The sequence below is a fragment of the Schistocerca nitens genome, chromosome 5 (assembly GCF_023898315.1).
Source record: "Schistocerca nitens isolate TAMUIC-IGC-003100 chromosome 5, iqSchNite1.1, whole genome shotgun sequence".
NCBI lineage: Eukaryota > Metazoa > Arthropoda > Insecta > Orthoptera > Acrididae > Schistocerca > Schistocerca nitens.
In genome coordinates this window covers 256119777-256241672 of record NC_064618.1, presented here as the reverse complement: position 1 = coordinate 256241672, position 121896 = coordinate 256119777, and the positions used below count along the sequence as shown (strand labels likewise).

The 121896-nt window shown below is 42.9% G+C and overlaps 1 protein-coding gene across 1 annotated transcript; it reads right to left on the bottom strand.

Annotated features, from left to right (window-relative positions):
- Positions 1–18205: 18205 nt before the first annotated feature.
- Positions 18206–99097, bottom strand: LOC126260372 (clavesin-2-like). Its single transcript, XM_049957701.1, has 6 exons — positions 98950–99097; positions 73424–73583; positions 64128–64374; positions 47294–47404; positions 47051–47156; positions 18206–18336 (listed from the first exon to the last, which is right to left on the bottom strand). The coding sequence occupies exons 1-6, from the start codon at positions 99095–99097 to the stop codon at positions 18206–18208; spliced, it is 903 nt and encodes a 300-aa protein (XP_049813658.1).
- Positions 99098–121896: the final 22799 nt, after the last annotated feature.

Here is a 121896-nt window from a genome sequence, read left to right as displayed (position 1 = left end):
GGGAGAGTTTCTGCTGAAAATTCAGCAAAGGCTTAATTAGATTTTGTAGGAATTTCAGTGGGCGAGAGCAGCCATGCTGATGATAGCTCATCACAGCTAAGACCAAGACCGCTTTCAGAGGAGTAAACTTGTTGGTTCACCAGCTTGCGTCCACAGTAAACTCGATCAATCTTTGGTAATCTTTTGCTCAACTTGCCACAAAACTAACCAACCTCTGTAGACTTCAGTCATCCTAAAAATAGTACCATACTTTGAATTGGAACTGGATGATTTATCGTAGTACTGGCCAACAGCACAATGTACTCGTAACAATAATTTTGTAAAGACACTTCTAGATAAAATTTAAAATCGTTGTGTTTAGGATTATTTAACTTTCTGAGAGTTACAATTTAATACTGTTTTGTTCAGGATTAGTTCACTTTCAGAGGCCGAGATGCATCAATTTGTCAACTGTCTTAACATTGTCATCTTGTATTTACGTGACTAAAATTGCAATATTAAACAATGTTATTACAGCTTACACAGTTACATAGTTTGTGTTCACTGGTGTAAAAAATGTGTTCTATCCCCCTACTTCACAGTTTTAAGTGTTCACTTTTCTTTTTTACTTTCTGAAGTAGCCTATCATCTTCCTGTGTTCAAGCTCTCCCCATTCCAAATTTCATCTAAAGTTGTTCAGCGGATTAATCGCGAAAACATACAAAATTATTTGTGCAGATATTATATTATACTACGGAAGTACGGATAAAACACTTTGAGGATTGTAGAAGCATTATATTCATTACGTTTCATTGTATTAGGTACAACATATCAATTAATAAAAGCAGTTTCACAAATATGATAAAGTTCAAAAGTCAAGCAGTAAATAGCTTTTTCGAAGAGTAAATATATTTCCCTAAATCGCGTAATATTCTACATATCAATAAATACACTCCTGGAAATGGAAAAAAGAACACATTGACACCGGTGTGTCAGACCCACCATACTTGCTCCGGACACTGCGAGAGGGCTGTACAAGCAATGATCACACGCACGGCACAGCGGACACACCAGGAACCGCGGTGTTGGCCGTCGACTGGCGCTAGCTGCGCAGCATTTGTGCACCGCCGCCGTCAGTGTCAGCCAGTTTGCCGTGGCATACGGAGCTCCATCGCAGTCTTTAACACTGGTAGCATGCCGCGACAGCGTGGACGTGAACCGTATGTGCAGTTGACGGACTTTGAGCGAGGGCGTATAGTGGGCATGCGGGAGGCCGGGTGGACGTACCGCCGAATTGCTCAACACGTGGGGCGTGAGGTCTCCACAGTACATCGATGTTGTCGCCAGTGGTCGGCGGAAGGTGCACGTGCCCGTCGACCTGGGACCGGACCGCAGCGACGCACGGATGCACGCCAAGACCGTAGGATCCTACGCAGTGCCGTAGGGGACCGCACCGCCACTTCCCAGCAAATTAGGGACACTGTTGCTCCTGGGGTATCGGCGAGGACCATTCGCAACCGTCTCCATGAAGCTGGGCTACGGTCCCGCACACCGTTAGGCCGTCTTCCGCTCACGCCCCAACATCGTGCAGCCCGCCTCCAGTGGTGTCGCGACAGGCGTGAATGGAGGGACGAATGGAGACGTGTCGTCTTCAGCGATGAGAGTCGCTTCTGCCTTGGTGCCAATGATGGTCGTATGCGTGTTTGGCGCCGTGCAGGTGAGCGCCACAATCAGGACTGCATACGACCGAGGCACACAGGGCCAACACCCGGCATCATGGTGTGGGGAGCGATCTCCTACACTGGCCGTACACCACTGGTGATCGTCGAGGGGACACTGAATAGTGCACGGTACATCCAAACCGTCATCGAACCCATCGTTCTACCATTCCTAGACCGGCAAGGGAACTTGCTGTTCCAACAGGACAATGCACGTCCGCATGTATCCCGTGCCACCCAACGTGCTCTAGAAGGTGTAAGTCAACTACCCTGGCCAGCAAGATCTCCGGATCTGTCCCCCATTGAGCATGTTTGGGACTGGATGAAGCGTCGTCTCACGCGGTCTGCACGTCCAGCATGAACGCTGGTCCAACTGGGGCGCCAGGTGGAAATGGCATGGCAAGCCGTTCCACAGGACTCCATCCAGCATCTCTACGATCGTCTCCATGGGAGAACAGCAGCCTGCATTGCTGCGAAAGGTGGATATACACTGTACTAGTGCCGACATTGTGCATGCACTGTTGCCTGTGTCTATGTGCCTGTGGTTCTGTCAGTGTGATCGTGTGATGTATCTGACCCCAGGAATGTGTCAATAAAGTTTCCCCTTCCTGGGACAATGAATTCACGGTGTTCTTATTTCAATTTCCAGGAGTGTATCTTGCACCAAATACTTCCCAAGGTAGCTTACGTTGTTTTTCAGCGTTCCAGATATCTCCATACTAATTTTTTTATAAAACTGGTTCAGGTGTTTAGTTGTGAAAAGATAACAGAAAAACACGCTTTCACATTTATAAAACTCTGTATTACGGTATCTTTTTTCCGTGCTCCGAGTTTGATGAAACAATACGTTGCCCCAAGCTACTCAGCTACATGTGGAAAACCTCATGAAGATTCTTGTAGTAGTTTTGGAGATTAGCTGTGCAAACAGACATACAGGCGGTGTTATAGTTTTATTTTTAGATATATTTCGATTCTGTAGAAGCATCAGCATATTTATTTGTGATGACCTAACAAAGCCTTATCAGAAATGTATCCACCCTATACTGACGTTAGCAGTATGAAATGCGTACCATTAGGCTGGTCATATTTTTCCTTAGTTAATATTCTTCATTTGTGTTGTCACCTCCTGTGCCTATGTTTCCTACGTCACTATCGCGGACTAGTATCTGTGTGTCGCATAGAACTTTAATCAGTAACTAGTAGACCTATTACGACGAAATGATCTGTACCATGTATGACACAGTGAGCCCCATCTGTTATAGCAGACACACTTTCCTGCTAACAACACCTGCGTCGCTGTTGTAGAGCTGTCCTGCGCAGCCGATGTCAAACTGTACCAACAATGATGTGCTCTGATGATTCCACGATGGCGGATGTCGCTCTGTTGTGGATTTTCGGAGAGATTTCCCCACAACCACAGGGCTACTGCCAGGGCGAAGATAACCTTGTCCCTCCACAATATGTTAATCAACGCTCGACTTACTGTCACCGTCAATAAACAAAGAACAAATACTGTGAACCTAGTGTAAATACGGAAACAAAGAATGATAATCTTGTGAGGCAGTCTTTCAGTCACAATAATAAAAACAAATATAAATAATACCTATAAAATGCTAAAATTCAACAACAGAACTGAAATTATAACTGAATGTATTTCCAAACCAGCACACACTCTAGAGTAAATGAACATGTATATGTACTTATCTTTACGTATACTAATGTAAAATTTATATTCCTTACCAGATAGGACTGACGGAGTACATCGAAAAAGTTCAAAGAAAGGCAGCTCGTTTTATATTATTGCGGAATGGGGGAGAGAGTGCCACTGAAATGATACAGGATTTGAGATGGACATCACTAAAACAAAGGAATTTTCGTTGCGGAGAAATCTTCTCACGAAATTCCAATCACCAACTTTCTCCTCTGTATGTGAAAATATTTTGTTCACGCCGACCTACATGGGGAGAAACGATCACCATGATAAAGCAAGGGAAATCAGAGCTCACACGGAAAGATATAGGTGTTCGGTCTTTCCGCGCGCTGTGCGAGATTGGAATAATAGAGACTTGTGAAGGTGGTTCGATGAACCTTCTGCCAGGCACTTGCATGTATTTGCAGAGTATCCGTGTAGATTTAGATGTAGAAGTAGATGTATCGCAGATCGCTGGAGCAACGAAGGATACGCAGCGACTGAAAAAAAAAATGTAGATCATTCCAGTTTTCAAGAAGGGTTGTAGAACAAATGAATGGAATTACAGACCTATATCGTTGACGTCAGTCTTTTGAGAAATTATGAGACATATTTCATGTTCAAGAGTTAGGACGTTTTTGGAGAACAAGTATCTCCTTTATAAAAATCAACATGGATCCCGCAAACAGAGATCTTGCAAAACTCAGTTCGCTCTGTTCCTCCATGAAATCCATAGGCTGTATACAACGGCGCTGAGGTTGATGCCGTGTTACTTGACTTCAGGAAGTCATGTCCAGTGGCAGACGCCACAGGAGAGGCGTTCTGCATCACGGAGAGGTTTTGTGTTGAAAGTTCTAGAGAGTACTTTCCAGTACACATCAACAAAAGTTTTGTATCACCTCGGTTCCGAGAGTTCCAGAACATGTACATAAAATTGGAATAGAGATCAACATAAACAAAATTTCCACCATTTTTATTGTTATGAAAACCACACATTGCATGGTTTACCACCATACAGTGAGACTTTCAGAGGTGGTGGTCCAGAGTGCTGCACACACCGGTATCTCTAATACTCAGTAGCCCGTCCTCTTGCATTGATACATGCCTGTATTCGTCGAGGCATACTATCCACAAGTTCATCAAGGCACTGTTGGTCCAGACTGTCCCACTCCTCAAGGTGATTCGGGGTAGATCTCTCAGAGTGGTTGGTGGGTCCTGTCGTAGATAAACAGCCCTTTTCAGTCTATCCAAGGCATGTTCGATAGGATTCATGTCTGGAGAACATGATGGCACCTCTAATCGAGCGATGTCGTTATCCTGAAGGTAGCCATTCACAAGATGTGCACGACGGGGCCGCGAATTGTCGTCCATGAAGACCAATGCCTCGCCAATATGCTGCCGATATGGTTGCACTATCGGTCCAAGGATGGCATTCACGCATCGTACAGCCGTTACGCCGCCTTCCATGACCATATACGTCGTACGTCGGCCCAACATAATGCCACCCGAAAACAGCAGGGAACCTCCATCTTGCTGCACTCGCTGGCCAGTGTGTCTAAAGTGATCAGCCTGACTGGGTTGCCTCCAAACACGTCTTCGACGATTGTCTGGTTGAAGGCATATGCGACACTAATCGGTGAAGAGAACGTGATGCCAATCCTGAGCGGTCCATCGGCATGTTGTTGGGCCCATCTCTACCTCGCTGCATGGTGTCGTGGTTGCGAAGATGGACCTAGTAATGGACGTCGGGAGTAAGGTTGCGCATCATGGAGCCCGTTGCGCACAGTTTGAGTCGTAACACGACGTCTTGTGGCTGCACGAAAAACATTACTGGATATGGTGACGTTGCTGTCATGGTTCATCCGAGCCACAAGCCGTAGGTAGCGGACATCCACTGCTCTAGTAGCCATTGGGCGGACTGAGCGAGGCATGTCATTGACAGTTCCTGTGTCTCTGTCTGTATTCCATGTCCGAACAACATCGCTTTGGTTCACTCTGAGATGTCTGGACACTTCCTTTGTTGAGAGCCCTTTCTGGCACAAACTAACAATGCGGACGCGATTGAACCGCGGTATTGACCGTCTAGGCATGGTTTTACTACAGTCAACACGAGCGGTGTACCTCCATCCAGGTGGAATGAATGGAACTGATTAGCTGTCGGACGCCCTCCATCTAATAGGCGCTGCTCAGGCATCTTTGTTTACATCTTTGGTCGGCTTTACTGATATCTATGAACAGCCAAAGAGACTGTATCTGTGATACAATATCAACAGTCAACGTCTATCTTCAGGAGTTCTGGGAACCGGGGTGATGCAAAACTTTTTTTGATGTGTGTATTACTTCTTCCCACATACAATTCGCGATACGAGCATGACGAGATATTACAGCTAATGTAGAGGTTTTCCCGACAATCATTCTACCCACGCGCTACTGGCGAGTGGAACAGGGAAGGGCTGGATCAGTTAGTGGTACCATAAGCACCCTCCGCCACACATCGTCACGAGGTTTGTGGAGTACGGATGTTGACGTAGATGTAGATGCAGCGTGAAAACTAAGATCATAAATTTCGTTACTTAACTTAATCTCTATACAAACTCTTAGAGATATTCCTTGTCAGTTCATCTAAGCAGTTCATTATCTCTGTAAACCAATACCAATATCGTTAAATATGGAACTTTAATTTGAAAGTATATCAAAATTGTACACTCCGTACAATTTCGCCCTAGTTGGGATTTATTCCCTGAATTTTCAACTGTCTTCTTTTCTGCAGAGACGCAAACAATATCAGAGATTACTTCTTACTTCTGATTCATTAAGGAATATGCTTTTTCTGAAAGTTCTGACTTGCGCAATTTGCCGCCTTTTTTGTGAAAGAATAATCTCATGACATTCTACTGCAGCATATGAAGTATTAGCCACAATGACATAGCGAGTTGGAAGCTACTACAGCATTGCTGAAAAATAATTAAAGAACAAGGTTCGAAATTCTCTCGTTCGTCATTTGACAATAACTACTAATCCTTTAGAAATTTGTGTTCGCAGGGCTAGCAGCCAAACACTGAGAAGCGATCAGAGGTAAAATAATTGTTTTCATATCTCGTGCGTGGTGTCTGAATAGACTAAATATTAATTAGTACGAATGTACGACTTTTGGACGTTATACAAAATCTATTTGTCGAGGTAGCAAGTATTTTATTCTTGTATTTCGGCCTAATGTCACCTGATCGTAGACCTCTATTTACTTCTTTTTCTGAATAGACATTTGTTTCTAAAGTCTGTTTCAATTGTTTTAATTCGGCGACTAGGTGTTCAGACATGCAACTTCTTTTGCCTCTGTCAACAGTACTTTTAATAGAACCCCTCTTTTATTGTGGATGATCGCTGAAGTTCTTATCCAGATCTCTATCAGAACACATGACTTCCCAAAACTTTTATGTTCCATCCTTCCATTTGTTTGTGTCATAACTAAAACATCCAATAAGGTTATTCCGTCGTCATTTTCCGTTACCATAAATTAGATTTATATTATTTGTTAAGGAACCAAACCATAAATCTGTCATCCACAAAGCGGCCACATCGAGATGATTTCTTTTTTGCCTTTTCTACATCTGATTTTTCGAATTTTTTCCTATAGAAGTACCCAATCGGCTACCATCAACTTGCTCATGAAATTTGTCGTCTCAATGGAACCGGCTAGATGTAAGACAACGTATAAAAAGAGCAGCAAAATGCCGTTGGAAAGCTTCTACTGTATGAATTATTACTTGAAATCATACTGAATAAAGACATTATATTGGTGCTTACAAGAATATATGTAGAAGCCAAAATTAGCCCTTCCAGTTTTTCGACGAAATGAGGCCAGGCTTTAATATATCAGTAGGATTTGCCGATATATGATTGTAAAATCGTTGCTACGTACAGTACGTGACCAAAGGTATGTGGACGCACTCAAAAACACGTTTTTCATATTAGGTGCATTGTGCTGCCACCTACTGCCAGGTACTCGACATCAGCGACCTCAGTAGTCATTAGACATCTTGAGAGAGCGGAATGGGTCGCTCCGCGGTACTCACGGACTTCCAACATGGTCAGGTGACTGGGTGTAACTTCTGTCATACGTCTGTACGGAGATTTCCACACTGCTAACCATCCATTGGTCCACTGTTTCCTATGTGATAGTGAAGTGGAAACGTGATGCGACACGTAGCACCAAAGCGTACAGGCCGATCTCGTCTGTTGACTGGCAGAGACCGCCGACAGTTGAAGAGGTTCCTAATGTGTAATAGGCAAACATCTATCCAGACCATCATACAGGAATTCCAAACTGCATCAGGATCCACTGCAAGTACTATAACAGTTATGTTGGAGGTGAGAAAACATGGATATCATGGTCGAGCGGCTGCTCGTAAGCCACACATCACCCCGGTAAATGCCAAACGACACCTCGCTTGCAGTAAGGAGGATAAACATTGGACGATTGAACAGTGGAAAAACGTTGTGTGGAGTGACGAATCACGGTACACAATGTAGCAGTCCGATATCAGGATGTGGGTATGGCGAATGCACGATGAATGTCATCTGCCAGCGTGTGTAGTGCCAACAGTAAAATTCGGAGGCAATGGTGTTATCGCGATGTTCTGAGGACTGTTGAAAGGCGTTTGAGGATCTCTGAGGTTATAGACTCAGATTGCGATAATGAATACCAAAGTAGGCTGTTCAGTCGAAGAGGGACGGACATCATAGAAACAGGACCCATAAAGATGCACTTTTCTAAGCAAAAGTATCCGGGTACCTGTCAGTAATGCGGAATTGACAGGTCGGTGTGACGAGAGACGGAGCTGTCGGTATAAAAGGCGGTGGGGAGTGTCGAGTTGTGAATAGAGAAGAGTAACAGCAGAAAAGATCGATCGTTTGAGGGTGGACAAATCTTGGGTGTCGCTTGAGTAACAGATACATCAGAGACACTTGAACACTTCCGAAGCTGCCAGAGTCGACTTTGGTGATGTGGCTAAAAAGTGAAAACGCGAAGGAACAGCTATTGTTAAATCAAAGACAGGATGGACCTCATTCACTGACGGACAGGGAACGTCGAGAACTGCGGATGTTGTTTCTAAAGGTCGCATGAAAATGCGAATGAAATCACCCCTGAGTTCCATAGTGCTACGAGCAATCAAGCTAGCACAGTGAATATGCATAGTGTGTTCAAATGAAAGCGGACAATGGATAAGCATTTCCTTATAAGCCAGACATTTGTATAGTCAGTGCTAAGTGACTCTTGAGGTGGCGTAAAGACTAGTGTAGTGGGGGTAGAAATCGTGACGAGTGGGAAGGTAGGCCAGGAGAGTGAGATACTGTGAAACGTGTGAATGACAGGGTTGTTCTCATCAGAAGTTACAGGCAACCAACACTAACAACAATAGTTCAGGTATACATGGCACAGTAGCAGGCATAAAATGAAGAGACAGAGTATATGAGGATATTGAACTGGTAAATCAGCATGCAAAGGGAGATAAAAATCTAATAATCGTGGTATACATTAAATGTATTCGTAGTTGCGAATATTCAAAACCGTCAGCTGCAGAATGGAATGGTGACAATGGAAATTTGTGGCGGACTGGGATTCGAACCCGGATTTCCCGCTTTCCATGAGCGGTCGCCTTATCATTTGTCTACCCATGCACGATTTACGGCCAGACCCGAACTTCCATACGTCATCAACCGTGTGTCTGTAACCTGTACTCGTACATCCATTATGTATATATCTATATCTCTGACGTCGATCTGTTGTAGAATTTTAGAACATGTTTTTTGCTCGAGTATCATGTCGTTTTTGGAAACCCAGAATCTACTATGTAGGAATCAACATGGATTCCGGAAACAGCGATCGTGTGAGACCCAACTCGCGTTATTTGTTCATGAGACCCAGAAAATATTAGATACAGGCTCCCAGGTAGATGCTATTTTTCTTGACTTCCGGAAGGCGTTCGATACAGTTCCGCACTGTCGCCTGATAAACAAAGTAAGAGCCTACGGAATATCAGACCAGCTGTGTGGCTGGATTGAAGAGTTTTTAGCAAACAGAACACAGCATGTTGTTATCAATGGAGAGACATCTACAGACTTTAAAGTAACCTCTGGCATGCCACAGGGGAGTGTTATGGGACCATTGCTTTTCACAATATATATAAATGACCTAGTAGATAGTGTCGGAAGTTCCATGCGGCTTTTCGCGGATGATGCTGTAGTATACAGAGAAGTTGCAGCATTAGAAAATTGTAGCGAAATGCAGGAAGATCTGCAGCGGATAGGCACTTGGTGCAGGGAGTGGCAACTGTCCCTTAACATAGACAAATGTAATGTATTGCGAATACATAGAAAGAAGGATCCTTTATTGTATGATTATATGATAGCGGAACAAACACTGGTAGCAGTTACCTCTGTAAAATATCTGGGAGTATGCGTGCGGAACGATTTGAAGTGGAATGATCATATAAAATTAATTGTTGGTAAGGCGGGTGCCAGGTTGAGATTCATTAGGAGAGTGCTTAGAAAATGTAGTCCATCAACAAAGGAGGTGGCTTACAAAACACTCGTTCGACCTATACTTGAGTATTGCTCATCAGTGTGGGATCCGTACCAGATCGGGTTGACGGAGGAGATAGAGAAGATCCAAAGAAGAGCGGCGCGTTTCCTCACAGGGTTATTTGGTAACCGTGATAGCGTTACGGAGATGTTTAGCAAACTCAAGTGGCAGACTCTGGAAGAGAGGCGCTCTGCATCGCGGTGTAGCTTGCTCGCCAGGTTTCGAGAGGGTGCGTTTCTGGATGAGGTATCGAGTATATTGCTTCCCCCTACTTATACCTCCCGAGGAGATCACGAATGTAAAATTAGAGAGATTAGAGCGCGCACGGAGGCTTTCAGACAGTCGTTCTTCCCGCGAACCATACGCGACTGGAACAGGAAAGGGAGGTAATGACAGTGGCACGTAAAGTGCCCTCCGCCACACACCGTTGGGTGGCTTGCGGAGTATGAATGTAGATGTAGCTGTAGATGTAGATGTATATCCCGGTACAGGTCAGACGTTCTACTTGAAAGTCGCTTGCGCGGTGTCGGCAGAGAAATACGTTACATGCATGTCCTAAGTAACTTTGCATTGTAATCAGAATGACACAGGCACTGCCATATAGTAATAATCGTGGGGTTTTGCAAGCGCTATAGGGAAGGGAACGCAAGAAAGGTTTACGGGAGACTGTGGGCTTGGCCGTGGAAAAGAGGCAGGAGAAAGCCTGAGTTCTGCAAAATATTTCAGATGGTAAAAGCGAATATTCTTATATTGGATTCTAAGACGTACTGAGGAGAACAAATAGACTCACATCACAATTAAGATATGATGAAGAGCAGTTGAAGTTTAGAAAATCGTCCGGAAGAACCATTGTGGAAGTGGAATACTGAAGCATTGAGGAATGATGATACGCATTTGAAGTTCACAAAGGTTGCGTGTACTGCGATGAAGAATTACAGAGTAAGCGGTTCATTTGAAGGGGAAGTGGATGTCTCTAATAAGGGCAATCACGGATATTCGTCAGACAAGCAATGGTATGAAGAAACTTTCCACAACAGAAGAAATACTCCAATCGGTCGACGGAAGAAGGAAGTGCAGTAATATTCCGGGAAATACAAGTAGTCAGAAATAAAAGTCATTCAGAAATTAAATAAACTGAAGTGTAGGAGAGCCAAAGCGAAAGTGTGAAGAAATCGAGAAGCTCTGATACAACTTATCGAAAAGTCAAAACAATCGTCTGTGAAATTAAAAGCAAGGGTGCCAACATTAAGAGTGCAGTTGGAATTCCTTTATTAAGTACAGAGGAGAGAACGGATAGGTGTAGAAGAGTACGTGCAATGTAACGCCTCTACAGTGTGGGGTTGGTGAATGTAAGAAATGGCAACCGATGTGAAGACATAGCTGACCCAGTGGCAACAAAGCGACTACTCGAGATGGACTGTCGAATCTATGAGATATACCGCCAGACTTCTGTGAAATATTATCCGCAGAATTCCGTGTACAGCAAGGGCTGATAAATGTAAGAACTATCGCACTATAAGCTTAACGGCTCATTCTTCGAAGTTGCTGACAAGAATTGAATGCAGGAGAATGGAAAAAAAATTATGAGTTAGACAACTATCAGTTTGGTTTTCGTAAAGGAGGAAAGGTAGTTCTGACGTTGCGATTGATGATGGGAGTTAAGAAAAATCTATACATCGTTCATAGGACTTTCCAGGCAGGACAAAGTGTTCGAAAATATAGACTGGGGCAAGAGGTTCGAAATTCTAAGAAAAATAGGAGTGAGTAGAAGTAAAAGTTGGATGCTTTTCAATTTTGACAATACCGACGAGGAAACAATAAGAAAGGAAGAACAGGGACTAAGTGCTCTGATTAAAAGCGGTGTAAGGCATGGATGTATTCTTTCACGCTTATTGTTCGATCTACACATAGATGAAGCAATGATGGACATAAAAGTAAAGTTCAAGAGTGGGATAAAAATCCAGGGTGGAAAAATTGTGGTGAGGGGATTTACAGATGACATTTCTATCCTTTGTACAAGGGAATAGTAGTTACAGGCCATTCTGGATGGAATGAACAGTCTGAAAAATACGGAATATGGATTGCGAGTCAACCGAAGAAATAAGAAAGTAATGAAAATTTGCAAAAATGAGACTAGTAATAAAACAAATACCAAAATTGCGCTCCACAAAGTAGACGAAGTTGAAGAATTCTGCTACCCTGGAAGCGAAATAACACATGACGGACGAAGAGAGCACTCACAAAGAGAGCGTTCGTGCCCATGAAACACCTGGTATTATCAGGCATCAGCCATAGACTGAGGAAGCTATTTATGATAATGTATCTTTGGAGTACAGCATTTACTGTATGCTAGTGTATCATGAACTGTGAGAAAATTGGAAAAGAAGAGAATTGATGTGATGAGATGTGGTGCTGTAGGAGGACGCTGAAAATTAAATTGACTGTGATTAGAAAGGACATTCGCCGCAGATTCGGCGAAGGAAGGAGCATGTGGGAAACATGGACAAGAAGAAGGGAATAACTTCCACTTTGTTGTGCTTTTAAAGGTGCTAATTAGATAAACGAATACTCTTTACTTCTTTGTTGTTAGGATATTCGGTCATAAGAGCTAATTTTCTGATTTAACAGTGAAATCAATAACGCATTTCGCCAAACGTTTGATGCTGAATATCGAAACCAGTAAGGCATAACTGAACAGAACTGCATGTAGCATTATTGACGTTAGTTTACAAAAAGATTAATTAAATTGCTAGATGTATCAGTACTTTAAATTTTTTACGGATAAAATCATCAAAAATTGTAGGTAACTACTTTTATTGATTGAATCAGTGTTTTGTAGCAGATGAATGTCCTTGCTAAAGTTTTATTGAGTTTGATTTGTAGTTGACAACTATTATTTTAAGAGATAATTCACAGTGTGAAGTAGTATTCTCAATGTACACTAATGACTTAGTGCTAGAGTATATCAAGCAGTCTTACAGACCAAAACCACCGAAGAGCTCAAACATCAATTATTTCAAATCATAATATGTATCTAAAAGACTTTTCCTACTAATAAAAATCGTTAACTCTGTAATTTGTAAATATTTGTATGCAGCCTGATAATTCAGTGAAACCAGAGAGAATTTTCCCATTTCGGGCAAAGACGTACATATTGGGACACTTCTTTTATTACGTGCTTCAACTGCAATTCGATATTAGCTGTATGATTGCAAAAGTAGTAGACTTGATTCCCGAATACATAAACTTATAGAGAGTTCACATTAACATGTAGAGTACCAAAACTTTGATGCCATAACGACTTATATTCCAAATTGGAATATTGAAATAAAATTTTTAATTAAGCTATTTATATCTTGACGAGTTTCAGACAGTGCAACCATAAGTTGAATTCTACACAATGTCAGTGAACAGGAGCCAATTATTAACTTTTTTAGTTTTGAAAATTCATCAAGATGTATAATTTACTGATCAGATGTCTGATGAAAAAGTATTCTCTGAAAAGCACGCAAATCAGTTTTACTCAGAGAGAAGTCTGTATTCGTTTTCTATTTCAGATAGTGACTCTTATAACTGTCGATACGTAAGCAACTGTAATGCAGTAGTGTATCGAATGTTAATTACCAGTTACATGCTTTTATGAGTTAGCTTTAGTAATATTTATGCACAAAGTATATTATGGTGGAATAAAAAGAAAGCAACCAACACCTTCTAATCTTTTGGTATAACGTCGTGTGTGACATCCATCTTTAGCAGACACAGAACTTTTATGAAGTGACTATCTTTTATAGTTTCAGGTATAGTGTTGGATTATATCCCGTGCATTGTTTTGGCCCTACGACTGTCTCATGTACTGTACGATAATATGTGAGGCATCACTCTTGATCTTGTATGACTCATGGACTGTCCAAATAAATGGCAGTCTTAATTTCATGGTCCATTCCTATTGTTCCAATTATTTGAGGGCATTTGCATTGACTTGCGCATCACAGTTAAGGATGTCAGTTACAATTTTGTATGAATCCATGTTTTGTTATTGAAACTAAGGAACTGTGCTACAGACAGTTTCTGTTTCATTTTGGTCTTCACATTCTATGTATATATTCACATGTTAGAGTCATTCTTTTGCTGTCCCATTAGCTTATTATAGAGTACCTATTAACATTTTCGGTGTTCTTCATGGGCTGTCTTTTCCTAGTCAGGTATAGTATATTTCCTTACAATTATGATGTGTTTCGTCCTGAAATATCCCTCTGATTTTTGGGTCAGTTTGTGTCTAGGAGTAAGATGTATTTAAACGCCACATGCCTTGAGGATACATGTGACTAACACACTCCACTCAGCTCTGGAGTGGCGAAAATCATCCACAGCTTTCATAATATTATTCTTTATATTTTTGTCGGAAGAACATCAAAACAGTACGTTTCATTAAATAAGTTCCAAAACTAAATTACATGAAACGAATATAAGATGAAACTCGAGAAGTATTTAAAACTAGAACAATATATTTCATCAAAGACAAATCTTTATGTAACACATTTTGCTGTAGCAGTCCAATGAGAAGTAAAATATAAATCACAGCAGGAAATATTTCTAAACGCAACAAAATTCTACTTTTGTGTTTAAGTATGCAAAACATTTACACTTGCAACACATAGCAAATCAGACAATTATAGAATTGCTTGAATGCTCTGTGGAAATAACGACATGAAACAGATGTGGGTTCTCTGTCGTCCAGTTTAGAGGTGTAAGAAGAATTTTCTTCACGTAAAAAATGTCTACCTGCAATTAAATTTTGGTTATGCAGTACTTGGAGAAAAGAATTATTTGATGTGAATTATTCATACAATAGATTGAATATTTGCAATGTTCGTATCTAATATGAACCTGTACTAGTCTGTATTTATGTTGTATGTTCACAAATGTGTGGCTCATATTCGTGACATGCAGAGTATACCAATATGCTGCATCCACTTTTCAGGGATGGAGAGGCAGTGTAAGGGATTATAACACTAAATGTATTCAAACATAACAAGATTAATTGTAATTATCGTTGGCTTCCAGAGATACCACAATTATTTATTATGGATTTCTATTTCAGAAAAGTATATCAAAATGATTACAGCATTCTTGGAACATGTCGCTTCAGTTTTATCTCGAATGTAACTCTGCGCGTAACTTCATTCATATGTTCACAAGTCCTTTAAAGTTTCTTTGACATAATGCACTAACGATGATGAAGCTGAAGAATATGACGGAAACTCACTAACGCATTGCCGTTACATCCCATGCTCGTTAAGAGCGGTATTTGGTGGTAATATGCTGGTGTGCCACGCTGGTAAAAGTATAATTCCTCAATCCCATCGAGCATATGCATACAGAGCCAGGTTTGTGTAATATGATTAAATACACTAGATCATCTATTATCACTAAAACTGTCTGATTATAAATGTAGTAAATAGTTTCCAGAACAGAATTTGCATCTCTTCCACTTCTTTACATTAATTTACGATGGATTATCAGTCTGTTAGTTTTATACTGGGGCTCCTTTCTCCATGTCTAGTGACATTATGAGTTGTAGTGTTGTGGGGCTGAGGATGTTGCATTGCATTGATTTTGGAGTTGCACAGAACTCCGAAAATACACCATACAAAAATGTAAACTTCACATACGACATATGTCATTACTGGATAATGAATGCTTAAAAATCGACACAACATAGTAAATGATGCCAAAATATGTTCTGACATATAGCACAAGCGTTATTGTGCAAACACACAATCAATGAGATGCAGCAGTAGGATTCACACACCACGCAAACAATAAGAACGACGCTTCTGGATATTTCCTCATTTTTCCTCGTCTCTTGCTTCCATTCAGTTCTTCACGAGATGTGACATTACGGTGGATTTAAATGGTAAATTATGGCATATAAAGAAGGATAGATTGCTACTCACAGTAAAGATGCAGAGAGGCGCAATGGGAAGACTATTACACTAAGCTTTTGGCCAAAGCCTTCTTTAGAAAAGAAAGGAAAACACAAGCACATTCACACAAGCAATCACACCTCATGCACACATGACCACTATCTCCAGCCAATCTGGTCAGCCTACAACTATTACACTGAACGAAAGCAGGGAAGGGGCAGGGGCAGCAGAGTACAGGTGACAGGTAGAGGGAGAGAAGAGTGCTGTTGGTGGAGCAAGCAATTACTAGAAGAAGACAGGATAAGGCTCTCAGGCACAGGGTCAGAAGGGTCTGTGGGAGGGGAGGGCGAAATAGGGAGCGGAAAAGGAGAGGATCAGACAGAGAAAAAGACTGGTAGTTGCACTGGAAGAAAGTGGCACACAGTTAGGATGAACAGTCGTGACTGGGAGGAGGTGGTAGGACAGAGAGGGTGGAAACTACGGGAGGTTATTATAGATTGAGGTCGGGTTTTCGGGAGAATGTTGTAGGGATAATTCCCATCATCGCGTTTCTACAACCCTGGTGGTGGAGGGGAACACCAAGATGGCCCGGGTTGTGAAGCAGCCATTGATATCAAGCCTGCTACGTTCAGCAGCATATGGTGCCACACAGTAGTCCACTTTGTTGTTTTCCACAGTTCAGCGTTGACCATTCATACGGTGGCAGGGGGCTGTGATTTGGACTGCCACTTCCATATCCCAGTGGAAGACCAAGGTGCAGCACATCCTATTCCTGGCCACCTGTAAAAGCAGCCATGTCATGTGCAGGCTCCGCTGCAATCATTGCGCTGCTTTTATGTTGGCATGACCACCACCCAGCTGCCCCGGAGGTGTGATCACCACCGACAGAAATAGAATTTTTTTTATTTTGTTACATGGCTGCACGTTCAGAGACCGTGAATAGTTACAACTGAAAGAATAACAGCCCTCGGTCACTATTTTTAATGAATTAACCGGGTTTCAACACTGCTAGGAGTGTCTTCCTCAGAATTTAAATCAAAGAATGGTCTATATTCTATAACATGGTCACAGAATTATGACTCTGTCATACGTTTATAGTCATAATTCTGTGACCATGTTATAGAATATAGACTATTCTTTGATTTAAATTCTGAGGAAGACACTCCTAGCAGTGGTGAAATCCGGTTAATTCGTTAAAAATAGTGACCGAGGGCTGTTTTTCTTTCAATTGTAGCGACAGAAATGCTTGCTGTGTAACGTGCTTGGAAAGAGACTACAGTGAAATTATTGTCTATGAATAAAAGTGCCATTTCTGTTCGTCACATTGCGTATCTCTCCCAGTTATCTTCTAGTGAGTACGATAACTGAAGAAAACTTCACAAGCCAAGATCGTAAAAACGCACTTTGTTGGATTACCAGTTTCGACAGTTCTATGCTTGCGTCATAGGATCTTACGCTTTAAAATTTTTACAATATTTGTCCATATGTACTGCGATGGAAAATGGACAATATGTTGTAAAAATTTCTAACCATAAGACGTGATGATGACTCTATCGAAACCGGTCATCCTAAAAAATGCTTTTTTTACGAACTTGGTTTGTGAAGTTTTCTTCAGTTATCATACGCTGTAATTCGCCCCCAGACTGACAATATCAGGAATATATTCTGCATAATACTGTAGCAGTTCTTTCTAAGCATGGTCCAGCTTTCATTGAGCTATGTTAACAGGCAGTGACAATGCGAAAGTTACTTGCGTCCGTAAGTTTTGCACTGCTAAATGCAGGTAGGGGAATTTCTACTTGACAGGCCAAACAGAGGAAAAGAATTCTTCTGACATTAGTTATGACACTAGATGGAGTGTGAATTATATAGCTGTTCATGAAGTGTAATGTTCTGTCGCCATCAGGGTCACAATCGAAAGGGCACAGTGTTGGATTAGATCACATTTGCGACGGATATCGACAGCATTTTGGTTAAGCAATTATACTGGGGTCATCTTAAATTATATAGGAAAACAACGAGAATCTTAAATGCTGAGGGATGAATGAAGTAGCCGATGCCAGCTAGCACAGCCTACAAATCAACTGTGACCTGAATTTGTGAGACTAATTCAGAATAGATGTTGAGAACCTCATTACTGTCACTGTGGAGGATATTATTTTCCTAGAAACCGTAAGATCCTTAGCAATCACACTCGCAAAATCTGAGCACTCTCCAGCTAGCGTACGTGTCAGTGTGTTCCAGCGGCCGTCGCTCTCAGCTGGTGACGGACGGGGTGCGATGTGCTGCTGGCGGTGCCGGCAAGCCGTCAGTCGACGTCGAGCTTCCTGAGCAGCGAGAACCCGGGCTGTCTACGAGCCCGCCTGCTCTCGTCTGACACCATCTCGTCCTGGCGGACCAGCCAGTCCCTGATGCCGGCCATTGTCGCCAAACTCAGCTCTGCAACAACGCGACAGGCGGCGGCTTAGCATCCGAACACCGGCTGAGTCCTGAGCAGTGTTTCGGCGTAACGACGTTCCTGGACAACTATGAGATATTACGACATTCGTAGGTTACCTACGAATCAACATTTGACCGTAAACAGGCTCAGACACATAACTGTAGTGGAAAAAAGTAAGTTAAATTGTTTTAAATAAAGAGTTTTTCGTTTTTTGTACGACTGCCAGGCAGTGAAGTTGATAATATCAATGAGGTTAACGTTTTCTTACTAGGAGAACTGAGGAACTGTTTGATGAAGAGGACGCTGAGATCATTGAGGATTGGGAGAGCTGTGTGTCCCTGCACACTGGCGTTCAACGCCGCTACAGGCTGACTATGATATAGCAGGTGGTAGGTTCTACCTTACCTTGGGGGCCTCACTGCAGAATTTATTATACTTTGGTTTATTTATCCAAATGCTTTATTCGTTCTCAGACTGTCATCTAAATATTTTGCTCCTTGCAGTGCCCTTACTGGTGAAATTTGTCTGAAATTTGAAGTTAGATTACTGGGTGAGTATTACCTTTTGGTCTCTGACACACAACAGGTTTATACTGTACTAGCCATGAAAATTGCTACACCACGAAGATGACATATTACATACCGAACATTTAACCGACAGGAAGAAGATGGTGTGATATGCAAATGATTATCTTTTCAGAGCATTCACACAAGGTTGGCGCTGGTAGCGACTCCTACAACGTGCTGACATGAGGAACGTTTCCAACCGATTTCTCATACACAAACAGCAGTTGACCGGCGTTGCCTGGTGAAACGTTGTTGTGATGCCTCGTGTAAGCAGAAGAAATGCGTACCATCACGTTTCCGACTTTGATAAAGGTCGGGTTGTAGCCTAACGCTACTGCTGTTTGTCGAATCGCGACAATGCTGCGCGAGTTGGCCGAGATCCGATGACTGGTAGCAGAATATGGAATCGGTGGGTTCAGGAGGCTAATACGGAACGCTGTGCTGGATTCCTACGGCATCTTATCCGCATGGCTGTAAGTGATCGTGCAGCCACGTCTCGATCTCCGAGTCAACAGATGGGGACGTTTGCAAGACAACAATCATCTGCACGAACAGTTCGACGTCGTTTGTAGCAGCATGGACTATCAGCTCGGAGACCGTGGCTGCGGTTACCCTTGACGCTGCATCACAGACAGGAGTGCCTGCGATGGTGTACTCAACGACGAACCTGGGTGCACGAATGGCAAAACGTCTTTTTTTCGGATGAATCCAGGTTCTGTTTACAGTATCATGATGCTCGCATCCGTGTTTGGCGAGATCGCGGTGAACGCACATTGGATGCGTGTATTCGTCATCGCCATACTGGCGTATCACCCGGCGTGATGTTATCGCGTGCCATTTGTTACACGTCTCGGTCACCTCTTGTTCGCATTGACGGCACTTTGAACACCGGACGTTACATTTCAGATGTGTTACGACCCGTGGCTCTACTCTTCATTCGATCCCTGCGAAACCTGATCCATTGAAAACGTCTGGTCAATGGTGGCCGAGCAACTGGCTCGTCACAATACGCCAATCACTACTCTTGATGAACTGTAGTATCGTGTTGAAGCTGCTTGGGCAGTTGTACCTGTACACGCCATCCAAGCTCTGTTTGACTCAATGACTAGGCGTATCAAGGCCGTTATTGAGGTGCAGAGGTGGTTGTTCTAGGTACTGATTTCTCAGGATCTATGCACCCAAATTGCGTCAAAATGTAACCACATGTCAGTTCTAGTATAAAATATTTGTCCAATGAATACCCGTTTATCATCTGCATTTCTTCTTGGTGTAGCAATTTTAATGGCCAGTATTGTACGTCACACAAAAAGTTTTAAAAAATAGTTCTCTTCGCCTTATTAATTTCATTAATAAATCAATCATTACAACAAATTTTCTTCAAATGTGTATTCCGTTTTTTACAGTATATGATACAGTATTGCCTTACTCGCTCCATCGCGTTGTGTGCTAGAACGGAATTCCAGGTGTTAGTTTTCATAGAAGCAACCGAAAAACAAATTCGTAGAGCAAAGCGCACGTTTAATGAAAGCTCCTGCCTTGCCGGCACACGGATCTTTCAGAAGTGTTACTGAAAACAAAAATCGGATGCATTCCAAAACATTGTTCTTTCTTCGGCCAACTTCGACACGAACGTGGTATATTTGATAATTTCTCGGCCGTAGATGAACTTACTTGATACAGAATCACAGAATGTATTTTTGCGCAGTCTTCCCTCGTATATTTGGTTAAAATGCCTCTGAGCACTATGGGACTTAACATCTGCGGGCATCAGTCCCCTAGAACTTAGAACTACTTAAACCTAACTAACCTAAGGACATCACACACATCCATGCTCGAGGCAGGATTCGAACCTGCGACCGTAGTGATCACGCGGTTCCACACTGAAGCGCCTAGAACCGCACGGCCACACCGGCCGGCTCGTATTTTTCTATCAGTCTTTAACGAGTTGAGAGTATTTTGAATTTTTTTCGTGAAAATTTTAACTTGCCCATAAAAACATACTCACAGAGTCGGTAAGGCGGAGTACATTTGAGTGGAATACTTTTTACGTTGCAGATGGATGCTTCCGTTTCATCTACAAAAAGTTGACCGTGAGGTGTCTGACCAGTTCATGCTTCCCACGAGTAAGCAACGCAAACATCTGAATTCCCACCGGCAGCGTGGGAATCATGAACCTTGGCCTCTGCACTACTGTCTCTAGGTCGAACGACGAGAGACGTTACGGTTATAGGCGGTACGCATAAAACTTCAGCTTCGATTTTCTCGAAAACTAATGGCCGTATTATCAAAAGCCCCTAGCCAGGCACTCGAGGGAGGCCCCTCTACAACATACCTAAGACTCATTAAAATTCGTGATTAACAAGTCTGTCGGCCCCTTTGTTACATGAGAGGTTACACAAAGACAGGACTTTTAGAGCAGAGGCACATTCATGATAAGGCTGTTGGAGCATCAATTTCTACCGGTGTGAATAGGAATGTATAGACAAGTTGGAAAATGTTTCTGCTAAGCAAGTGCGACCAGAAACGAATTTCAAATTGCCTGAGTAATGAAAATCAAGCTTTCATCTCTGCGATTGAAAATGTGTAGTTTAAGTGGAGGAAATTTCAAAAGTGCTATAAAGTACGTCTTAGGGTGGTATGTTCTAAGCGAAGTTATGAGGGAAGAGAAAGATCTTCCGTGGTTCAGCAGTCATTTAGAAATCCACTCCAAAAGCAAACACAGTTTCATTGCAGATCTGAATGCAGTCAAAGCCTCACAGACAAACAAAATCTGAACAAATCTCAAATGAACCTAAGGATAGCCATCCCTGATGCGTTCAGTGGATAACGAAGTATGATTCAACATACCGATCTCACAGGAAATCCTCAGAGTTTCGTCATATGTCAAATCAGTAACTGGAAGATGGGTAATCACAGAGAGTATGCCAAAATATTATGTTTGGAGTCCGAAATCGTTTCACTGAAGAATATCATACTGCTCGCTTAATTTTCAGTCACTGTACGAACAACAATATGACATATGAAGATAAGCAAGTGCAGGGTAGTAAGTCAACTGAAATGCTTCACCAGAGTAAAGATTATTCCGGTTGGGATACTTGTTTCCATATAGATTAAACGGGAGAAATTGCTGTTCGATCCATATACAAACGCTCGCTCGGCGAAAGATCCGTACCAAAAGACTGGAAAGTTGCAAGGTCATACCAGTACTTAAATGCAGATGTAGGAATAGTACGACGAATTACAGATCCATATCACTGACATCGATTTTCAGTAGCATTTTGGAACGTATATTGTGTTCTAACATTGTGAATTACCTCGAGCAAAACGATTTGTTGACACGCACAGTCAGCAAGATTAAAAAAAAATCGTTATTGTTGAACACAACTAGTTCTTCGTTCTCACGAAATAATGAGTGCTGTCGAAAGGGGATCTCAAATTGATTCTGTATTTCTAAATTTCAAAAGGCTTTTGATAACATCTCTTGAAAGCGACTTCTAATCAAACTGCGTACCTTTGGAATATCGTCTCAGTTGTGCCACTGCATTCGGGGTTTCTTGTTGGAAAGATCAAAGTTCGTAGTACTTGACGAAAAAGCATCGAGTCAAATGAACTGATATCTGGCGTTCCGCGAGGAAGCGTTATAGGTCCACTGATGTTCCTTATGTATAAAAACCGTTTAGGAGACAATCTGAGCACTCCCAAATAAGTTGTTTGCAGATGATGCTATCATTTACCGTGTAGTAATGTCATCAGAATATCAAAACCAATTGCAAAATTATTTAGACACGACATCTGTATGTTGCGACAAGTAGCAATTGACCCTAAGTGATTAAAAGTGTGAGGTCTTTCACATGAGTACTGAAAGAAATTAGTTAAACTTCACTTCCACGATAAATCATACAAACCTAAAGACTGTCGCTTCAACCAAATACCTATTAGCTATAATTACGAACAGCTTAAATAGGAACGATAACAGAGATAATGTTGTGAGGAAGGCAAACCAAAGACTCAGAAAATGCAACAGGGCTATTAAAGAGATTGCCTACACGGCGCTTGTCCGGCCGATCCTCACCATTTAGGATTGATGGAGGATACGGAATAAGTATGAAGAAGGGCAGCTCGGTTTGTATTATCACAAAATAAGGGAGAAAGTATAACGTATACAATACATGAGTTGTGGTGGCGTATTCTTTGCGACAAGTTGCACGAAATTTTTGTCTCCAACGTTCTCCTCCGATTTCAGTGTTCTTTTAACCTATGCGCAGTTGGAACGGTAGAGAAACGGCCTGAAAGTTGTCCCATGAACCCTTTGCCGAGCACTTCGGTGTGAATTAATGAGTAGTCATGTATATGTAGGTACAGCTGTAGCAACAATCTGTCGCTGGCCACCGGACGAATTAAGCTTGCTTCGAACAGATGCATATGCCTACTACGGGCCTACATCACTAACATGGATCTGGCGTAATATTTTGAACACGTTTTATGCTCGCTTATTGTGATCTTACTAGGTACCGAAAATATCTTCTCTCGAGATCAACAACCATCGCGTGGAAGGCAAATCGCTACTTTTGTCCACTTGACTCAGGATGTAGATACCGATGACCAGACTGATGCCAACTGCCTCCACTGTCGAAAGCATTTCGGTACACTACCACAGTGTCACCTAACGAGCAGAAAATAAGTGTACAGAACAGTAGTCTGACTTTGTGACTGGGCTGAAGAGTTCCCAGCACGTGGACCGCAGCAGTTAGTTCTTTGTTCTCGTTACGTTTTCAGTCCGAAGACTGGTTCGATGTAGCTTTCCAAGCTATCGTATCCTGTGGAAGCCTCTTTCTCTTCGAATAACTACTGCAACCTACATCCTTTTGAATCTGGATAGTGCATCCATCTCTTAGTATACCTCCACAAATTTAACCTCCCACACTTCCCTCCTATACAAATTGGTGATCTCTCGACGTCTGAGAATTTGTCCTATCGACCCCTTCGTCTGGTCAGGTTGTGCCACAAAATTCTTTTCCCTACAATTCTACTCAGTACCTCTGCATTAGCTTCGTGATCGACCCATTTAATCTCCAGCGTTCTTCAGTAGCACCACATTTCATAAGCTTCTATTTTCTTCTTGTCTAAAGTATTAATAGTCCATCTTTCACTTCCATCCATGGCCACATACCATACAAATACTTTCAGAAAACACTTCCTGACACTTAAATCTGTATTCGGTGTCAACAAATTTCTTTTCTTCAGAAATGTTTTTCTTAATACTGCCAGTCCACATTTTACATCCTCTCTAATTCGGCCATCATGCGTTATTTTGCCGCGCAAGTAGCAAAACTTATCTACCACATTGTTTCCTTTATAATCTAATTCCTTAGCATCATATGATCTAATTCGACTACATTCCCATTATCCTTGTTGTGCTTTTGGTGGTGTTCATTTTATATCCGCGTTTCAAGACGATGTCCAATCGTCCAGCTGCTCTTCCAAGCTCTTTTCTCTCTCTGTCAGAATTACAATGTCATCGGCAAAGTCAAGGTTTTTATTTCTTCTCCCTGAACTTTAATTCCTGTTCCAAACTTTTCTTTGGTTTCCTTCACTGCTTGCTCTGCGTACAGGTTGAATGACATAGGTGATAGGCTACAACCTTGTCTCCGTTCTTCACCACTGCTTCCCTTCCATGCCCCTCGAGTCTTTTAACTGCATTCATGTTTCTGTACAAGATGTAAATAGCCTTTCGTTTCCTGCATTTTATCCCTGCCACCTTCACAGTTCCAAAGAATTTGACCGAGCGAGGTGGCGCAGTGGTTAGCACACTGGACTCGCATTCGGGAGGACGACGGTTCAATCCCGTCTCCGGCCATCCTGATTTAGGTTTTCCGTGATTTCCCTAAATCGCTTCAGGCAAATGCCGGGATGGTTCCTTTGAAAGGGCACGGCCGATTTCCTTCCCCATCCTTCCCTCACCCGAGCTTGCGCTCCGTCTCTAATGACCTCGTTGTCGACGGGACGTTAAACACTAATTTCCTCCTCCTCCTCCAAAGAATTTGTTCCAATCACCGTTGTAAAAAGCTTTCTCTAAGTCTACAAATGCTATAAAGATAGGTTTGCCTTTCCTTAACCTATCCTCTGAAGTAAGTTGTAAGGTCAGTATCGCCTCACGTGTTTCTACATTTCTCCAGAATTTAAAATTATCTTCCCAGAGGTCGATTTCTACTGGTTTTGCCATTCTTCTGTAAATTATTCGTGTTATTATTTTCCAACTATGACTTATTAAACTGATAGTTCGGTAATATTCACACCAGTCAGCACCTGCTTTCCTTGGAACTCGAATTATTATATTATTCTTGAAGTCTGAGGTATTTTACCCGTATCATTCATCTCGCACACTAGATGGAAATGTCATGGCTGGATCTGACGTAATGTTGTCTACTCTTGGGGCCATGTTTCGACTTCAGTCTTTGAGTGCTCTGTTGGATCTCCCATCTCATCTTCATGTACGTCCTCTTCCATTTATATAACATTGTATTCAAGTAAATCTCCATTGTATAGATCCTCTGAATATTCCTTCCGCCTTTCAGCTTTCCCTTCTTTGCTTAAGACTGATTTCCGACCTGAGCTATTGATATTCATACAGCTGCTTCTCCTTTCCCCAAAGGTCTCTTTAATTTTCCCTTAGGTGGTATCTCCTTTCCGCTATTGAAATATACTTCAAAATCCTTACATTTGTTCAAAATCAAATGGCTCTGAGCACTATGGGATTTAACATATATGGTCATCAGTCCCCTAGAACTTAGAACTACTTAAACCTAACTAACCTAAGGACAGCACACAACACCCAGCCATCACGAGGCAGAGAAAATCCCTGACCCCGCCGGGAATTGAACCCGGGTACCCGGGCGTGGGAAGCGAGAACGCTACCGCACGACCACGAGATGCGGGCTTACATTTGTCCTCTAGCCATTCGCGCTTAGCAAGTGTGCACTTCTTGCCATCACCATTTTTAGACATTTGTATTTCGTTTCGCCTGCTTCGTTTAATGTATTTTTATATTTTCTCCGTTCATTAGTTGAATTCAATATCTCCTATATCAACCAAGGATTTATACCATGTCTCATATTTTTACTTGTCTGATCCTCTGCTGTCTTCGCTATTTCTTTTCTTAAAGTTACCGTCTTTTATTGTATTCCTTTCCCCTTTTCTTGTCAATCGTCTCCTAATGCTCCCTCTGAAACTCTCAAGAACCTCTTGTTCTTTCAACTTATGCAGGTCCCATCTCCTCAATTTTCTACATTTTTACAGTTTCTTTGGTTTTAATCTACAGTTCAGAACCAATAAAATGTGTTCACAGTCCACATCTACCGCTGGAAATGTCTCAAAACTTAAAATCTGGTTACGAAATGTTTGTCTTAGTATTACATAATCAATCTAAAAACTTTCGTGTATCTCCAGGTCCCTTCCAATTGCATAACCTTTCATGACTCTTAAACCAACTGTTAGCCATGACTGAACTGCGCTCTGTGCAAAACACTACCAGGCAGTTTCCTCTTTCATTCTTTTCCCCAGTACACGTTCACCTACTATTTTTCTTTCTCTTCCTTTTCGTACTATAGAATTCTAGTCCCCCATCATTATTAAATTGTCGTCTCTCTTAACGATCTAAATAATCTCATTTACCTCATCATACATTTCCTCCATCACTTCATCAAAAATGGTTCAAATGGCTCTGAGCACTATGGGACTTAACTTCTGAGGTCATCAGTCCCCTATAACTTAGAACTACTTAAACCTAACTAACCCAAGGACATCACACACATCCACGCCCGAGGCAGGATTCAAACCTGCGACCGTAGCGGTTGCGCGGTTCCAGACTATAGCGCCTACAACCGCTCGGCCACCACGGCCGGCCTCACTTCATCATGTGTAGAGCTAGTTGCCAGATAAACTTGTACTACAGTGGTGGGTATGGACTTCGTGTCTATCCTGGCTACAATACTGCGTTCATTATGCTGTTCGTAGTAGCTTACCTGTTTTCCTATTTTCTTATTCATTATTAATTCTATTTCTGCATTACCCTTAATTGATTTTGTGTTTATAGCCCTGTGTTCACCTAACCTGAAGTCCTGTTCCTTTTGCCATCGAACTTCACTAATTTATTCTATCCAGTTCCCTTTCTAAATTTTCTAAGAGAAAATCTTCAGACATGTAAGTAAAGTACACGAGCAGAATGTTCGTGACTGCTAGTGTCCATGATATATGTAAATGACCCATTAATCACAATGTATATAAATGAGCCAATGAAGAAAGTTAGAACCATCAGACGGTGTTTGCGGACGATGAAGATGTACCCACAGAGTTGTAGCGAAACGTAGGAAGATCTATAGATAATCGTGACTTGGAGCAGAGACGGCCAACTGTGTATAGTTATGCGGGACAATCATTATTGTTTGATTAGACGATGCCGAACAATCATCTGAAACAAACATGTTAGTACCTGAAATTTTGGCCGGCCGCGGTGGTCTCGCGGTTAAGGCGGTCCGGAACCGCGCGACTGCTACGGTCGCAGGTTCGAATCCTGCCTCAGGCATGGATGTGTGTGATGTCCTTAGGTTAGTTAGGTTGAAGTAGTTCTGATGACCACAGATGTTAAGTCCCATAGTGCTCAGAGCCATTTGAACCTGAAATTTTGGCACGCAAACATTTGAAATGGAATCATATTGTATACATATGGTGCGCTTTCTTAATAGCCGCCAGGCGCATTTCCTGTGATGTTTCGGCAGATATTTGCAGATTCGTCGTTTCAGTGTCTGTCTACAGTCAAGTACTGCTCATGACGTCCTTCATGCGATGCCCAGTTTTGGCGAGAAACGTCGGTTTGTCTCCCGTTACAAACAAAACTAGTATTGAAGCGGAATTTTATACGACCACGCCACAGAATGGTTCGAAAATACACTCCTGGAAATGGAAAAAAGAACACATTGACACCGGTGTGTCAGACCCACCATACTTGCTCCGGACACTGCGAGAGGGCTGTACAAGCAATGATCACACGCACGGCTCAGCGGACACACCAGGAACCGCGGTGTTGGCCGTCGAATGGCGCTAGCTGCGCAGCATTTGTGCACCGCCGCCGTCAGTGTCAGCCAATTTGCCGTGGCATACGGAGCTCCATCGCAGTCTTTAACACTGGTAGCATGCCGCGACAGCGTGGACGTGAACCGTATGTGCAGTTGACGGACTTTGAGCGAGGGCGTATAGTGGGCATGCGGGAGGCCGGGTGGACGTACCGCCGAATTGCTCAACACTTGGGGCGTGAGGTCTCCACAGTACATCGATGTTGTCGCCAGTGGTCGGTGGAAGGTGCACGTGCCCGTCGACCTGGGACCGGACCGCAGCGACGCACGGATGCACGCCAAGACCGTAGGATCCTACGCAGTGCCGTAGGGGACCGCACCGCCACTTCCCAGCAAATTAGGGACAATGTTGCTCCTGGGGTATCGGCGAGGACCATTCGCAACCGTCTCCATGAAGCTGGGCTACGGTCCCGCACACCGTTAGGCCGTCTTCCGCTCACGCCCCAACATCGTGCAGCCCGCCTCCAGTGGTGTCGCGACAGGCGTGAATGGAGGGACGAATGGAGACGTGTCGTCTTCAGCGATGAGAGTCGCTTCTGCCTTGGTGCCAATGATGGTCGTATGCGTGTTTGGCACCGTGCAGGTGAGCGCCACAATCAGGACTGCATACGACCGAGGCACACAGGGCCAACACCCGGCATCATGGTGTGGGGAGCGATCTCCTACACTGGCCGTACACCACTGGTGATCGTCGAGGGGACACTGAATAGTGCACGGTACATCCAAACCGTCATCGAACCCATCGTTCTACCAGTCCTAGACCGGCAAGGGAACTTGCTGTTCCAACAGGACAATGCACGTCCGCATGTATCCCGTGCCACCCAATGTGCTCTAGAAGGTGTAAGTCAACTACCCTGGCCAGCAAGATCTCCGGATCTGTCCCCCATTGAGCATGTTTGGGACTGGATGAAGCGTCGTCTCACGCGGTCTGCACGTCCAGCACGAACGCTGGTCCAACTGAGGCGCCAGGTGGAAATGGCATGGCAAGCCGTTCCACAGGACTACATCCAGCATCTCTACGATCGTCTCCATGGGAGAATAGCAGCCTGCATTGCTGCGAAAGGTGGATATACACTGTACTAGTGCCGACATTGTGCATGCTCTGTTGCCTGTGTCTATGTGCCTGTGGTTCTGTCAGTGTGATCATGTGATATATCTGACCCCAGGAATGTGTCAATAAAGTTTCCCCTTCCTGGGACAATGAATTCACGGTGTTCTTATTTCAATTTCCAGGAGTGTAGTCTAGAGTGATATTCGTTGTTTGATATATGTTAACAGGGACACCAAATCCAGAAAAACCACTAGCAGCGATTGAGCAGCGCTACTGCATGGTGGTAGCATTTAGCGTGGGCTATAGCGATGCTTTCGCTACTGGAGTACCTATCTCTGTGTTTTGCTGGCCCTAATAAAACATATCGATAAAACAAATGTCGCACTAGGCTAATTTGGGGCCACGCTGTCGAATGGGAATGTAAAATTCCTCTTTAAAAATCATTATGTTCATAATGGGAATGAAGCAGACGCTTTACGTCCACAATAGAAATCGCATGAACGACGAGATGAGCAGTACGTGTTTGGGCTGACTCCAACATAATTTGCAGTAACAAAATTGGAGTAATCTGTTCAAATACTGGAGAAAGGCACTTGTTGGCTCTTAGGAGGGATACCCATATATACACTGATGACACAAAACACTATAGCCACCTTGTTAACAACTTATTTGACCGTCTTTGGAAAGAAATACATCACTGATTATGCGTACCAGGGACCCAACAGTTTTTTGGAAGGGTCGTGGAGGTATTCGGCATAGATTTTTACGCACAGCTCATGCAATTCACGTAAATGACTGGTGGCTGATTTGGGTATGCGGTATGCGATAGCAACCCGTAAGGGTTCCATAGGATATGCATCAGGCGAACAGATATCAATCTGTAGGGGTTCCATAGAATATACATCAGGTGAATTTAGCCATCAACGTGAATTCACTGCAATTCTCCCGAAACCTCTGTAGCAAAGTTCTGGCTTCGAGACGCGGACAATTATACTGATGAAAGATGACATTGCACTCGGTAAAGACCTCAACCATAAAGGAATGCAGGTAGTTCGCAGGTGTCAGAGTTCTTAGGGTGCTCGCTTATTTCCAAGTCCGTATCTATCTAAGTTCTGAGTTTTCACTGAGACGGCGCTTTGGCGTTAGGTGGTTGTTTGCGTGTGTGATCGCTGGCCGGAGCTTAGCTGGAGGCGTGTGAGGAGGAAAGAGGGGGCTACCTTGGCGTGGAGACAGTTCGACACGGTTGGGGTTGTTTGCGTCTGGACGCCGAGTGGGGCCCGATGGGAAGACCGGACCGTGATTTTACGGTTATTGTGTGGACAGCGGCGTGGTGTGCCGTTTAACTTGATTCGCAAGGGGGGCAAAATCTCGCCTGTTGTAGTTTGTCGTGCCTGAGTTTGAAATACCTTCTATGTGCGGCGGGATGTCATTTCGTCCTCTTGTCTCTCCGTCGCTGGAATTGTTATCCTCGTTAACTTTCCCATGGATGTACGAGGGCTATCCACAAAGTACATTACGTTTTCGTTTGTGTCCGTTAGGGGTGGGGCTAGCGCGGCCATCTTGGTGTCATGGCATTCCGCCGCTCAGTCGCCATCCTGCCGTGCTAGTGAGAGGTTCGTGCTGTACTCCGTTGAGTTACTGTGACAGTTTGAAATGTCAGCGTTAATTGAAAATGCCGCGAAGTGTGAAGTGCGTGCTGTAATAAGGTTTCTGACTGCAAAAAACTGTACACCGATAGAAATCTGTCGGCAGCTTTGTGAAGTGTATGGGGACAACATAATCACTGAAGGTGGAGTGCATCAATGGGTCATAAAATTTAAAAATGGCCGAACTAACGTTCACGACGAAGAGCGAAGTGGAAGACCCAGCATAGTGATTGCTGAACTTGTAGAAAAATTCGATGCCACGGTCCGTGAAAACCGTAATTTCACAATAACGTAACTCTCTATGAGTTTTCCACAAATTTCACGAAGTTTGTAGCACGAAATCATTACCGAGAAGGTTGGTTACCATAAGTTTTGTGGAAGTCGGATACCAAAAATCTTGACAGGGATCACAAAAATTAGCGAATTGCTGCAGCTGTAACGTTTTTGGACACTTACGAGAAAGATGGCGACTCATTACTCGATCGCATCGTTACTGGTGACGAAACTTGGGTTAAGCACGTGAACTGCGAGGCAAAATTGCAGTCAATGCAGTGGGCACACAAATTCCCCCCAAAAACCCAAGAAATGCATGCAGACAAAGTCGGCAAGGAAGGTGATGGCAACTGTCTTTTGGGACAGAAAAGGTGTGATTTTTGTGGATTTCCTGGAAAGAGGCACTACAATAAACTCTCAAAGGTATTGCCAAACTCTGCACCACCTCAGAAGAGCAATACAAAACAAGCGCAGGGGAAAGTTGGGCTCAAAGATCTTGCTGATTCACGAGAACGCCCGGGCCCACACGGCAAATGCCACTCGTGAAGTTCTCGAATCTTTTAAGTGGAAGTTGTTTCTTCATCCGCCGTACAGTCCCGACCTGGCACCAAGCGACTTCCACTTATTCCCAGGTATGAAGAAGTGGTTGGCTATGCAGCGTTTTGATGACGACGCACAGCTTCAAGAAGAGGTAACCACGTGGTTGAAGGCACAGGCGGCCAAATTTTACGACGAAGGAATTTCCAAGCTCGTCCATCGCTGCGATAAGTGAATTAATTTAAATGGCAACTATGTAGAAAAGTAGTATTTAAGTGTGGCTTTCATCTGTATATAATAAAAATTTTTCCAATATTTTATTTATTTTTAATTCCAAAACGTAATGTACTTTGTGGATAGCCCTCGTATATCGATGGGGTACGCTGCTCTCAGTACTCTACTAGACGCTGCTGATGGAAGTGCGTCGTTCAGCGGCACGTTAGTCTGGGTGCTTTATATTTGATCTTCAAGTGTATAGTCTTCGAGTGGCACTCCATAGAGTTTGCCTTGCACAGTTAGAATGGTGTTTATTTTGTCTTGTGGTGCTTCCGCTTTCAGTTAATGAAGGTTAAGCTTGATTCGGCACTGCGTACGACGCTTGGCACCTCAGCAGGCGGGTCGGAACCACCTTCGCGACTAAACGGAAGCCTTTCGACTGAGAGGTCTCGTGTTTTGCATATTGTTCATAAATTGTTGTTTTGGTATTAAGCTGGCTGAGGTTTCTTATGGATTTCACGGCATTTGGTCTGTTGTCGGGCCCGGGCTAGGTCTCGTTATTTTAAAAGTCGGTCCTTGTTTTGGCTTAGTACGATTTTGGTTTACTGCCTGGTGGTTCTGGTAGTACGCCAGGTCGCTGTGGTCGTGTTGCATTTTGTATGGGGCTGTGTGCTCGGACCCGTGGAGTACCATTTTGTGTGAACTGCTTCACTGGGGAGTACTGATCGGGCCATTCTTGGTCCTCTGCTGTATGAAATGATTTTATTATTATTTTAATGTAACATTATGACTTAAATGATTTAATTCTTGTTGCGTTAATTGCAACTAGGGTACTGAGAAATTTAGTAGTGTAATTACGGAAGATTTAATAGTGGCACATGCCCCTTCACCTGTTTCGTAATCTGTTAATTACCGAAAGACCTTAAGTTCATAGTCATATGATGTGATTTTCTTAAATTATTGTATTTTTATGTCATTTTATTATTTTTTTTTATTTGCCGATCACTGATGCACTGTTCCAAGTATTAAAAGGTTTCAGGTAGTTATTACTTGGGTGGAACGCGCGGAACCGCAACGGAGAGAGTAGTTGCGTGCCTTACGTGTCCGTTGTTGGTGTGGCCTGGTGTCCGTTGTTTGTTTTGGTGCATCTGAGTTAAGTATTGTGTTGCCTCCTTCCTTGCGGCCCCGTCGCCTTCTTCTCATAAACATTTCCTTCAAGGCATTTTATTTAATTTTATGCTAGTATTATCTTAATTTCTTACATTGGTAAAATTGTGCGGCCTACATTACGCACACTGTTTGTCATAGCGGAGTTGATGTGCCATTGTAATTTCTTAAACTCCATTGTGTATGCCCTTCGTGATACATTTTGTTTGGCTCAATAGATTTGAGTATGGCAATTGTAATGTCTCATATATCTTGATGTGCGTGTGTATTGTTGCAATAAATGGATGATTGTTATTTCTGTTTTTGACGCCCTTCGTGCCTCTTTTCTTGTCCCTATTGGTACGCTATCCTTGTGTTGGTAAGCCACATCAAGAGTGTCTTCGATTATTACCACAGGCCCCATGCAAACGCCAACGCAATGCTGCTACCTCCAGCCTGCGTCCGTGGCAAGCTTCGCGTTTCGAGTTGCCGTTTACCTCGATTAATGGGTTTTTGGAGACGACCAGCGACTTAGTGTGGCAAAAATGTGATTCACCATAAGACCCGACACGTGTCCATTGATCGATGGTCGAATCCGCCGGCCCCCTGCCCACAGCAGTCGTAATTGACGATGTCGTTGAGACAACATGCAAACACGTGGGGGTGCTCTTCTGTGGAGCTCAGTGTTCAACAATGGACGATGAAAGGCGTGCACCGAGACACTTGTGCGTGCACAAGCATTACATTCTATTTGCAGAGATGCCACAGATCACCATCAACCCTACATTACAGAGCAGAGAAGCCTCCAAACCCACAGGTCTGTGAAGATCATGGACGTTCAACCATTTAGCGCCTTCTACCTCCTTCCATAGACACTCACGACAGTAGCACGTGAACAGTCGACCAGCTTCGCCGTTCTCGAGGTAGTCGATCACAGGCTCTGCATAATAATAATAATAATAATAATAATAATAATAATAATATGATATTTGTCAAAGTGCCTTATCTCAGTGGATTACCATATTTGCAGTCAGTTTCCTCGCTAAGGTGTTCAGCCCGTCCTCATCTGCTCCACTTACATAATGTCGTTGCCGCATCACATGCCCGCATCTCCAGTATTCGACACCCACGGTTGTGGTGGGCAGTGATCATAATGTTCTGGCTTATCAGTGTGTATACACGGTGTCTATAATTAATGTTCTAGTTATAGACGATGTACAAAGAGAACCACTGCGGAGAACGACGTCAAATTTGATCAGTATGTTAGTGACGCGGGGAAACGTCATGGAACAAAGACTGACAAAAATTTTACCAATTATCTTCCACGGTAAACGCCAGAATAAGGACACCAACTGAAGAGTGGCACATAGCTGTTCCTCAGTTTCCGTCTGTGACGCTCAACATGACTGTCTCCACGTAAGACCGCGCCCTGCAGGTGAAGTTATTTCACAAGAACAGTGACTGTGCCCTAGTAACCCCGCAGGAGTTCGGAACACTAAAGGGTATAAAAACAAGGATTTGTCTGATATCCCGTTAACGGTCCGTAGAAAATGGTTACAAAATTCGAAAAAACGGGTTCTTTTGAAGAGCAGTCAGGCAAAGGGAGGAAAGCAGTTGAACTGGCGAGTATCGAAAATGTGGTCACAGAATTGCAGAAGGGTTCGAGCGGTTGTGTGCAAACATGCAGGGCATGGAGAATTCCCAAATGTAGAACATGCCTGCGAAAACAGTGCATAAAATCCTACGAAACGTCCTGCGTTGCTATTCATACAAAACCACCCATGCTGAGGAGTTGCTTTCAGCTGACCTGTCAGCAAGATAAACGTTCGCTACGGAATCTCTTGCTCGAATGGTAGCAGACAATGAATGGTTATGCAACATTCGCCCATTTCCATGGGCAATAAAAGCCCTCACGCACATCAGTCCATACCGTTGTGCAAAGGTGACGGTGTTGTGCGGTTGAAGGCATCGTTTACCGTTGGGCCGTTTTTTTCGAAGAGTCCTGTGGTTCCTGTTTCCTGTACCGTCACTGGTAAGCACTATGCGAGTCATTAGGACACCAATGTCAGTTTCAGCTCTTCAAAAACGAGGATGTGTGACTTGGATAATTTTTATACAAGATGGCGCTCCTTAGCACATAGCACAGCCAATCAAGTGGGTGTTGCAGAGGAATTTCGGAAATCCTAGAAATGTCAGCCGTCCGCTCGGATCACATGATCTTAACCCGAGTCTGCCGATGGTAAGGAACCATTGTAATTTTGTCTTTTATGCAGTTTGCGGCGTCAGGAAAATTAAAAACAGGTATCATTTTGCTTGCGGTTTTTGATCTCAGCACAATTAAGAATTGATTTTTCCCATCTAATGTGTTACGGCGTTGCCATGTTGGATGGGCTTACCTAACTAACAGTGCCACAACTGTTGATGCTGGATTTGTGTGGTCATGCACGCCGAGCGGCACGGAGGGTAAGATGTGCAACTCAAGCCATAGCCGTCGTACACCAACTCATCTGTCATTTACAGCTGACAGCATTTACGCTAACAAGTTTACGGTAGCATCTATTAATAAATAATAATTAATAAACTTTCCGTTAATTTTTTCCCATGACGTTTCCCCCTTCGTCAGTTATATGCTGTTCAGATATGACGTCGTTCTAAGCAATGGTTGTCTTTGTACAGCGTTTTGAATCTGGAACTTTAATTATGGAAACCCTGTACACACACACACACACACACACACACAAAGACCACCACCACCCACAGCTCTAGGGCAGCTGCATGTGGTAAATTACACCCGGAAAGTTCACCCCTCGGACAGATATCAGCCCACACCTCTTGAGCAATTACTGTCTGGCATAAAAATGACAGGAAAATAAAGGCTGTCCATCAGGATACGTTTCAAGGTCACCTCTCTTCTCCTCCTTGCCCTCTTCACCACCCTGTCTCCCTTCGCCGGGGTGGCCGAGCGGTTCTAGGCGCTACAGTCTGGAACCGCGCGACCACTACGGTCGCAGGTTCGAATCCTGCCTCGGGCATGAGTGTGTGTGATGTCTTTAGGTTAGTTAGGTTTAAGTAGTTCTAAGTTCTAGGGGACTGATAACCTCAGAAGTTAAGTCCCATAGTGCGCAGAGCCATTTGAACCATTTTGTCTCCCGCCCCCACATCTCTGGACGAACTGTACCGCATAAAAGTGACGGAAAATTATTCTTACGGGCTCCCTTTCCACCGATCTCAGAGCCAACTGTGTGTCATCACTCATGTTCTGTTCGCTATGGAAGTTTCTGTATCTAGAAGCATCACCAGAGGCCACCCTCGCCTCCAGGTAGAATAAAAAGTATAAGAATAGTGACACATTCGAAAATAAGTATTAATTCACTCCTCTCTCTCATTTTGTGTATATGTAATTTCACAAATACACATGATTTTTCTGTTTTCAACAGCACAACAGCCGTCTGATACGGCACTAGCAGATATGTTGGAGCAGGACGTACACCTGTTCGCTGTACCATCACTCATTGAGCCGCTGCGGTACCCCACAGTCGTTCTATCCTATTGATTGGATTTGCCATTCGAGTTTCTGGCATTGCATCACCATGACAACATCCCACAGTCTGCATACCTGCTGTATGGCATCAGGAGGCACGGGCATTCGAGTTTCCACTACCTCCTCAACCTAATTTGCTGTGGCTAAATGGTCCCATCTTACTACCGGTAATTTGACAGCCAGTTTATAAAAATATGTAAATAAGGGCATAGAAGCAGTCAGCGACTCTTGCCTGGCAATAGAAAGCGAGACTATTAACATTGTGTTAAAGTGAAGTATCCGCTTCTTTCGCAGTAAGGTATTTTCATAGATATGTACGGGAATGCAGCACTTGAAGTAATATCTAGGGACTCTTCTGTTTATTTAAATCTGAGTGTAATGAACATATTTGGCCTACAAAGTACATTTATTGCAACAGATTGGTTGAGTCGCTGCAGTTATTTGTCTTTGCCCTAAACAGTGACATTGTAAACCATCTATTTAAGGGTACTGTCCATTTGAATGATTTAGAACAGTGTATAAATTCATGGGTTGGGTTGGGTTTAGGTTGTTTGGGGAAGGAGACCAGACAGCGAGGTCATCGGTCTCATCGGATTAGGGATGGACGGGGAAGGAAGTCGGCCGTGCCCTTTCAAAGGAACCATCCCGGCATTTGCCTGGAGCGATTTAGGGAAATCACAGAAAACTTAAATCAGGATGGCCGGACGCGGGATTGAACCGTCGTCCTCCCGAATGCGAGTCCAGTGTCTTACCACTGCGCCACCCCGCTCGGTCTATAAATTCATGTGCCCAGCTAGTGCCCAGCCCTCCTACAACCCGCCCCATAGTTATTAAATCTATAAGAGCTTGGATACCTTTACGTAATACTGCTCCCATAGCTCTGGATGTGATACGCGCCGGATTTAAGGTTTAGATAAAACAATTATTTTTCAAGAGTGGCATACATTGATGCTAATATTATATATTTTCAGCGGTTGATAAATATTTTTGTCCACTCTACAGCATAAGAACTCTCAAAGAGAGGACATGCTGCAAAGTATAGCATCAGTCCATGTAAGCATTAGTGATGATGATGAATAAGAACGTAGTAGCAAAATGAATTCGTAACAAATTTTTTTTACAAGCACGTGAGGCAAAGCCATTGCAGTGGTCTGACGCCAAAATTATGTTGTTCGATTCTAAATATAGTTTTAACAGTAGCAGCTATAAATGTGTCAGTGTGGGAATGATGTTGAATTGTGGGTTGTACGCAGTGGTTCAGTTTGAAAAATCTTGATATAGTGACAGGAGGGTAGTATTGTCCTTTGATTAACTAATTCACCTGTGTGACAGCTTGACCCAAATTGCTTCCATATTTCACAGAAATACAGAGTCCTTGTCAGTGACACTAGATGATAAAACAAATTTTGAAGGGGTTTTCCCACGTCAAGTTACACTGTTTGACAAGAGAGAGTGAACTCATCAAACAAAGCATATGCTTAGAAAACTAATATATGCCAATTGATTGTTACAGTATACTCTAGAGAAGCTACTAAGCTGGCAGCTATTTGTATACAGATTATATGAGAAAAGATGGACCAGTTTGCTTGAGGTAGAATGCCAAACACTTCATCCATTTGGAGAAAGCATGGCTCAAGTTTATGATTCATATTATGCATTAATATATACAAATGTATTTGAACCAATTATGCCAGATGTTGACAAAGAACTTGTTATTTAAGTATGTACACATATCCAGCTATATATAAGAGTTGATAACAACCAAAAAATTTGTAAGAGCTACTTGTGTGATTATATTTCTCCATCTAATCCTCTGTATGATAGTGTAAACACACAGTCATCACCAGGGCCAAGTGAATAAAACACTCCCATCACTTTGAGGTAACTGAATGCTGCAGTGCTGCCAAAGGCCATAAGCAGAAGATGAAGAATGGATCACTTCTTTGCGATATTATACAAGCTATAACGAGATTGTTCCAAGACAAATATTGTTATGTCTTTGCTAATATGTCCTGATGTGATTTGGTTTGAGTACATGTATATATTTTCAAACATCCTATTTTATCCCAAATACCAGCTATTATAGGAGATACCTGCATGGAACCGAGGATGTAATGCATCTAACAAACTGCAAAAGCAGTGCTGTCCCACCACTAACTAGAGTGAAGCCTCTCAGCATAGGTGATGACGTAGCTGGGGAAAACGAGGACTATTAAAAAAATATTTTTGGTTTCACCAACTTATGGAGGTTGACGCCTTTTATCTGAGTCAAACATATTCCAGGACTCCAAAGCAGATGCTAAGGGATAAGCCAAACACTATTATCGCTTTGAAACAGGACAATATTAATTTAAAGCACTGACAATAGTAATTTAAAGCACTTTTCTCAAGTGCACTGAGATGAATGAATTTATAACCAGAGATTTCTGGACTCACAGGATGATTAGTAGTTGCCAAATGTGAAGGTGTTGATGTTCAGTATAAGAAAATGACCAATCAATCACTGGAGCATATATACACTTGATGACCCCAACGAAATGATAGAATGGCTACAACTTGTCATGGTATCATCTGGTGTAGGGAATAGAACTCACATGAATGAAGTCACATGAATCATTTTGGAATGAATGTGGTCCAACCACCCATTTACAGTGTAAAAACGCTAGAAACTATGCATTTCAGAGGTCAAACCTCCTTTATCACAATAATCGTACAAGAATCTTTAAAAGTGTCAAACACAAAACATAAAAAATAAAAAAAGAAGTAAAAAAAGTGGCTTCTTCCATTGCTGCTATGTCCTTAATCAATAAAATATATTAAAATGGAATGACATATGTTGTCCTGGGTACGGGCAGCATCACAGTAACAACTATATGCATACATGGCCCATGTTATTGTACATACAGTTTTTAAAAAAGACATTTTTGAGCTTCAAGATAGGTGCATTACCGGATAATAATTGCGGAGATAGTAGTATGAGAAGTCCTCAAACCAGTGCGCTAAACAGTCCCACATATATGAGTTATGTGGAGATTAAATGATTTATGGCATGCAGATCTCATAGATATGAGACAATATTCATGAATGAAATGAGGTTTCCCATACGTTTTAATTTTCCATGCCATTACCTGTGTTAGCAGTGACTGAGATGGTTGTTGCATGTATGTTTTAACAATTGCTGCAGATGGGGGGAGAATCGTTCCCCAGATAATCTTCAAACTGACCATGGAGGCGAATTATACACAAAGTATTATCAGACGGTAATTTATCAGCATGGGATACACCACAACATTGTCCCACGTGAAAGTAAGTGTGGTGGGACATTTGAACAGAATGATAAAAAACCGTATGTAGATGTTAAACTTTTAAACATGGCTGCACCTAAGCAATGATCCACATAGGAGTGGAAAATAACAGCCAAGCATTAGCAGAGTTAAAGGTTTATTAAACCTCTTCCATGTATTTTAACTGTTGACATTTGTGGCTGGCATGTACATTGTTATAGTCAAGAGCCTTATGGCTTTAACATCTTTTCGCCTCAATATATGACTTTATTTGCTTCTGAAGAAATAAAATTCGTATTTGTCAAAACCATGGCAAAGGTTTATAGATCTCTAATTTTGCATATGCTTGGCAGTTATTTCCTAGTCACATATGTAGATGTGTTTTAGTCTTCGTGGTAGATTCAAATGGCCAAACATTGTCCCACAAACAACTGGACAAAGTAAGTAAACTGAACCGCATACAACAGAAATGAAACAGAAAGGAGGGATAATGAGCTTCTAAACATGGTATACAACTGTATTAATGTGGTGGATTGATGCAGGCAGAAATTTAATTTGTATTCAAAATTTGTATTTCAAAATACACGACAGCATTTGAGAAATCATAGCTGCTGAACTACTTAACAGAGACATTTACAATTTATAATGTGCAACGAACAAACGCAGGAACATTGATATTAAAGATGATGAATGTGAAGAAACTGTAGGGAGTTTTCTGCTGATAATTTACATACAAGTTCTAAACCAACCTTTTCCCTTATATAATGTGACGTAAGAGACTGAGGGTACAAGGTTCTAGTTAAATGGCTCGGCTTCCCTTCATTAGACAGCAGTTGCGTGAGTGCTCATGATTGGGTATAAAACATGGCACGAAAACCTCAAACAATGAAACACCATAACGTGAATAGTGAGAACAGCACCACAGATGGTGGCAGTATTCTCGACAAGTTACCAGTTGAATTTCATATCACCTGATAAAACTGCTGTGGGTCTGAAACGAACTTCACAAACGACTTGCTCATGGTGATAAGGGGGTTAAGCTGCTGGTTGAGGCGTGCAAGAATCACGATGTAGCGTACACTGCAAATAAAGGTTAGAGAGAATGTTAATCTGCTGCTCGAGTTTTAGCTAGTGAAGCTAAGCAAATATGTTGAAGAAGGGACGTAAGTGTAGAGCAATGTTTTTCAGCATTTGCATTTTATAAAGCAACCTAAATTATGTGCTGGAATAAAGTTGCGACAGGTTATGAATGTATCTCACCATATACTAAAAAGGCAGAGGAAATTGTATCAAATCGTCGTTGTTAGAGGGAGAAGCAGAAAGAAGTAAACAGATGATGGATTAAAACGCCTAGTGTTCTATCACTCAGATTGAATTATATTATTCCTAAATCATGCGCTTGCAGGACCATCAGCCATTGTATATTTAGCCAGAGGAGCAACAGCCATAGGTCTAACAGTCAAGAGAGAATTTAGGAGAGGAAAACATATAATGTGATGATGGAAACGCCCAGGGCTCTCACAGAAAAAGCTCATAGTTGCATTCACCAAATCTTATACAAATATAGATCTGCTTAGATTTATCATAATATTCAGTGCCCAAGACATTGTGGAATATTTATATGGAACACGATGCCTAAGTCAATGTGGAAATCTAAAGAATGTATGACTGAAAAATTTACGTATTGCAGAAAGAGCTGGAGACCACTCAGTTGCATACATTAAAAAAAAAGGTCCGTTTAGCCCTGTAGTCTAACACACTGGTTTCCTGGCAGGAAGGCGTGCCGGTCCCCGGCACGAATCCGCCTGGTGGATTAGTCGCGAGGTCCAGTGTGCTGGCCTGCCTGTGGATGGTTTTTAGGCGGTTTTTCACCTTCCTCGGCTAATGTGGGCAGGTTCCCCTTATTCCGCATTGGTTATACTATTTCGACGATTGGTGCGAAAACACTTTCTCCATGTACGCGTACACCATCATTACTCTACCACACAAATATTGTGGTTCCACTCGTCTCGTGTGAGACGTTCCAGGTGGATCCACTGGAGGCCGAACCACACAATAACCCTGGGTTCAGCGTGGGGCGGCGGTGGGGTGAGTGGGCTGCTGTAGCCTATTGTGGGGTTGTGAACCACAGATGGCTACAGTGGGGACGAAGCCTCTCCATCGTTTCTAGGTCCCCAGTTCCATACAATACAATACAATACAATACGATGTATACTATGACTCATATGATATTTCTGACTTAAATGCATTTGTTTAAAATGTGTGTACAGGTGTTTGAGTTGCATATTTCAATGAAAACAACATAACTAAATACAGTCATTAGCCAGAAACGTTCAATAGGATCACTATTAGGCTTCATAAGGAGACACATCACGGAGAAAAATACAGATAAATTTAACAAGTAGGATAACCATTGGATATACAAGCAGTTAGCACATGTCATGACGACAGTATTATTGCAACGAATTCACAACTCAATGGCAGATTAAATCACCTAGTCTGCAGATTCTTTCCCACGGTAGACCCAGTATATAAAATTGTTAACGTGCTTGCCATCACTGTACACCCAGTGTACACCTCTCGAGGTGAATGAGTTGGACCAGGACAGGAATGTAGTTGATTTTCATGGAGAGGAAATCATGGGACATCTACATCTGAAGGCACACGGGAGGAAGAAATAAAACTGACACACGAAACGACCAGTACATCTCTTCACAGTGGAAGCACAACATGAAAACACAGGAGAATTACAACTTCCTGAAACTAATAGTATTGAAATCATGAAATGGCAACATTCGGTATAACAGCCTCAATTCAATATGACGAGTGAATTATTTGCTAGAAATATTTCTCCCACAAAGGATTTGCTGCAGCAGTGTTTAATAACAGTGGTGAGATTTGGATTCTCAGTCAACGTCAAGATGATTTGACACTTCTGGGCAAAATTTTCCTATATCTGGAAGGAAAATTTTGAAGAGAGATGGATGTCCTACGTCGACGTAACAACTTGAATACAATGCTTTTGTTTTCATATTAAAAAATAGGATTCAAACTGAATAGTGAAAAGGTCAACCACACAAGTCATGTTAGGATGAAATTCACCCTTAAAATATATGCTTCCACATCAACTTCACAATAGAAATGTTTGCCAGAAATTTTCATGGATTGGTCATTAAATGCTTAAACTTATGTACCCACTCAATAGGGTTAAGTAAAGGAAGGAGGTGGACAAATCTGGCTGTTATTTTCCCAGCATTAGGAAAAACTTCCCATCAGTTTTAAAGGCACGCAGTTGATCTATAAACGTGACGAAGAGGTATGGGTGGGGGGGGGGGAGGGGAAGCTGGAAGTCGAAAGGTGAGTTTGACATGTGTCATGATGGGTGACCTTGAATTTAACAAGTACAATTACAACAGAGGCAGGGGCAGTGCACTGGGTTGCATCGCGACTTTGAGTTAAAATTATTACCAGGACCAGAGCATAGAGTGCCCCACTCCTGACTTACAGCCACAAGATATTTACAGTGCAGGTAAGACACACTCAGCATCAATATTTGTGCTGATGATAACGAGGAAGCTGAGAAATATATGTAAAACTCAGGATTGTAGGTGGATATAAATATAGGTGTTCTAGGACCCTGCTTAGAATTCTAGGGGTGGTGATAGGAGTAAGGGATGGAAGAGGATATCATGCAACTGTAGCTCTGGTACACATCACAATTTACTATTCCATTGCACAATGAGAAAGTCGATGCCACTACAAAATGGACGATGCTAGATTGCATTTAGTTCACTTTTGGGTCAGATCCCATGTAATGGGAAATGTTTCAAGACATGAAAACTGGGATCACAGTACCTTGTGAAGGCACAGCTTAAAATATAAAGTAGTGATAGGTTTTCAGTGCGTCAAATTACTCTTCCCTAAAGATACTAGGCTGAATGACTGTCCCAACAACATTCCAGTTGAAGCTTAAATAAACAGGCTCGCAACAACATGTAACTCGTGTAGATGGAACGTCGTTATATAAAAATATTACGTGGAAAAATTATTTTTACTTATAAAATTCCTGTTACAGTCGTCCAGATGTTGTAAATGAGCCTTAGTAGGTATAGTTTTGAAGAGGAAGGCGTTTTCAGAAAATTACTGTTTGGGTGTAATACACTACTGGCCATTAAAATTGCTACACCAAGAAGAAATGCAGATGATAAACGGGTATTCATTGGACAAATATATTATACTAGAACTGACATGTGTTTACATTTTCAGGCAATTTTGGTGCATAGATCCTGAGAAATCAGTACCCAGAACAACCACCTCTTGCTGTAAAAACGGCGTTGATACGCCTGCGCATTGAGTCAAACAGAGTTTGGATGGTGTTTACAGGTACAGCTGCCAATGCAGCTTCAACACGATACTACAGTTCATCAAGAGTAATGACTGGCGTATTGTGACGAGCCAGTTGCTCGGCCACCATTGACCAGACGTTTTCAATTGGTGAGAGATCTGGAGAATGTGCTGGCCAGGGCAGCAGTTGAACATTTTCTGTATCCAGAAAGGCCCGTACAGGACCTGCAACATTCGGTCGTACATTATCCTTCTGAAATTTAGGGTTGCACAGGGATCGAATGAACGGTAGAGCCACGGGTCGTAACCAATCTGAAATGTAACGTCCACTGTTCAAAGTGCTGTCAATGCCAACAAGAAGTGACCGAAACGTGTAACCAATTGCACCCGATACCATCACGGCGGGTGATACTCCAGTATGGCGATGACGAATACACGCTTCCAATGTGCGTTCACCACGATGTCACCAAACACGGATCCGACCATTATGATGCTATAACCAGAAAAACCCGAAAAAATGACGTTCTGCCATTCGTGCACCCAGGTTCGTCATTGAGTACACCATAGCAGGCTCTCCTGCCTGTGATGCAGCGTCAAGGATAACCGCAGCCATGGTCTCCGAGCTGATAGTCCATGCTGCTGCAAACGTCGTCGAACAGTTCGTGCAGATGGTTGTTGTCTTGCAAACGTCCCTATGTGTTGACTCAGGGATCGAGAAATGGCTGCACTATCCGTTACAGCCATGCGGAGAAGATGCCTTTCATCTCGACTGCAAGTGATACAAGGCCGTTGGGATGCAGCACTGCGTTCCGTAATACCCTCCTGAACCGACCGATTCCATATTCTGCTAACAGTCATTGGATCTCGACCAACGCGAGCAGCAATGTCGCGATACGTTAAACCGCAATCGCCATAGGCTATAATCCGATCATTATCAAAGTCGGAAACGTGATGGTACGCATTTCTCCTTACACGAGGCATCACAACAACGTTTCACCAGGCAACGCCGGTCAACTGCTGTTTGTATATGAGAAATCGGTTGTAAACGTTCTTCATGTCAGCACGTTGTAGGTGTCGCCACCGGCGCCCACCTTGTGCGAATGCTCTGAAAAGCAAATCATTTGCGTATCACAGCATCTTATTCCTGTCAGTTAAATGTCACGTCTGTAGCACGTCATCTTCGTGGTGTAGCAATTTTAATGGCCAGTAGTGTCTGTGGGAAGATCGGATCACTTTCAAATTTTCCTTTTCACCATTCGAAAACTGAGAAGTGGGCCTGTCGTCCCTGTAACAGTTATGACGTCATGTCCGACTACAGCAACAGCTATGAGGTATTGGTACGTTCTCAACTGAGAGGCACTTCATGGACACACCGCAAAACTCGGCTTTGAAGAGGTCGAACTTAGTCACCTGGAAAACCTATCCGACGACGAGTACTCCACACACGGGCCCCTGTAGAGCGTACAGGTCAGAACCAATTGTCTCCGCCGTATGTGTACCGTGAAGCGGAAGCTTTGTGAGTGATTCGATCGACAAACCTATTTTACATCCACACGGTACATTTGCTGAGTGGATTCCTGACTAAACCTTTATGTACTAAGTGCACTCTACAACCCTAGCAGCTTGAAGTAGGATTTGAGAAAGCTCCTGTATAGTGGTTTTTTAGTTCAGTCATGTGCACTGTGTTTCAAACAGCTTGCCGTAGTGTTACACTGTCTACGCTTACTTCAGTGGACTTGAGTTCTGAAACTAGAGGGGGCGTCATTTCCAGTGTTCAAATTTCAAACCTAACCTGTTAAAGGACCCATTAATTAATGGCTTCGATCTCCTACAGTAAGTCACATTGCTGCTACATCTACCTCTGAATGACAACTCTGTAATTCACAGTAGGTGCTTAGCTGATGCTTTATGGAAAGACTTTCAGATTATTTCTCTGGTACTCCACTCCCGTAAACCACGCGGAAGTAACGAACACTTAAATCCTTCTGTGCGAGCTCTGATTTCTCTTACTATAGTATAATTATTGTTTCTCCCATTGTAGGTAAGCGTCAACAAAATATTTTCTCTACTACAGAAACACCTGTGCTGATATTCCCGCAGATACGCCTCTGTCCTACGTACGGTCATTTGCAAAGTGGATAACTAAGTGTATTGAAGTTGGCGATACAACGCCTGAACACTTACTCTAATTGGAAAAGTAAGGTAGCGTTCGCCTCGAGCCACGGCCACACTGTTCGATATGTCGGAGGAATACAAGTTGCGAGTGGAGTTTTTAATTAGAAGTTATCAAATACTGGCCTGTCCTACCCTCTTAGCATGGTGATGGGATCCCACGTGCCATTGGATATTCAAGGGTCATTGAGCAGCGTCTCAAAAATTACGATTGTGAACCCATTTCTATTCCTCAGATCACAGCGCCATCTGTGGCGAAACGAAGAAAATGCTTCAGAGAAAGGTTTTTTGATTTTGCCGTACAATCGTAATCTGCAATAAAAAAACAGGGGTTCCACTGAACATTTTAATGCTGCCTACCACCACCCACGCAAGGGGTGGGGTGGGGTGTCGAGTGCGGTGTCACTGAATTCTGTCTGTGAAACAAATAAATTGGAATTATAACTTTTCTTGATCCGATGTGAAGTCTTCGAGATATTTCAATATCTTCAGATTAAATGTATACTGGTAACTGGTTTGAGCTATTAACCATCAGACCATCAGTGTGCAGCCAAGTGAGGTATACTTGTCTAGGTACCAACTTACTTTCAATGCATGTTGGCAGGAAACAGATGGTTTGGTGGTAAATCACTGAACTTGATTACCAGTGAATAAAATTGAGAATTGCAATTTTAGACTTTTAATTACTTTCTAGTTGAAACTATAGTCGTCTGTGCCACCGAAATTGTGTCAAAATTTATGGCAGTAGCTTACGTCCCTCTCTCACACACTGGCGTTTTACGGCAGGAATTGGAAGTGTGGGTGCTCACCAAACAGCTCCTCGCTGGTCCCGGCAGTGCCTCCAAGCTCGTTCGGTACAAATTCCCGGGACACGTGGTCGAACAACGTGTCTTTTCCAGCGCGGTGAATGAGTATCTGCGGAAATCGAAGCAAATATTCTGCCTCGGCATTCACATTCAAGCTGCCCCCTACCACTTTACATCAAAAATTTTGATGACACTGTACTCTTTTCCAGTCTTATATCAAGAGCATTGTCACTGCGTGCTACTTACCCTTTTCACTAGCTTAGCAGGCATCAGGACTTTCACCACAGCAACAAGTTTGTCCACCAGCGCCGGAGCATTTACGAGATGTATTCGCTTGACGCTCCGGTTATAAATCGTCTTCACATTCACCAAAAAAAAGGAGAATTACATTGGTCAAGTACTTACTCAAAATACAATATCTTAATGAGAAGTTTCGAGAATTATTTGAAAAACGAACAATTTTTGTGGATTGTACCAAAATTATTACTAGACTTACAATTGTATTTATAGAATAATACTTTTAAGGGAAATACAAAAATATAGACAACCATCTATTGAATTTTAGTGAATTTGTTACTAGGTTTGTACATGTACTGCAGAAAATAATTTTCAAGCGGAATACACAAATATTAGCAACCAGTTACTTTAGAGTACCTAATTACAGGTTTAGGCGTATTTCAGTTAATTGTCATAACACTTCAGAGGTAGGTGTAATCTAAAACTTGCGCATTCTAATTATGTTTTGCCCCTAAGAAACCGATTTCTCCTTCATATCTTCACTTTCACTTGGTAGAGTTGAGTGATGTGGCAGGTTCTAGTATTACATTCAAGGGTTAGAGACTTTCTGATCGACCCCAACTTTTCATGAGCTGTCACGAAGCAGAAAGCATCACAGGAAGTAAATAGCATTACATGCAGTATTGTCATATTACTAGATTGCTAATAATTGTAAGGAATAATAAGTTAGTTTGTGATAAATCTGGCTGTGATGACGTGTGAGTCTTCAAATACAAATCAGATATGGTTAATTTTTTGTTTTGCTTGTTTCGTAAAAGACAGTTGAGCTAGTAATTACTAAGAGTGAAAAAGTTCGAATACTGTTATCCTCTTCCTCAGAAACGCTAACTGCTCGTATCGACCCGTGACAGTTGCCGAGGTCGCTAATGCATAGCTTATCCGTTGACGCCAGACACGAAGGTACCCCGATTCGAAGATTTCTTAAGGAATAGAACTCAGTATATTGTGCTCGAAGGCAAGTGTTCATCAGAGACAAGGGAATCGCCAGGCGTGTCTCAGGGAGGCGTGATAGTACCGCTATTATTCTCAATAGACATAAATGGTCTGGTGGATAGGGTGGGCAGTAATCTGCAGTTGTTTGCTGATGATGATGCTGTAGCGTATGGGAAGGTCTCGAACTTGAGTAGTTGTAGAAGGATATGGCATGATCTAGACAAAATTTGTAGTTGATGTGACAAAAGACAGCAAGTTCTAAATTTAGAAAGTTTACGTTAATGCGGATGTGTAGGAAAAACAGGCACGTAGTTTTCGTGTACAGCAATAGTTGAGACCTGCATGACACAGTGTCATAGTTTAAGTATCTGGAAGCGAAGCTGCAATACGCCATGAAATGGAAAGAACATATGAGTATTGCGGTAGAGAATGCGAATGGTCGACTTCGATTTATTGGGAGAATTCTAGAAAAGTGTGGACCATCTGTAAAAGGGACTGCGTGCAGGAACTAGTTGATCTGTTCTTGAGTACTGCTCGAGTGTTGGGGATAAGAACAAGTTCAGGTTAAAGGAAGACACTGAAACAAGAATACTATTGAGAAAATTTAGAAAAGGGAATTTGAAGCTGATTCCAATACGATCCTACTGCAGCCATCGAAGGTTATGCGTAAGTCTCACGGAGACAAGATGCAAGAAATCAGGGCTCATGTGGAGGCATACAGATGGTGTTTTTCCGTCGCTCTATTTGGCAGCAGAAGAAGAATGGAAATGACGAGTGGTGGCATAGGACACCCTCCGCCACGCAGCGTACAATGGCTTGCGGAGTATATATGTAGCTCTAGTTCCAAAAGGTGAACTGCCCGTCGTGTGGGAGCCTTGCTGGCTCCATTGCTGCTCTCCGACATGAAAAGGCTGTGTGCCTTCACCGGGTTCTGCCCTCTCCCTACTCTCATTGTCATCATAAGACACAAACATATCTATACACACACCCATGACACTGATCTGCACTCACCACACGTATACAGCGTGGTCGATTCATAGTGACAGGGCCAAATATCTCACGAAATAAGCATCAAACGAAAAAACTGCAAAGAACGAAACTTGTATAGTTTGAAGGGGGAAACCAGATGGCGCTACGGTTGGCCAGCTAGATGGCGCTGCCATAGTTCAGACGGATATCAACTGCGTTTTTTAAAATAGGAACTCTAATTTTTTATTACATATTCATGTAGTAAGTAAAGAAATATGAATGTTTTAGTTGGACTTTTTTTTTTTTGCTTTGTGATGGATGGCGCTGTAATAGTCACAAACGTATAATTACGTGGTATCACGTGACATTCCGCCAGTGCGGACGGTATTTGCTTAGTGATACATTACCCGTGTTAAAATGGACCGTTTACCAATTGAGGGAAAGGTCGATATCGTGTTGATGTATGGCTGTTGTGATCAAAATGCCCAACGGGCGTGTGTTATGTATGCTGCTCGGTATCCTGGACGACATGATCCAAGTGTCCGGACCGTTCGCCGGATAGTTACGTTATTTAAGGAAACAGGAAGTGTTCAGCCACATATGAAACGTCAACCGCGACCTGCAACAAATGATGATCCCCAAGTAGGTGTTTTAGCTGCTGTCGCGGCTAACCAGCACATCAGTAGGAGACAAATTACGTGAGAATCGGGAATCTCGAAAACGTCGGTGTTGAGAATGCAACATCAACATCGATTGCACCCGTACCATATTTCTGTGCACCAGGAATTGCACGGCGACGACTTTGTACGTCGTGTACAGTTCTGCCACTGGGCACAAGAGAAATTACGGGACGGTGACAGATTTTTCGCACGCGTTCTATTTAGCGAGGAAGCGTCATTCACCAACAGCTGTTATGTAAACTGGCTTAGTATGCACTATTGGGCAACGCAAAATCCACGCTGGCTGCGACAAGTGGAACATCAGCGACCTTCGTGGGTTAATGTATGGTGCGGCATTATGAGAGGAAGGATAATTGGCTCCTCATTTTATCGATGGCAACCTAAATGGTGCAATGTATGCAGAGTTCCTACGTAACGTTCTACCGATAATACTACAAGATGTTTCACTGCATGACAGAATGGCGATGTACTTCCAACATAATAGATGTCTGTTACATTGCTCGCGTGCGGTTGAAGCGATATTGAATAGCATATTTCATGACAGGTCGATTGGTCGTCGAAGTACTTTCACCGGATCTCACGTCCCCTGATTTCTTTCTGTGGGGATAGTTGAAGGATATAAATCAGCGCATTGTCAATGCATGTGCGAACATTATGGATGGCGAACTACTCGCTGTTGAGAAGAATGTCGTTACACATTAGGTACATGTATCACATTAGAACAACCGAAATAAAATGTTCAAACGTATCTACGTTCTGTATTTTAACTGAAAAAACCTACCTGTTACCACTTCCCCCCATGGACCATGGACCTTGCCGTTAGTGGGGAGGCTTGCGTGCCTCAACAATACAGATAGCCGTACCGTAGGTGCAACCACAACGGAGGGGTATCTGTTGATAGGCCAGACAAACGTGCGGTTCCTGAAGAGGGGCAGCAGCCTTTTCAGTAGTTGCAGGGGCAACAGTCTGAATGATTGACTGATCCGGCCTTGCAACACTAACCAAAGCGGCCTTGCTGTGCTGATACTGCGAACGGCTGAAAGCAAGGGGAAACTACAGCCGTAATTTATCCCGAGGTCATGCAGCTTTATTGTATGATTAAATGATGATGGCGTCCTCTTGGGTAAAATATTCCGGAGGTAAAATAGTCCCCCATTCGGATCTCCGGGCGGGGACTACTCAAGAGGACGTTGTTATCAGGAGAAGGAAAACTGGCGTTCTACGGATCGGAGCTTGGAATCTCAGATACCTTAATCGGGCAGGTAGGTTAGAAAATTTAAAAAGGGAAATGGATAGGTTAAAGTTAGATATAGTGGGAATTAGTGAAGTTCGGTGGCAGTAGGAACAAGACTTTTGGTCAAGTGAATACAGGGTTATAAATATAAAAATCAAATAGGGGTAATGCAGGAGTAGGTTTAATAATGAACAAAAAAATTGGAGTACGGGTAAGCCACTACAAACAGCATAGTGAACGCATTATTGTGGCCAAGATAGACACAAAGCCCACGCCGACTACAGTAGTACAAGTTTATATGCCAACTAGCTCTGCAGATGACGAAGAAATTGATGAAATGTATGATGAGATAAAAGAAATTATTCAGGTAGTGAAGGGAGACGAAAATTTAATAGTCATGGGTGACTGGAATTCAAGAGTAGGAAAAGGGAGAGAAGGAAACATAGTAGGTGAATATGGATTGGGGCTAAGAAATGAAAGAGGAAGCCGCCTGGTAGAATTTTGCGCAGAGCATAACTTAATCATAGCTAACACTTGGTTTAGGAATCATGAGAGAAGGTTGTATACATGAAAGAACCCTGGAGATAGTAAAAGGTATCAGGTACATTATATAATGGTAAGACAGAGATTTAGGAACCAGGTATTAAATTGTAAAACATTTCCAGGGGCAGATGTGGTATCTGAACACAATCTATTGGTTATGAACTGTAGATTAAAACTGTAGAAACTGCAAAAAGGTGCGAATTTAAAGAGATGGGACCTGGATAAACTGACTAAACCAGAGGTTGTACAGAGTTTCAAGGAGAGCGTGAGGGAACAATTGACAAGAATGGGGGAAAGATATACAGCAGAAGAAGAATGGGTAGCTTTGAGGGATGAAGTAGTGAAGGCAGCAGAGGATAAAGTATGTAAAAAGACGAGGGCTGCTAGAAATCCTTGGGTAATGGAAGGAATATTGAACTTAAGTGATGAAAGGAGAAAATATAAAAATGCAGTAAATGAAGCAGGCACAAAGGAATACAAACGTCTCAAAAATGAGATCGACAGGAAGTGCTAAAGGGCTAAGCAGGCATGGCTAGAGGACAAATGTAAGGATGTAGAGGCTTGACTCACCACGGGTAAGATAGATACTGCCTACAGGAAAATTAAAGAGACCTTTGGAGAAAGGAGAACCACTTGCATGAGTATCAAGAGCTTTGATGGAAACCCAGTCCTAAGCAAAGAAGGAAAAGCAGAAAGGTGGAAGGACTATATAGACGGTCTATACAAGGGAGATGTACTTGAGGACAATATTATGGATATGGAAGAGGATGTAGATGAAGATGAAATGGGAGATATGATACTGCGTGAAGAGTTTGACAGAGCACTGAAAGACCTGAGTCGAAACAAGGCCCCGGGAGTAGACAACATTCCATTAGAACTACTGACGGAGAGCCAGTCCTCACAAAACTCTACCATCTGGTGAGCAAGATATATGAGACAGGCGAAATACCCTCAGACTTCAAGAAGAATATAATAATTCCAATCCCAAAGAAAGCAGGTGTTGACAGATGTGAAAATTACCGAGCTATCAGTTTAATAAGTGACAGCTGCAAAATACTAACGCGAATTCTTTACAGACGAATGGAAAAACTGATGGAAGCCGACTTCGGGGAAGATCAGTTTGGATTCTGTAGAAAAATTGGAACACGTGATGCAATACTGACCCTACGACTTATCTTAGAAGAATGATTAGGGAAATTCAAACCTATGTTTCCTTCATTTGTAGACTTAGAGAAAGCTTTTGACAATGTTTACTGGAATACTCTCTTTCAAATTCTGAAGGTGGCAGGGGTAAAATACAGGGAGCGAAAAGCTATCTACAATTTGTACAGAAAGAAGATGGAGTCATAAGAGTCGAGGGGCATAAAAGGGAAGCAGTGGTTGGGAAGGGAGTGAGACAGGTTTGTAGCCTATCCCCGATGTTATTCAATCTGTATATTGAGCAAGCAATAAAGGAAACAAAAGAAAGGTTCGGAGTAGGTATTTAAATCCATGGTGAAGAAATAAAAACTTTGAGGTTCGCCGATGACATTGTAATTCTCTCGGAGACAGCAAAGGACTTGGAAGAGCAGTTGAACGGTATGGACAGTGTCTTGAAAGGAGGGTATAAGATAAACATCAACAAAAGCAAAACGAGTATAATGGAATGTAGTCGAATTCAGTCGGGTGATGCTGAGGGAATTAGATTAGGAAATGAGACACTTAAAGCAGTAAAGGAGTTTTGCTATTTGGGGAGCAAAATAACTGATGATGGCCGATGTAGAGAGGATATAAAATGTAGACTGGCAATGGGAAGGAAAGCGTTTCTGAAGAAGAAAATTTTGTTAACAATGAGTATAGATCTAAATGTCTGGGAGTCGTTTCTGAAAGTATTTGTGTGGAGTGTTGCCATGTATGGAAGTGAAACGTGGACAATAAATAGATTAGACAAGAAGAGAATAGAAGCTTTCGAAATGTGGTGCTACAGAAGAATGCTGAAGATTAGATGGGTAGATCACGTAACTAATGTGGAGGTATTGAATAGAATTGGGGAGAAGAGGAGCTTGTGGCACAACTTGACTAAAAGAAGGGATCGGTTGGTAGGACATGTTCTGAGACATCGAGGGAACACCAATTTAGTGTTGGAGGGTAAAAGTCGTAGAGGGAGACCAAGAGATGAATACACTAAGCAGATTCAGAAGAATGTAGGCTGCAGTAGGTACTGGGAGATGAAGAAGCTTGCACAGGATAGAATAGCATGGAGAGCTGCATCAAACCAGTCTCAGGACTGAAGACCACAATAACAACAACATGTCTTTTGAACACTATTAAGGTAAATACATTGTTTGTTCTCTATCAAAATCTTTCATTTGCTAACTATGCCTATCAGTAGTTAGTGCCTTCAGTAGTTAGAATCTTTTATTTAGCTGGCAGTACTGGCGCTCGCTGTATTGCAGTAGTTTGAGTATCGAAGATTTTTGTGAGGTAAGAGATTCATGAAAGGTATAGGTTATTCTTAGTCAGGGCCATTCTTTTGTAGGGATTACTGAAAGACAGATTGCGTTGCGCTAAAAATATTGTGTGTCAGTTTACTGATGATCAGAGTAACTAAAGAGAAAACTGTCTGAGTACGTTCAGGTTTGCTCAGCTGTTTGAAAATCAAATAAGTAAGAGGTTTATCAGCACAATCATTCATAAATTTTTCTGAGGGGAGGTTGCAGCACAAGAGAAACTAAGGGACGAGGACAAATTTTTTTGCACGCGTTCTATTTAGCGACGAGCCGTCATTCACCAACAGCGGTAACGTAAACCAGCATAATATGCACTATTGGGCAACGGAAAATCCACGAGGGCTGCGACAAGTGGAACATCAGTGACATTGGCGGGATAATGTGTGGTGCGGCATTATGGGAGGAAGGATAATTGGCCCCCAGTTTTTCGATGTCAATTTAAATGGTGCAATGTATGCTGATTTCCTACGTAATGTTCTACCGATGTTACTACAAGATGTTTCACTGCATGACAGAATGGCGATGTACTTCCAACATGATGGATGTCCGACACATATCTCGCGTGCAGTTGAGGCGGTATTGAATAGCATATTTCATGACAGGTGGATTGGTAGTCGAAGCACCATACCGTGCGCCAACGTTCACCGGATCTGACGTCCCCGGATTTCTTTCTGTGGGGAATGTTGAAGGATATTTGCTATCGTGATCCACCGACAACGGCTGACAACATGCGTCAGCACATTGTCAGTGCATGTGCGAACATTACGGAAGGCGAACTAGTCGCTGTTGAGAGGAATGTCGTTACATGTATGCGTTCTCAGAAATGATGAGTTCACAAAGGTACAAGTATCACATTGGAACAATCGAAATAAAATGTTCAAAAGTACCTATGTTCTGTATTTTAATTTAAAAAAACCTACATGTTACCAACTGTTTGTCTAAAATTGTGAATCATATGTTTATTACTATTACAAAGTGAAAAAAGTGTTCCAACAAAAAAATTATATTTCTTTACATACTACACGTGTGGTGTTACCGCGGACCCGCATGTCGCCACTATCGGTGATAGCAGACCGAGCGCCGCCACACGGCAGTTCTAGTCTAGAGAGTCTCCCTAGCACTCGCCCCAGTTGTACAGCTGACTTTTCTAGCGATGGTTCTCTGTCTACATACGCTCTCATTAGCAGAGACGACAGTTTAGCATAGCCTTCAGCTACGTCATTTGCTACGACCTAGCAAGGCGCAATATTCAGTTACTATAATTACTATCTTCAAGAATGTATTCTAAACTGATAATATTGTGCATCATGTACCGTCAAGAGCGACGTTCATCATTAATGGATTAGAGTTAAGTATCAAACTAATTACGTCCGCTTTCTGAATTCTCATTCCTTGTCATGTTACAGACCTCACGTCAGTATAGTTCTTCCCTTCTCACGCCAGACTGAGTAAGCTAAAACGCGAGCATTTCGGCCTCCACTCGTAACACGGTGTTGGCTCTTCTGCTAACATAAAAACACGAATATGTAATAAAAAATTGGGGTTCCTTTTTTAAAAAAAAACGCAGTTGATATCCGTTTGACCTATGGCAGCGCCATCTAGCGGGACAACCATAGCTCCATCTGTTTTCCCCCTTCAAGCTAGGCAAGTTTCGTTCATTGTAGTTTTTTCGTTTGACGCTTATTTCGTGAGATATTTGGCCCGGTCACGACAATGGACCACCTTGTATATGTAACGGTTCTTCTATGACGAACGTTAGTACTTCACTTGTACCGCTCTTATAAATAACGGAGATAGAATTATGTATTAAGGAACACTGCTGAGCGGACGGATGAAGTATGGGACTGATTCTATATTTGTTTTTAAACGAAGTTTCAGAAAGAGAATATCTAAAGGCACCAGCAACATCCGGAAATAAAACTGAACTCTGCGTGAACAGACCATGAAGGCACAGCGGTACCGACCGGCCGCCGTGTCATCGTCAGCCCACAGACATCACTGGATGCGGATATGGAGAGGAATGTGCTCAGCATACCGCTCTTCCGGCCGTATGGCAATTTACGAGACTGGTGCCGCTACTTTTCCATCAAGTAGCTCCTCAGTTTGGCTCACAAGGGCTGAGTCCACCTAGATTGCCGATAGCGCTCGGCAGTCCGGATGGTTACCCTTTTCTTTTGGTCATCAGTCTACTGACTGGTTTGATGCGGCCCGCCACGAATTCCTTTCCTGAGCTAACCTCTTCATCTCAGAGTAGCACTTGCAACCTACGTCCTCAATTATTTGCTTGACGTTTTCCAATTTCTGTCTTCCTCTACAATTTTTGCCCTCTACAGTTCCCTCTAGTATCATGGAAGTTATTCCCTCATGTTTCAGCAAATGTCCTATCATCCTGTCCCTTCTCCTTATCAGTGTTTTCCACATATTCCTTTCCTCTCCGATTCTGCGTAGAACCTCCTCATTCCTTACCTTATCACTCCACCTAATTTTCAACATTCGTCTATAGCACCACATCTCAAATGCTTCGATTCTCTTCTGTTCCGGTTTTCCCACAGTCCATGTTTCACTACCATTCAATGCTGTAATCCAGACGTACACCCTCAGAAATTTCTTCCTCAAATTAAGGCCGGTATTTGATATTAGTAGACTTCTCTTGGCCAGAAATGCCTTTCTTGCCATAGCGAGTCTGCTTTTGATGTCCTCCTTGCTCCGTCCGTCATTGGTTATTTTACTGCCTAGGTAGCAGAATTCCTTAACTTAATTGACTTCGTGGCCATCAATCCTGATGTTCAGTTTCTCGCTGTTCTCATTTCTACTACTTCTCAGTAGATCATTTAATTCTTCTTCACTTTCACTTAGGATAGCAATGTCATCAGCGAATCGTATCATTGATACCCTTTCACCTTGTATTTTAATTCAACTCCTGAACCTTTCTTTTATTTCCATCATTGCTTCCTCGATGCACAGATTGAAGAGTAGGGGCGAAAGGCTACAGCCTTGTCTTACACCCTTCTCAATACGAGCACTTCGTTCTTGATCGTCCACTCTTATTATTCCCTCTTGGTTGTTGTACATATTGTATATGACCCGTCTCTCCCTATAGCTTACCCCTACTTTTTTCAGAATCTCGAACAGCTTGCACCATTTTATATTGTCGAACGTTTTTTCCAGGTCGACAAATCCTATGAAAGTGTCTTGAATTTTCTTTAGCCTTGCTTCCATTATTAGCCGTAACGTCAGAATTGCCTCTCTCGTCCATTTACTTTTCCTAAAGCCAAACTGATCGTCACCTAGCGCATTCTCAATTTTCTTTTCCATTCTTCTGTATATTATTCTTGTAAGCAGCTTCGATTCAAGAGCTGTCAAGCTGATTGTGCGATAATTCTCGCACTTGTTAGCTCTTGCCTTCTTCGGAATTGTGTGGATGATGCTTTTCCGAAAGTCAGATGGTATGTCGCCAGACTCATATATTCTACACACCAACATGAATAGTCGTTTTGTTGCCACTTCCCCCAATGATTTTAGAAATTCTGATGGAATGTTATCTATCCCTTCTGCCTTATTTGACCGTAAGTCCTCCAAAGCTCTTTTAAATTCCGATTCTAATACTGGATCCCCTATCTCTTCTAAATCGACTCCTGTTTCTTCTTCTATTACATCAGACAAATCTTCACCCTCATAGAGGCTTTCAATGTATTCTTTCCACCTATCTGCTCTCTCCTTTGCATTTAACAGTGGAATTCCCGTTGCACTCTTAATGTTACCACCGTTGCTTTTAATGTCACCGAAGGTTGTTTTGACTTTCCTGTATGCTGAGTCTGTCCTTCCGACAGTCATATCTTTTTCGATCTCTTCACATATTCCCTGCAGCCATTTCGTCTTAGCTTCCCTGCACTTCCTATTTATTTCATTCCTCAGCGACTTGTATTTCTGTATTCCTGATTTTCCCGGAATATGTTTGTACTTCCTCCTTTCATCAATCAACTGAAGTATTTCTTCTGTTACCCATGGTTTCTTCGCAGCTACCTTCTTTGTACCTATGTTTTCCTTCCCAACTTCTGTGATGGCCCTTTTTAGAGATGTCCATTCCTCTTCAACTGTACTGCCTACTGCGCTATTCCTTATTGCTGTATCTATAGCGTTAGAGAACTTCAAACGTATCTCGTCATTCCCTAGTACTTCCGTCTCCCACTTCTTTGCGTATTGATTCTTCCTGACTAATGTCTTGAACTTCAGCCTACTCTTCATCACTACTATATTGTGATCTGAGTCTATATCTGCTCCTGGGTACGCCTTACAATCCAGTATCTGATTTCGGAATCTCTGTCTGACCATGATGTAATCTAATTGAAATATCGTTGTCGGTGTTGGTCTGCTGTCGATTCTGATTAGAACAACCCGGTCACTGAACTGTTCACAGTAACACACCCTCTGCCCTACCTTCCTATTCATAACGAATCCTACACCTGTTATACCATTTTCTGCTGCTGTTGATATTACCCGATACTCATCTGACCAGAAATCCTTGTCTTCCTTCCACTTCACTTCACTGACCCCTACTATATCTAGATTGAGCCTTTGCATTTCCCTTTTCAGATTTTCTAGTTTCCCTGCCACGTTCAAGCTTCTGACATTCCACGGCCCGACTCGTAGAACGTTATCCTTTCGTTGATTATTCAATCTTTTTCTCATGGTAAGCTCCCCCTTGGCAGTCCCCTCCCGGAGATCCGAATGGGGGACTATTCCGGAATCTTTTGCCAATGGAGAGATAATCATGACAGTTCTTCAATTACAGGCCACATGTCCTGTGGATACACGTTACGTGTCTTTAATGCAGTGGTTTCCATTGCCTTCTGCATTCTCATGTCGTTTATCATTGCTGATTCTTCCGCCTTTAGGGGCAATTTCGCACCCCTTGGACAAGAGAGTGTCCTGAACCTCTATCCGCTCCTCCGCTCTCTTTGACAAGGCCGTTGGCAGAATGAGGCTGACTTCTTATGCCGGAAGTCTTCGGCCGCCAATGCTGATTATTTATGAAAATTTAGGTAGTGGCGGGGATCGGACCCGGGACCGAAGACGTTTTGATTATGATTCAAAGACGCTACCCGTAGACCACGTGTCAAGATATGGTTACCCACTCAAGTGCTAACCCTGCCCGTCAGAGATTAACTTCGCTGATTTGACTGCGTCTTTGGCGACAGCAGGGAACAGTGCACCAGGCAGTACCGACCGTCGAGACGTCACGGTTAATGAACCAGATATAAAAAAGAAATGTGTCAAACGCCAGTCCTTGGGATGTATAACGGAATGGCTGACGTAGAAGCTACTATCCTGCGCCAGGCCAAGCTTTAATTGCAATTAATGGTGAATCGGAGAGAGATAGGGTATTAAGGGAATGGAATTTGGATAAGTTGAACCAGAGGTTACTGAAAGTTTCAAGGAGTGTATTAGGCAACGGCAACAAAATACAATAGAAGACGAATGGGTAGCTTTGAGAGATAAAATGGTGAGGCCAGCAGAGCATCACATGAGTAAAAAGACAAGACAACTAGCAATCCCTGGATACCACAGGATGTTTTGATATAACTGATGAAAGGAGAAACCATAAAAATGCAGCAAAAAAGCTGCAGAAAAAAAATACAAACGTCTAAACAATTAGATTGACAGGAAGTGCAAAATGCTAAGCAGGAATAGCTCAAGGACAAACATAAGGATACCAAAGCATGCATCACTATGGAAAAGTTAGATTCTACCGATAAGTAAATAAACTGACCATTGGAGAAAAGAGAAGCAGCTGCATTAATATAAAGGGCTCAGACGGGAAAACCAGCACTCTGCTAGTAAGGGAAAGCTAAAAGTAGGAAGGAGGATATAAAGCGGCGATACACGGGAAATAAATTTAAAGGCAATATTATAGAAAAGGAGGGTGATGTAGATGGAGATGGGATGGGAGATATGGCATGGCGAGAAGAAACCGACAGAGCACTGAAAGGCCTAATTCGAAACAAAACGCCGCGAGCAGAGGACATTCCGTCAGAACTACTGATATACTTTAGAGAGCTAGCCGTGACAAACTATCCTACCTGGTATGCAAGACCTACGATGTAGACGAAATACCCTCACAATTCAAGAACACTGTAATAACTCCGATTCGCAAGGCAACAGCTGCTCACAGATGTCATATTACCGAGCTACCAGTTTAATAAGTCATGGCTGTAAAACACTAACACAAATTCTTTACAGAACAATGGACAAACTGGTACAAGTACACTTCCGAAAAGACCACTTTGGGTTCTGGAGACGTGTAGGAAAACGCCGACCAGTACGTGACCCTATGACTTCTCTTCAGAGTTACGTTAAGGAAAGGACAACCTACGTTAATTGCATTTGCAGACTTAGAGAAAGCTTTTAATAGTTTTGACTGGATTACTCTCTTTGAAATTCTGAAAGGCCCAGGGGTAAAATGCAGGGAGTGAGAGGCTGTTTACAGCTTGAACAGAAATCAGATGACAGTTATAAGAAGGGTGGGAGAGGAAGGCAGGGGTCAGAAGTGAATGTGACAGGGTTGCAACTTTTTGCTATTGTTATTCAAGATGTACGTTGAGCAAGCAGTAAAGGAAAACAAAGAAAATTTAGCAGAAGGAATTAAACGTCTGCGAAAAGAAATAAAAAAAATACGTTTCCGAAGACATTGTAATTCTGTCAGAGACAGCAAAGGACTTGGAAGAGCAGTTGAACGGAAGTTGAAAGGAAGAAGCAAGATAAACGTTCACACAAGCAAAAAAAAGTGTAATGGAACGTAGTCGAATTAAATGAGGCGATGATGAGGAAATTAGATTACGAAACGAGACACTAAATAGAGTAGATGAATTTTGCTATTTGGGCCTTAAAGTAATTGATGATAGCCAAAGTAGAGAGGAAATAAAATGTAGACGCGTAGTGCCAAGAAAACTGTTACTGAAGAAGAGAAATCTGTTGACATCGAAGAGAGATTTAAGTGTCGGTAAGTCTTTTCTGGAATTTATATGAACTGTAACCACGAAACTCCCCGACATATTAGAACTGTGTGCCGGACCGAAACTCGAAAACTCGGGACCTTTGCCTTTCGCGGGCAAGTGCTCTACCAACTGAGCTACCCAAGCACGACTCACGCCCCGTCCTCACAGCCTTACTTCCACCAGTAACTAGTCTCCTACCTTCCAAACTTTACAGAAGCTCTCCTGCGAACCATGCAAGACCAGCACTCCTGAAAGAAGGGATATTGCATTGGTGGAAGTAAAGCTGTGAGGACGGGGCGTCAGTCGTGCTTGGGTAGCTCAGATGGTAGAGCACTTGCCCGCGAAAGGCAAAGGTCCCGAGTTCGAGTCTCCTTCCAGCACACAATTTTAATCTGCCAGGAAGTTTCATATCAGCGCACACTCCGCGGCAGAGTGAAAATCTCATTCTGGCAAGTGTAAGCATGTATGAAGGTGAAACATATATGACCAACAGTTTGGACAAGAAGAGAATAGAAGCTTTTCAAACGTTGTGCTTCAGAAGAATACTGAAGATTGGATGGGTAGATCGTGTATCTAATGAGATTATGAAAAGAATTGGTGAGAATAGAAATTTGTAGCACAAGTTGACTAAAAGAAGGGATTGGTTGACAGGACACATTCTGAGACTTTAGTACTAAAGGGAAATGTGGGAGTGCAAGAATAGTAGAGGGAGTCCTAGAGATGAAGACAGTAAGCAGGTTCATAGCGATGTAGGCTGCGGTAGTTACTCGTAGATAGAGTAGAATGGAGAGCTGCATCAAACAAGTCTTCGAAGTGGGGACCACAACATGAACATAATCATAAACAGTGAATTCAGGGATTTGAATTCACGGAATTATGACGTGCACTGCATGTACAGATTATTATAATGATTATTATCATTATTTTTGAAGAATACATGTGAACTGCATTAAACTTTCTTGGTACTTTGTAATTATTTGTGTGGTAATAAGGAGCTGTTGTTATAAGTTTGAAGAACAATTTACAGTGCAACAATTTTTTTTTGTTTGTGCCAATAATTAAAGTTCCAGTTTCAAAACGCTGTCGAAAGAGAACCACTGCATAGAATGACCTCAAATTTGAACAGCATGTTATTGATGCAAGGGAAAAAAATTAACGAATATTTGACCGATAGGTAACGCTGTAAGCGTCAGAATAAGAACCCAAGAGATGCGTCCGAGATGCCCAATCGGACAGTCTCTGTGAATGACCGCGCGCTGCTGGTGTACTTTTACAGAAACGGCGACTGTGCGCCAGTAGTCCTGTAGAAGTTCCAGACACTCAAGGGAATGAAACAAAGGCATTGGTCCGATGTCTACTAACGGCCTGGAGAAAATGTTTACAAAATTCGAAAACACAGGTTCTTTTTAAGTGCAATGTGGCAGAGGGAGGAAAACAGTTGGTACATTTGTCGATGATGTGGCCACAACACTGCATAACATGTCGAGCGGTGGTGTGTAAACATGGGCTGCGCGGACGGCTGAACGTTCAGCATGCCATGATCTCAGTGCATAATACCCTACGAAACATCCTGCACTGTTGTCCTTATAAAATGACCCAGCAAGGTAAACGTTCGCTCTGGAATGTCTTGCTCACATGATGCGGGCAGTGAATGGTCATTGAACATTTTGTGGAGAGACGAAGCCCACAGTGGACATTTCAGTACTCACAATTGCAGAACATGGGCAAAAGAAAATCCGTACGCACATCAACAGGTACCATTTCATTCTACACAATTGACGATTGGTGTACCTTGACAGCACCGTTTGTCGCAAGGCGTATTTTCTCGAGGAGATGAGTCATGTTACCGATGCCGTTACTGGTTAACGCGGTGAAAGTTTTTGCGCACCAGCGTCATTTCAACCTTTCAACAGCGTGGATATGTGGGAAGAATCATATTTATGCAAGATGGCGTCCCTCCGCAGATTGCACAGCCAGTGAAGTAGCTACTCGAGAGACATTTTGGAAATGCTAAAATTATCAGCCGTCATTTCTCCGAAACTTGGTTGCCCAGATCACCTGACCCTAATCCGTGTGAGTTCTGGCTGTGGAGTTATCTGAGTGGTGTTGTGTTCAGTGCTGTAATTACAAACGTACCCGCACTGAAGACACGTATTGTGCATTGCATTCTGATCGTGAACCCCGACACACTCCAGTGTGTTGTGGAAGACGCTGTTCCTCGATTTCAACTTGTGACACAAAACGGTGCACAGCATACTGAACATTTCTAGCACCAGTCACACGAAAGTTAAAAACCGCTGTAATTTTGTTTTTTGGGGGGGGGATTTTGGTCCTAGGACAGTGAGAAACCGATGTAATTTTGCTTTTTACGCCGTGTTTGGTCTCAGAACAATTAAAAAGCGATTTTCCCCATCCGATATGTTACGATATTGCCGTAGTTGATGGGCTTACCTAACTACTGTTCAATGTTTTTGATTCCATGACGTTTCCCCTGAGTCAGCATTACTCTGTTCAAATGTGATGCGATTTTGAGGAGTGGTTCTCTTCCTACACCCTTTTGAAACTGGAACTTTAACTAGGGACACCCTGTAAATGTGTGTGTGTATGTGTGTGTGTGTTTGTGTGTGTGCTCATGGTTCGCTAGTTCTCTGGGTATTTCGCCTGGAGATCTCGCCGTCTACAGATAATCATTTTGGTGGAAGACCTTAAGGAGTCTGATTAGTGATTATAGTGAAACGACATTTTGTTGTTGTTATGGCAGCGTTTTTCACCAGATCTTAATAACGCCCTATGGTAAAACGCATTTCAAAGTTCCAACGACTAGGTCAGACACACCGGCCAGACCTTAGAAAGAAGGGGTACAATGATGGTAAACTGAAAGGCTCTGCTAGCGTACCAGATCTGAGGGAAAGTATAATTCACAGTGGATTTAGCACTGACCGTATAAATAGAAACAGTTTTTCGAGCTAGACTGCTCCCGAATGCCAGAATGTGGGACATGGCCAAGTGCTTCAGATCGACGATGAGAATATTGCCAAGAGCGTAGTCAAGTGCCAGCATAGTTTCTGTGGCGATGATCACGTGCTTGCAGATAGCCGCGACGTCGATCTCCTTTGTTGGCGGCATGAACACGATCGTTGTTACGCGGAAGCCATCGGGCGTCAGCTGAGGGATTCCGTAGAACATCCTGCAAGAGAAACACAGTGACTATCACTGGTCTACATAGAAACCAAGAAAGGTGTAGCTACGTGATGCAGATATCGTGTCTGTCTCTCAAACGAGAGGTCTGAGTGCAAAAATTTGTCACCCCTAGGAGATACCACGCTAATACCTTAGAACATCGCCTGTTGCCTCGATAATGGTCTCAACTGGACGACGAAGGCCGGCCGCTGTGGTCGAGCGGTTCTAGGCGCTTCAGTCTGGAACCGCGCTGCTGCTACAGTCGCAGGTTCAAATCCTGCCTCGGGCATGGACGTTGTGATGTCCTTAGGTTAGTTAGGTTTAAGTAGTTCTAAGTCTAGGGGAGTGATGACCTCAGATGTTAAGTCCCATAGTGCTTAGAGCCATTTGAACCATTTGGACGACGAAGAGAGCTCAAAAATTCTTTCTGGTATGCCGTTTCCAGCTGAGGCCACTCATTGATGAACAGATGCCGTAGAACTACGAAACTGTGGGGATATTGGCTGCTACTTTTCAGATAGTCCCACACATTTTCAATAGGATTCAGATTACTGAATTGGAAGACCAGTCGAGCTACCTGAGTAGTTGTCGCACAAGAAACGTACACGTGTGCAGCCCTCTGAACATTGCTGCTGTCATACTGAAGGATGTGATTGTTCACAGCATACTCAACATGAAGATCCTGAAGATAGAAGTACGTGCATACCGTGAATGTCAAAGAAACGTCATGGTTCGTGCGATGTCTGTTTCTACTAGTGTGAATCTTTAATTGTGTGCTTCAGGATGTTCAACCGATTTGTTATTTCCATTTTACGCACAATATTTTGATGCTCATCGAGTCGTCTTCTTCGGATATCTTATATCTGAGGCAATGCGAACACCAAATTCGCAACTTTATTCTCATTGTACACCACCAGAGTCAGTTGCGTCTCCGGTAAACGCGTATTATACTCAGCATCGATGCAGTATCTCGCATCGATGCAGTATCTCCTGGATTATTTGTACGCAGTCCAACCTACTAATAATCCATGGCATAGCTTAAAAAAGCGCTACCTTTCGTCGACGTGTTAGTTAAGGCAAAGCCGGAGGAATGGCTGGGTGCGAGTGTATATGAAATAACCACGTGCACTGACTTCTATCCCCATGATTTGGGTGATCAGCACCCGTCACAACATTCAGTGGTGCCTCCATGTCGACACCATCTTACTGTGCTGATTCGATACAATCCACTGGCTCATACAGACCACCTAACTTTCTAGACCTGCGTCAGCGGTGGAGCGACCAGTGAGCTTTTTTAAGGAGTGGATGATCTTTTACCTGGTGAGCTTAGATCACTATGATTAATTATATGATCAGTAGCTGCAAAGAATATCAACAAAGCGCGTAACATGTACAACTTATATTTATATAATTTAGTAATTTTATTTTCTAGTTATTCCTTAATTCTTCTACTAGCTGAGTACTCGGCGCTACGCGGAGGGCGATAAATAATTTTCCTTTCGAAGGGTTTTCTCAACACCTTGCCCATACGTCGGTGCTTGTATAACCACATCGGAGTCACGCTGAGTGGCATATAGGCTGTAGCAACGCCCTCAAACCAAAACTTTTTGATCGACCCTTATACATATTCCAGTCTTCTATTAGTTCATGTCCTCCTTCACTGTCCAATACCACCCCCCCCCCTTTTCTACCACCCACTCTTTGTGCCCGTCTCCGCTGTCCCCTCTCTCTGTCCATATCCTCATCCCCTCTCTGCCCCTCTCCTCTTCTGGTTTACAGCAGCCTATGTATTTTTGTTTCAGGCAAAGTGACACGCTCTCGCAACGTGATTTTCAAGAGCAAACTGCAAGACATGCTTCACTGCACAAAGGAATCAAACAAACGAATAACTCCGGAATCAATAATCCTTCCCAAAATTATTTTCTTTCCTATTTCCTGCGATAATTTCCCTCAAGGACATAGTTTTGTAAAAGCTGGTAGTAATCGGAGAACATTACGTCACTCCGTCTTGCCTTGATAACGCATCGTCGCTAACGGCGCGTTTGTTATCCGGGAAGAACAAACGATCATTCGAGAAATATATTTTAAGTTACATCTTACATCCCAAAAGGTGGAAATATCTCTGTAGTTTTTATATAATACTGCGACAGTTCTCTGCCTTACATATGCCAAAAATTCCCTTACAGACACTTGCTAAAGAAAGCCCTGCCATTTTCTGAACATCGCTCAACAAATCAAGGAAATGTTCATCAAATATTTACTTGCCAATTCGGAGACGTAAAAAATCCTCCTGCCCCCCCCCCCCCACACACACACAATCACTTTATTTTGACTTCACCAGTCCTTGAAATCAACTCTCACAAGTACATGAATTTACATGAAGTTATGTTCATGGCTTTCTTCGCAAAGTTCTTGGCGGGTCCCAGTTCAGTGTGAAGCGGCTGAAGGCACACATTTTCGGGGTCAGAAGCATTAACCACATTCGTCTGCCAAGGAAGTAGTCTATACAAAGCAGGCCATTTTTTCCACTAATGGTTCCTTGTTTTCAGCTTCTGCTGTTTCACTCGCACAGAAAGTAGCAGTCCTACATGACGAGAAAAACCGTTAATATCTTCAACATCCACTTATACGCCACACGTATTTGTAATGGAGCATTTACATCTGTGCGCTTTGCGGCTAGTTGCCGCGCGGATGTACTTGCTCCACAAGCAAGAAGAGGCATGTGTCGTCCCGTCTCGTAAGGGAAGACTCCAGCGTCCCCGAGCGCACAATGCAGAGGCATACGCGACTTTGCACCGGTGTATGCGACTCCTTGCCTCCACGTGCAATGGCTCCATGCAGCTAGCGCACACGGGAAATCGCACAGCTGTAAAAGCATCTTAACACTGGACAAGCACGAGCATCAGTTTAAAGCTCTCATATGTCTCCACCAGATTAACTGCGTAAGTAGAGGTGTGGCCGAGCGATTCTAGGCGCTTCAGTCTGCAACCGCGCGACCTATACGGTCGCTGGTTCGAATCCTGCCTCGGGCATGGATGTATGTGTGATGTCCTTAGGTTAGTTAGGTTTAAGCAGTTCTAAGTTCTAGGGGACTGATGACATCAGGTTTTAAGTCCCATAGTGCTCAGAGCCATTTGAGCATAAGCAGACGGAACGGAAAGAAATTTGTTCCCGTTGGGGAGAAGCAGTGCTGCTAACTTTCCCGGAATCTATGAACATCCAAGAATCATTTATAATGAAATTATGGCTAAGAGTTGCCATAACTAACTCGGTACCATTACCAAAACTTTGGAGAAGAATTCAGAAAGAAAACACTTTTTTATCGCAAAGGACATGTTTATATCATTTTAATCAAGAAGCTAATAGTCCAGCCTGTTGCTTTGACAAATTTAAATCAAGAACACGGGAGTTGAGATCTCTTTTAGACAAGAGGCGTAGATCATTTGATTCATAATGGTCTTGAAATATTATTTTCGGGTGCATATCTCCTTCGCTGAATCCTGCACTTTCCTCACTGTATTCGTCTTTGCTCACTGTCACATTCTCAGGAGGCAATGGTTCAGCAGTTATTCACGATGGGCTACAAGCCTAACAGTGGACGACAAATTTAGGATATTGCATGATTTTCTTTTTGCCGCGGTGATTCCATTTAGTTTTGTTAGACGAAAATAGTAGTTCATTATATGATTCCTTGGATCCCTCACAATCAGGGGAATTGCGGAGGACACGTACACTATGTGATCAAAAGTATCCGGACAAATGGCTGAAAATGACTTACACGACGCGCCCTCCATCGGTAATGCTGGAATTTTATATGGTGTAGGCCCACCCTTAGCCTTGATGAAAACTTCCTTTCTCGCAGGCATACGTTAGACCAGGTGCTGGAAGGTTTCTTGGGGAATGGCAGACCATTCTTTACGCAGTGCTGCATTGTGGAGAGAAATCGATGTCGGTCGGTGAGGCGTGGCACGAAGTCGGCGTTCCAAAGCATCCCAGAAATGTTCTATAGCATTGTGGTCAATGCATTACAGGGATGTAATTGTCGTGAAACCACTCAGCCACAGGACGTGCATTATGAACAGGTGCTCGATCGTGTTGAAAGAGGCAATCACCATCTCCGAATTGCTCTTGAACAGTGGGAAGCAAGAAGATGCTTAAAACATCAATGTAGGCCTGTGTTGTAATACCTCCACGCAGTACATCATGGGATCCTAGCCCCTTCCATGAAAAACACGACCACACCATAACGCCACCGTCTCCGAAATTTACTGTTCGCTCTATACATGCTGGCAGATGACGTTCACCGGGCATTCGCCATACCCACACCCTGCCATCGGATCGGCACATTGTGGACTGTGATTCGTCACTCCATACAACGTTTTTCCACTGCTCAATCGTCCAATGTTTGCGCTCCTTACACCAAACGAGGTGTCGTTTGACATTTACCGGCGTGATGTGTGGCTTATGAGCAGCCGTTTGCATGAAATGCAAGTTTTCTCACCTCCCGCCTAACTGTCATAGTACTTGCAGTGGATCCAGATGCAGTTTGGAATTCCTGAGTGATAGTCTGGTTAGATGTCGGCCTATTAAACATTACTACCCTATTCTCCTGTCGGCGGTCTCTGTCAGTCAACAGACGAGGTCGGCCTGCACGCTTTTGTGCTGTACGTGTCCCTTCACGTTTCCACTTTACTATCACATCGAAGACAGTGGACCCAGGGCTGTTTAGGAGTGTGGAAATCTCGCGTACAGGCGTGTGACACAAGTGACACCCAATCACCTGACCATGTTCGAAGTCCGTGAGTTCCGCGGAGCGCCGCATTCTGCACTCACGATGTCTAATGACTACTGAGGTCGCTGATATGGAGCACATGGCAATTGGTGTCAGCAAAATGCACCTAATATGAAAAACGTATGTTTTTCGGGATGTCCGGATACTTTCGGTCACATAGTGTAAATCGATGTTCATATTCTGAAAACCACTGTGAACTTCGTGTCAAAGCGTACTTAGCATCTTATGGATCTTGTCTTCCACTCACGTAGGGAGTGCGGGAAGAGCCACTGCTCGGCTGTCTCTATGCATACTACGCTGATTTTACCTTCACGGTCCTCTACGGGAGTGGTAAGTAAGGGGATACACAGTTCCTTATGAGTTTTTCACGTAATACTTGCTGCTAAATAACGGATAAGCTTCTTTTCACTAGCCTATCAGGAGTGTGGTACATGATGAACAGCATATGTGAATTTCCATATCTCGTCCTGGTCACAGTCTCTCTCCTGAAAGAAAGGTCACAGCACTTCTCTACAATGTCATTAAGTTTTCATTTTTATGATTTCAGACTTAATACTCCACATATATGATAAAAAAATTGATACAATGTAGAAAACACAAACTTTTACGTACTTACGGCAATATTCGCAATAACTGTGAGAACTCTCAGTGGTGAGATATAGCAACAAGAGTACAGTATGATTCTACATGTTCAAGCATGATTCACCGGTATTTGTGTGACAAACCACCTTTAATTTCAAGAGAGGGATTGCTGAACTGAAGGTCAGGTGCAGCAACTCCTTGTACATACACTCCTGGAAATGAAAAAAAAAACACATTGACACCGGTGTGTCAGACCCACCATACTTGCTCCGGACACTGCGAGAGGGCTGTACAAGCAATGATCACACGCACGGCACAGCGGACACACCAGGAACAGCGGTGTTGGCCGTCGAATGGCGCTAGCTGCGCAGCATTTGTGCACCGCCGCCGTCAGCGTCAGCCAGTTTGCCGTGGCATACGGAGCTCCATCGCAGTCTTTAACACTGGTAGCATGCCGCGACAGCGTGGACGTGAACCGTATGTGCAGTTGACGGACTTTGAGCGAGGGCGTATAGTGGGCATGCGGGAGGCCGGGTGGACGTACCGCCGAATTGCTCAACACGTGGGGCGTGAGGTCTCCACAGTACATCGATGTTGTCGCCAGTGGTCGGCGGAAGGTGCACGTGCCCGTCGACCTGGGACCGGACCGCAGCGACGCACGGATGCACGCCAAGACCGTAGGATCCTACGCAGTGCCGTAGGGGACCGCACCGCCACTTCCCAGCAAATTAGGGACACTGTTGCTCCTGGGGTATCGGCGAGGACCATTCGCAACCGTCTCCATGAAGCTGGGCTACGGTCCCGCACACCGTTAGGGCGTCTTCCGCTCACGCCCCAACATCGTGCAGCCCGCCTCCAGTGGTGTCGCGACAGGCGTGAATGGAGGGACGAATGGAGACGTGTCGTCTTCAGCGATGAGAGTCGCTTCTGCCTTGGTCATCGAACCCATCGTTCTACCATAGACCGGCAAGGGAACTTGCTGTTCCAACAGGACAATGCACGTCCGCATGTATCCCGTGCCACCCAACGTGCTCTGGAAGGTGTAAGTCAACTACCCTGGCCAGCAAGATCTCCGGATCTGTCCCCCATTGAGCATGTTTGGGACTGGATGAAGCGTCGTCTCACGCGGTCTGCACGTCCAGCACGAACGCTGGTCCAACTGAGGCGCCAGGTGGAAATGGCATGGCAAGCCGTTCCACAGGACTACATCCAGCATCTCTACGATCGTCTCCATGGGAGAATAGCAGCCTGCAGGTGGATATACACTGTACTAGTGCCGACATCGTGCATGCTCTGTTGCCTGTGTCTATGTGCCTGTGGTTCTGTCAGTGTGATCATGTGATGTATCTGACCCCAGGAATGTGTCAATAAAGTTTCCCCTTCCTGGGACAATGAATTCACGGTGTTCTTATTTCAATTTCCAGGAGTGTATTTAGATTATTTTTCGGCAGTTAAATCTACAAAAAAAAAAAAAATTGTGCTGTGAATTAGCTGTTCGCGACAGTATGGAATTCCGCCCGATTTAACTGTTGGATCTGGTACAGCTGATGAGTCTTACCGGAGCAGGGGCCCGCATATTTTCTTAGTCTGACGAATGCAGCGCCACGCTAAAATGAGATGCGGCCTTATGAGACAGTGGGTATGGAGTCGCGGCAGAGTAAAGGAAGTGAGGACTACACGTAGCGAACATCGGCAGCAGCATGGGCAGCGGCGCGTGAGACTTTCCACGGTGCTGAACAACGAATGGCGTGCTAACCAGTCTGTGCATATCCCAGTTTTACTAGCCTACGGAGTTGGCCAGTGATAGCAGGCACATGTATGTGGAGGACAGGGTGGCCGCTTTCGTCATAAGATGGAGCCACAGTGTAGACCCTGTATCAAGAAAGCCAGTAAGAAGTCAACACATCTGCCAAGTTCCTAAGAGGGCAGATCCAAGGAATGTAGCATGGTAAGGATACAGATTTTGTGAGCTGCGGTGGGTGTCTTTCTATGACTGTTAAAGAAAATGTGCCGACAGTGATCAGTTCAAATCTTTGCACAGCAGAATCTTCCTGCATAAATTTGGATTCCGAAAGAGATCACAGTGCCACTGCGCAAAGACCGCTGTAGGGTCTAGTGAACTAAGGCTGAGAACTGATGTTTTATTGTTTGTTGTGTTCAGTGAATTTTTTTCATCTCTCCTTACTGCTAGCCTCCACTGAAATGCAGTTTTTATTTATCGTGGCTGAGATCATCACCTGGTAGCCTTTGTTGATGTGATCCATTTTTATATCCTGTTCTCTTTTAAATGATTTAAATGGTTTATACTGTTAGTTAGAATGTTAACCTTTGGTCGTTTCTTTTTTTTTCTTTTTAATTCTGATGCGTCTGCAGGACCTTATGTTCCCTTCCACACTGAACGCTGACGGCATTCTCAAATCTTATTTTCAGCTCGATGGAGCCCCTCCACCCTATGGCATTGGTGTCCGTGAATGGTTGGAGGAACAACTGCCACGAAAGTGGATTGGTCGCCCGTTGTCCCGTGGACCGGCCGCCCATGGGGACATCTTACGCAGATAGTGTATGCTGAGAGCAACCTTGGTTTGAGACATCTGGAGGAACGCACACAACACGGCTGTGACCAAATTGCAGAAGACACTCTCCTCCGTGTGCAGTCAGAGTGGTTGCGGCGACTACAGTTGTGCGTGGCACGGAATGGACGACACGTAGAACATGTGTTGTTGCAGTCGGTATGAAGGTAATTTCCAAACTTTGAACATTAATAACCTCTAAACTGTACAAGATAGACAAAAACAAGTTACACCACTAAATTCCAGAGCTCAAGCGAGTGTAATTTGATGTGTCATACACTCCCCTTCCCATTTAAAAAAAAAGACTTGAAACCAAAATGGCGGATTTCACATCAAACCTATGTTCCCAAATCACATTTCAATTTTCCCTTTAATCTTCCAACTTATGAAGGTGTCCATGGAGTTTTGACGCGCCCTGTGTTTCATTCTGTGCCAAGAATTAATTATTGCCTATTTTCTTGTCACGCTTTTACTGTTGTTTATTACTGGTGGTGATTTGTTCCTACTCCTTCTACATTAAGGTTAAAAAATTTCAAAGGCGCAGGTTATTTTACGGAGTCTTCTATTTCATGGGATATTAAGTTAGGCATTTTGATAATCTGAGCGTTGAACCCCTTACTTATGTAACCCTGTGTATGTCGTCGGAGTAATTGAGTCAGACTAATAAACATATTTATTAATTGTTAAGAATTCGCGCCCGCTCATCTCCCAGCCACTTACCACGCCCTCTGTCTCCTGCGCACATATTTTTTATACAGAACACTAACTAGTATACAGTGCTTTCAAGGATTTCAGTAGATAGGACAAAGGGTGTCATAACACACCAACAGGCAAGAACGGATTTATTTTTCGAATTCAGCACCTGCGACTTAACAAAGACACTAATCACTTACAAACATGTTATCCACCAGCAAAACCACCCGTTGCAGATACCGGTAGAAAGCAGAACGGTATCTCTCTTGAGACATCCTTAAAATATTCGCTTATATATATCAGCAGAGCCCTGACATTTATAAAGTTAATGTTCTAAAGCTGTGTAATAGAGATACTGTCCTTTTACCTTTCGTGACTACTACTGAAATGACAGAATGTAGACAGGGAATAATACTCACACAGTTTCGGTGCTCTGTCGGATGTTGCTATCTAGGGGATCTCTGTTCAGAAGCAGCTCAGGAAAGACGTTCTTCAAAGAAAAGTAGGCGTCCAGCGCCTTCTTTGTACGTTCTATCTTGCACTTGTAGATTATGTGCAGGCGCTCCAGCCGGTCGTCATCTGCGTGAAGGTGGAAATCATGATGTCAGTAGAGATAGAACTCTGACCAGAAGCAATACGACTAGAGAGTATTTTGAGCTTTACCATCATTCGTCTTTACTCTCGGTTCTAGGAGCTTCAGTATGGAATCGCGTGACCATTACTGTCGCAAGTTCGAATCCTGCCTTGGGCATGGATGTGTGTGATGTCCTTAGGTTGGTTAGGTTTAAGTAGTTCTAAGTTCTAGGGGACTGATGACCTCAGAAGTTAAGTCCGATAGTGCTCAGAGCCATTTTCACTGAAGCTATTTGCGGATGATGCTGTAGTATATCGAGAGGTTGTAACAATGGAAAATTGTACTGAAATGCAGGAGGATCTGCAACGAATTGATGCATGGTGCAGGGAATGGCAAATGAATCTCAATGTAGACAAATGTAATGTGCTACGAATAAATAGAAAGAAATGTCCTTTACCTTTTAGCTACAATATAGCAGGTCAGCAACTGGAAGCAGTTAGTTCCATAAATTATCTGGGAGTAGGCATTAGGAGTGATTTAAAATGGAATGACCATATAAAATTAATCGCCGGTAAAGCAGATGCCAGACAGATTCATTGGAAGAATCCTAAGGAAATGTAGTCCGAAAACAAAGGAAGTAGGTTACAGTACAGTTGTTCGTCCACTGCTCGAATACTGCTCACCGGTGTGGGGTCCGTACCCGATAGGGTTGATAGAAGAGATAGAGAAGATCCAACGGAGAGCAGCGCGCTTCGTTACAGGATGATTTAGTAATCGCGAAAGCGTTACGGAGATGATAGATAAACTCCAGTGGAAGACTCTGCAAGACAGACGCTCAGTAGCTCGGTACGGGCTTTTGTTGAAGTTTCGAGAACATACCTTCACCGAGGAGTCAAGCAGTATATTGCTCCCTCCTACGTGTATCTCGCGAAGAGACCATGAGGTTAAGATCAGAGAGATTAGGGCCCACACAGAGGCATACCGACAATCTTTCTTTCCACGAACGATACGATACTGGAATAGAAGGGAGAACCGATACTCAAGGTACCCTCCGCCACACACCGTCAGGTGGCTTGCGGAGTGTGGATGTAGATGTAGATGTAGATCAAGTTTAACCCAATCCATTCAAGACCTTCGTAATGAGGAATCATCCAATATAATATAAATATAGAAAACTGTAACCAGTCACTGTTTTTAAGTAGATATTTATTTCATTAACCGGTTTTCGAACTTTTTCAGGCTTTTCTTCAGATGGTGCACAGCAGGTTACAAGACTGTTTTGAAGCACAACCCTTGGGACTGGCTCTGGAACGAGGAGATGGAAAATGCTTCAATGTATCGCCATGTGTACTGTTTATATGGCGATTAAGATCCGAAAATGAGATCTGTATTTACTGCGGCTCTATGGGCTGCTTTGTTGCGAAAACCCCCCAATCAGCTTCCGCTGTCATGGATAGCTGCTATCACATTACTCACATATATACCGTAGTTACGAAACCTTGCCAGCGTCCAGTACGTGTAGTACAACCTGTGCTCGTTACAAAGGACTTCATACGAAAATATAACGTAATTTACGCAGAGACTTTATATGTTTCTGTTTTCATCTAATAAGATCAATGTAAGGGGAAATATTTTAATAAAAACTGTCATTAACATCAATGCCCAAAAATAGAATAAATCAATAAAAAACTAAAAGAACAAACTTCAGCTGATCTGGTGTCTTATTTCTGTTCTTACATTAACATACACTGAAGAACCAAAGAAACTGAAACACTTGCATTTTACCGTGTATGACGCCCGCGAGCACCCAGTAATGCCACAACACGACGTGGCATGCACGCGACTATGTCTGAACTACTGCTGGAGGGAAGTGACTCTATGAATCCTGCAGGACTGTCCACAAACCCGTAAGAATACGAAGGGGTGGAGGACAGTACGTTGCAAGACATCCCAAATATCCTCCAAAATGTTCATGTCTGAGGAGTTTGATGGCCAGTTGAAGTGTGTGCCTGGAGCCATTCTGTAGCAATTCCGAGCGTGTTGGGGTGTCACATTGTCCTGCTGGAATTTCCCATGTCCGTCGGAATACGCAATGGGCATGACTGGATGCAGGTTATCAGACGGGATGCTTATGTTCGTGTCACCTGTCATGGTCTCATCGTCTGTATCACCGGTCCCACATCACTCCAACTGCACACGCCCCACACCATTACCGAGCCTCTGCCAGCTTGAACAGTACCCTGGTGACGTGCAGGGTCCATGGGTATTGATGCAGTCTCCGTACCCGTACACGTCCATCCGCTCGATATAATTTGAAACGAGACTCGTCCGATCAGGCAACATATTTCCAGTCATCAACAGTCCAATGTCGGCGTTGACGGGACCAGGCGAGGCGTAAATCCTTGTGTCGTGCAGTCATCAACGGTATATGACTGGGCCTTCGCCTCCGAAAGCCCATATCGATGGTGTTTCGTTGAATGGTTCGCACGCTGACACTTGTTAATGGCCCAGCATTGAATTCAGCTGCAATCTGCGGAACAGTAGCTGTTGTGTCACGTTGAACCATTCTCTTCAGTCGTCTTGGTCCCAAACTTCCAGGATCTTTTTCCGGCTCAGTCATGTCGGAGATATGTTGCTTTACCGGATTCCTGATATTCACCGTACACTCGTGAAATTGTCGTACGGGAAAATTCCACTTAGTTGCTAACCCGGAGGTGCTGTGTCCCATCGCTCGTGCGGTGTTTGTAACATGATCAAGCTCACTTAAATCTTGATAATCTGCCATTATAGTAGCAGTAAACGAACGCACCGTATTCTGCATGTTTACATATCTCTGTATTTGAATAGGCATTCCCATACCAGTGTCTTTGGCCTTCAGTGCATAATACAGTTAATGTGTGCACAAATACTTCAATCAAAGCTGGCGTTAACACGAATGCTCAAAAATAAAATAAAATAAAATGAAGTTATACTATTTGCAGAGAACTGCAGCTGTTTGTACTTACATTTAAAAGACAACAAGAATGGAAGTAGAAAAACTGCTGACTTATGTCTGTTCTTATATTAACGTTTTGCCATTCGTGCACCTAGGTTCGTCGTTGAGTACACCATCGTAGGCGCTCCTGTCTGGGATGCAGCGTCAAGGGTAACCGCAGCCATCGTCTCCGAGCTGATAGTCAATGGTGCTTTAAACGTCGTCGAACTGTTCGTGCAGATGGTTGTTGTCTTGCAAACGTCCCCATCTGTTGTCTCAGGGATCGAGACGTGGCTGCACGATCCGTTACAGCCATGCAGATAAAAAAAAAGATGTCTGCCATATCGATTGCTAGTGATACGAGGCCATTGGAATCCAGCACGGCTTTCCGTATTACCCTCCTGTACCCACCGATTCCATATTCTGTTAACAGTCATTGGATCACGACCAGCCGGCCGAAGTGGCCGTGCGGTTAAAGGCGCTGCAGTCTGGAACCGCAAGACCGCTACGGTCGCAGGTTCGATTCCTGCCCCGGGCATGGATGTTTGTGATGTCCTTAGGTTAGTTAGGTTTAACTAGTTCTAAGTTCTAGGGGACTAATGACCTCAGCAGTTGAGTCCCATAGTGCTCAGAGCCATTTGAACCATTTGATCACGACCAAGGCGAGCAGCAATGTCGCGATATGATAAACCGCAATCGCGATAGGCTACAATCCGACCTTTTATCAAAGTCGGAAACGAGATGGTAAGCATTTATCCTCCTTTACACGAGGTATCACAACAGCGTTTCACCAGTCAACGTCGGTCAACTGCTGTTTTTGTATGAGAAATCGGTTGGAAACTTTCCTCATGTCATCACGTTGTAGGTGTCGCCACCGGCGCCAACCTTGTGCGAATGCTCTGAAAAGCTAATCATTTGCACATCACAGCATCTTCTTCCTGTTGGTTAAATTTCGCATCTGTAGCACGTCATCTTCGTGGTGTAGCAATTTTTATGGCCAGTAGTGTACTAAGCTTGTTTTTATAGTAAAATTTTAGACTGATTCCTGAATTTATTTTAAATAGTCACAGTTCTTCAACATCGGTAATGTGACCATAGCCCGCTGCCACGTAACTACTGAGATAAAACCTCAACAGAAATTAAAACATTAACATAATATGCAATTTAAGAACAAATCCCAAAGCTATATGAAATCTTAGTGCAGAACAGTTAGATCTGTTTGCAACCACACTGAGATTAATTTGTACAGAATTACAATATGATAAAACGGAATGGATCATTATCTCCTGTGATACATCACTAGAATAATGATTACTACGAATATGTAGGAATTTAATGTGAAGCATTTGAAAGAATTTGTAGAAGAATTGCGTATGGAAAAAAATTAGCACTTAATGCCCTTCTGCATAGATTCTCTTTGCTAACTGGTTTTTAGGTGATATCAGCTTATTATCGTTACGGTTAGAGGTAGGTGAGCAACTTTGAGAAATATATATTATATTACAGATACAAAGCCAGATCTACCAAATACGGGCTTTCTCAGTAGACAAAGGACGAAGACACGAGTAATCTGGAAGCGCTGAAAATGAGTGAGTACCAACGTATGTCACATTGAAACTCCTGCCCTTACACGGGAAAGTTCGGCAATCTCGCTATTCCCACCACATAGAAAAAGTTGCTATGAAAAGACTGCCACCCCACTGCCGTCATTAATCAGTTCATCTGTCTTCAATCCCTTCACTTCAAATTAGGCAACAGAGATTGGTATCATTTGGGCTAGTATATCTTCCTCGTAGAATAAATTTTCTTGTATCTCATCATGAATATTGTCCGGTTAAGGTTATGTAATAAAGTGTATGACCCACTTTCGCGGCAGTCTCGAGGGTCTCATACACGAAAGTCTCATGAATTTTAAATATCATGGATGATAATGCGTAAAAAATAAACACTCTGTATAAAATGAATTTAAAAATAGATTCGTAGGAGAAAATCAATAAAACCGATTAGGTTTTGAAATTACGAAATACGTACAAACTAGACAGATAGATCGGTAGCGAATATCATAAACAGGAGAGGAGCCGTATAAGATCACGCACGGTATTCAGTACATCTATGGTGGCCTAAGCAGAAGACACGGAAGCTTTTGCGTTAGCATAGAACACATACTTATGAGGAACTACAGGTAACAACTTTGTCTGACTGTCACGTGAACGCAGTGCCGCCGTTTCCTACAAAAACAAATGAAAGCTTTCCAGTTAAGATGAAATCGGGTAACGTTATTTGAATAAACCTTAGAACAGTAAATCAGTTGCTGTAAAGCTTCTATTATTGTTGAACACAGTATGACGCGTAAGGCTTTTGTGTTTCTATACACGTGAAATCTTGCAATAGAACTTAAATTTCCACACATTAATGTCAGATGCTAGACCATCATGATTCTGATAATATTAGTGTGTGAAACCCTTGAATCGAATATGGAAAATTACGTTTAGAAGGGATGAAGAGACGGAAAGAATATAAGGTCTTCCGATATCACAGAGAAAACCTATGGACTGAAGTTAACATTATGAAGAAAAGCAAGAAATTTGTGTACTACGTGTCCATATTGAGCAAAGAACACTAACTTTGAAAGGAACAAAGAACATGAGACATCTAGACGTGAGAAGTCGCTCAACAACTATTTGGAAACCGGTAACGAAATACATCTAACTGTACAAAATGTCTTCAATGAGCAAGCTGATGAAAAGTAATGAGGAAAATCAAAAAGCCTGAAGTGTTAACTAGTGGGAGCAACTTCAGATTAAACAATAAAACAAAGAATAAATGTCAGTGTGGGATAACATAAGACAAACTGATTGAACGAATGCCTTCCAAGTATCCTTAGGAATAATAAATACTGCAGAAAAACAATTACCAGTAGGCAGTTCACTAGCACGACAGTACTATTGGAGAGATTCGTACGAGAAACGTAGATGTAAAATCAAGAATACAGTAAATTACTCGTCTAAACAACAGTAATAGCAGTAATACTATATGTCCTATACGTGAAGAGGTATGTGGACAACAGCCCTGCACATATTTTCGTACAGCATTCCTAAATCCGGTGTAAGCAGGAAGAACTCACAATACAAACCGGTCAGGTACAGCGAAGGGCATCAGGATTATGGACCAGTCCGTTGAGTTTACGTAGGTGAACCATCAATACTGGAATTTTCAGGCACCGAAATGAGCTGCTTCAGGACCACATTACGTAACCACGAACTCGATGTAACATGATATTTCCCTAGTGCAGTGAATTAAATTTCTTAATACAATTGGATCGGCAGACGATACATAATCATTACTTATTTCAAGTAAAGCAGCGTTAGACACGACACATAGAATTTAAATTTCTACACATTTATGTCTGCACACAGAAGCTCTATCTTCGTCACACAGTTAATCAATATGAGAAAGGACTGAGAAGCAAATGCGTGCTTGCTATTTAGATTGGTTTGATGCGGCCCGCCAAGAATTCTTCTCCTGTGCCAGCCTCTTCATCTCAAAGTAGCACTTGCAGCCTTCGTCCTAAATTATTTGCTAGATGTGTTCTAATCTCTTTCTTTCTCGAGAGTTTTTTACCCTCTACAGCTCCCTTTATAACTATGAAAGTTATTCCTTGATATCTTAGCCGATTTCCATCATCCTGTCCATTATGCGTGTCAGTGTTTTCCATATATTCCTTTCCTCTCCGAATCTGCACAGAACATCCTCATTCCTTGTCTTATCAGTCCACCTAATTGTCAGCATTCGTCTGTCTCAAAGGCTTCGTTTTTCTTCTTTTCCGATTTTCCCGTAGTCCATGATTCACTAACATACAATGCTGTACTCCAAACGTACATTCTCAGAAATTTCTTCCTGAAATTAAGGCCTATGACCGATACTAGAAGACATTTCTACGCCAAGAATTCCGTTTCTGCCATTGCTAGTCTGCTTTTGATGTCCTCTTTCCCCATGATGCGTTATTTTACTGCCTAGGTAGCAGAATTCCTTAGCTTCCTCCACACCGTGACCATCGGTCCTGATGTTAAGTTTATCGATGTTCTCATTTCTGCTGCTTCTCATTGCTTTTGTCTTTTTTATATATACTCTCAGTCCATATTCTGTACTCATGAGAATGTTCATCCCATTGAACCCATTCTGTAGTTCTTCCTCACTTTCACTGCGGATAGCAATGTCATTCACCAATCTTATTATTGATATCTTCTCACCTGGAAACTCCACAATGCCAAATATCTTTTATTTCCATCATCGCTTCTTCAGTGTATAGACTGAACGGTAGGGGCGAAAGACTATATCCGTGTCTAACACCTTATTTAGTCCGAGCACTCCGTTTTGGTCTTCCACTCCTATTATTCTCTCTTTGCTCTTGTACATGCTGTAAATTAACCGTCTCTCCGTGTTCCTCAGAATTTGGAATATCTTGAACTACTTGAAATTGTCGAACGCTTTTGCCACGTCGACGAATGTTAAGAACGTGTTTTGATTTACGTTTAGTCTCGCTTCAATTATCAGCCGCAACTTCAGAACTGTCTGTTTCGAGCCTTTGCTTTTCCTAAGGTGAAACTGATCGCCATCTAATGTATCCTCAATTTTCTTTTCCATTCTTCTGCATATTACTACTGTACCCAGCATGGATGCATGAGCTTTTAAGCGATAATTCTCGTAGTTGTCAGCTCTTGCTGTTTTCCGAATTGTGTGGATCATATTTTTCCGAAAGTCAGCTGATATGTAGTCAGACTCATACATTGGATACACCACCGTAAACATTAGATTTTTGTCATTAGCCTCAATGATTTTAGATATTCTGATGGAGTGGTATAAATCTTCTTTGCCTTATTTCCTCTTAAGTTCTCCAAGGCTCTCTTAAATCCTGACTCTAATAAAGAATCCCCTACCACTTCCAAGTAGACTCACGTTTCTTCTTCTGTCACATCAGACAAGTCTTCCCCTTACAGAGACTTTTAATGTACTCTTTCTAACTATCCTCTCTCTCTGCTGCACTTAACAGTGTGATTCCCATTGCACTCTTAATGTAACCATCGTTGCTTTTAATTTCACCGAAGGTTATTTTGACTTTTTTATATGCTCAGTCAGTCCTTCCGATTGTCATTTGTTCATTTTTCACACAGCCACTTCATCTTAGCTTTCATACACTTTTTGTTGATTTCATTCCTAAGCGGCTTATATTTCTGTTTTCCTGAATTTCCCCGAACTTTTTTGTTCTTTCTTCTTTCATCGATGAACTGAAATATTTCCTCTGCTACCCGTTATTTCTTCTCAGCTACCTTCTTTGTGCCTATGTTTTTGTTTCCAACATCTGTGATCTCCCTTTTTAGAGATGTCGATTCCCGCGCAACTGAAATTTCTACTGATCTATTCCTTATCGCGGTATCTGTAGCCGCAGAGAATCTAAATCATATCTCTTCATTCATTACCACTACCGTATCCAACTTATTTGTGCACTGATTCTTCAAGATTAGTCTCTTATAAACTTCAGAATACTGTTCGTCACTACCAAATTGTGATCTGAATCTGTACCTGCTCCTGGGCACCCCTTATAATCCAGTATTTTATTTCGGATTATCTGCCTGACCGTGATGGAAGTAACTGAAGTCTCCCCGTATCTCCCGGGCTTTTCCAAGTGTAGCTCCTTCTCTGGCGATTCTTGAACAAAGTATTCGCTATTAAAGCTGAAAATTATTGCAGAACCCAATTAGTCTTCCTCATTTCTCATTCGTAGTATCAAGCCCATATTCTCATGCGACCCTTTCTTCTACCCTCTCCCCCCAACAGAATTCTATTTCCCCATGACTCTTAGTTTTTCATCTCCCTTTACGTACTTAACTACTCGTTCAGTATCCTCATACACTTTATCTATATCTTCATCTTCATTTTGTTTGCTTTCGATTCTGATGGCAACTTGATCAATGAACCGTTGACAGTAATACACTCTCTGTCCCACCTTCCTATTCATATCGAATCCTACTACCGTTGTACGATTCTGTGCTGCTGATGATATTACCTCGTATTCATCTGACCAGAAATCCTTGTCTTCTTTCCATTTCACTTGACTGACTAGCATTATACAGGGTGTTACAAAAAGGTACGGCCAAACTTTCAGGAAACATTCCTCACACACAAAGAAAGAAAATATGTTATCTGGACATGTGTCCGGAAACGCTTACTTTCCATGTTAGAGCTCATTTTATTACTTCTTTTCAAATCACATTAATCATGGAATGAAAACACACAGCAACAGAACTTACCAGCGTGACTTCAAACACTTTGTTACAGGAAATGTTCAAAATGTCCTCCGTTAGCGAGGATACATGCATCCACCCTCCGTCGCATGGAATCCCTGATGCGCTGATGCAGCCCTGGAGAATGGCGTATTGTGTCACAGCCGTCCACAATACGAGCACGAGGAGTCTCTACATTTGGTACCGGGGTTGCGTAGACAAGAGCTTTCAAATGCCCCCATAAATGAAAGTCAAGAGGGTTGAGGTCAGGAGAGCGTGGAGGTCATGGAATTGGTCCGCCTCTACCAATCCATCGGTCACCGAATCTGTTGTTGAGAAGCGTACGAACACTTCGACTGAAATGTGCAGGAGCTCCATCGTGCATGAACCACATGTTGTGTCGTACTTGTAAAGGCACATGTTCTAGCAGTACAGGTAGAGTATCCCGTATGAAATCATGATAACGTGCTCCATTGAGCGTAGGTGGAAGAACATGGGATCCAATCAAGACATCACCAAAAATGCCTGCCCAAACGTTCACAGAAAATGTGTGTTGATGACGTGATTGCACAATTGCGTGCGGATTCTCGTCAGCCCACACATGGTGACTGTGAAAATTTACAATTTGATCACGTTGGAATGAATCCTCATCCGTAAAGAGAACATTTGCACTGAAATGAGGACTGACACATTGTTGGATGAACCATTCGCAGAAGTGTACCCGTGGAGGCCAATCAGCTGCTGATAGTGGCTGCACACGCTGTGCATGGTACGGAAACAACTGGTTCTCCCGTAGCACTCTCCATACAGTGACATGGTCAACGTTACCTTGTACAGCAGCAACTTCTCTGACGCTGACATTAGGGTTATCGTCAACTGCACGAAGAATTGCCTCGTCCATTGCAGGTGTCCTCGTCGTTTTAGGTCTTCCCCAGTCGCGAGTCATAGGCTGGAATGTTCCGTGCTCCCTAAGACGCCGATCAATTGCTTCGAACGTCTTCCTGTCGGGACACCTTCGTTCTGGAAATCTGTCTCGATACAAACGTACCGCGCCACGGCTATTGCCCCGTGCTAATCCATACATCAAATGGGCATCTGCCAACTCCGCATTTGTAAACATTGCACTGACTGCAAAACCACGTTCGTGATGAACACTAAACTGTTGATGCTACGTACTGATGTGCTTGATGCTAGTACTGTAGAGCAATGAGTCGTATGTCAACACAAGCACCGAAGTCAACATTACCTTCCTTCAACTGGGACAACTGGCGGTGAATCGAGGAAGTACAGTACATACTGACGAAACTAAAATGAGCTCTGACATGGAAATTAAGCGTTTCCGGACACATGTCCACATAACATCTTTTCTTTATTTGTGTATGAGTAATTTTTTCTGAAAGTTTGGCCGTACCTTTTTGTAACACCCTGTATATAGAGTGAACCTTAGCATTTCTCCTTTAAGTTTTTCTAGCTTCCCAAACACATTCAAACTTCTAACATTTCACACCCCATCTCTTAGAACGTTATCCTTTCGTTGGTTGCTCACACTTTTTCTCATGGTCACCTTCGCCTTGCCTCTCTGGACCCGGAGATCCAAATGGGGGTCTATTCCGAATATTTCTGCCAATAGAGAAATCATCATGACACTTTTTCAACAACAGGCCACATGTCCTATGGTTACACATTAATTGTCTTCAATGCAGTGGTTTCCGTTGCCTTCTGCATCCGGATGCCGTTGATAATTGGTGATTCTTCCGTGTTCAGGTTCACTTTTCAACCAGAAGGCAAGAGAGTGCCCTGAACCCCTGACCGCTCCTCCGCTCTCTTTGACAAGGGCCTTGGCAGAATCAGGGTGACTTCTTACTCCAGAGATCTTCGGCCGCCATTGCTGGTGATTTCTATTGAAAACATGAACGGTGGTGGGGTTCTAACCCGGGCCAGTTATGTTTCCATTAATAGTCGAAGACGCTACACCTACACCACGGGCCGTATTGCTTACTTTTGATCTCGTGAAAAAAATATGTCAATGAAAAATAACTACTTTTCTCCTGAATTTATGATAAGTGGCCAGTTTCATGCAAGGAAACTCAAAATGTATGGAGAATCACTTCATAATATTTATTGTGATAACAATACTAAGGTAACTATGCACCGACTGCGAATTCACATCTCGGCAGTGAGAAGTCTATCACACACAAAATTCATTCGTCGCTTGGATGTGTTTTACAATATTTATACAAAGAGTGATTACAATTTAAGTTAAACTTTCAAAGCGCTGTAGGAATAACACCACCGGTCAGAGTGACATCAAATTACAACGGAATATTATCAGAGAAGGGAGAAAACGTATGGCGGAAGAAAAAAGTAGTGTGAAAATTGATCAGTAGATGGCGCTGTATGTGTCAGAATAGGTCATGAGCACGAACCACTGAAGTTGGTGTAAACACGCCGGGTACACGGCTTTTCCTCCTTTCGCGTCTGCGACGTTCGCCGTGACTGTCTCAATGCAGGATTGAACTCTGTCTGAGACACGTTCAATGATGTGTCTGCATATCAGCCCATTTTTCCTCCGTAAAACCGGAAGAGGCACAGTGATGTTGGGCGCTGGGGTGTGGACCGAAATTGACGTCATAGCTTACCCTAAACCATGATACCAGTGGTTTCTGTATGGGAACAGGCCTTTCGTCTTTTAACAGAGCCATACCAAAAGTATCTGGACGTGTATTAGCAGACATTATTAGTATGGGGTGTGGCCACTGTTCACCTGTGTGTGTATAAAATAAAAATAAAATAAACAGTACTTGGCAACCCTCAAAGCAGTATCGAAAATTGGATAATTGGATATCTCGATAAGTGGACTCGCCAGTACAAAAGGTGGTGGGGAATATTTTGCTGTCAGTAGAGAAGCAGTAACAGCAGAATGGTCAGGTGATCTCAATGAGTTCTGAGGTGGACTACACACTGACAGTCATCTGAGTAACAAATCCATCAGGGACATTTCAAAATTTTCAGGCCCCATCTGCACCCTCAAAAACTGTAGATACTAGCATACAGGGGCCACCTGTTTCTGAATGTTGTAAATTTGTACCCTAAGTCCTTCCTTTCGAAAAATTGACTGCAACTGATTACATCTGCAGTCCAAGAGCATGGTCAAATATCTTTCACCACATTCTTGGACTGCAGGTGTGCTTGGATGCAGTCAAGTTTTCGAAAGGAAGGACCTGGGGTAAAAATTTACGACATTCAGAAACAGGTGGCCCCTGTATGCTAGTATCTATAATTTCTGAGAGGTGCAGATGGGGCCTGAAAATTACATACTGAACTGCCGAAACTGGTAACGAAAACAAAATAAAATAACTTCTCAGTTCGCACTGCTGTTTGGCGAATTCCGTTGTTAAATAAAAGAGCGGTGCACTGTAAGAAGAGGGTAGATGTTATGGATTTCCAGCAGACACAATTCTGCTGCGGTACGGCTAACAGGTGCACCACAGTGTGGGAGTGGAGCGGCCCATCAACTGGAAACTTTATCCGTAACTGAAGCACGCAGGTCAGTACGATTCTTGCAGGCTAAAAGTACAAACCACACATAGATTCACAGCAAAATTCGGGTGATACACGGACGAAGTGCAACCTTGCGTCCAGCAGCAATGAAATTCTGTCAACAACTTGGCCCCAGGCCTCACAGACGTGGCCGATGCTGATCTGGTTGGAAGGCCATAGAGATCGACCACAAACGACAGAGCTCAGGCAATCAGGTAAAAATATATGGAAGCAAAGATGTTTTCCTACGATGACAATGTTCTTCACACAGCGGTTCTGGACTGGCACTGTGACGGTTCTCCCCTTGTCGTACATGGCAGACCCGAGAAATTATTGTAATTTCTTATTGTTGGTCCTCTGCTTTTTCACGAAACTGTCAGACATCCAATCTCCGTACAGTTTGTTTCTGATTACGGGTACAACATTTTTTTAGCTGCAGAGACTTTGCAAGAATAATCCATCACAATATATACAGGGTGGTCCATTGATAGTGACCGGGCCATATATCTCACGAAATAGGCATCAAACGAAGAAACTACAAAGAACTAAACTCGTCTAACTTCAAGGGGGAAACCAGATGGCGCTATGGTTGGCCCGCAAGATGGCGCTACCAGAGGTCAACCGGATATAAACTGCGTTTTTTAAAATACGAACCCCCATATTTTATTACATATTCGTGTAGTAGTCCGGACCGTTCGCCGGATAGTTATTTTATTTAAGGAAACAGGAAGTGTTCAGGCACATGTGAAACGTCAACCACGACCTGCTACAAATGATGATGCCCAAGTAGGTGTTTTAGCTGCTGTCGCGGCTAATCCGCACAAATTTCGCGAGAATCGGGAATCTCAAAAACGTAGGTGATGAGAATTCTACAACATCGATTGCACCATAGGTCAAACGGATATCAGTAGCAGACAAATTGCGAGAGAATCGGGAATCTCAAAAACGTCGGTGTTGGGAATGCTATATCAACATCGACTGCACACGTACCATATTTCTATGCACCAGAAATTGCATGGCGACGACTTTGAACGTCGTGTACAGTTCTGCCACTGGCTACAAGAGAAATTACGGGACGGTGCTAGATTTTTTGCACGCGTTCTATTTAGCGACGAAGCGTCGTTCACCAACAGCGGTAACATAAACCGACACAATATGTATTATTGGGGAACGGAAATTCCACGATGGCTGAGACAAGTGGAATGTCGGCGACCTTGGCGGGTTGTTGTATGATGCGGCACTATGGTAGGAAAGATAATTGGCGCCCATTTTATTGATGGCAATCTAAATGGTGCAATGTATGCTGATTTCCAACGTAATGATCTACCGATATTACTACAAGATGTTTCACTGCATGACAGAATAGCGATGTACTTCCAACATGAGGGATGTCCGGCACATAGCTCGCGTGCGGTTGAAGCGGTATTGAATAGCATATTTCATGACAGGTGGATTGGTCGTCGCAGCACCATACCATGGACCGCACGTTCACCGGATCTGACGTCCCCGGATTTCTTTCTGTGGGGAACGTTGAAGGATATTTGTTATCGTGATCCACCAACAACGCCTCACAACCTGCTTCTGTGCATTGTCAATGCATGTGCGAACATTACGGAAGGGGAAATACTCGCTGGTGATAGGAATGTATTGTGAAATGCATTGAGGTTTACGGATATCATTTTGGGCATTAATTGCATTAATGTGATATTTACAGGTAATCACGCTGTAACAGCATGCGTTCTCAGAAATGATAAGTTTACAAAGGTACATGTATCACATTGGAACAACCGAAATAAAATGTTCAGACGTACCTACGTTCTGTATTTTAAGTTAAAAACCTTCCTGTTACCAACTGATCGTCTAAAATTGTGAGCCTTATGTTTGTGACTATTACAGCGCCATCTATCACAAAGCGAAAAAAGTGGTCCAGCTTAAACAGTCATATTTCTTTACGTACTACACGGTAATAAAAATGGGGGTTCCTATTTAAAAAAAGACATTGATATCCATTTGACCTATGGCAGTGCCATCTAGCGGGCCATCTGCTTTCCCCCTTCAAGCTGGACAAGTTTCGTTCTTTGTAGTTTTTTCGTTAGACGCTTATTTTGTGAGACATTTGGCCCGGTCATGATCAATGGACCACCGTATATATATATATATATATATATATATATATATATATATATGTTTTTGTGTGTGTGTGTGTGCGTGTTACTCTGAAGCGTAGTACATCATTTACCGTCGGAAATAGAACTTCACACGACTGTCGTGTATCTGCACTCTTGATACAATGAATTACATTTCAACACTATTTTTGCTACTTGAAGACGTAAACTTATACCGATGTTGGGCATTAATTATGCAAGGAGGCCAATGAAACTTATATACTTCGAAACATTTTGCCATAGAAGTGCACAAAGAAAAAAATTATCTGTGTACTTAGTCGTTAAGAGTCGTATAACAGAAGTAGATGCTTTCATATTCGTAACTCTGATTGTACCTTCTCCACCACACGTCAAAATCTCCAGTATGTGAACATCGAAAATTGAAGTTCTACCAAATTCTGTCGTACGTACCGATCACATGCTTTGATAGAAATAATACGGGAAGTAACAACGTTTCGTGAAATCGCATTCTGGAGACGTTCATGCTTACATGATTCATTTGCAGTTAACGCATGCGCACCAGACATCTACAATATGACGACTGTTAGGTCGATGATGTTGTCAGCAGTGGAAATCAAAATGTCGTAGTGATGAAGTATGTAAACACCATTGTATACTGGCGTCGTTACTTCACTTACTTTCTTGTAACAGCAACATTGTAGTCATCTGCCACCAGAAATTTGAAGTGATACCTAATATTTAATTTCTCCATTCTGAATGTCTACGGCTTCTGGCTCCCCGTATTACACGGAAACTAAACACATTAAAAAAAGTTTTGTATCACCCCGGCTCCCAGAACTCCTGAAGATCCCTTTGACTGTTCAGAGATGTCACTAAAGCCTCCCAAAGATGTAGACAACGATGTTGAGCGTCGCCTATTAGACGGAGGGGGTCCGACCCCTGATCAGTTCCAGTCATTTCAGCAGGAAGGAGGTACACGGCTCGTGTCGCCTGTAGTTCTACCATGCGTAGACGGTCCATACCGCCGTTCGATCGCGTCCGGATTCTTACTTTGTGCCAGGAAGGGCTCTCTACGAGAGAAACGTCCAAAGCGATGTTGTTCGGACATACTTATATTAGGCTATGCCTAGAAGAAGAACGCCAACGGATCTCACAGAAAGAAGCAGAACTAGACAGACTCAGTTTTGTCGCAGAGAAAGTAAGAGGAATGTGAAGATTCGTAGTGATAATGCACCTGTTTTATTGAACGATATATTTCATTGTGCACTGAAGGCAACTTCACATAATTTTGACAGTGACAATTGCCATTTGTTGGATTTACAATGCAGATTTTGTAATGCAAAACATTTAGTATCAGAGGATACTGTACGTGATACAACGGCATTCATGTTGTTGTGTTGTCATAAGGGAAAATTTAATTTGTCTGCGTTAACATAAAGTTTATTTTTCAACGTGTGCTATTAAGGACACATTCAAACGACCCAAGAATTGAACATAAAGCAAAGAATTATTTCAATAACATAAAAAATATTTCATTTATATAAAAATGACAGACGAAAGAAAGAAGATTTCGTGAAATCGCATTCTAGAGACGTACGTGCTTACATTGTTTATTTACAGTAAACACGCACAGCGGGCAGCTTCAATAGCACAACTGCTGGATTGTTGCTGTTGGCAGCAATGGGAAACAAAACACAGTAACGAAGCTATCGGGCAACATAGACAGTACATAACGTTGTTTTTGACATTGTGCTTTCGCTTAGTTTTGTCTGAGAGTAAACGGAACTAACTTTCTACTTATAAAATTGATGTAAGCTCCTAACTTTCAGTTTCATTTTCAATGGTTACGACTTTCCTTATTATGTTTTAGGTTATGCCTCGAAGAAGAACACTAACAGGTCGGACTGAAAGACGAAGAGCTAGAGAGAACATGAGTAATGTGGACGCTGATGATGATTAATCTACTGTTGTTTTGTAAGACTGTGTTCGGCTAAGAAGGAAGAATTTTAGACGAATAAATTCCAGTTAATTATATAACATAATGGACTTTCGTTACTTTATAAACACACTTAGTCGAATTTCGACTATAGGTGATACTAGTTCATCTGAATCAGTATTTGCACGCGGCATCTCAAACTGAAGTGAAGGAAGCAAGTGTATTTGTGTTTATGGCAACTTGTATGTGTGTGAGTGTGTGTGTGTGTGTGTGTGTGTGTGTGTGTGTGTGTGTGTGTCCACCTGTGCGGTAGCAGAGTGGAATAGACTGGTACTTGCCCGACGCTGCTGCATTGCGATCTGTCGCGGTTATTCAATGCCCTCACCAGCTGCTTTGACCCTGAGGTCTCCAAAACGAGTCTGGTCCGTGGCGAAAAGGTTACCGCTTCAGCTTTTGAAGTAGAAGCCGTCAGACAACGTGTACACCACATGCTTCAAGGCAACATTTTCTGCCGGTGTGTGAAATTCCGGTCACGATTTCGTACAGGGGAAAGGAGCTGCTCACGTGACTGGTTGCACCGCTTTTTTTTTTCAACATACGTCACCGAGAATAGTTTGAAGAGAACGAGTTTCTGCATGAATTCAGATTAGATTCGGTGTTTGAACGCGATATACGTCTCATGATTTCCCACTGTTTTAATGTATCGTGAGATTTCACAAAAACAGGCACTTCTCTGCACGGTAGTAGATTAACGACTACTTCCATAATGCAAGACATAGATTTAGAAGCTAGGTTTGAAATTTGCAAAACTTTTCGATGAAAAATTGTCGACTCTTACGTACGTCTTTATTATGTGACGTGAAGAATAGCTATGTAGACATTGTAAATCGTTATAAAATAAAGGAGGCAAAAGCTGAATAAAGTTCAACAGTCACAGGTTGTGGAGACTATGAAAGTAATAAAGTAGTAAAAGTTTGAGTAGCTTTGAGAAGTGAAGGCAGCAGATGTAAAATTATGCAGAGGGGCAAGGAGCAGAAGAAATTTCTTGGATAAAACATTGGGTGTTGAATTTTTATAGATGGAAGGAGATAAGGAAGGACAAAGAAGTATAGTGGTACCAAATATAGGGCATAATTTAATAAACGAATGTTGAAGTATGTATGTTTGAAGCGCTGTTTTGTACGGAAGTAAATAGTTGACTATGGGAAAACGGGCAAAAATAGGAACCAGATCATTTGAGATCTGATGGTACAGAAGGATGCTTAAAATTATCTGAGCTACTAACACAAGAAATAAGACTCCCCACAGATCTAGTGAATAAATATATGGAAAGCAATGAGAAGAAGAGGGACATAGTGACAGAATATATTTTGAGACCATGCTGAATAAGAAGGATCGTTGCGACGGTTTAAAATTTTTTATTAAAGACACAACTGGTTTCTCAAACTGTATTTGCCTCATCAAGTGTTTATAGTCAGTCCGTAAAACCCATCTGTTTTAACACTTTCAACAGGTTATCTAAAATTTCTAGCTCGCAAATGTGCAAACGTTGATAGACAAAAAGGAATAGGAAATAGTGAGTTTAATACTCTCCAGGCTGCCTACATTGAAGGGTTCGGAATGGCCTTTGCCCTAATATTTTTATATTTGGACGTTCCCACATCTGCGAGTCAGAAATTTTGAATAGCTTGATGGGAATCTCAGTAAATTAGCTTACTATGCCTACGTTCATTCACTGCTTTCGTATGGCATCATATTCTGGGGTAATTCATCGTTGAGTAGAAAAGTATTCATTGCTCAAAAACGTGTAATCAGAATAATTGCTGGAGCCCACCCACGGTCTTCCTGAAGACATCTATTTAAGGATCTAGGAATCCTCACGGTAACCTCACAGTATATATGTTCACTTATGAAATTTGTTGTTGATAATCCAACCCAGTTCAAAAGTAATAGCAGTGTGCATAGCTATAACACCAGGAGAAAGGATGATCTTCACTATGCAGGGTTAAATATGACTTTGGCACAGAAAGGGGTAAATATGCTGCCACAAAAGTCTTTGGTCACCTACCAAACAGCATCAAAAACCTGACAGACAGCCAACTAACATTTAAAAATAAATTAAAAGAATTTCTAGATGACAACTGCTTCTACTCATTGGCTGAATTTTTAGATATAAATTAAGGGGAAAAAACAACAACTTAAACACTAGTGTCATGCAATATTTTGTGTAAAGTTATATCTTGTACAGACATCTTTTATTAACATGACACGTTCCACATCATTACGAAGTGTCGTATTCATGATCTATGGAACAAGTATTAATCTAATCTAATCTGATCTAATGTTGGGGAATGTGCTTCTAGCAGATTTTAAAGAGATAGATTTCATGTATTGATTATAAACGCCTGATGATGCAAACACATTTTGCGAAACCGGTCGTGTCTTTGAATACGTATTTTCAATAGTCGCAGCGGTCCTCCGACTATTTTCGACCGTGAATGTTCCACATACATAGTGCTATGTTCATATGTTGAGGCATCAGGTAATAACTCCCACGGTACTATTATAGGCTGTAGAGGGTTAATTTTTGCAGGGGAAGACAGTGTTTGGAGTACGTAGAACACAAATAATAGAGGACGTTGGGTGTTAGTGGTACTTTCAGAAGAACATTTTGACATAGAAGAGAAAATCGTGGCAGGACGCACCTAAACAGTCAGAGCTCGTGTGTGTGTGTGTGATAAGTCTTCTGACTGACGTGCAGCGACCCGCCACGAATTCCTCTCCTATGTGTGCAAACCACGTCCATAGTTATTTGCTGGACGTGTTCTGATCTCTGTTTTCCTCTACAGTGTTTAACCTCTGCAGCCCCCTCCGGAGCATGAAAGTTATTCCCCGACGTCTTAACACATGTCCTGTCATCCTGTCCCTTCGTCTTGTCAGTGTTTCCCACATACTTCTTTCCTCGCCTCCTCATTCCTTATCTTATCGGTCCACCTACTTTTCAACATTCTTCTATAGCACCACATTTCAAATGCATCGATTCTCTTCTGATTCAGTTTTTCCGCAGTCCATGTTTTTCAGTAATACAATACTGTGCTCCAAACGTGCATTCTAAGAAAAATCTCCCTCGACTTAAGGCCTATGTTTGATACTAGTAGGCTTCTGTTGGCCAGGAATGCTCTTTTTGCACTGCTAGTCTGCTTTTAATGTCCTTCTTGCTCCGCCGAACGTAGGTTGTCGTGCATCCTAGGGAGAAGGATTTCTTAACTTCATCCACTTCGTGATCCTAATTCTGATGTTAAGTTTCTCGTTATTGACGTATCTCGTACTGCACAATTTCGGCTTTCTTTGCTCACGGTCCATATTCTGTACTCATTAGATTGTTCATTCAGTTGATTAGGTCATGTCATTCTTTTTCATTTTCACTGAGGACAGCAAGTGATCAGCGAATCTTATCACTGATATCCTTTCACCTTGAATTTTAATCCTACTCTTGAGCCCTTCTTTTATTTCCTTCACTGCTTGCCGGTCGGTGTGGCCGTGCGGTTAAAGGCGCTTCAGTCTGGAACCGCGTGACCGCTACGGTCGCAGGTTCGAATCCTGCCTCGGGCATGGATGTGTGTGATGTCCTTAGGTTAGTTAGGTTTAATTAGTTCTAAGTTCTAGGCGACTGATGACCTCAGAAGTTGAGTCGCATAGTGCTCAGAGCCATTTGAACCATTTTTGAACCTTCACTGCTTATTCGATATGTATATTGAACAGTCCCGGCGAAAGACTACAACCCTGTCTTAAACCGTTTTTAATTCGAGCACTCAGTTCTTGGTCTTCTACTAAAAGTCATACACTATCAAATAAGTCGGATAAAGCTGTAGAATAAAAGGTAGATAATTTTTCTAGGACAATAGTAGGCAGCTGCGGAAAAGAGAGGAGCATCTGTATGAATTCGAGAGCTCCGATGGCAAACCAGGAACGAACTGAAAGGTGTAAAACGTAAAGAATATATAGAAGGGTTATTTAAAGGAAATAAACTTGACGACAATATCGTGAGTATGGATGTGGATGAAGACGAGATGGGTGATACAACACTGTAAAACAAATTTAACAATACTGTGAGAGAAATCTGACAAAGCAATGAAGATCTATGTTGAAACAAGGCACTGAGGTCGACAAAATTCTATTATAATTATTAAGATGCTAGGGAGAACCAAATATGAACTAGCTTTTCGACTTCGGTATGCGGAATAAGGTGAAAAACCGTCAGACATCAGTGAAAATATAATAATCCCCACACCAAAGGAAGAGTGTGATGGTAAGTGCGAGTATTACGGCACCATCAGTTTAGGAAAAAAAATGTTTTTTAACAAACTGACACGAAATATATACAAAAGGGTGGAGAGGGGGAATAGATCATGTGGTGAAATGTCGAAGTAGTACTGAGATTACGACGTATCTAGCAGGATTAAATAATACACGGTAAGAAATTCCGGCAGTATGCTTAATAGTAGATGGGATGTTAAGCGTAAAAATCAGCAGCAGAAATAATCGGTTGCGTAGATGGGACATTTCATAGGCGTGACTTACGTCTGAAGCAGTGGCCTATCGCACAGGATTAACCATATAGACAAATAGTGAAGCCACCGTGCGCCCAGATTGCCAGTGAACAAATTGTTTTGTTTTTGGCATAATTAACACACTCGACAGAAGACAGAAACTCGGGTGCTGGTTCTGCAGCCTGCCGTGTCGGTAGACGGATTCTCTAAAATATTCAGCTCAATCGGTTCGTCGTCGCTTTTTAACGGTTTCCAGTGCCTACATTTCACTGCCGAACCAGAGGCAATTTCATACATTTTTCAAAGCGCATAGAAACGAGAAAGCCGGTTCGGAAAAAGTGGTGCGACCGAGAAAGCAATTGCTGAGTGCGATTTAAGATGAGAAGAACTTAGGAAACGCAGATATTATCGAAGACGCTTTGAAGTTATTTCTTTAGTGTGCTTCAGTGTGACATTCCCGCCAGAATAACAACGAAATACCTCCTTTCCGTTTTAAAACACTAGGAAACGCAGTAGAAATTAATACAAGATAACACAAATTAATTGGCTGTTATACAATAAACACATAAAAATCCGAAGATGAGGTAACAATAACTAAGCCTGCCAACTAGCAGAGTTGTATAGTCAAACCAACACCGCAGTAAGAAAACCTCCTGGTTCGCTCACAAATAAAATATTGAATTTGGTGGAATGAGAAGTGTTTAAAAGTGCTAACAGGAATGTCATTAAACTGGAGAAATGAAAAGTTGCGGAGTAATTGAATATTGTAAGCAATTTAAAGAACAAGAAATAGAAACACCCATGAAAATATGAAAGATTAAAGTATCATCAATTAAATCACAACTTCCTGAAATGAAGGAGATTTTTGTCAGACCTTCAACAGAAATTACAAAATTAGCTTGAACAAACTTTTTGATTCAAGAATAAATGCTGTACAGTTGGCATAAATAATACTGAAAATTGCGAAATACTTGTAAAACAGTTTGATGAACTGTTAAATTGCTCAGAACCAAGCCATAAATAAAAATTCTCAGACAATCGTATCAAGAAGAAAATGTGGCATGAACGTAAATTGGTGAAGGAACTGACTGTTGATCATGAACGTAAATAAATGTAAGGCATTGCACACAAATAGGCGAAGAAACCCACTACTTAACTATTACACAGTTGGTGAAGTGTCGTTGGAAAGAGTAAGTACCGTAAAATATAGAGCAGTAACCATCCGGAGCGACCTGAAGTGGAATGATGACACAAAAGAAATTGCAGGGAAAACAGAAGCCCGCCGGAGAATCTTTGGAAGAATATTTAATTCATCCAAAAAAGAAGTGGCTTACAAATCACTTGTTCGATTCTTGACTATTGCGCACCAGTCTAGGGCCCTTACCAGAAGAGATAGACTAGATACAACGGTGAGCAGCGCGTTTCATCATGGGCTCTTTAAGTCAGTGCGAGAGCGTTACGGAGGACATCCAGAGGCAGTTATGCATGACGGAAAGGATGACTGAAATTCCGAAATAGTACGTTCCAGAAAGAATCAAGCTGACTATTACTTCCTCCTATACACGTATCTTTACTGTAAGCAGCAGCATACTTGGGCGGCTCTTAATTAATAAACGATCGTTGTGAGAGTGCTGTCCGCCAACGTGACATGTCGAGGAAGAGTCTCATATGTTTAACAGTGTCTGTTTGCTGCTTGCATTTTACCTTTGACGCTGCATAGTGACATATTAATTTTAATGCGTGTTAGACTGCAAGGCAATATATATATATATATATATATATATATATATATATATATATATATAGAAACGTGATGTAACGATTTGCGTTTGTTCGTTGTATTGAACTTCACAATGGTATAATATAGTCCCAAAATATGTGACGGTAAATAGATCACACACTTTCTATAACTAGAAAGTAACCTACTCAGAACTGAATCATTCGTCGTACGCGCTGGTAACGAATGGAACAAGGATGTGGAGATCAGATAGTGGTAGCAAAAGAACCCACCGCCACACCGTATGGTGGCTCGCGGATTATTGATGTTGATGTAGATGTAGAGTCCATGAAAATGGAAAGTCTCTCTAGCGCCTCCTTTTCACGTGAAAGGTCACAGAAAGACGTCAAAAGCTACAAAGGAATACGTCTCCTACCAGTTGCTTAACAATTCTACTAACAGAAGTAAAAAATTATATCTCGATAGACAACCAAACGATTGCCAAGCGGGCTTTTGAAAAGGCAGATCCTGCTCAAAACTGGCATTCAATGTCAGACCTGCAACGACACAGTTGTAAGGTTTGTAGATTCAGATAAGGGCCTTGACTATGTTAGTAGGAAAATCCAAGAGTTGGGCAATCTAATTCTGAAAAATGAAGAGTGATTTTCCTAAGTTCTTTAAAATAAATTCTGGTGTAAGACAACGTGATGGCTTACCTCCAGTTCTCTTAAATTGTATGATAGAAAAAAGCAAGAATATGCAATAAAAAATTTAAGGAATACCAAGTATCACTTATACAGTCGCAAGAGAGAAACAGTGTTTTCAAGTAAATGGTCTGGCATTTGCTGACGATTTGCTGCACTATCTAAAATTTTGGCAAATGCAGAAATAGAATCACCCTGTTGGAACGTATCCTAAAGGCGGTATTTGAATCTGTGCAGAGAGAACCCAATTTATGACTAAAAAAACAAACACAAATATTTGGCAGACAAGCATTGATCAAATAAAGGTCGAAAGGTTCAAGTATCTTGGAGAAATAACTCAATAAATGGGTTAGAAAAATCTGCCATAAATTAAATGTTCATAAAATCGAAAAAACATATGAAATAAGAAAGGAACGACAATACAACGTTTCACGTTAAGAAATGCAAAAAATAATGCATTACATCGCGGTAGTGAAATCAGAATGGCTCTGCGGCTGGTGAATGCCTCGCTCTCTGCTATGAATTACATAAGCAAGAAATTAGAAACACAAAAACCTGGAAATAATTAATCAATTATAAAAACGTAGAAAAAATTGTACACACCGTCGGGGAAAGAAGACTAATACATTTTAGACATTTGTACAGCATGAATGGCAATAGTTCAACACATGTTCAAATATATCTAGGAAAAAAAATTAACAGCAAACTGAATATGGGAAGTTGAGAAAGATTTAGAATTACAGAATTCAGAAAGCAGAATGAGCAGCAAAAATGGATACTTTTAGAAGCAAGAATTCCAACGTAGAAGCAGTAACACAACAGATGATAAGTGGCCTGAAGGAAGAAAGGGAACGACGTCATTAAATGATAGATGTATGAAAGAAAGAAAATATCGACTCCAATGTTACTGAAGTTTTCAGCTCGTTCCTAGGTGGCTAAAATGGACGGAAAGAGAAATACCTCTAGAATGATCTTGCATTCCACATGCAAGAGAGTGTTTTTTTTAACTTCCTGGAGAATTAAAACCGTTTACTGTACTGGGACTCGAACCCGGAAACTAGGAGAGAAATACTGTGAGGGAGGGTCGTGGGTTGTGACTGGAGCAATGCAACCGAAAGGCTGGGTTTCGGGCTCGAGTCACACTCTAACACACATCATTATTCTGCAGGAAGATTCTCTAATACATACTAAGAACTGTTTCCTGGAACGTTAAAACCAGGGGATGTGCATTACAGTGAGTGATAATTAGCTAATAATTCTCTTGTTTACGCAAGAGTTATATTTACAGTGTACAAATTACATAGGTTACGACCATCATAAATTCTTGTGAATAGTCAGATGCAAAGTCAAGAAGACATCATTTCTACAAAACCAACTAACAGCACACTATCGCAGCTAATATTTGGTTCATAATCAACTCGATGACTTTACAGTAAGTTCAGTGGATGAAACACACATGCTGTCTTCTTATTCCCTGCTGCAAAGGGACCAAGCTGCCGCTATCATGGCTCGCTTTAAGCTGTGCTCGTGGAGACTGACTGACCCATGCCATCCGTCGGCAGGTGGGGTTGGTCGCGTAGCCACTCCCTCAGTGCTGTGACGTCACTCTTGAGGGCCTCCTCGCTGGTGCCCAGCTGCTGGCGAACGAACTCTATCTGGCTGCGAGTAGGCCTGTATGGGTCGGCTTCCATGGTGCGCTGCGCAGTTCACCTCCTGAAACACCGATCGTGATTAATGTCATTTGCAGTGAGAGCGACTTACTTTCACACACGTGTCATGCGATTACTATTGGAAGTCTGAGCACAAAGCTCCAAGGCTAGTTCGCAGAGGGATTCGCAGTTTGTTACGCCCCCCCCCCCCCTCTCCTTCCGTATTTAACTTGCGTCAACCTCACGTTCCACATATGCCTATGATTTTCATAACACAGTAATAAAATGTATGTAACATTTTAATACAACAATAACGTCAATAGTAATAATCGGTTTACATCTGCACTAAGTACAACGCCTTAGCATAACGACCAAGAAATTGCAGCTAACGGCCAAAAATTTGAGACGGACATGTCTCGTACAACTTGCATACGAGCTACGGCAGTAACAAACTCTCGCAACATACTTTATAAAACCGAACTGTGAACGTTCCCTTATCAGTATTTCACTCAGCAACACTAACGACCCGTAACGGTTTTGCTGTTGGTAGCCAAGTACGGTCAGCCCGTCTATGGCTATCTTTACTTGATTGTAATATTACAGGTCAGACGGCAAACCCATACACTTGAGCAGGCCTTACGGCAGGTAATTGGAAATTGTCTAGTGTTATAAGTAGCTTGTAAACTCTAAAGATCTTAACTATGTTCTAAGTTTAGTTTTCATGGTAACTGTTCATCTAAATGTTTGCAGTTAGATTGTAAATTGATATTTGTAGAAAAACTGGAAGCTTCGTTTTTTTTTTTTTTCCAATAACCTCTCCCACCTCGCCCTCTATGGTTTGTCTCAGTGAGAATGGTTGGAAGAAATGCAATCCACCAATCAGCTATAAAACGTAAGTATTATTCATAATAATATAACACTGCATCCTTAATACTTAAAACGGAGAATATCTGTCTTCCAGTTTCTAAGAATTTTAACTAGAATTCTTATCTATAAAAAGTTCGAAATATCGAGAATGTGGTATTAGATGATAAACTGTACAACGAATAATACGAATTTGCTTTTGGATAGCTCCAGGCTTCAACAATCACGACCTTTCTTCTTTTAAATCAGACGTGTTTCGCTGAATGTGTTGCATTATCAGTGGATTTATTATTTTCTTTCTGTTAAACTATGGGAAAATTGGTCTTTACAATCTGATGATTTTTAAAAAGAATTTCCTGAAAACCTAAATTTCTAAATTTATTTACAAGTTCATGCAGATCGATGCAGATCGTAAAGAGCCATTTTCCTATAGTTTAACAGAAATAAAATAAGAAACCCACTGATAATGCAGCAAATTCATTCAGCGATATATATATATATATATAACTTGTTGTCACATGCCGTGGTTTGTATGTTTATCTGTGTTTTCCATTACAGTTTTTTTTTTCCTTTCACTATTTACCGTCTAATACAATGCAGAAATTTATTTATATCGAAAATGTACGAATGGAAAAGTTGTGATTAGCATTTCTTTATTCTCTGAGGAAGTGTGTGTGTATGTGTGTGTGTGTGTGTGTGTGTGTGTCTGTGTGTGTGTGCGTGTCCAAGTCTCTTACTTGCGTACACACACACACACACACACACACACACACACACACACACACACACGATCTTCCACGTGGAATAGAATAGCGCTAACCACTACGTTTCCTGCCGTAAATTTTTGATGCAAATAGCACCCTAAATTGTGGTCTCTGTAGTCAGGGATGATCATCTGTGAATGAAAAACAGCTGTAACGCATAATATCGAAAAGCACAGAACCAGTAGCATGTGGTAGCAAAGTACGTATAAAAATATTGTTTGTTATCAAATGTGTAAATACGCTACCTTAAAATCAGAAATTTCTGTATGTACAGATAGGAAAGAGCAATTTGCCGTTAATTAATAGAAATAAAATAAAGAAAAACCTCTGTGGTGGTGCTATAACTTCAGCGAAGTATGTCTGGGAACGCATAAAATGATTTCTTTGCTGAAGGCAGAAACTATTGAAAAACAAATTTGTTTGTAAGAAACGCAGATACATCAGTGGGCTTTAGCTTAAAGACGACTAATATGAACTTGATTGTAGAGTGTATAAAAAAACTGTTTTACGAAATATTGTGCAATTTATAATTAAGCTATCTACAGAGGAATCATTACATATTGTGAAAAATATTGGTTTCATTATACAAAACTGTGAAGGTGACAAATATATTTTTCTTCAAACGTCATAATACGTCTTCATTGAGTTTTATGTTAATTAGAACATTGCAGAAGAACTTTAATTTTTTACAGGTGCATCCTATGATTAAATATAAAAATGTGAAACGGCTTCGTGTGACTTCCCGTTACGAAAACGTCCTGCGGAAAGCACATGTAAGAAAGTTTCTCTCACGCCATACATTTGGTTGGTATTTTCTGTGTGGTGTTGGCACATGTCACAGACAGAGTGCAATGTATTGTTGCATCAGATTTCATTTAATTAGGCTTCCAAAATATCTGTTCTTTTTTCTATCATAAAATGTGAGAGAAAGTTGTAGCTTTTGAGTCATTTCTTTTCTGAAAAGCAGAGGACAGCACTTTTGTATGGAAGCGAATGACGTCATTGTCGATTCATGAGCAAAACGCCAAGTATTCTGCTGTTCCATTATTTGCGTCATTACTTCCTGTATTGCTCTTCCTCAGCTGTTTGACAGTAGCTAACATTTTTTTCTTCATAGGAGATTCCAGTTCATTGCTATTCAAGATGTTCGTCTCTCACCCATTTTTGTCTGGTGTCCGTACCAAATCATTCTCTTTCTTTTCCGCTAACGACTGACCATCATATTCATTCTGTACATCACGATCCTGTTTGTTACACATATCCTAGACTGATGGATTTGCAACTTCTCATTGTCTCACACATCGCTAAGTTTTTCCCTCTTTTCTCTTATTTTTAGCTATGACACTACAGTTCTGAAATGATTAAATAATACTCTTAATATTTGTTATCTGGCGTATTTTTTCAAGATTGGGACTTCCAGCTGCTATAAACTTGTCGCCTGACATTTCGTCTCTCCTTATCTATATATTCCATCTAAATTTCACACCTCGATCCTTTATTATATAAAAAAAAAAATTGGTTATTTCATTCCTCGTTGCAGCTTGATATTAGCTTCTTTCAATATTTAAATGGTCCACATAGACAAGATGTTTTTTCTAAACCAAATTTACCACACCTCATGCAAGATTTATTGTCGTATTACCGTGGACACAAAGTCTCTTGTAATTGCTGTCAGTCTATCAATGAGAAGTATGTATACATATAGAGCGTCCATTTGCAGAGACACTGTTTGACATTTCCGTGCCCTGTTCCTAAATTCAAATAACATATGCATTTCAGAAGAAGTTGAAAATAGCAATTAAACCTATGGTGTCCCTTCATCCAAATTATTCAGTCGGAGCGTACCCATTTTCAGAGGCGTTACATACATTAATTGCCATTAAAATTGCTACACCACGAAGAAATGCAGATGATAAAAGAGTATTCATTGGGCAAATATATTATACTAGAACTGACACATGATTACATTTTCACGCAATTTGGGTGCATAGATCCTGAGAAATCAGTACCATGAACAACCACCTCAGCCCGTAATAACGGCCTTGATACGCCTGGGCATCGAGTCAAACAGAGCTTGGATTGCATGTATAGTTACAGCTGCCCATGCAGCTTCAATACGATACCACAGTTCATCAAGAGTAGTGACTGGCGTATTGTGACGAGCCAGTTGCTCGGCCATCATTGCCCAGACGTTTTCAAGTGATACGAGATCTGGAGAATGTGCTGGCCAGGGCAGCAGTCGAACATTTTCTGTATCCAAAAAGGCCTGTACAGGACCTGCAACATCCGATCGTCCATTATCCTGGTGAAATGTAGGGTTTCGCGGGGATCGAATGAAGGTTAGAGCCACGGTCGTCACACATCTGAAATGTAACGTCCACTGTTGAAAGTGCGCGTCAATGCGAACAAGAGGTGACTGAGACGTGTAACCAATGGCACCCCCTACCATCACGCCGGGTGATACGTCAGGGAGGCGATGACGAATACACGCTTCCAATGTGCGTTCACCGCGATGTCACCAAACACGGATGCGACCTTCATGACGCTGTAAACAAAACCTGGATTCATCCGAAAAAAATGAGGTTTTGCCATTCGTGCACCCAGGTTCGTCGTTGAGTACTCCATCGCAGGTACTCCTGTGCGTGATGCAGCTTCAAGGGTAACCGCAGCCATGGTCTCCGAGCTGATAGTCTATGCTGCTGCAAACGTCGTCGAACTGTTCGTGCAGATGGTTGTTGACTCAGGGATCGAGACATGGCTGCACGATCCTTTACAGCCATGCGAATAAAATGCCTGTCATCCAGACTGGTAGTTATACAAGGCCGTTGGGATCCAACACGGCGTTCCGTATTACCATCCTGAACCCACCGATTCTATATTCTGTCAACAGTCATTGGATCTCGACCAACGCGAGCAGCATTGTCGCGACCCGATAAACCACAATCGCGATAGGCTACAATCCGACCTTTATCAAAGTCGGAAACGTGATGGTATGCATTTCTCCTCCATACACGAGGCATCACAAGAACGTTTCACCAGACAACGCCGGTCAACTGCTGTTTGTGTATGAGAAATCTGTTGGAGACCTTCCTCATGTCAGCACGTTGTAGGTGTCGCCACCGGCGCCAACCTTGTGTGAATGCTCTGAAAAGCTAATCATTTGCATATCACAGCATCTTCTTCCTGTCGGTTAAATTTCACCTCTGAAGCACGTCATCTGCCTGGTGTAGCAAATTTAATGGCCAGTAGTGTAGTTGGACTAATATACTGCCCAATATTTACATTCCACATTAAAGTGCAATATCTTATCTTTCTTCGTGTGTCAGTCTCGTATACCCTCGGTATGCCTATGAAGCCTGTAAAATTCCAAGATTTCTCTCTTGACTTTTCCCCTTTATATTTATCACGAAAACTTTGTTATTCCTACAAAAATACTCTTTATAAAGGTACCTTATTCTTTTACCTCCTTCAGTTTAATCTGGCTGATATAATTTATTATGCCATATAAAAACTTTTCATCTGAACTTATTTTTGGTTCTTCTTTTCTATCAGTACTTGTGTCTATAAATCTGGTATTTCGAACCTTCGCTTGAGGTTGCCGTCGCCCATTATGGTTACTAATTCATGTACGTAAAGGGCTGACTAAGCTTAAGTAGATGAACTGAAATCCGTCCATGATTATTTGTGTCTTTTTAAAGCTTGCTGTGTGCTTTTCGCAGTTACATTATCCTGGTCCTGGCTGGTGGTAATTTGGACGTTGTATTCACTTCTTATTCACATTTCAAATTTTGTAAAAAAAAATGTTTTCATTAATTGTGTTAGGAGTTAGGTTACATTTTCCACGACATACGTTCCCGTATTAGACAAGACATTGTCTCCGATTCGGTCTCATCTACGATGATTGCGACCTCTTCATTCTCCTCCAGTAGCTCTCTTTGGCATGATGAGCTTTTTTCATAGTCTACATACAATGACGGCAAGATATCGCAACACCAAGAAGGAGTTGTGTGACATGAACCAAAGTTGTGTGGCATATTTCTACATCTGAAAGTTGATGTCTATTCACATTTCGCGCCAGCCACATAAGAGTGGCGCCAGAAACGCCACTACGTGGATGCAAATGAGGTTTGTCTTAAAAACGCACTGTAACGGTCGTGAGCGTTAGTTACCTTTGAGGCTGGACGTGCTGAGTTGATGTTAGTCAAGACTGGCTTTAAGACGACAAAGACGCCGTTATCAGCACTTCACTGAGTTTGAGCGATGCCGTGTAACAGGGTTTCTAGAATCTGGTCGTTCCTTCTGTGATACTCCAGAAAGACTTGGCAGGAATGTAATCACTGTACATAACTGCTGGCAGTGGTGAACTCGAGAATTTAATCCGCAAAAAGACAGGGCTGTGGACGGCCAAATGGCACTACCGATAGGGAAGACCTTCGCGTTCAGCGAATGGCTCTGGCTCACCTTTCCGCCTCTGCAACAGCAATATGAGCATCAGTTGGCACCACAGTGACACAACGATCTGTTGCAAATCGGATACTTCAACGATAGCTCCGATCCAAACGTCCTGGACAGAAGGGAGGTCTGTTGCGTTTCTGATGAAAGTTGTTTCTGCCTCTGAGCCAGTATAGCCATGTGTTGGTAAGAAGGAGTTGAGGGCCTGTACAACCCCTCTGCGTGCTACACACGCTGGACCTACACCTGGAGCTATGGTCTGGGGTACGATTTGATACAAGAACAGGAGCATTCTCGTGTTTACCCCGCGCACCCTGACGCTAATTTGTACGTCTAATCATGTGACCTGATCTGCTGTTATTTCCGGGGTGTTTTCAACAGGGTATCGCTCGCCCACGAACCGCTGTTGTACCCAAAATACTCTACAGAATATCGGCATGTAACCTTGACCTGGTTGGTCACCACTTCCGACTCCAATCTAGCACATTTGGAACATCATCGGATGACAACTACGGTGACATTCACAACAATCATTAACCGTCCCCGTATTGACAGATCAAGAGCATTTCCATCCGAAAAACTGACATCCAGCGTCTACAACACAACGCAAGCACATCTGCATAGTCTACTTGCAGTCAACATTCTGGCGGTTACACCGGCTGTTAATGTACCAGCATATCCTACGCTTACATTAACCTGTGATCTTGCATTGTTTATCATTTAAATACATTACCTAGGTATACATATTCCCAAAATTTCATTACTTAACATTTGTTATGTATTGGATTCGCGATTTTTTTCCCTTCAGTGTATGTATCCATTGCTGCTTCGGTGTTTGTAAATAACTGAATCTGACACACACTTCTTTTCATAGAAACTATATTATATATTGCACTGGTTAATTTACAGCTTTGTTGACCATCTCCGCAAACCAATAACCACAGCTCTGCATCTGTACACGAATATGCCATCAGCAATCCTTTCTATATGAGCTCGAAAATTCCAAAATTCCATTCATTGGTAGCTGTATTTCGTTTTCGCCTTCCACAGTTTCTGAGATATTCTTTTATCGGCCGTACGTGTCACATGGCCACACCATCAGTTACTTTCTATTACATACGGCCATACATTTCCAGAATTAGATTTTCACTCTGCAGCGGAGTGTGCGCTGATATGAAACTTCCTGGAAGATTAAAACTGTGTGCCGGACCGAGACTCGAACTCGGGACCTTAGCCTTTCGCGGGCAATTGCGCTACTATCTGAGCTACCCAAGCAAGACTCACGGCGCGTCCTCACAGATTTACTTCTGCCAGTGCCTCGTCTCCTACCTTCCCAACTTTACAGAAGCTATCCTGCGAACCTTGCAGAACTAGCACTGCTGAAAGCAAGGATATTGCGGATATATGATTAGCCATAGCCTTTGGGGATGTTTCCAGAATGAGAGCACTTGCCCGCGAAAGGCAAAGGTCCCTAGTTCGAGTCTCGGTCCGGCACACAGTTTTAATATGCCAGGAAGTTTCAGGCCATAAATTTACTTACATATTGTCACACACCTTTAGTTGTCCAATTCTTGAAGGCACATTGTACACACACTCAACATCTCCATTTGCAGAGTAGTGGTCATCGTAAACAGTACATTAAACGGTCTGAAGAAATGGTGTCGCTAGCGACTGAGGGTTTTCTGCAATGGGGAGCCAAGCGAATGGTCTACTCTTTCCTAATCTTGCAGTATCAGGCAATGGGACAATGGGCGTTCCGTTTCTGCAACGTTTGTTACAGAGGTTAAGACGAGGGAGCATCATGTGATACTGAAGACAGAAAAAGTATCAAGGTCATAGAGACACCCCTTGTCTCTGTCCCACAAAGAGTTCTAAACAATGACATCCTCGAAGAATGTTATGGCCACCATCTTTTGCGTGACGGAGGTCGGTTTCCTTATCCATGGACAGACGGGGAATGCTCCTAGATATTGTGGTAACGGTGTCCTATAAATAGCACGACGTGGAATTTGCACTCAGTGAAATTACCACATAGGAAAGGTTGATGAAGGAACCACTAATAACTTCGTCCCTAACTCCAACACTTACTCGGCGGGTTGAAGAACCGATGGCTCTCCCAGGCCAGCCCTTCACGTGGAGCGCTGTTGAAAGGGACTGAAAGTGCTCAACTAATAGCTGGAATGCCTAAATTTTTAGAATCAAAAGTGAACACAGTTTTATTTTCTCTCGGACCCAATGATCCTCGTAATTTTATTTATGTACTATCATATTTTCAGAAAACACAATGGACAATATTAAAAGCAAATTAAAAACACAGATTTTAAATATCGATTCTCTTCTACTAGACAAAGGTTGCTATAAAATAAAATACGGTCTGTAATAGTGAGTCAGAACATGGTACATACACTACTGGCCATTAAAACTGCTACACCAAGAAGAAATGCCGATGATAAACGGGTATTCATTGGACAAATATATTATACTAGAACTGACACGTGATTACATTTTCACGCAATTTGGGTGCATAGATGCAGAGAAATCAGTACCATGAACAACCAACTCCTGGCCGTAATAATGGCCTTGATACGCCTGGGCATTGAGTCAAACAGAGCTTGGATGGCGTGTACAGGTACAGCTGCCCTTGTACCTTCAACACGATACCACAGTTCATCAAGAGTAGTGACTGGCGTATTGTGACGAGACAGTTGCTTGGCCACCATTGACCAGAAGTTTTCAATTGGTGAGAGATCTGGAGAATGTGCTGGCCAGGGCAGCAGTCGATCATTTTCTGTATCCAGAAAGGCCCATACAGGACCTGCAACATGCGGTCGTCCATTATCCTGCTGAAATGTAGGGTTTCGCAAGGATCGAATGAAGGGTAGAGTCACGGTTCGTACCACATCTGAAATGTAACGTCCAGTGTTCAAAGTGCCGCCAATGCGAGCAAGAGGTGACCGACACGTGTAACCAATGGCACCCCATACCATCACGCCGGGTGATACTGCAGTATGGCGATGACGAATACACGCTTCCAATGTGCGTTCACCGCGATATCGCCAAACACGGATGCGAACATCATGATGCTGTAAACAGAACCTGGATTCATCCGAGAAAATGATGTTTTGCCATTCGTGCACCCAGGTTCGTCGTTGAGTACACCAACGCAGGCGCTGCTGTCTGTGATGCAGCGTCAAGAGTAATCGCAGCTATGGTATCCGAGCTGATAGTCCATGCTGCTGCAAAAGTCGTCGAACTAATCGTGCAGATGGTTGTTGTCTTGCAAATGTCCGCATCTGTTGACTCGGGGATCGAGACGTGGCTTTACGATCCGTTACAGCCATGCGGATAAGATGCCTGTCATCTCGACTGATAGTGATACGAGGCCGTTGGGATCCAGCACGGCGTTCCGTATTACCCTCCTGAACCAACCGATTCCATATTCTGCTAACAGTCATTGGATCGCGACCAACGCGAGTAGCAATGTCGCAATACGATAAACCGCAATCGCGATAGGCTACAATTCGACCTTTATCAAAGTCGGAAATGTGATGGTACGCATTTCTCCTCCTTTCACGAGGCATCACAACAACGTTTCACCAGGCAACGCCGGTCAACTGCTGTTTGTGTATGAGAAATCGGTTGGGAACTTACTTCATGTCAGCACGTTGTAGGAGTCGCCACCGGCGCCAACCTTGTGTGAATGATCTGAAAAGCTAATCATTTGCATATCACACCATCTTCTTCCTGTCGGTTAAATTTCGCGTTTATAGCACGTCATCTTCGTGGTGTAGCAATTTATTGGCCAGCAGTGTATAATGTGCATAAGCTGCGTTGTAGTTTTAACGAAAAAGCGATTTCATGTGCATACAGGGTGAACCAGAACTTCACTGACATCATTTTGGAGATAGTTCAGGGATATTTTCTTAGTGTTTTGGAGTAAGGGACTTGTGGTGTCCGGTGGTTCGTTACAGGATAATTGCAATTAGTTTGCTTTATTATCTCATATTTCGTTATTGAACTGAAAACATCTGGACAACAGTGAAAATGTCGATGGGAATGCTCTGCGTGTCTTGTTCGGAAACAAACTTGCTCCTTTCACTTACGTCACTTCCGGTAGACAAGAATAAGACCTCCTTTAGTTCTGGTGTTCTAACTTGCAGTTATTACTGCTCGGTCCTGTTGATTTTTCCAGCAGCGTTAGCTCTACGTTAAGGCTGATACACAACAGTATGGATAGGTTTACTGATGAAGACTCGCCCGCTACGTATCTCGTCTATGGGTTCACCGAAAGCAGTGGAGAAACGGCACTTCAACGATATGCTCAGTTCTTCCCACGGCGAAGGCAACCCCAGACAGCAGTTTTGCATCTGTACACAGGCGCCTAACAGTAACCCGATCCTTTTTTGTTATTACAGTTTCGTGGTGGCGTAATACAGCCGTTTTCACTGCTGTGAAACTATCTTCACATAAACAAAGGTAATTCTCCCTAACAAAGCCTATTAAGGCATAATTACGTTATTACTCTGCAACGAGCCATCGGAGGCCACGGGTACTCTAACGAAACCACTCAGGAACTATACCTGAACAAACTCTGGATAGGTTTCCTCCATCTTGATGTGTCTGCCAGTTCAGTTTCATCTGCATCTCTGTGACACTCTCCCACTGGTCAATCAAACCTGTGGCCTCTAATGCCAGTTTTCTCTTTTTCGTTGAATGACACCTGGTAATCCTATTTGGCGCGGCTCCCACACAGTTGAGCAATATTCTAGGATGGGTCGAACGAGTGCCTGTATGGTCTATTTGTATACCATTTGCATTTCCCCAGTATCTTACCAATGAACCAAAGGCTGCCGCCTGTTTTACCTATATCTGAGCCTATGTGATCACTTCATTTCATATCCCTGCGAAATGTTGGACGCTGGTATTCGTATTGGTAGACCGATTTCGACCATGACGTGGTGATATTGTAGGCGAAGTGTACCACGTTGTTTTTATTTTGTGAAGTATACAGTGTCACATTTATGAACATTTTAAGCAAGTTATCAGCCTTTTTAGCACTTTAAAATATTATCAAGGTCTAACTGAAAATTTGTGCACCTTTTTTTAAGACAGTACTGCATTATATGTGACTACATGATCTGAGAAAATTTGTTGCTAGAATATTGTCCGTAAGATCATTTCTGCGTTAACAACAGGAGTCCCAGCACACACTTGAGGCACACACGATGGTACTTCTGTATCTGGCGGTGATGACTCTCCACCCAAGATAACTTGCTGCATCCTCCCTACGAAAAGTTCCTCATTCCAGTAACAAATTTCGCCTGATACTCCACACGATTGTACTTGTGATAATAAGTTTAGATGTGATACATATTATCATGATTTTTGGAAATGAAGAAATTATGCGTCTACCTAAGTGTCCTGATCCATGGCTTTCAGGATGTCATGTGAAAAGGCTGCAGAATTGGGTTTGATATGGTTGATGTTTCTGGAATTGGGGCAACGGCCTTGCCGCAGGGGATACACCGGTTCCCGCGAGATCACCGAAGTTAAACGCTGTTGGGCGTGGCGGGCACTTGGATGGGCGACCATCCAGCCGCCATGCGCTGTTGCCATTTTTCGGAGTGCACTCAACCTCGTGATGCCAATTGAGGAGCTACTCGACCGAATAGTAGCGGCTTCGGTGAAGCTTACCATCACAACGACCGAGAGAGCGGTGTGCTGACCCCACGCCCCTCCTATCCACATCCTCCTCTGAGGATGACACGGCGGTCAGATGGTCCCGGTAGGCCACTCGTGGTCTGACGACGGAGTACTTCTTTTTTTGATGTTTCCGGAATACATGCTGTCTGAGTGAAGGAGATATCGCGTTACGTTCGAGCTCAAAATATGTTCTAAGATTATACAAGAAATGGCTCTGAAGGATATTGGACATTTGCCTTATGGTTCACTTCTGATACGCTTCTTGTATAAGGTTGTGACTAATGCTATCTTCCAACCATTGAGCACTGTTTTTTGTTCTAGGGATCTATGATAGATGATGGTTAAACTGGGGCTAACTCGGACGGAAATCTGGTACAAAATCTGATAGGGATCCCATCGGGTCCTGAATATCTGCATCACTTCTCTTTTAAGTGGTGGCAGAATTATGTAGGAACAATACTCCTGGATAATTCTGCATATAATTGTCGTTATTGCTAAGTGGAAGATAAATGATAATTATAATACTGTTTTAGAAGTAAGATACGTTTTAAAAGAACAAAGTATCCGTTACCACTTACGTGTCAGCATAACGTACGTAACAAAAGAACAAAAATTTTTGAGGTGACAATGCGTAACAAGTTTTCACACTAAGACGGAATATGCACGTAATGCTGCCTATGACAGCGCTGCTAAAGGGGAGTTACTAAATTCATTTTTCTGAAATTCCTTCGCCAAATAAGACGAAGTCAACTATCTATATTTCGAATCATGAACTGCTGCCAACTAACTTAGAAGTAGATATCGTCGATGTAGCGAAAAAACTCAGATCTTTTAATAGAGACAAGTCTTATGATCCGCTTGCATACCAGGTAGTTTCCTTTCAGAGTACGCTGATGTAATAGCTCTAAATTTTGCGATCATATACAAACACTCGCTTGACGAAACATCTGTACCAAAAAACGAGTAACTTGCACAGGTCACACCAATCCTTAAGAAAGGAAATAGGATTAATCCGCTGGATTACATACTCGTGTCACGACATCGATTTTCAGTAGAATTTTGGAACATAATTATAGTGTTTTCGAACATTGTGAATTACCTCCAAGAAAACGATCCATTGACACATAGTATGGTTTCAGTATAATGATTCTTGTGAAACACAACTAGCTCTTTATTCTCATCAAGCAATGAGTGCTATCGACAAGGGATCTCAAATTGATTCCATTTTTCCTGATTTCCAGTTGACTTTTGATACCGTTTCTCACAAGCGACTTCTGCGACGCTGCAGTGTGAAAATTTCATTCTGGGCCTCTAATCAGATTGCGTACCTATGAATTATCGTCTCAGTTGTGCGACTGGATTCGCGATTTTCTGTCAGAAAGGTCACGGTTGGTAGTAAATAATGGAGAGTCATCGTGTAAAATGGGAGTGAAAATGGTTCAAATGGCTCTGAGCGCTATGGGACTTAACATCTATGGTCATCAGTCCCCTAGAACTTAGAACTACTTAAACCTAACTAACCTAAGGACAGCACACAACACCCAGTCATCACGAGGCAGCGAAAATCCCTGACCCCGCCGGGAATCGAACCCGGAAACCCGGGCGTGGGAAGCAATGGAAGTGATTTTTGGCGCTCCTCAAGGAAGCATTATAGGTCTTTTGCTGTTCCTAATATATACAAATTATTTATGAGAATATCTGGGTAGCCTGTTAGAATGTTTGCAGGTGATGCTGTCATCTTCTGGGAAAGTCAACACAATATGAAAACCAACTGCAATATGATTTACGCAAATGTCTGTATAATACGAAAAGTTACAATTGTGGCGCTAAATAAGGAAAAGTGTGATCTCGTTCAAACTGGTACTAAAAGGAGCTCGGTAACATTCAGTTACATGACAAATCGCACAAATCTAATTGCTGTCAGTTCTTCTAAGTAGTTACAAACATTATTGGAACGCCCGCATCTCGTGGTTGTGCGGTAGCGTTCTCGCTTCCCACGCCCGGGTTCCCTGGTTCGATTCCCGGCGGGGCCAGGGATTTTCTCTGCCTCGTGATGGCTGGGTGTCGTGTGCTGTCCTTAGGTTAGTTAGGTTTAAGTAGTTCTAAGTTCTAGGGGACTTATGACCACAGCAGTTGAGTCCCATAGTTCTCAGAGCCATTTGAACCATTATTGGAACGATCACATTGATAATCTCGTGGGGAAAGCAAACAGAAGACGGCGTTTTATTGGCAGAACGGAAGATGTAGCAGGTGTACTAAAGAGCCTCCCTACATATGCTTGTGCGTCATCTGTTAAAGTATTGCCGTACGGCATGTGATGTGATTCTTAGCAGACAGGATTGTTGGTGGACATCCAGAAACTCCAAGGAACAGGAAGTCGTTTTGTATTAAAGCGACAGAAGGGAGAGAGTGTCACGTACATGATACGCGTGTTGGAGTGGCCATGATTAAGACAAAGGCGTTTTTAGTTGCTGCGAGATATTTTCCCTAAATCTCAATCTCCTACTTTCTCTCCAGATACGAAAACGCCTACGTAAGGAGAAATGATCTTAATAACAGAAATAATATCTCGTACGGAAATACTTAGGTGTTGTCTCCTGCGCTTTTATCGAAAGTGGAACGATACAGAAATAGTGTGAAAGTGGATCAATGAACCCTCTGACAGTCACTTAAGACTGACTTCAAATGGTTCAAATGGCTCTAAGCACAATGGGAGGTAACATCTGTGGTCATCAGTCCCCTAAACGTAGAACTACTTAAACCTAACTAACCTAAGGACATCACACACATCCATGCCCGAGGCAGGATTCGAACCTGCGATCGTAGCAGCAGCGCGGTTCCGGACTGAAGTGCCTAGAACCGCTCGGTCACAGAGGCCGGCAAGAGTGAATTGCAGAGCACTGTTGTGTGTGTAAATATGCATCATAAAAGGACATGAAAATACCCGTATTAACGTTAAAGCAAGCAGAACCAGTGTCACAAGCGTAAGCAAGGGGGAATAAAATAGACCGTTACGAAGACAACTGGTGGCGCTTTTGCACTTCTGCCGGCAGTAGGATATTTTGTTTACGCTGGTCGTTTGCGTAGCTCGGACAGGGCCTCGCAACACCCCACTGCGACCGGAGGGAGTGGGTGAGCGTGGAGTGGGTGTGCAGGTGGGCTGCTTCGTAGTTAGCAGGTAGTTTTCTGGTAAACAGGGTGTAAATTTCAAAGATTCCTGATTGGGTGCAAATTTCACCACTTTTAATACATCCCGCTACAAAAGGCGATCAGGAGGAAACGACTGGGACTGCTTTCGACAGGGGTCGTATTCCACCAAAGCACCTGTCCGCATAGTGCCTCGGTACGTGCGATTTGGTACTGTGTTTTCCGATGAACTGTATTGTAGTACCTCCACACAGCCCACACCTCCTTCCAAACGTTTATCGCGTCTTCGAGCTGTTAAAGATGCATCTAGTCTGCCTTCACTTCAAAACCGATGCTAACGTTCAGGAAGCTGTTGTCAAGTAGATTTTAGAACTTGATCCTAATTTGTTTTATGACGATTACAGCAGACTGGTTTGGTGAAGTGGACTGTTATAATAGTATAATATAACTATCAACTCTACGGTGAACTCTTCCCAGTCATGTCCCTTAGTGTGGGATATATATGAATTGTTGATATTTCTATAACAGGACAAGAATTCAGTTAGGTGCCTATTCCACACATATGTGTCTCTTATAAACATATTCATTATTCACTTGTACTGAGAAAAATCATAAATTTATTGTGAACTTCAGTTGTCTTGTCACCTAGCATTAGCTACACTTGTGGATATTCTTGTGTTCGTAGAAACCGCTTAGGACACGTTTTGAATAATCTTTCGAATCTGGTACAACTGGTCTTTCTGTCTTTTCTCTAGCATTTATTCCGTCGAGAATGGGTCTGCTTTTTCAGGCGTTGGAAATACGTAAGCCAGCCGCGGTGGTCTAGCGGTTCTAGGTGCTCAGTCCGAAACCGCGCGACTGCTACGGTCGCAGGTTCGAATCCTGCCTCGGGCATGGATGTTTGTGATGTCCTTAGGTTAGTTAGGTTTAAGTAGGTCTAAGTTCTATGGGACTGATGACCACAGATGTTAAGTCCCATAGTGCTCAGAGCCATTTGAACAATTTTTTTGAAATACGTAAAATTAATTTGGAGGCTCTTGTGGACGCCACAGTCATCAAGTTAATCTAAGGGAGGTAAGTTTAGGAGGGAAGCCTAGTGAGCCATCTGTCTGTAAATTGTGTGCCGCACGGAATTAGCCGAGCGGTCTTAGCCGCTGCAGTCCTGGACTGTGCGGCTGATCCCGGCGGAGATTCGAATCCTCTCTCGGGCATGGGTGTGTGTGTTTTTCCTTAGGATAATTTAGGTTAAGTAGTGTGTAAGCTTAGGGACTGATGGCCTTAGCAGTTAAGTCCCATAAGATTTCACACACATTTGAACATTTTTTTTTGTAAATTGTGTACACATTGTTCTATGTGTTTTCAAATTTTAACTGTTCGTGTAAAGCATTTTTTGGGGTGGAATATGACAATCCAGCATCTGCCTAAACAAACGTCTGAAATCGTCTAAAAGTTACACTTAGGCTGGCGGTCATACCAACCTACGATTATTGATCCGCCGTGTCGATTCGATTCTTCTCTGTGCGTGGTACCATTGATACTGACTACTTATTCTCCACATCCTTCTACAATCATACCACCATCCCTGGCATATGATAAGTTAGAATCATTATTCGTAGCGCAAGTGAATAATAAAACTTCGCCGGAAACTTCCACAGTAACCTTTACATTCGTTGCATACTTCGCTGCACAACCATTTATACTTGTCCTTTGTTTCGGATGGTGGTGACGCAATGATGTGACTCCACAAACGGAGTTGACGTTCGTGACAGGGAACCTCTATTTACATTTTCCATGGATTCTTAATGAACTTAAGGAGAATACGGGGATTGTTACATGCCCAGTAAGAGTACCTGCTGCCTTTGAAATAAGAAATTTAATTTAAATTTATGTCCTTGTCATCTCCGTTAAATATTAATTTCTGGTCTCAGTGTCAACATACACTACTGGCCATTAAAACTGCTACACCAACAAGAAACGCAAATGATAAACGGGTATTCATTTGACCAATATATTATACTAGAACTGACATGTGATTACATTTTCATGCTATTTGGATGCATAGAGCCTGAGAAATCAATACCCAGAAAAAACACCTCTGGCCGTAATAGCCTTGATACGCCTCGACATTAAGTCAAATAGAACTTGGAAAGCGTGTACAGGTACACCTGCCCATCCAGCTTCAACACGATACCACAGTTCATCAACAGTAGCGACTGGCGTATTGTGACGAGCCAGTTGCTCGGCCACCATTGACCAGACGTTTTCAATTGGTGAGAGATCTGGAGAATGTGCTGGCCAGGGCAGCAGTCGAACATTTTCTGTATCCAGAAAGGCCCGTACAGGACATGCAACATGCGGTCGTGCATTATCCTGCTGAATTGTAGGGTTTCGCAAGTATCGAATGAAGGGTAGAGCCACGGGTCGTAACACATCTGAACTGTAGTGTCCACTGTTCAAAGTGCCGTCAATGCGAACAAGAGGTGACCAACACGTGTGTATGGCGATGACGAATACACGCTTCCAATGTGCGTTCACCGCGATGTCGCCAAACACGGATGACACCATCTGTAGTGTTGGCAGAAGAGCCAACACCGTGTTGCTAGAGGAGGCCGAAATGCACGCGTTTAATTACACGCTGACCGGCGTGAGGTCTGGAACAGGAGAATGTCTTGAGAATTGCAAATAAAGTACATAAATGATGTAATACTTAACTTTAATCCATAATTGGTGTACATTGCTCTTGACTGTACATGCTTCAATATAAATATCGATTGAATACGGCGGCTTGCTAGGTCGTAGCAAATGACGTAGCTGAAGGCTATCCCAACTATCGTCTCGGCAAATGAGAGCGTAATTTGTCAGTGAACCACTGCTATGAACGTCGGCTGTACAACTGGGGCGAGTGCTAGTAAGTCTCTCTAGACCTGCCGTGTGGCGGCGCTCGGTCTGCGATCACTGACAGTGGCGACACGCGGGTCCGACGTATACTAATGGATCGCGGCCGATTTAAAGGCTACCACCTAGCAAGTGTGGTGTCTGGCGGTGACACCACATTCCTCCCCCGCAAATCGGCGAACGGTTGTGTTATAAGGCTTCCGCCCGCCGTGGGGAGGACCCCATGTTGACGTATGCGACGAGGTGGGGAGCCTAACAACAGGCGAGGCTGTGCCACCCGCACCCGGCCATTCGGTCCGAGGGGAGCTAGGAAACGCCGGAAAACCTAGTCCAGGGTGCACGCCAATATGCGGTGTATGCGCCCATAGAGAGATAGGAAGGGCCGAAGAGTCGACCTCCATCGGGGCGGCGCACCCGACGGGCGAAGACGACATCTGGACCGGAGCGGGCAAGAGGTCCATTTCGGAGGACAGCTGGTCACGGGAAGCGATCGGCGGCGCGTGACCCAGGGAGGCGCCCGGCGGTTGGAGCGAAGCGTCCACTGCGGGCGTCGCCGGCGGGAGAACAGGCGGCGGCGGCGGCCCGTCGCCATGGGGCAAAATGGAAGGCAGCGTCGGTAATACCTGGGGATGAGGCGAGCCAGTAGATGGGTCCCCAGGGCGCTGACCTGACGGCACCGTCGCTGAAAGCAGACGGGGAGCGGCAGAACCCGTGCGACGACAGAGGCGCAGCTGATTGAGATGCCGACGCACCTCACCAGAGGCCCCCAAAACCAGATACATAGCGCGGCCGAGGCAGCGAAGAATGCGCCCTGCGAGCCAACGCCATGAACCTCGATAGTTGCGATAATAGCCAACGTCGCCTGGAGGAAAAGCTGGTGGCTGCCGCTGCACAGAAACCTGATGCGGCGGATGTAGCAAAGACATCAAGGTTCGATGAGGACGACCGTGGAGCAACTCAGCCGGCGAACGACCATCTCGGCTGAGAGCGATACGAGGACAAAAAGAGCAATAACGCGTCCTCCCGAGAATGCGACCCTTTCAACTTCAACATCAGTGACTTGAAAGTCCGGACCAATCGTTCAGCGGCACCGTTCGAGTGAGGCGAAAACGGCGCGGATGTCAGATGTAGAATACCATTGGCCTTGCAGAATGACTGAAATTCTGCGGACATAAATTGTGGGCCATTGTCCGAAACAATAGTCTGCGGAAGACCTTCAATGCAAAAGATAGCGGATAACGCTTGGATGGTGGCAGATGACGTCGTGGAAGACATCCGGACAACAAAAGGAAAATTACTGAATGAATCGACCACAACCAACCATCTAGCATTCCAGAATGGACCAGCAAAATCAACGTGTAAGCGTTCCCAAGGGGAAGTGGCTTTTGGCCATGCAAAGAATTTCCGCTGTGGTGCTGATTGTTGTTCGGCACACGCCATGCAAGAAGAGCACATATTCGTAATCGCAGCATCGATTCCGAACCAAGCACAGTGCTAACGAGCAAGTTGTTTCGTTCGCACTATACCCCAATGTCCGTGGTGGAGAAGCCGTAAGACAGAGGACTGTAACGAACGTGGGACCACGACCCTGGACTGATCATTATCAGAACGCAACAGCAAAACACCACGTCGAACAAAAAGTCTCTCCTTGTGAGCAAAAAATCGGCGAACCAACGGATCCTCGATCCGTGACTTTGACAAGGGCCATTGCGTAGCAACAAAACGCAAAACGGTAGCAAGGACAGGGTCAGCAGCTGTGGCTGTAGCTACACGACGAAAATCAATCGGAAACGATTCGACCACGTCATCGGTTTCCGAATCAATGAACAGCCAAGCAAGTTCGGAGGAATCTAATGCTCTATCCTCAGCAACAGGCAAACGTGACAACGCATCAGCGTTTCCGTGCTTAGCAGTGGACCAATACAAGATATCGTAGTGGTACTGCGAGAGGAAAATAGACCAGCGAATGAAATTGTGCGCTGTACGTGGAGGTACAGGCTTGTTCGGATGAAAAAGCGATGTCAAAGGTTTGTGGTCTGTGATGATGGTAAAGTGACGACCATACAAGAAATCATGAAACTTAGTAACACCTAATACGAGAGCCAAAGCTTCTTTCTCAATCTGTGAATAATGTCTTTGCACAGACGAGAGCAATTTGGACGCAAAGGCAATAGGGCTATCATGCGATCCATCTGTGTGCGCAAGCACAGCACCGATCCCGAAATCCGATGCATCTACCATCAACAAAAGGGGTTTCTGGGGATCGAATGGCGTAAGGCAAGTATTTGAAAGCAACGCCGATTTCAACTGGCGAAAGGCGCGTTCGCATTCCGTCGTCCAGACAAACGGAACACCTTTACGGCGTAAGCGATGAAGCGGAGCTGAAATGGAAGAGGCGTTTCGCACATATTTGTTGTAATAATCAATTTTTCCCAGCACACTCTGTAGCTGCTTCAAATTCTGCGGCGAAGGCAAGTCTTGTATGGCACGGAGGTGTTCTGGACTGGGATGTATGCCTTGGGCATTGATTAAATGTCCCAGATAGGGTAAGTCACGAGCAAAAAACACACATTTGTCCTTCCGCAAGCGAAGACCATTTTGTCGCAAGACCTGAAATAATATTCGGAGATTGGCTAAATGTTCTTCTTCCGTCTTTCCGGAGATCACAATATCGTCCAGATAGTTTGCTGCAGTAGGGACCGCTGCACAAACAGTTTGTAAATATTGTTGAAACAATGCAGGGGCAGATGCACACCCGAATGGCAGTCTTTTAAATCTATACAAACCAAGATGCGTGTTAACCACCAAAACGCGCTGGGATCCTTCGTCCACCGGTATTTGCAAGTACGCATCTGCTAGGTCCAACTTCGAAAAATATTTACCCGGGCACAGTTTGTCAAAAAGATCTTCCGGGCGGGGTAAAGGAAAAGTTGCAATCACTAGTTGTGGATTCACCGTTGCCTTGAAGTCCACACAAAGTCTCAATTTTCCGGAAGGTTTTGGCAAAATTACTAAGGGTGATGCCCAGAGAGAAGCCTGCACAAGTTCAATCACACCTTGTGATTCCAAATCGTGTAATGTTCTTGCGACCTCATCACGCAATGCGTGGGGAACATTGCGCGCTCGGAAAAATTTCGGTTGCGCGTTTACTTTCAGTTCCAAATGTGCTTCATAGTTCTTAGCGCAACCAAGGCCCAGTGCAAAAATGTCAGCAAATTCTTCACATAGACGAGAAACACTGGCTGATGGCACAGTCTGGTTCACTGATAGGACCTGATTGACTATAGACAAGTTAAACAACTGAAATTAATCTAAACCAAACAAGTTCACAGCAGAAGAAGAACGAAGGACGTAAAAAGACACAAGTTTTGTATGTCCCTTGTATGTTGCAAGAAAGCTGCACTTTCCTAACACAGGGACATTCTGACCGGAATAGCTAGTTAACTTAACATTTGCGGCACGCAAGGGAGGTGTGCCCAGTTGTTTGTACGTGTCTTTATTGATTAATGAAACTGCAGCTCCGGTATCGAGCTGGAATGGTATCACGTTGCCATTTAAGACCAAATCTACCAAAAGTTTATTGTCCTGCTGACGACAAGAGCGACTGTCTCGTGCAACGTGTACAGACACTGGTACAGAATCACTCGCGACTTGACGGGATTTCCTGCGACGTCGACGCACTCTTTTTGTGGGACGAACACAGTCACTGTTAGAGAGAGTGGCACTGTGTGGAGTGGAATTAACTACATGAATATCCATGGGCGAAGGTTCACGAGCCTGAGCATTCTTGGTTCGATTCCGATTCCCGCGCGAAGCACAGGGCCTGGAATGGTTGTTAGTGTCCGATCTGAGCTTTTTCTGGCAAACACTCTGAACATGTCCTTTTTTATTACAGAAAAAGCAAATAGCTTGGCGTGACGGGCAATTCTCACGCGAATGTCTAGTAGCACACCGCGGGCATGACTTTAGCACTGCATTTGCTTGCTGGCGCGGCAAACGTAGCGGAGAGCTTGGCGGCAGCTGCGCGGACGAGCGCGAGGGCTGTTTACTGTTCCGTGCAGCTCGCCCGGCGGGCCGGTTATTGTGACACACAGCTGGCGAAGTTTCAAATGATTCCTGAGCAAAGTCAAGTGTGTCTTGCCTATCCAATATGTCCATCACTTGTTGAAGGGAGGGATTGACTTGTTTCAAAATCTGTTCCCTGATACGAACATCAGAAACGTTCTGTGCAATTGCATCACGCATCATAGCATCTGAATAAGGGAGTCAACATTCACACTCAAAAGCACAATCCCTAGTAAGGCCCTGCAAAGTTGCAACCCACTCCCGATTAGTCTGACCGGCCGTACGTTTTGTACGAAAGAACGTATACCTTTTTGCAACGACATTGACTGATTCTTTGAAATATGTATCTAATGCAGACAAAATTTCGTCGTAGGACAGAGTTGCTACGTCGCGTCGGGGAAATAATTTCACTATCACTCGGTACGTGTGCACCCCGACGGATGCTAACAAAAAAGGCTGCCGCTCGTTACCATGAATTCCGTAGGCGGCGAGATGGAATCCAAATTGGCGTGACCACTCCGTCCATCTTTCCAGTGCCGCATCAAAAGGACGAAAAGGTGGTGCAACTGCGTGTTGTGGCTGCGGTAGCGGTGGAGCGGCGGCCGCCGCATCGTTTAGCATTGCACGTTGACCCTGGACGAGCTGTCCAAGGGCGTCCAATAACGCCTGCGTCTGCTGATTCTGCAAGCGATAAAATCCGGACAGTACATCTGGAGATTGTGGCGAAGCCATGACAAGTAAATTTATCAACAAACACAAAATCCTCGTCGCCAATGTAGTGTTGGCAGAAGAGCCAACACCGTGTTGCTAGAGGAGGCCGAAATGCACGCGTTTAATTACATGCTAACTGGCGTGAGGTCTGGAACAGGACAATGTCTTGAGAATTGCAAATAAAGTACATAGATGATGTAATACTTAACTTTAATCCATAATTGGTGTACATTGCTCTTG

Coding starts and splice junctions, on each gene's coding strand:
- LOC126260372 (XM_049957701.1), bottom strand. CDS start 99,097: ATGGAAGCCGACCCATACAGGCCTACTCGCAGCCAGATAGAGTTCGTT. Junction 47,405..64,127: donor AAACTGTTTCTATTTATACG/GTCAGTGCTAAA, acceptor GTGAATGTGAAG/ACGATTTATAACCGGAGCGT. Junction 18,337..47,050: donor GACCAGCGAGGAGCTGTTTG/GTGAGCACCCAC, acceptor GCGTTGTTGCAG/AGCTGAGTTTGGCGACAATG.